General features: G+C 41.2%; 1 protein-coding gene and 1 pseudogene across 1 annotated transcript; one reads left to right on the top strand and one right to left on the bottom strand.

Moving 5' to 3' along the window:
* Positions 1-23,125: 23,125 nt before the first annotated feature.
* Positions 23,126-130,461, bottom strand: Klhl14 (kelch like family member 14). The gene is made up of 8 exons (XM_057788852.1): positions 129,506-130,461; positions 99,243-99,364; positions 47,182-47,271; positions 38,980-39,058; positions 29,559-29,749; positions 29,321-29,479; positions 25,818-25,975; positions 23,126-23,480 (listed from the first exon to the last, which is right to left on the bottom strand). Exons 1-8 carry the CDS (start codon positions 130,459-130,461, stop codon positions 23,340-23,342), a joined length of 1,896 nt encoding a protein of 631 aa, XP_057644835.1. The 3' UTR covers positions 23,126-23,339.
* On the top strand, positions 119,588-120,387 carry LOC130886751 (60S ribosomal protein L7a-like; annotated as a pseudogene).
* Positions 130,462-144,179: the final 13,718 nt, after the last annotated feature.

The following is a 144,179-nucleotide window of genomic DNA, read 5'->3' as shown; positions in this document are numbered from 1 at the left end:
TCTTAAGCGTGTGATGTCTTCAGTGAAAGGGGCACACCCTCAAATCTTGAGGGGCAGCAGTTAAGGACTACATTGATAATCCATAATTGTTTTATGAATCACTTGCAATACCCTGACCAATCCTTTTTGTGTCTGTATTGGGGTTTTTGTTATTCTATGATTCTTGGGAACATTGTCAGCCTAAGCAACTTAACTTCCTTTAAGATACTGTATATGTATATGCAAGCATATTTGTACATATGTATATACATATTCTTACATATTGTGTATAATTTAGATAAATACAAAATAATATGATTCATTAAAGCTTTATAAAATAGTGTTGGAGTTACTTGTTTTTTATTTCTTCTGTATTGAATGAACTCTCTCTTTCTCCAGTTGGAGCCCCTTCTGTTGTGAAATATTAGCTGACGATGTATTAAATTTGTTTATGCTATGGAACATTTGTTTAATGATACAAATATGTGTTGCATTCTTTTATGCTGCATTTGTTTAACTCTGTGAAGCTGTGTTACTTTGCCTGTCTAAAACACCTGATGGTTTAATAACCATCAGTAGCTATGCAAGAGAAAGGATAGGTGGGGCTGGCAGGTAGAGAGAATAAAATACGAGAAATGTGGGAAGAGAAGAGAAGGGGCAAGAGAAGGAGAGGGGGATGCCAGGAGCCAACCACCCAGCTGTACGGCCAGACGGAGTAAGAAATTAAAAAAAAAAAGTATATAGAATAAAGATAAATGCCCAGAGGCAAAAGATAGACAGGATAATTTAAGAAAAGTTGGTTAGAAATAAGCCAAGCTAAGGCAAGGCTTAAGATTAAACTTCTGTGATTTATTTGGGAGCTGAGTGATGTTCAGCTCCCCCCAAAGAGTACAAAGAGTAAAAACATAACAAAACAAATCAACAACAAAAAATCCTATTACACTCCTCTCCATTTTTCTGTTTCCTATTTCATAATACCTGTAACCTTCTGTTCTCACAAACCAACCACACTTATGGTCCCTTTGTACTTTCCCACTTTCTGTGTTTGCTCCACTCTGCACACTCACATCTGAAGGTTTTGGAACCTCAGATGAGAGAGAACATGTGGCGTTTGTCTTTCGGGGACTAGGTTACCTCACACAGTGTGATCTTTTTCAGGTCCATCCATTTACCTGAAATTTTTGTGATTTCATTTTTCTTTACACTGAATAATACGTCACCAGGTATATGAAACCCGTTTTCACCGTCTACTCATCTGTTGAGTGACGTTTAGGTTGTTTCCATTTCTTTGTCATTATGAATAAATATTGCTGAACAAGTATCTGAGGAGTGGAATGAGTCCTTTGGGCATCTGACAAGGAGTGGTATAACTGGCTCATCTGCTAAATTTATTTTTAGCTCTTTTTTTTTAAAAAAATCTTTTTATTTATTTATTTATTTTTCTTGTTGAAACAATTTCCGACTCCTCCCCACCTCCCATTTCCCTCCTCCTCCTCCCACTCCTCTCCCTATCTTTCCACTCCTCTCCCCCTCGCTCCAGTCCTCTCCTCTTCCCTCTCAAGTCTGAAGAGCAGTCCTGATTCCCTGCCCTGTGGGAAGTCCAAGGCCCTCCCCCCTCCATCCAGGTCCAGGAAGGTGAGCATCCCAACAGGCTAGGTACCCACAAAGCCAGTTCATGAAGTAGGATTGAAACCTAGTGCCATTGTCCTTGGCTTCTCATCAGCCTTCATTGTCCGCCATGTTCAGAGAGTCCGGTTTTATCCCATGCTTATTCAGTCCCAGTCCAGCTGGCCTTTGTGGGCTCCCAATAGATCAGCCCCACTGTCACAGTGGGTGGGTGCACCCCTCGCGGTCCTGACTTCCTTGCTCATGTTCTCCTTCCTTCTACTCCTCATTTGGACCTTGGGAGCTCAGTCCGCTGCTCCAATGTGGGTCTCTGTCACTATCTCCATTCATTGCCAGATGAAGGTTCTAAGGTGATATGCAAGATATTCATCAGTATGGCTATAGGATAGGGTCATTTCAGGTTCCCTCTCCTCAGTTGCCCAAGGTACTAGCTGGGGACATCTTCCTGGACAGCTGCGAGCCCCTCTAGAGTCAAGTCTCTTGCCAACCCTAAGATGGCTCCCTTAATTAAGATATATACTTCCCTGCTCCCATATCCATCCTTCCTTTATCCCAACCATCCCTTTTCCCCAAGCTCCCCCCCGTCCTCCCATTCTCACTTTTCTCACCCCATTTCCCCTTACCTCCATCCCCCCAGCCCCACGTTCCCAGTTTTTGCCCGGCAATCTTGTCTACTTACAATATCCAGGAGGATAACTTTATGTTTTTCTTTGGGTTCACCTTCTTATTTAGCTTCTCTAGGATCACAAATTATAGGCTCAATGTCCTTTATTTATGGCTAGAAACCAAATATGAGTGAGTACATCCCATGTTCATCCTTTGGGGTCTGGGTTACCTCACTGAGGATAGTGTTTTCTATTTCCATCCATTTGCATGCAAAATTCAAGATGTCATTGTTTTTTACCGCTGAGTAGTACTCTAATATGTATATATTCCACACTTTCTTCATCCATTCTTCCATTGAAGGGCATCTAGGTTGTTTCCAGGTTCTGGCTATTACAAATAATGCTGCTATGAACATAGTTGAACAAATGCTTTTGTCATATGATAGGGCATCTCTTGGGTATATTCTCAAGAGTGGTATTACTGGGTCTTGGGGTAGGTTGATCCCAAATTTCCTGAGAAATTGCCACACTGATTTCCAAAGTGATTACACAAGTTTGCATTCCCACCAGCAATGGATGAATGTACCCCTTACTCCACAACCCCTCCAGCAAAGGCTGTCATTGGTGTTTTTGATTTTAGCCATTCTGACAGGTGTAAGATGGTATCTCAAAGTTGTTTTAATTTGCTTTTCCCTTATCGGTAAAGAGGTTGAGCATGACCTTAAGTGTCTTTAGGCCATTTGAATTTCTTCTGTTGAGAATTCTCTGTTCATTTTTTAATTGGGTTAATTAGCATTTTAAAGTCTAGTTTCTTGAGTTCTTTATATATTTTGAAGATCAGACCTTTGTCTGTTGCAGGATTGGTGAAGATCTTCTCCCAGTCAGTAGGTTGCCTTTTTGTCTTAGTGACAGTGTCCTTTGCTTTACAGAAGCTTCTCAGTTTCAGGAGGTCCCATTTATTCAATGTTGTCCTTAATGTCTGTGCTGCTGGGGTTATACATAGGAAGCGATCTCCTGTGCCCATAAGTTGTAGAGTACTTCCCACTTTCTCTTCTATCAGGTTCAGTGTGTTCAGATTGATATTGAGGTCTTTGATCCATTTGGACTTGAGTTTTGTGCATGGTGATAGATATGGATCTATTTTCATTCTTCTACAGATTGACATCCATCTATCCCAGCACCATTTGTTGAAGATGCTTTCTTTCTTTCATTGAATACTTTTAGCTCCTTTATCGAAAATCAGGTGTTCATAGGATTGAGGGTTAAAATCCAGGTCTTCTATTCGATTCCATTGGTCGACTTCTCTGTTTTTATGCCAATACCAAGCTGTTTTTAACACTGTAGCTCTGTAATAGAGTTTGAAGTCAGGGATGGTAATACCTCCAGAAGTTCCCTTTATTGTATAAGATTGTTTTGGCTATCCTGGGATTTTTGTTTTTCCATATAAAGTTGATTATTGTCCTCTTGAGATCTGTGAAGAATTTTGATGGGATCTTGATGGGGATTGCATTGAATCTATAAATTGCTCTTGGTAGAATTGCCATTTTTACTATGTTGATCCTCCCAATCCAAGAGCAAGGGAGATCCTTCCATTTTCTGGTATCCTCCTCAATTTCTTTCTTCAAAGACTTAAAGTTCTTGTCAAATGGATCCTTCACTTCCTTGGTCAGAGTTATCGCAAGATATTTTATGCTATTTGTGGCTATCGTGAAAGATGATGTTTCTCTGATTTCCCTCTCTGCTTCCTTATCCTTTGTGTATAGGAGGGCAACTGATTTTTTGGAGTTGATCTTCTATCCTGCCATGCTACTAAAGGTGTTTATCAGCTGTAGGAGTTCTTTGGTGGAGTTTTTTGGGTCGCTTATGTACACTATCATATCATCTGCAAATAATGAAAGTTTAACTTCTTCCTTTCCAATTTGAATCCCTTTGATCCCCTTATGTTGTCTTATTGCTATTGCTAGAACTTCAAGCACTATATTTAAGAGGTATGGAGAGAGTGGACAACCTTGGCGTGTTCCTGATTTTAGTGGGATGGCTTTGAGTTTCTCTCCGTTTAATTTGATGTTAGCTGTTGGCTTGCTGTAAATAGCTTTTATTATGTTTAGGTATGACCCTTGTATCCCCAATCTCTCCAAGACCTTTATCATAAAGGGATGTTGAATTTTGTCAAATGCTTTTTCAGCATCTAATGAAACGATCATGTGTTTTTTTCTTTCAGTTTATTTATATGATGGATTACATTGATAGATTTGCGTATGTTGAACCAGCCCTGCATTCCTGGGATGAAGCCTACTTGATCATAGTGGATAATTTATCTAATGTTTTTTTGGATTCAGTTTGCCAGTATTTTATTGAGAATTTTTGCATCGATGTTCATGAGTGAGATAGGCCCGTAATTCTCTTTCTTGGTTGGGTCTTTGTGTGGTTTTGGTATCAGGGTAATTGTAGCTTCATAAAAGGAATTTGGTAATGATTTTTCTGTTTCTATATTGTGAAATACATTAAGGAGTATAGGTATTAGGTCTTCTTGGAAGTTCTGGTAGAATTCTGCATTGAAACAGTCTGGATCTGGGCTTTTTTTAGTAGGGAGGTTTTGATAACAACTTCTAATTCTTCGTATTTTTGGCTTTTTGAGGCTTCTCTTAACTGTGTTACTTTTGTGTCTGTTTACTGTTTTCCATGTTCATTTCTGACTCGGTTGATTTGGGTCATTCCTTTCTTTTGTTTGGTTAGTTGATCTAAGCATCTGTCAACCTTGTTTATCTTCTTAAAGAAACAACTCTTAGAATCAGTGATTCTTTGCAGTATTTGCTTTGTTTCTGTTTCATTAATTTCTACTTTGATTTTTATTATTTCTTGCCACCTACTGGGTTTAGGTTTTGTTTGTTCTTATTTTTCCAAATTCTTGATATGCATCATTAAATAATTTATTTGTATTCTTTCCGAACTTTTAATGTATCACTTAAGTTTATAAACTTCTTTCTCAGAACTGCTTTTAATGTGTCCTAGAGGTCTTTTGTGTTGTGTGTTCATTTTCCTTTAGTTCCAGGAATATTTTCATTTGTTTCTTGATTTCTTCTTTGTCCGTTCATTATTCAATAATGAGTTGTTAGATCTACATGAGTTTATACACTTATTTAAACTTTGTTTACTGTAGATTTTAAATTTTATAGCACAATAGGTGAATAGAATAAATGGGGTTACTTAAGTGTTCCTGTGGTTATAAGGTTTGTTTTGTTACCCAGCATGGGGTTTATTTTAGAGAAGCTTCCAGGAGCTACTGAATAGAATGTATCTTCTTTCCTGCTTCAGTGGAATTTTCTATGGCTACCGCTAGACAAAAGATGTCATTTAATCCTGAGGTTTTTCTCTGTTAATTGCCTTGTTCAGATGACTTATCTATTGAAGAAAGTTGCATGTTGAAATCACCTACAGTGATTAGATTTGTGTTAATCTGTGTCTTTAATTTCTTCAGTATATGCTTTTTATAAAATTGTATGCTCTAGAATTGGTGCATATATGTTTATTATTGTGATGTAAATGATTAATTTATTTCTTGCTTAGACTATTCTTCGTCTCTTCTGATTAGTTTTCATTTGAAGTCAATATTGTCAGATATCAATATGGCAAGACCTGTTTGCTTCTTGATCCTATTTACTTATAATATTTTCCATTATTTTATTTTGATGTGGTGTCTATCTTCAAAGCTGAGTTTCTTGTAGACAACTAATAGTTGGATTTTGCTTCTTAATTCATTCAGCTAGCAGGTGTATTTTTATTAGAGAGTTGAGACCATTAATATTAAAATTATTCTTAAAAGGTGTGTGTAACTTTCAGTCATTTTGATACTTTTATCTGTGCTCTGTATTTCATCAAACTATAACTTTATTTGTATTTTTTCTAGAGCCTCTTGTATATACCTATTCCTCCCTTCAGTCTGAAGTATTGCTTTTAGTATTCTATTTAGTCTTTTATGTTGTTGTTGCTTGTTAGATATAGTGTTGGGGGCCAGCCTCAACAAAAATACCATTTGCCAGAGTAGGGATGTGGGGATTAGAAAAATAAGTAAAGAGTGTGAAGACATGAATAAAATAATAAACCAGAAAACATAAGGTAGTACTGGGTGGGCATTCTAGTGAATACTGAAGTTGCCCGTGTTTAATTTTTCATACACTTTTATACCCAATACAAAAGGGGAAAGAAGGCAACAAAAGACTTCTTTAACATAATACAAAGGGCAACTCGAAGTGTTAATTGTTTCAACACTTTGAGATATCAAATAATTAGCATTCTGCTGTTTAGACGGTGAAGCCACCCTAGACTAAGTATTCTGAAAGCAGTCACTCCCCAGGCAACCTCCTAATACAGAAGAAGGAGCAGAAGTATGCTTGCTCCTGACCATCTGTTAGGGGGCAGTGGATCTACCTGTATGAGCTATCTTAATGTCAAAAGAACCAAGTAACCATATCCTGATTCAATAATCCCCTATTATTGTCATCAAATTTGAGTAACTTCCAAATTCTCTGACCATCAGACAAGGTGGAAATAAGCTTACATTTTTTGTGCCTCTACAATATAGATTTTTAAGGCAGTGTGTATTATGGAAAATTTTTCTTTCTCCTTCAACCGTGGTAGATAGTTTTTCTGGGCATAGTAATCTAGGTTAGCAGTTATGGTCTTTTAGAACTCAAATTGTATCGTCCCAGGCTCTTTTGAATTTCAGAGTTTCCACTAAGAAATCAGATGCCATTCTGGTGGGTTTTCCTTTGTATGTGACTTGCCTGTTTTCTCTTGAAGCTTTTGATATATTTTCTTTGTTCTATATAGTGCTGTAACTATAACATGTTGGATGTTTCTTTTTAGTTCTTGTCTAATTGGAGTTCTGTATACTTCTTGTATCTGTATGGCTATGCATTTTTTTTTTTTTTTTTTTTTTTAGTTTGGGAAAGTTGTCTTCTGTGATCTTGTTAAAAGTTTGTTCTATGCTATTGACCTACCATTTTTTTTGTTCTGTGCTTCTAATTGGAAGATTTGGTTGTTTGATGGTGTCCTGCATTTCCTGTGCTTTATTTTTTTTTATATCTTTGCTTATTTCATCTAGCTGCTTTACTTTATCATAGCATCCTAATATTCAAACTTCTCTTTATGTCATTCTACTTGTAAGGCTTTCCCTGAGTTTTCTAAGTGGGATGCTGAGGTTTTCAATTCCATCTTTATTTCGCCTTGTATTCTCATCAATGTTTCTATTTATTGTATTTAGTTTTTGGGTCCTGAATTGTCTTCCTCATTTCATTTAGTCATGCATCACTCAAGTTTTATTGGTATCTTCATGGAGTTCTGTGAAGTGTTTGTTTGTGTCCTCTTTATTTCTTGAAATTTTCAATAAAGTTTAAGCTTACTCTTTAAATCATTTGTCTTAGCCTTCATCTAGGTAGTTCTCATTGGTGAATAATTCAGTAGTGTTAGTGTACTTCATGGGAGGTATGCTGTTTTGGCCTTTCATGTTGTTTTCATTTTTGTGATTTGACCTGGGCATGTGGGCTTCTTTCTTTGATTGTGTATCTGATGTGATGATCTGGACTTTCTTAGAGTGGGTGAGGAGAGGAAATGGGTGGGATGAGCTAGGCCAGGCAAAGCTGGTAATTGAGCTATCTAATTCAACAGAGGAAGATGGTTCCCTGATCAAGGGTCTGGAACGAGGACCAGGAAATGTGTCTGACTAACAGAGGATTTGCAGGATTTAGGACTGGAACTAGGATTGTGTCTTTCTCCTTTTGAGAGATTAGATACACAGACTTGACCACCAAACTTTCATGGAAATTGAAAATTGCATTTTTGGGCCAGAGCAGTTAAGTTCTTCTGAAGCACCCAGGATCAATTCCCAGCACCCACATTCTGGCTCACAACTATCTGTAACTCTAGTCCAAGAGAATCCAATACCCTCTTTGTCTTCTAATTGTAACACAATTAATAAAAATCCAGAGACAGATATTGGGGTTCAACCTGAACGTCAGAAAAGCAGAACAGTTAGCTACTGGCTCTTACCCTACCTCAGTGTGATATAGCGATGCTGCCTCCAGAAATCTCATAATGAGATTGTGTGAGGGCGGTCTCCTCCCATTTTATATTTCTCTCTAGGACTGTGATTAAAGGTATGTAACTACTACCTCCTGGTTTCTGTGGCAAACTAGTGTGGCTACTGGGATTAAAGGTGTATGCTACTACTGTCTGGTCTGTAAGGTTGATCAGTATGGCTATTTCATTCTCTGAACTTTAGGCAAGCTTTATTTATTAAAATATAAGTGAAATTTCACTGTATCTAATGAGTATCTAGGATGTGGGTGATGCACAAATATACATGCAGGCAGAACACACATATCCATAAAGTAAATAAATAGAGAGAGAGAGAAAAAAAAGAAAAACTGCAGTTTATCTCAAACAAACTTTAAGAGTAAATTCTTTTGGTCTTTTTGTTTTAACTTTTTTTCCTTTTTTTTTTCATCAAGAGTTTCATATGTGAGTATACTGTGTTTACACAATTTCTGTTACTCCTATCTCCAACTTCTCTTGTGTCCCCACTAGCACTTCCTCTGGAATCCATTACCTCTTCTTCACCTCTTCTAGAATTATTGTGATCACACACACACACACATTTTTCTTTTTTACAACAACAACAACAAAAAAGAATTCCATGTCAGGTTCTCCAGGGGATGTTATATACCCTTAAAAAGAAGCTCTTGCTTTCTATTCCCTGGATATCCCACCATTCTTTATTTGGTGGATAGGGGTCTAAGTCCCAACAACCATACAATAGGATGGCCTCCAGGTCCATGAATTTTGTAGTGTGGTGTTGAACTGTCCACTCCTACAAATTTCCTTTGATGATCTCATCTAATTACTTGAAGGTTAACAAGGTATGGTACCTGTAATACCAGCACTAGGGGGTGTGAGATAGGAAGAGCTCATGCATTTGAAGCCCACTTAGGCTACATAGGGAGTTCCAGGTGAGCCTGGACTGTAGAGTGAGACTTCATCTTAAAAACAAATAAAATAAAACAAAATAAGTGCTTGAAGATTGTAGCTGTTGTGGTGATTTGAAAGAGAACGACCTCATAAACACACGTATTTGAATGCTCAGGACTTAGTTGGTGGAACTATTTGAAAAGGATTAGGACTTACATCTTGTTGGAGGTGTGTCACTGGGGGTGGGCTTTGAGTTTCCATGACATTTCCAATGAACTCTTTCTTCCTGTCTGTGGACAGGATGTAAGCTCTCAGCTACTACTCCTGTGCCATGTTTGTCTGTCTGCCATCATGTTTCTTGCCATGTTCTGAAACAGTAAGAAAGGCCCCAATGAAATGCTTTCTTTTATAAGTTGTCTTGGTCATGGTGCTTCATCACAGCAATAGAACGGCAATGAAGACAGCCACTAAGTCTGTTTTTTTTACTTCTTAGCCCTTTAGAATTTGTGATTCCCACAGACAATCTGGTGCAACAGCCAGGAAAACAAGCGCTCAGGTGTCTTGCATAAGAAAGCAGTCACTTTCTCTGTACCCATAATCACTTTTGCGCTAAAGCCATACTTCCCATGAACTGTTCCTAGCCAAAAACTGACTATGTTATGGCCAATAAACCAAACTAGTCTAATTAGGTAGAGAACCTTTCTGAGTAGTGACTTAAGCTCAGGGAATCCCCACTGGCCTTACTCTGATCTTGAAGTTTTTCTGTAGGTTCAGTTTTTTCATACCCAGTCCTCTTTCTCCGTCCTTCAGAGCATCAGACCAGCATGGTATTCTCAAGGTCACCCTGCTTCCATTGTCACTCTCCCTTTCTACTTGACAGACAGCCCCTGCCCAGCACATTTCTTATATGTCTACACTCATCTCGGTGTTTGATACTCAGAGAATCTAAACTAACCACCCTGGTGCTATGTATTACTGTCTGCAGCTTCAGAGATTTTGAACAAATTTTAATTTGGGACAACAGGAAACACTCCGCCTAACATTCTGTTATACAGACTCTACAGTACATTCACATTTTGCGTCATTTGATACAATGCTAGATACTTAAAACCCAAACAAACAACAGCATCTTCATCACCTCACCACCATTATTGCTGTTTGCATGTGGGTGCAGGCATGAATCAACACAACATTTGAAAACAATTGTTTTTTGGTTTTGATTCCTGGGAGAATTCCCCAGCTTTGCTGTTTGCCCTCCTTGAATAAATAGCAGCAGCATAACACTATGGAAGGATTTAGTTGAGACTGTGAGGCCAGCTTTACAATTCACAGATTTCTTTCTTTCTTTACTAACAATGGTCTTGAAAGCATTCCTTCATCTTCCCACATGTGAAAAACACAAAACTACTTGATTAGACCCAGAGCAAAGCCCTGTCATTCCCATTTTGTAACTGATGACACTAAGGCAGAGGAAAAAGACTTTATCCGGCCCAAGTCAACCCAGCTAGGACATAACAGAGTCAAAACTGGATAGAAATATTAGTGACTATGTAGTCTTTGTTCTTTTCTTCTGTTTAGAACCATATCCGGTAATCTTTACAGCATTTCCAATAATTAATTTTATGGATCTATACACTTGGAATTAAAAAATAACACTTTGTCTAAACCCATATTTAACTGTGCCTAGATATTTTCTATTAGTGATTGGAATCACCTTATTGGACAATCTTAGTTTATTTTTCATTGGCTGCTTTACTGAGCCTCATCAAATGCATTTGCTTTGCAGAGCTACAGTGGATTAATCCTGAATAAGTAATTTGGAAATGTTTTTATTCATTTCTATGGAAACCATCTATTTGGATTTTCAAATATCAAGATCATGGAGATTTGTTGCAGTCCAATAGCAATCTTAGTTACAGCGGTGTCGGCTTACATATTAAGGGCACAGTTCTGCTTGGGTGGCCCTTCAGAAATCTGTAATTGGTGTGGAACACTGACACTCAGAGAATGAGCGAGGCCGCTGCAGATTAACAAAGTCTTGGTGAGACAGGCGCCTTGGAGCTTATTAGTTCTCTCTGCTTCCGTATTAACCTCTCATCTCCCACTTAGTCCATTTGATCCGCTCTGCTGGCACCGAAAGGGTCAACCTTGAATATGAAGGTCTAGCGGACAGTTCAAGTAATACGTTTCTTAACCTTTTCCCTGCAACAAGCCTATTTTTTTTGAAATTTTTTAAAAAAGAAACCACACTTCTTTTTCTACAGTCAAGGCCCCACCTTTTCAATCTCAGAGTGCATGTGTGTGTCACCACAATCAGTTCATTCTCACTCTGACTTTCGGAGTTCTTTGAACTGCTGCTGCTCTTCTCAAGGATGCTGAGAGAGCTGCATGTGTGGGGAGGGTAGACACTGGGTGTTATGCAAGGTATAATTCCTGAGTGCTTTGACCATGTGTGCTTTTTTTAAAAGTACTATGAAAAATGGCCTAAAGGGCTAAGAACATGATAGAAATTCTGGTATGTATAGATACATATATATGTATACATACAGACTCCTGCATCTGTTTTTCTTTCCTTTTTGCTTTCTGATCAATACTTTATTTTAAAAATATTTATTTAATTTTACTTATCTGTATGTGTGTGCCTCTGTGTGGGCATTCGTATGTCAGTGCTGGTGCTGATGAAGGTCATAAGAAGGTGTTGGACTCTTTGGAGCTAGAATAACTCACTGGCAGATGTAAACCACATGACATGGGTCCTATGCAAGAGCAGTGTGTGCCTTTAACTCCTGAGCAATTTGTCAAGCCTCATAATCAGATAAATTTTATCTAAAATAGTTTTTTAAAGCATTGGTTAACTACAAGGGATGTATAATAAGTAGAACAGCATCTAGCAATGCTGAAATATCATGTTATATTCCTATGTGGGTCAAATATATTTTAAAAGTCAATCCAGAGGCTATCAATGGAGGACAGATTCACACTGATCTTGACGAACTCTGTCTTGACTTCATGTAATGACTGATGGTATGATTACATCAGCTGTCATTGACTTGTTACTATCTGTCACCTGTGAGCATCCAATAATTTTTACTTGGGAAATTTAATCCATTTGTCTTTAATGAAATTAACATTGTGTCTGTGTGTACACCTTCATCTTGCCACTTGTTTCCTATTTAAGGTATTTCTTGTTTCTTTTTTCTTAAGTAATTATTAACTGGACTTTTCTATTTTCATTATTAATTTATTAATTCTTCATGTTATTATTTTATTAAGGATTAACCTACAAATTACAATGTATATCTTTGATGTTATAAATGATTAATTTAGTCTCTCTAATATTTCTTGGTACATGGCACACCATTAGTTTATTTCTAGAAATGTATCCACCATTTATTACTCTTTCTAGCCTTTTGGATGACTCATACATTTTAGATGTTGATGTGTTTTAAGTGTTACAAAAACTCACAATTATCTGCCCCAGACTCATTTTTGGTTGCACATGCAGTATTTCTTCCTTTGTTCTTCATTCCCTAGTGTTATGTTCCTCACGGGATCATTTCAGTTTGTCTGAAATTCTCCCTTTGCTATTTTTTTGAGTGTAGACCACTGGCTAACAAATCCCCTTAGCTTGTTTCTCTGTCCTTTTTGTTTTAGCTATAGGGATAGATTCCCACCAGGATGGCCTCCCTTTTCTTCCACACTTTCACAGTATGATCCTGGTGTGTCTGGCTTTCGTTATTTCTTTTAAGAACTAAGCTGAAAGCTACATTGCCTCTCCTTTGACAATACTGTGATGTTTTTTCCCTTTTTCTATTTTTAAGCCTCATTTCTTCTATTGGGGGAATTTAACTACTCTTAACACATTGCCATTTAGGACAGGACACTGTGGCATTGTCTTTATCCTGCTTCAAACTTCTCAAACCTGCCTTGATCTTGGTTAGCTTGGTAAATTCTCACCATTCTAAGAGTGCCTCTGTATTATCTGACCTCAGCCTTTTCACTTGGGCCAAGAGTGGGATACTCCTTCCCTGCTGCCTCTCTTCTCTTTCACAACTCTCCTTCACTTTAATGCATATTTGTTCTCTCTGTATCTCAGTTTCCATCTTCTGTATCACTCTCTCTTCCAGTTTGTTCTCTCAAGCTTCTCTGCCGGATCTGATTTGTTGTTTGTGTTGTTGATGGTTGTTAATCTTGGTTGTCAACTTGACATGGTATAGAGTCACGTAGGAGGCATATCCTTGCACATACCTGTGAGCTGTTTCTAGATCAGATTCCTCCAGGTGGAATACTCACCCTGGATGTGGATGGTGCCATTCAATGAGCTGAGATCTAGACTGGGGAACAATGTGAGGACAAACTAAGCACCAGCACTGATTGTTCTCTGTCCCCGACTATGGATGCCATGGGACCAGATACCTAAAACTCCTTCACGACTCCCCTACTCTCAAACTGTAAGCTTGTTTTTTGTGAGGTATTTCACTGCAGCAACCAGAAAAGTGACTAGTTTGCAGTCTCATACTGACCATTTACGATGTTACATTTGTGGTTGTAAAATACTAATGCTATTAAGAACTAGATGCTAATGCTACAGCACAATTCTACTTTCTTTTATTTTATTTTGTTCACTTTCTCTGCATTTTAATAATGTATCTATCACATTTATCGATTTCTTTACTTCAAAGTCCACATCAGGAGTGAGTCTCTTTCCATTTCCTATCTTATGTCTTTGTTTGCTTGGTTGGTTTGGTGGTACTTAGGCTTGAATGCAAAACGTCATAATTGACAAACAGGTGTTCGACCACTAAACAGACCATGTATATTGTTACTTGTGCCTATTCACATTCTTCACAGTATACATCAAAGATATTTGTGCACAGTGGGCAGAAGGAATAAAAAGACTGTCAACCTAATATTGGGGATACCAAGAGTTTAAGTTCAGACTCACCTTCACTGTTTGCAAAGAGAACATCTCGAACAACATTTTCTGAGGTGGGACCAGAACCGCACGGTGCTATTCCATTTGTGTACTGGAGGGAGACTTCACAGAAGGGCTTACATTCTCATTCTCATAAAATAGTAGAAAAGCAGTAAATATGACAGAGGCAATTAGATTGCAGCTACTTAGATACCTTTGTATCAAAAACTACAATAGAAATTGTGGCAATCACAACCGAGAAAATCCATGTACAGCCTATGTTTTCAAGATGGTACGAATAACATTTTAGAGTCAAGAATGTTTCTACTATAACAAGGGATTCTAATCCCTCAGCTACTCCCCTATATTTTGTGATACCGTGCACAAGAACCTGTGAGAAAATGTATCTTAGGCACTGTCTGTTCTATATCATGGAGCTTAGTTGAAACAAAGCATATACTTACATATATGGATATATGTATATATTACAACAAAACCATATATAGATGTGTGTTACCATCAACATAAGGAAGTATGTTTAAGAAGCTGTGTATACTACAGGTTTCAAACATTCTAATAATTTGAGAAGATGACCATCCTAGAGGTGGTCTATCCTGATGCCTGGATTCTATCTTGTCTTTGGACCTTATGCATCTCATTTGTTCCCGAGGGGACTTTGATTTTAATGTCTTCTTTTTTTCCTGTGTGTTAGATTAATATAACCATTCATCCTGAAAGAGACATGGATTAATTTAATAAAGCATCTCATTTCAGATGGCTTTAATAATCTGAGTTGCTTTTAAGGAAAAGTAAAGAATTACTTGTAAAATAAGTAAAGAAGTTCCCATGCTTGACCTAGGTCTGTTCAGAGGGAAAGCACAGCTTAGCATAGCAATTCTGGGAAGGCCTAGGAGCAGGGGAAGAGCGGGCATGTCTCACCAGAAATGTTAAATGAGGAGAAGGTCACAGATATACTGGATGAACCATATCTTTAGAGAAGTAAACTTGGTACCTGTATCTAAATGTAATGATGTCACAGTACTGGTAACTGGTAGGAGTGAACAGATGGGACTCACAAAGAGCACACCAGAGAGCTGTTTGAGAACTATCTATAACATGAGAGTAAACTTCAGAATTTGCTAGTATGAATTCATTCAGTGTGGCAGGGAACTGTTAAAAATCACCATACACACCACCTCACTTTATGGAGTCATGTAGCAAAACTTATTAAAATATAAAAGCATGTGTTCATAGCTAGTAGGGCAGTTGCTTGCATCTTTCCTTTAGAAGTTTTCATGGTGCCTTCTGGTACCATGAAAGCTAGCCCTCAGGAAGGAGGTTTTCATCTCAGATCCAGCCTGGGTTCCTTGGGTCCTCTATCAGAAGAGCATAGTGTCTTCAGCAATAGGACTTACCTACCACTTTGGGGTGGAACAGCAATAGCCTACAGTATTTGGGCAGTCTCTTGGACAACCAGGACCAACAACTCAAAATAATTCTCATGGCAGGTTAGGGCATTTACCACCACCACCACCACCACCACTGACCAGCAGGGCACGATAACACTAAGGGTGCAATAGCTTGATGGTAACCAACAGCTCTCTAATTGGACTAAAGACCCACTCAACATGATAGAACTATGCCTGGTACAGGAAACCCAGCTTACTAGCCATGGATAGTGAAGTTGTAGATTCTGGAAGAGAATCTACAGTGTAATGCTTAGTTATGTTATAAGTATTTATTCTTTTTTTTTCTTTTTTTTTATTAATTAATTAATTTAATTATTAAGGATTTCTGCCTCTTCCCCGCCACCACCTCCCATTCCCTCCCCCTCCCCCAATCAAGTCTTCCTTCCTCCTCAGCCCAAAGAGCAAGCAGGTTTCTCTGCCCTGTGGGAGGTCCAAGGACCACCCACCTCCATCCAGGTCTATTAAGGTGAGCATCCAAACTACCTGGGCTCCCACAAAGCCATTACATGCAATAGGATCAAGAACCCATTGCCATTGTTCTTCAGTTCTCAGTAGTCCTCATTGTCCATTATGTTCAGCGAGACCGGTTTTGTCCCATGCTTTTTCAGTCCCCGGCCAGCTGGCCTTGGTGAGTTCCCGATAGATCATCCCCATTGCCTCGGTGTGTGGGTGCACCCCTCGCCGTCCTGAGTTCCTTGCTCGTGCTCACTCTCCTTCTGCTCCTCCTTTGGATCGTGAGACTTCAGTCCAGTGCTCCAATGTTGGTCTCTGTCTCTGTCTTCTTTCATCGCCTGATGAAGGTTAATATTCAGGGGGATGCTTATATGTTTTTCTTTGGGTTCACCTTCTTATTTAGCTTCTCTGGAATCACGAATTATAGTCTCAATGTCCTTTATTTATGGCTAGAAACCAAATATGAGTGAGTACATCCCATGTTCCTAAAGCAAAGGACACTGTCACTAAGACAGAAAGGCAACCCACTGACTGGGAGAAGATCTTCACCAACCCCGCAACTGACAAAGGTCTGATATCCAAAATATACAAAGAACTCAAGAAATTAGACCGTAAAAGGTTAATCAATCCAATTATAAAATGGGGCACTGAGCTGAACAGAGACTTTTCAACAGAAGAAGTTCAAATGGCCAAAAGTCACTTAAGATCATGCTCAACTTCCTTAGCAATCAGGGGAATGCAAATCAAGACAACATTAAGATACCATCTTACACCGGTCAGAATGGCTAAAATCAAAAACACCAATGATAGCCTCTGCTGGAGAGGTTGTGGAGAAAGGGGCACTCTCATCCATTGCTGGTGGGAATGCAAACTTGTGCAACCACTTTGGAAAGCAGTGTGGCGGTTTCTCAGGAAAATCGGGTTCAACCTACCTCTTGACCCAGCAATACCACTATTGGGAATATACCCAAGAGATGCCCAAACATACAACAAAAGTATATGCTCAACTATGTTCATAGCAGCATTGTTTGTAATTGCCAGAACCTGGAAACAACCTAGATGTCCTTCAATGGAAGAATGGATGAAGAAAGTATGGAATATATACATATTAGAGTACTACTCAGCAGTAAAAAACAATGACTTCTTGAATTTTGCATACAAATGGACGGAAATTGAAAACACTATCCTGAGTGAAGTAAGCCAGACCCATAAGTATTTATTCCTATACACACAGACAGTAAGTGTAGTTTTCCCATCTCGTCCCTTCTCTTTGCAATAGACATGGGCTATTTTAGAAAACTACACCACATCAAAATGCAGATAACGAGAGGATACGCTGCTCAGTCCCAACTGATAGACTTACAACACAGCTGTCACACCTAAGCCTCAGGGATCTTTGCAGAAGAGGGGGCAGAAAGATTATACAAGCCAGTGGAACAGAAATTTGCCATGAGATTGTGTCTCCTTGAAATGTTAGAGAATCTACACCTACAAAGTCTGATCAACATGGCTGCCTAAGCAAGACCCGAACAAGGATGACAGCAATGGACCTGCCTACGTGGAAGGCAACACTCATGGGACTCAACAGTCCCACGAGTTTAGAAACAGTGCTCTAAACAACTTGAGAATGGTGGAGTGGGAGAAATTGTCTCCTTCAGTGCAGATCTACCCAAGTGGTTATTCAATACCAATTGTTCAGCCCTAAGATCATCTACATATAAGTAACATTATATGAACTGAGTAGGTTGTATTTATGTATGTATGAGTATATATTTAAGCACATGCATATAAGATGTATGTTACAGCAATTAATTTAAAAGAGATCATGATTTTGAGAGAGAACAAAAGAGTTGCATGGGAGGAGTCTGAGAGAGAAAAGGAAAGGGGGTAATGGTATAATTTTTATAATTTTTAAAAATAAAGTTCTTGTAAAAAGTTTATATTTAGTTGTTATGGATTGCATAAACATATAAATGCAAAAGACTAGGGAGAGCCCAGACTCCAAGCAGTAAGAGCTATTTTGGATAGTGTATTATAGTTAATTTTATTTTTTCTACTTGTTCTTGCCCACACTTTGACATTAAGGCATATTAATAATTACTAAAATTTCACTTTCATTTGACAAATATGTGTGGCTCATACACATATTATGCTTTATTAATAACCTCAAAGAACTCTAGGAAGGTCAGTCATATTAGACCTTGTAAATAGCATAGGATTGAGAAAGTCAGAGAGCCTTTGGTTAAAAGGAAGGAAAATGAAAAATATTTGCGTAAGTGTTGTGCTTGCAAGAGCTTACTGAAAAGAGTAGCAGAACTGGACCTTGAAGGACAGACTTTTTATAGATCACATTGGGCAGGAAATGATGTCCTTTGTGGAGAAAATTTACAAGAACGGGAAAAGATAGAGGAATATAGCTGTATTTGTGGAACAGTCCAAATTCACACCATGAAAAGAAACAAGAAAGTGAAGCTGAGGGACAGACAGGGAGGCTCTTGCCTGCTAGGCTAGGTGGTGCACTAGGCTGCTGCACGGAATAACTGGGGGGCACATTATACAAGGTTCTTTAGATCTGTTCCTCCTAATGGTGTGTTTCAGGAGCACATTATCACTCATATATGAATGATAAAAATGAGACTGAGAAAATTTAACCTTCCAAGGTCACAAAGCCAGTGCCTTCTCTGTGATATCAGATGTCTCACCTGGAGATCTGTGAGCCATTGTACTAATGACTTTTCTCATTGATGTGACAAGACCCTGACAAAGTCACCTTGAGGATGGAAGGTTTGCTTTGGTTTGAGGGGATACAGTCCATTGTGATGGGAAGGCATTGAGGAGCAATGAGGGAAAGCGGCTTGTTTTGTGTTCACAGTCTGTCCCCAGTGCTCACCTGATGTTTTCCTTTCCTTCATTTTCACTCAGTCTTGAACCCAACCATTGTGAAAGTGTCACTCATGTGCCAGATAAACCTCCTTTCCTTATTAGACTTTTCTGGAAACACATTCACAGACATGCCCAGAAGTATGTCTCCTAGGTGATTCTAAATCCAGTCAATCTGACAATAAACCACCACAGCCACAGATTCTGCTCATTGTGACCTTTTACAGCAACACTAAATGGATTAAATATCCATGAAGAACCCTCAGCCAGTAACTAGTACCTCTTGGTTGTGTTGCTCATGTCCTCACCCTATAGCTATGACTACACAGTTCACACTATCGAGCTGAGGATTTTCTCACACTTACCTTTAGCTTCTTCTCACTTTAGTTTCCACTCAAGTTTCAAGCTTTGCTAGCTGGTGTTGGTGTGCTGTGCTAGTCTTATTTGTGCACGCATGTCTGTGTGCTCAGTTTGCAAATACAGACGTCTCTGGGTTTTGATTTGAGGTAGTGATTTGAGGCAGGGCGTGTTCAGAAAACAAACAAACTGTACTTCAAATTTTGACTTTTGATCTTTTTTTTTTTTCCAGATTAATGATACATGGTAAAACTTTTTTAAATGATGCTGGGTACTGGTAGTGAGCCATGGCCATTTAGGTGATTTTCTATAATGCATTGTATAACTAGGGTATGCAGTAAGGTAAATGAGACACACTTTCAAGTTACAATATTTTCAACCTACAGTCTTTGCCAGGACATGACCACACCGTCACCTGAGAAGCACCTATATTTTGATATAAAGAATCAAGTTTAATTGAAAGTGTGACATTCCTAAAAATGCCATCTGAGATATCAATAGTACATACTTAATACTCACCATGTTGACAAGGGCCAGACAGCTGGGGAAAGATCCTGGAGAGAACAAATCCCGACTTTAAGGTGACAGACAGCTTACTTAGTGAGAAATGCACTCCCTGACCCTATCCCACTAACTTTTATCAGTTAGGAGAACATCCTGGAAAGGATGTAATTTTTTTCTTCAGAATATTTTCTTTTCTTACCTCAGATGTGATCAAGTATTGGATAACTACATGTCAGAGTTAAATGATGCAATCTACATGTAGACTCAAACTCGGTGGTTCCTTAAGGTTAGGAAAAAGACAAGCGTGCCCTCAACTGCCCGTGAAAGTTGGTCTCCGTGTATTTGGAAGAAGCCCTGCTTTTCTGCTTGGCTTTCACGATGCCAGTGGAAGCTGCATTCGAGAGGGATTTTTGTTTTCAGTATTCAGGGGGGGAGATGCAGGGGAAGGAAATAGAAGTCCATTGCTCTTGTTTTCAGGAACTACTATGGAAGGTCGTCAGTCTTTCGGGAATTTACTCATTTGAACAATGGTCTGGAAAACGTCAGAGTCAATTCTTCCCAGCTTGAAGGCTTCAGATGCTAGGTCCCGATTTTGCATTGTTCTTTGCCAGGAGGGTGGCTGTACTAGATAGCTGGGTTGTGTCAGCTTGAAACAAACATAGACATAGCGGGGAAGAAGCTGTCTTAATTGGGAGAATGCCTCCAAAAGAGTGGCCCATAGGTAACTCTGTTGGGCAATTTCTTGATTAACGATGATGCGTGAGGGCCCAGTCCACTATAGGCAGTACCATCCCTGATCAGGTAGTTCTGGGTTATAGAAGGAAGCAAAGTGAACAGGTCACAAGGAACAAGCCAGTAAAATAGCACTGCTCTACAGCCTCAGTTTCTGCCTCCAGGTTCCTACCTTCCCTGTGATGTGGGAGAGGAAGCCAAATGAACTCCATTCTCCCCAAGTTGCTTTTGGCCAGTGTTTTGTCATAACAACAGGAAACACACTAGGATCACTATCCTGTTGCTCCTGTTAGCGGCAGGGCTCGCTTCCCTCCGTCTCACCCACAGACCCTCTAATTTCCGTGCACAGCTTCTTTGTCAGACTTGCTTTAAAGGGAAATCAACTCAACTACTGTGCATTTCTATAACTGATTTAATTAAATATGGGCTCCCACTATTCTTTAGGAATACAGCTGTTTCTGCTGGTTACTAAGGTGTTTATAAAAAAAATCCCATATACATTTAGTTATTCAGTCTTGAATAATTTCTGCCTTAATGTAATGTACTTGTGATAGAAAACTTAGATTCACTCATAGAATTCTCAATTCACAACCAGTTTTCTAGAACCATTTTATAATGTTTTCATGTTGTCTATACCATGTTTTTACATACTATGAGAAAGTAAAATAGACTTGCAAAGAATATCCGTAGAATAAAAATATTTATGCATTTACATATTATAAACCTTCAAACAATCCAGTTGATATGTGTGCTGTATAAGGAGGTGTATGAGAGACAGATAAATTGTACATAAAGTTTTATTTAAACTTTCCCCTTCCAAGCAAGCGTCATTTACATTCTAGTGCTGTACAAAATTTACATTCTTTGTGACTTTATTCACTTTTCGCTTCTGGAAGTTTCTATCTCTCTGAAATACAGAAAGCGTTACGTAGAGTTTTCATAAATGCCTTTATTTAAATTGGCTAGTGAAAAAAATAAAGTGAAGACCAAACCTAAGGAAAGCTGAAACCCTTGTAGAAACGATGTTTGGAAGAAACAGCGATGGTTGAGAATACGGTTTCTGAAACGGCACGTGCTCTTCGGAATGCTGGTGGGTGTTTCCCACGCTCTTACTGTCTTTCCTTATGAATTCATAAGTTTTCAAGGAAAAAAATGAAAGCTGATTGCACTGGTTATGTATATATATATTCACATATATATTTTTACAACGGATCCTTTGGATCTGAACATACAAATAAATACAAAAACAACGAAGATTGCACTTTTCTGTAGAAACATTGTTGGATTCTGGCGTGCCCAGCCATGGTGAGGCGCTCATGAAAGTTACCGTGAGGGCATTTGTTCTCATCTGTGGCTTTCTTTACTTGGTATTTTGAATATCACATTTGTTGAAGGGGACCAACACTTCTTTGTGATTAAAAAAAATTTAGTCACTTGTCAGTGCCAGTTGTTGCTCAAACTCAGATGAGCTTGAAAGTCAAATTCATGTTTCTGCTAGTTTTGCTTCTCTGATTGGCCACAAAGAGACCGCGTCATGCTCTCTGGATCGTTTTGAGTCCCTAAAGACAAGCATCAATTCTCACTGAACCCAGTGCAGGCTTCTCTGCTGACGAACGGAGGAATAATGAGAACCGAGTGTCTGAAGCCAGCCAAAGGTAAGGAAATGTACTGTCAGGTACTGTGAGTTTGCAAGGTTTATTTTAATAATTATTTTAAAATATTCATTTATTTTTATTTCACATGTACAAATGTTTTGTTTATAAGTATGTAAGTGCGCCGCATGCATACCTGGTGCGATGCTGCCCTGGAACTGGAGTTATGGATGGTTGTAAGCCACCGTGTAGATGCTGGGAACCAAACCCAGGTCCTCCACCTGGGAAGTAAGTGCTCTGAACCACTGAGCAATCTCTTCAGCTGAAGGTCATGTGTTTTAAGATTCAGAAAGAAAATTGGGATCTTTCTCAAGAGAAAGTTTTTCTTGTATGCTTGAATTCCTGAAAGTGATTGGTTAGCTTTTATTAGGGATTAAATTTGGGACAGCTTGTTATGCAACAGAGTTTCTGAAGTATTCTGTGATGGAGTTTGTTGGTCTTGTCTCTTCAGACAAATTGTCCTTATGTTCACTACATAAAATGCTGTAAAAAAAAATGAGGAATCACAAGATTCTGGGAGCTGAAGAACAACTGAATGTGCTTTGTTTTCATTTTCAAGGACAATAAAAGTCATGAAATTAAGACTCTGGCAGAGAACAATTGCTAACGAGACCAACGGCTGACTTTTCCCTGATCTCCTAAGGAGCTGTAACGAATACAAACTATGATTGTGTAGAAACAAAGATGCCCATCTTCCATCTTCTGGGGTTCTCGGTTGCTGTGTTACCTATGGAGTTGGTGAAGAAGCCCAGCGTTACAAGTACAGAATCAAGTGGCAATTTCTGGAATGCAGGGTAAGCATTCTGGTGGGTCAGATTTTGAATCATTCATGTACAAAATATCCTCCAAATGTCAACGCCTATCACATGCAGTTAGGACACAATGCACAATACGGATCTTAGATCTCTGGGACCAGTCTTCTGTGGTTTCTTTCTCTTTGTAAGTTTAGCTCCACGTGAGTTTGTGTAGAGGTGGGACATACTGAAACCAGTCTGATATGGAAGAGGTTGTCCCTGCAACAAGTTGAGTTGCAAACCACAATCTGTTCTAGAACAGGTCTCTTTCTCCCGTAGTGACTTGTAATTCAGAAAGCAAAGGTGTCTTTTGGCAGTTGTACCATTGGAATGCATGGATTCTGCAGGACATTAGTGTCACCTGCCACTGCATCCTAGATGTGGCATTGTGCCAGGATTTCCTGCTGTTATTTGTTGTAGGGTACACAGGCTGGTAAGATGACTGTTGCACAGGCTGGGCCTGCCAGGGGTTCAGCCACATCGCCTTCGAGTTCAGTCCAGGTTCCCTTTTCTGGACAGTAGCAGATTGTAGACGACTTGTAGGCACCCTGGAACGGCAGAACAGGGAATACTTAGGGGAGGGACTAGAGCGGTAACGGCCAAGTCATTCTTCACAGCTTCACTGGGAAGACAAACTCTCTGCTCAGCCTAAAGCATTTCAAATAATCTCAATGGGTTTTAAATTGTTGTGTTCCAAGGAAATATTTGAAACTGAAATTTCAAAATTGTGTGTGTGTGTGTGTGTGTGGTGTGCATGCGTGTGGTCAGGAGCATGTCTGTGTGTGCAAGTGAACATGTGTTTGCAGAGGACAGAGACAAACTCTGGTGTTGCTTTGCTCAAGTATCCATTTTTCAGGACAGGATCTCTCCTGAGTTTAGAACTTGTCAAGTATGTTAGTGTCTGCTTTGACTATCTTCCTAATGCTTAAACTAAAATCACAAGTCATCACATCGAGAGTTTTTATTTTTATGAGGGTTCTGGAGATTAAGCTGTGGTCTTTATGCAGACAAAATGGGACCTTACTGACTAAGCTATCTACCTAATGACAGGTAGTGGTCAAACTCAACAAATACCTAGAACATCTTTAGTGTTCAATCATCACATCTAATAATTGGCTCCAAAATAAAAATTTTCCAGTAGGTTTGAATTAAAGAAAAAAAAGAAACACATTATTATTTAAATGGTTGAAGTAAATCAATGTTAGACTGTGGCTTCATCTTTGCTTCTGTTTTTATTTTTTACTGTAGAGAATGTGAGCAAAGATAGCAAAGCATTTTAAAGTAGGCTGAAAACATCTCCGCATGTTGACTCATTTATTTTCAAGAGGCCACACAGCAAATGGACAATGACTTTAATTTTGGTGCCTTTGTCAACTTTAAAGCTAATTTTTGAGTGAAAATTTCCTGGCCTAATTAAATCATAGGAAACACATTAAAAACCCCAACAAAACTCGTGGTATTTTCTGAATGTATATTCTTAAGGTCTGCTTGAATGCATCTCTACTCTTGTAGTCAACAATTGGCTCCAGACAACAGGCACATGTGGGAAAGTCTAGGTTTATGCATCAACTCATAGTTGCCCTCTATAATTATATTATTATATATGATTATATTAATAATCATATATAATTATATTAACAATTAATTGTATAGTTAATTTTTAAAAGTTTCTCAAAACTTTGTATCATAAGCCTGTTGGACGCAAAATAAATAAAAAAGTTATTAAAACTCCAAGTTTATCTTATAAAGCTAGCATAGATCAATAAGGCAGTACAGAAACAGTCATCCATTATGAGAGTAATGAAGCAGACTCCTAGGCCCAAGGTCTTTCCTGATTTGACATAATCTAAACACATAGTCTACTTTGCAATGCTGAGCTCTTCTTTCTTTCTTTTTTTTTTGACAAAATAGCATAAATCCAAAATAAAAATGTGAATAAATAATGAAAAGCTTGAGTCTAATCAACTCCTGACTAAGTCTAGTCTGAGGAACTGTTTTAAATGGCAACACAAGGAGCTTGTTAGTCCCGCAATGTAAGGTATTCTGGTTAACAATGAAGTGATTTGTCAACAAGTCAGGGAACACAAAGTGGGGCAGAAGAAATGTTCTAGATGAGAGGGGTCTACAGGACACCACAACCAAATATGTGTGAGACTTGCTGGATCTTAATTTGAATGTTTTGATTTGAAAAATACAACTTTTTTTTTTTTTTCGTAAACCAATAGGGAAAATTTGAGTTTGGATTGGACATGCGGTTTTTGGGTGTGATAAAATGATGGTAAAAAAATAACTTTTTACATAAAAGAATAACTTTTTTGAAAGATAAATACTGAGACCTTTAGAAATATGACATTTAGGATTTGCTTCAATTTTTTTTCATTTAAAGTTAAAAGGAAGGGTCTATTGATGGACTGTGGCATTGATGATGGGGAAAGAAAGGTCACCCATCATTTTAATTTTTGCTTATGTTTGGAAATTTTCATGATGGAAGGGGGAGTGAAAAGCAAATTCATGTCCTAACTAGAATTAACAGACATTGAAGAACTAATTTCCATGTTTTGCTCCTTCTGGTCAGAAGCTTTTCAGATTGTCTTATTGAATGTCTACAGGATATTTGAAAAATAATTTCATTTTGACTTGGAAAGCAGAATTACAAACACGTGGGTATAAGAGTGAGCTGGAGATGGAAGACCTACTGTGGGCGAATGGATGAACTAGCGAGTCATTTCTGCTGCATGCTACCAGTTCTGTCTTCCTGCTTACAGAGCTTGCCGCCTGTGCACAAACCTGATATTCCTAAAGGGTATGGGCAAGGTGATAGCACGGCTGGGGGGACCAGCAGAAGCGAGCACACACAGGAGGAGGACAGACACACGGACACGTACCATGCTCCAGCTGTAGCCCCCGACCAGATAAATACTGTCATCAAGCACCGCACAGCCGGGGCCACTGCGACCCTCCAGGATGGGGGTCTGGAGAATGTTCCACTGGTCACCTTTAGGGTCATAGCACTCCACAAGCATGACGTCAAGGTGGGAGAAACCTGGGTGACAGGAAAAGGCAAGCATGGAGGAAAACAGTGACTCCCACAGTCCTTTTAAAACGAGGAGGCCTGGAGCTAATAAGTCAACTATTGTGTCTTTGAAGACACAAATGTATAATTGTATTAATGAAATTTGGAGACATGTCAGAAACTTCTAAAAATGAAAACAAACAAAAAACCCCAAAGACTCCAACAGACTTTGGGTGTTTGGGATTAACTCAATCAAGAATGCTCAAGTGGGTATCACAAGGTTGATTGCATGGAGGTAGACCCTATTAAAATGATTTATTATACATTGTTTTGAAAGATTTAAGACAACAATGGTCAGCACAACTAGCTTTACAAGCATTCATGCCTGCTTTGTTTTGTTTTGAAGGTGGCATCTGCGTGCAGAGGAATGGGCATCAGAACTCAGACATCTATAGGCTGAACCATATTGCTTTTCTTGAATTTTTAACTCTCTCAAAATGGTTCAGTCAACTAAAATTCATTATTCTGGGTCTTTAGCCTTTCCTAGAATCTGAATACATATAAGCAACTTCAATGATGAGCAGAGACCTTTTCAAGGGTCAAGGTTTGGAGTTGGGGCTCTAAGTTCTGAGGGTCTTCTTCCTCTCTGCTTTCCTGTGTGTGTATGAGTATGTATGAATGTGTGTATGTATGTTTGTGTGTATATGATAATTTGTGTGCATGTATGTTTAGGTGTGTGTGAGAGAGCATGCATGTGTGTATATGTATGTTTGTGTGTGTGTGTGTGTGTATGTGAGTGTGTGTGAGAGAGAGGGAAAATGTGTGTGAGAGAGAGAGAAAAGAAAGAAAGAAAGAGAGGCAGAGAGAAAGAAAGAAAGAGAGGCAGAGAGAGAAAGAGAGAGTCTGTGTTGGCTAGGAGTTAACCTCAGATACCATTCTTCAGGTTCCTACCCACTTTGTCTTTTGAGACAGGATCTGCTAGGTGACCGTGAAGGTTCCACTGAGGCTTTTTAATCCCTGAACTAAAGGCAGGCTTCCTTCAGAAGAGTCCAGAATCTACAGTATTCTTGGTGACCTTGTTACAAACCCAACTGTGAAAAAAATCTGAGAGGTAGAAGGGAGAGCACGTGGCTGTAACCTCATCACTCATGAAACTGAGATGGGGGTGGGGAATCATGGTTTCAAGGCCAGCCTGGGCTACATAGAAGAAAGAGGGGGCTGTTCAAATGATATTTTGTTTACTTAAATGCATGCTATGGCTATTTTCTAGCTGATAGACATACATTAGCTAATGATAGGCATACATTAACTAATATCCAGATTCTTCAGTCATAGTTAGGAAGACAAGTTTCAAGGAGCAATTTTCCTTCCCGAGAAAGCAGACAGGCCGTTTAAGGCCGCTAGCTGCTTCTACACAGTGACGCAGATTGGTGTGCGACAGTAGAGCTGTGTGCCCACTGCCAATTCTCCCCCTGGTTAAAATGAGCATACGGGAAGGATTCTAGATTCTGCGGTTCTAAGGCAATGCCGGGGGCACGAGTGCCTTCTCTGTCCCTCCTTCCGTACATACTATAGATGCTGAGTACAAGTCTCACAAAATGACCGGGTCAGTACTCCTCCTTTACAGATATGTTGTAGTGTATGTCTTCAGCGGGATGACACAGCATTTCATTTATTTCAAAGCAGGACTCAAACCATAACCTTCCTTTGTCTTTATGACTCCTGAAACTATATATGTATATAATTGTTATTTATATTTAAATAATATAAACACACACACACACACACATATATATATGAACAAGGCAGGGTCTCATGTAGACCAGACTGGCCTCAAATTTGATATATAATTAAGGATGTTCCTAAACTTCTGATTCCTCTGTCTCTGCCTACTCAGTGCTGAGATTACAGGTGTTAATCGAACCCCATGCCTATTTTCTGGGATGCTAACCTTGAGCCCAGGGCCTTTTGAATGCTAGGCAAACACAACCAACTAAACTACAGCCTCGGCGCCCTGCTTCTGATGCATGTCTGTCCATGCTTCTGTATGCACAGTCACATGTTTCTGATGCATGTCTGTCCATGCTCATGTGTGCACAGTCACACTTTCTCTTACTTAGACTGTTAGTGTGCAATCTTCCTGTGCAAATATAATCTAGAATATAAGAGTCATTAAGACATAGATAAAGTCTTATGAGAATGAAATGAAACTATGCTTTATTTTGAGAGCCACAAAATTAGCCGAGAACACTGAGGTGAGGAAATAAAAGGACATTGAAATTGAAAGGAGCAAAAAGAAAAGAACCCTGTGCAGATGGAGACAGAGTCCTCTGCTTTTGTGGGGGTGAGGGGCATGGAGAGGAGCAGGAGGCACACACTAGAGCATCATCTTTTTGGCTGAATGTGAATTTGAAATATAGATATAAAAGTTAGCCTGTGTGATTTGTATTAATTTATGTGTAAATACGGATTAGAAAAACTTTCCATGTCTAACCTACTTTTGGATTCATATACTACAGTCAGATAAGTGAGCACACTGATTTTCCTATTAATACCACAGGTATGCCTGCTTCTGTGACACTCAGGAGCTGGCGGAGATTTTAGAGTTCAATTTAGAGCAGTGTCTTAATTTTTGAGATGAGAAAACTGAGGCCCAAAGTAGGTGAGGCAAAGCTCAGGACCATGAATCTGTTTCCCACCAAAGGCAGTGTCCTACACACCCTCAAGATTCTAAAGTCACATCAATTGGAAAAGGTCTCAGTTATAAACGTATCCAGAGAAGAAAAGCAGCTAAGAACAGATTTTAAAATGCCTTAAATTATAAAAAAAAGCAATTCAATTTGAGAATCATAGATCATTTGATATTCAATACTTAAAAGAAATAATTCTAAATTTAGATACCACATTTTTGCTCTAAGAAAAAAAATCCATACATTAGCTCTCTGAACCTGTGAGAACAGTTCTTTATGATTGCAGCAAAAAACAATTTTCTGGAGGACAATTCATTACTACAACTTTGGAGATGAGGAATAATTTATTTCACTGGTTTCCCTCTTACGACAAATTGTGCTTTTTCAGATATTAATGGTCTCATTTCTTCCCCTTAGACATCATTATTCATTTCTTTAATGCGTATGGTAACTTAAACATAATCCTATCTGCAGAATTAAAACACAATAAATGCTCGCTCCAGGGTACTGTTAATTTGCACACAGTAGATTGTAATTGACCAACATGGTTTTTACATAGTTAGCTATGATGATCTAACAAGAAATCCTGAAGCAAAGAGTGTGTGATGCAAATGTTACTGGAATAGGAACAGAACCAAACAAAACCCTAACAAACGAGCAAACAAACAAACAAACAAGAAAACACCTTTCAAATGATTCCCTCCAATTGCGTATAAGCGATCATTCATCACAGCCAAAGTGTGGATGGCGCGTTTTGTGTTCATGTCTTGTTTGCGGGCCCAGACATCCATGACGGGGTCATAACAATACAACCATGGCACGTACTCTCCATTATGCACACCCCCTGTGGAAGACAGACACATTGGAGTCAAGGAAGTGCCTTGCACGATGGTTTTGTAAAGAAAACTAGAGAAATGGCTTGCCTGAAATATATATTCTCCCATTGTGCACTGCTCCTGCATGGGCTGCCAGAGGCTGAGGCAAAGAAGACACATAGCGCCACTCGTTGGTGTCCAGGTTGTAACACTCCACACTGGACAGGTAGCCGGTCTCATTCCTCCCGCCAATCACGTATAAATGCTTGTCCAAGCGGCATGCGTAGAAACTGGCTCTTCTACAATGAAGGAACAGCTCTCAGTAAATCTATGGAACATCACTTTTGCGATGGGTAAGGGATACTCAGTCAGCCCATGAAAGGGGGGAGTGTCTCCAGAGAGGGCTGCAAACCTTTGACCATTACTGATCTGCTTTCTAAATCCAAGAACCTACACAGCAATCCTAGTCATTTCCCAGCCGGTTAGCACCTTTGGTGTTGAAATACTAAGAAAGGAGACAGCAACTAGTGCTTTGTGTCTGCTCTCCTCTCCTTACTTTTGATACACTACTAAAATGTTCATTAATGCTGGGGATATTTGCTGCTTTCTAAGGATATCATAGTTCAGTAAGACACAGTGAAAAATGAGGTAGATAATGTAACAATAATAAATTATCTTGACATTCACTTTCTTTATGGTCCTTCAAGGGTCATTGTTCCCAATTTATTAGAAAACTGCATCATCAAAATTTCTCTTCAATTATCATTTTTCCCCTCCTAGTACAACTGCAAATAGAATAACTTTTGTGAACTTTGTATAGTGTTTCTATATATTTGATTTTTAAGATATATACATACACAATATACATATATATATATATATATATATATATATATATATATATATATATATATATATATATTTGACTCTTCTAACAGCGATTACAGGAGTTTCATCCAGGGAGCTTTTGATATTGATTCTAATAAGCCTTCCAAATGATTCTAGTTCTCTGTTCAAGAAAGGCTGCTGACAGTGTTTGCCTGCTATACTTTCAAAGGCAAAGTGTATGAAATTCATTGGAAGGATAGGTCACCAGTTGTGAGGTAGGCCGTGAATTAGGAAGGTGGTATTGAGAAACTAGATTTATACTTTCAGGAGAAAATATGAAAAGAAGTGAAATAAAAACTGTGTTAATGGAAGAAGATGGAAGACATAACTAGTTGGAGGTGAGAAGTAAGAAAGATGAAAGACTCAGAGGTCTAAGACATTCAGAGTTATGATGGACAGACCTATGATGACCAGGATGGCACACATGTGGTACAGTATGGAATCAGTATCATTGCTGAGTGTCAAGGCCCTGAAGGACACGACTTAGACTGGATTAATTAGTAGACTCTATAAAAAATTGATGCTAAGATTTTTGTGCAGTGTCAAATATAATATGGACAGTGCTAAACATTTTTGTCAGGTCCTCTGTATAATTTGGGAATTTTCAAGGTTGTGTGTATTAAGTACTGAAACACCTGGGGGAAAGTGCATGACATCTTGATGTACACTGTGACTTACAAAACTCTACTGTCCGGTGTGATTTACTAGGTGTCCTCAGACTGTTTTCCAGTAACACAGGGACAGTAAGAGAACCTTCACAGGGTATGTGCAGATATGTTCATTCGCTTGTATCAGCACCCAGTATTTGTTCTCAGAAACTGTCAGGTGATCTTTATCTGGACAAAAAGTTTTTAAAAGTTGGCTATCATGAACTCTTCCTAATATTATCTGAGGCTCTAATATTAGTGTTTAGGACCAGAAATGTTTTGGACATCAGGAATCTTCATATTTAGAAATATACAGAGAAGATGGGGAAGGGACCCAGATAAACACAAAATATATTTCCGTTTTATATGAACTTTATACACTTACTTTTTATTCAATATTTAAACAAGTACTTACATGCACAAAGTATACTTTTTTAATAGTACCCACTGAATTGAATTAGTGCAGGAGTATGGGGCCATCCATTGGATTATGGGACACATGCCTAAAAAAGTGACTCTTCTCCCAGCTGACAGCTACCAATAGCTCTTCAGCTAGGGTTGGGGCTTTGAAATCCCTCTCCATCCATACTAGAATTTCACCTGGCTTGATCTTGTGCAGACCTTGAGAAGATAAGTATAGCTACTGTGAGTTTGCATGTGCAACAGCCACCCAATGTTGAAAGGTAGGCATTTCACAGTACTCTTCCCTATCCAGTTCTTAGGCTTCTCCATCCCCCGCCTTTAACAATATTTCCTGAGCCCTGATGGGAGGGAGGTTGCTATCGATGTCATTTATATGGCTGGGCACTCACAGTTATTGATTCTTAGCACTTCTACCGGTTATGAATGTCCATACTGGTGATTTTATACAATGCTTTCAATGTGCTTTTTTTCTCTTCGTCTCTCTCTCCGTCTGTCTCTTTCTGCAGTGAACGTGTCATCTGAAGTCACATGTAAATCACATTGGATGAATTTCAGATTACAGATGTTCAGCTTGTGATACTGAAGCAATGGCCAAAGTGTCACGTTTGCTCAGATGATTCATCACTATTTAAGTGTAACGCCGTTTGGAGATGATACTGTGTTATCATCTTGACAGCCATTATTGACCATTTTAGGCTGATATTTTGACCATGTTCTCCTTTCTACATCTCATCCACAGTTTTGAAAGATGTATATGCTGTGGAAGGTTGGAAGGTCATGAAAAACAGTAACAATGGAAGGAATTAGAAGGAGAAAAGTGGAACAAAAAATAAAGGTAGCCAAAGTGAAGGCTATTTTTTGGATTCTGAAACCTTAATAGTATGTGTTTGTGTGTGTGTGTGTCTGTGTGTGAATCTCATCCAAGTTAAAATTAGGATTTTAAAAGTTGCAAAATACAGTTCACAGAGTTGGTCCACTGACTTCTTCCACTTGAATAAACATATTCCAATTGCTTTCTAATGAATATGATCTGTCAAAATCATTTAATGCTCTTTTCTTTGCAATTTAAAATGTTTTGTTGAAAAGAGTGACACAGGTCTTCAGAAGGCACACATTTAATCATGGACACAGAGAGGTCAGTGTGCTTCTTTCAGATGGTTCTGAGATGGGTTTGGAGCTTTCTGAAGGATCATTTACTGATTGCAGTTGGTTGTTTCCCTCTCTTTACTCTTTGCTACCCAGCTCCCAAATAAATACACATGGAGACTTATTGTTTCTTATAAATGCCTGGTCTTAACTTGGCTTATTTCCAGCCAGCTTTTCTTAACTTAAATTATCCCATCTACCTTTTGTTTCTGGGCTTTCCCCATTTCTTATCTTCACTCTTATTCTGTGTCTGACTGTGTGGCTGTGTAGCTGGCCCCTTCTTTTCTTGCTCCTTCTCTCCTTTGTTCAAGGCTCCCCAAAAGCAACATGCTCTTCTGATCCGCCCCCACTTGAGAAGCCTAGCTACACAAGGCTCCTCCCTACTACTTCCTGTCAACTCGTTGCTGACTCAGACTCCTGACCCCAGGTTAATTTTATTTAATCAAACAAATGTAGCATATCTTAAGTTACTATTCCCCAACCACTAATTGCAGTAAAGAGTCGGTGTAGAGTTGGACTAGAGTGTAAGGTGAGACCATGGGTTCTTCTTGGTACTGATGCAGAAGATGACAGGAGTCACAAAGAATGTTGAGAGTGTGAAGAACAAGGACACTTCTTATGGCAGTCAGAACTCCACTTCTCTAGTTTTCATTTCAGTTTTCTTCTTTTTCTCTGATCTGAGTCCTTGTCCTCTGACACCAAGTCAACCTGTCAGAACTGGTTTCTGTTTCAGGTAGTGAGACCCCCTCTGATGATCCACCTGTACTCCCAACACCAGACACATACTGGATTTAGGGTCTAAATTGGAAAAAAACAGCAGGTTTCACCTCTTGACTCAAAATGCTGTTTTTAGGTAGAAATCCCTTCTGACATGACGGTGAGTCACCCCAGATCCCCTCTCATGGCCAACTTGTGTGTCCCTGAAATGCATCACAGAACAAGGGCTTGGTGGTCTGTCCACACTGAATACCTGCCACAGGCTCAGAGTTTACCAGACTAGACTTTCCTCTCCTCTCCATGGAAAGACACACTTGGCTTGTGATCCTTTTGGGGGGGGGGCTGCAGGGGAGTAAATTAAGACATTAAACATTCCTTATGGAATCACATTGTTGTTAGTTAAAACTGCTCATGTCTTCCTCCTCTCACTTCTCCTGCTCTCACTGCCAGGAGCAATATTTAGCAAATTTTTTGAGTTAAGATTACAAAAGCTAACCACTAACTTTTACAAATACACTTTAAACCCTGCTTATTGGAAGATCTTTAAAAGTCATTTTAACTTTCAGGGTAATTTATCAATACCCCATCTCTATCTATTTATGTATTATCTATCTCTATCTATCTATCTATCTATCTATCTATCTATCTATCTATCTATCTATCTATCTTTCCATCCATCCATCTGTCCAGCTATATCATTTATATATCTGTCATCAATCATTTTTCTATCACTTATTTATCATCCACCTATTTGTATATATACATATCGATCATCTAGATGCATTAAATTATATTTATCCTAAAGTGTACGACTAACTTGCTGTAACCTTAACCTAGTTTGAATTGCTGACTTACATCATCAAGTTAAAAACATCAGATTTTTTTTTCAAGCTGAATATTATCTCCCACAGTTTCTCTGATAGTACTTAAGTTGGGGAATATTTGGGGTATGTTAGCTTCTAGCTTCTCAGCCAGTGAAACAGAGGACTGTTATTGCTCCCAAAACTTTTGTCCTCATATTTTAGGCTGACTAGGGGGTAAAAATGCTTCTTTATTATAAAATATGAAGTGGCTATTTTACTTTAAAAATAGAAGTTATCAAAGCATTTTTCTTGTTCTAAAGTTTTCAATTCTTTCCTCTCTTGCTGCAGAATCAAATCCTAAATCTTAAAACCAAAATAGTTCATCAGCTATGATGATATTTTGTTTGTGCTTTAACAAATAAAGGTTGCCTGAAGACCAGATTGAGGAGCTAGCCACACTAATTAGCCATAGATGTCAGGCAGTGATGGTACACAGGCTGTGATGGTACACACCTTTAATCCCATGACTCAGAAGACAGAGATAGATGGATCTCTGTGAGTTCAAAGCCACCCTGGGTTACACAAAATTAAATCAGTCTAAAAGAGAAACAGAGTCAAGTGGTGGTAGTGCACACTTTTAACCCCAGCACCAGAGAGGTGGAGATGGGAAGTGATATGGCTGGATAGAGAGAGGAATACAAGACGAGAGGAGACAGTAGTTCAGCATTCAGTCTGCAGTTTTGTAGAGACCCCATTCAGTCTGAGGATTCCTAGAGACAGAACCACTCCAATTTAGACTAGGATTTCATAGAAGGCAGAATATAGCTAGGCAGGAAAGACAAAGTGAATACATGGAGAAAGAAGGCAGAGTCAAGAGAGACACCAGCAGATGCTGGAGAAGCAAGATGTGAGGTAACAAGCCATGAGACTTGTGATAAAATATAAACTAATAGAAATGGGTTGTAAGAGCTAGTTAATAATAAGCATGAGCTAATAGGCCAAATAGTACATAATTAATATTGAGCCTCTGAGTGGTTATTTTAAAAGCAGCTGTGGGACCAGCAGATCAAGAAACATCCAGTTACAATCAGCATCCATTGTTATTGCTATATTTCTTATTAAATGAAATTTCTTATTAAATATATTGCTATATTTCTTATTACATGTATCCATTGACAATTTCATGCATGTGTATGATGCATTCGGGTTACTCTTACCCTTCCCCTCTCCCCTCTCCCATCCCCAATCCCCTATTCCCTACAAATCCCTTTCCTAGCTTCACATCCTTTTGTGTTGTTTTGTGACTCACTGGGTCTAACCAGGGCTCTCCATGTGAGGATGAGTTAGTAGCTGCTCACGGGAGCCTGGCGGGCTCACTTGTGGGTACACCACTGGACCTGTCATCAGCCAAACATGAAGATGAAGGGGCTTAGAGGGCTTTATTCTTCCTTGCTGAACTATTGGCTATTAGAGGATTGGGGGCGGGGAAGCAGCAGTCATTTGATGGGGGACTTCAGCCAATCACCTTCTGTTTAGGGTGTGTCCCCCTGGGGCCACAGAAAACAGATAAAATACCCAGGTGTGCTTGTTTCTTCCTCTCTTTGGTTCCCTGCGCTCCTGGTGTTCACGGGATCTTTGGTTGTGTAAGTTTTCCCTTTTTCCTCAATTATTTTTTTAATTAATTAATTAATTTAATTATTAAAGATTTCTGCCTCTTCCCCACCACCACCTCCCAATCCCTCCCCCTCCCCCAATCAAGTCTTCCTTCCTCCTCAGCCCAAAGAGCAAGCAGGTTTCTCTGCCCTGTGGGAGGTCCAGGGACCACCCACCTCCATCCAGGTCTATTAAGGTGAGCATCCAAACTACCTGGGCTCCCACAAAGAAATTACGTGCAATAGGATCAAGAACCCATTGCCATTGTTCTTCAGTTCTCAGTAGTCCTCATTGTCCATTATGTTCAGCGAGACCGGTTTTGAAAATTAAATCTTTTGTATTGAGCTGGTCTGGTTATTTATCAATCGACCATGCCCCTTCAGTCATTGACTTCCACTGTGTACATTTAAAATTGTATTTCCATTCAATCTTTTGCTTGCAAATTCATAGCTGGAAAGCATGGAATTTATGAGCTCACCCATGGTTGAGTAAGCCTAGAGGTTATATGTCCAACTCCCTGCTGAACAGAAAGGGCACTCAGCAGCTTTAGTAGACCTCGCTGGAAGATCTGATTAGGTAAAAGAACCTAGGAATCTGTTCCCAGATCTGTAAGGGTGATTAACCCCTGAGATGACTTACAACACATTTCTCTTATTCTCAATCAATCTGGTAACTTCTCCGCATAAGAATGTCTCAGCAGTTTGGCAGAGAAATAATAGGAACAGGTAGACGAGGAACTGCTGGCTTGATTCATGATCTATGTCTTGTAAAATTAACTTAAATGTTTCAATAAGTATCTCTGGTCTTGAGTTTCTCATCTATCTTGAGTTTCTTCCTCCTATGTTTAACCATCACTTAGAGCACCAGTGCCCACTGGTGTTCTGAATGGAAGCCTGGCACTGAAAGAAGGCGCGCTCATTTGGGTGAAGGCTCGCTGCCTGCAGTAGAAACGGTGCTAGAAGGCCGCTGGGTGAGGTCTGCTTTTTCCCACTCAGCTCGGAGGGAGTTATTTACTGTATTGGGTTGATTGTTCTACATCTTAAAATATAAAAAAAAGGAAGAAAGAAAAAAAAGAAAGAAAACTTCTTTTACTGAGGACCTGACATGATATACCATAATGACTTCGTGAGAAACGCTAAACAGTCCATCCTATCAACGGTGGCTGCCAGGCAGCGACAGACCATGGCAGGTCTTTTAGTCAGGTCAATGAGCTGCTAAAAATTATCTAAGTAGGACCTTGCCATGATAGGCCACCCTGCCTCAGAGGAAGTCATAATAGACTATCAAGTAAACAATACACATTCTAAAAAAAATTACTAATTAGGTTTTGTAGCAATACTTTCCATCCTTAGGGGCTCTATAGTGAGATAATTGACCGCGACGTGAGCTATGCTTCCCAAGCTGAAGGCATGAAGGTTAATTATCATGGTGTATAGCCCCCAGTAAAGGGGATATGGTGATGAGAGAATGACATCTCAAACATGTGTTGACAATTTTTTGTAAATAAAACTTTCTAGAAATTTTTTTTTTTTAAGGGCAAAGTAAGACAGTTTCAGTAAGAGTCACCAGAAACTAACCCCCAAAAGAAAGGGATGGAGTGTTCTGGAGAAAGACAGCAGGAGGCTTGTGGCTCAGGAAATTTGTTAGGATGTGAACTGACGTGGTAATGTTTCTTGAGGCACAGTGGAGAGAGAAAGTGAGAGATTTTCTTAAATGAGCCCATGGTGTTTGACATACTGTCTAGATATTTTAAATTTATAATGTGAAGTCTCCTCAAAGAGTCTCATTTTTATCTTATTATTTTAGAGGATTATTTAGTCATTTGAGACAGGGTTTCACAGGGCAGTCCAGGCTGGCCTCCAAGTCATGATCCTCCTGCATCCGGTTTCTGAGTGCTGGGATTGTAAACACGCACTTCTGTGCCCATCTAAGATAGTTTTAATTCATGTATGTGGGGTGGGAAGATATTGATCTTTTTACTACATTTAAAATAGATTTACACTGTCTTGCTGTAGAAATCTCATTTTAGAATATATGCTATTTCATGAAGATTTCTTTTAATATGACATTTATGCTGAGGATCTAATTTGATCTCACTGCAATCTGCTTGAATGATAAAACAGATGTGGAGGGAGTTCATTTTCTGAACAGGGAAGAAAAACACAGCCAACGGCTTCTTCTCTAATTCTTGATGATGAGGAGGAAGTAAGTCGTAGTTTATTGACATCATCTTATTGGACAGTTTACTTAAAGGGATGTCAAAAGAGTCAAGTGCTTAAAATCTTACATACACATACGTTATCATACGTGTACAAAGACATGGCATTATGACTGAATACAGCTAGAAGAAAGAGAATATCTATGCACTACCCATGCTACCCTTTGGTAGCTAAAGGACTAGGGCAAACGGACTATGTATGAAAAAAATGGGATGGCAATTTTTTGTTTTGTTTTGGGGGACAGGGTCTCATGTAATTCAGATAGGCCTGAGCTTCCTGATCTTTTCACCTTCATCTTCCATGGCTGGCTAGGACTATTTTTTTATAGCTAATAAATGACCTGTTCCTGAAGAGGCACATATAAATGACCTGAATTCTTGCAATATTAAACTTAAATATACATTTAAATGTTAAACCTCAAGTTTTAAAGTTATATATTAGAGCTAATAGTGACTACTTCAATATTTAATATAAAATCTTTTGTGTTGACATGCAGACCACTGTGGGGGTGGCATTTTGTGTTTTGAGGACTCACATATATTACTATTGATAATAACCATATAACTGGTGGTTAGGCAGTCTTTTTCAAAATGTGATCACTATGGTCAAAGAAGTTAGGTTGCGTAATTTTTCTCCTTATGTTAAGACAGAAAAATGACTTATTCTTTTTCTTTCTTTCTTTCTTTTTTTTTTTTTTGCATTGATAAAGTTAGCAATGCAACTTGGGTACCAAGTTGGGTACTTTGCCTTGTGTCTTTCATGGACTTGGTCCAGTGTTTTTGTTTTTGTTTTTTATTATGTATACAATATTCTGTCTGTGTGTATGTCTGTCGGCCAGAAGAGGGCACCAGACCTCATTACAGATGGTTATGAGCCACCATGTGGTTGCCGGGAATTGAACTCAGGACCTTTGGAAGAGCAGGCAATGCTCTTAACCACTGAGCCATCTCTCCAGCCCCATTGGTCCAGTGTTTTTATCCATGTTTCTGTGCAGCATTCCCACAAGTCTCCAACAAGAGAAATGAGCACTTACCTCTCTTGCATGGGTGGAAGTTGGATCCAACTATTAAATCGGGGATCATAGCGGCTGACAAAATTTGTGCTATGTTTTCCTGTAAAAATACATTTGAAACATTTAAAACCTAGACCTCTTCCTTGATTTGTACACTTACCCATGTTTAAAACCTCTGTTGTCAGATTTAACAAGCGTGAATTCAGTCAAGGGACTCTGTAGCTCAGCGTGAGAGTCAGGGAGGAACTTCCTCAAATGCGTTTCCTTTTACCCATTGTCTTATTGTTGTGGAAAGACTCAACACAATCAACCATACCAAAATTAAGTATGCTTGATAAAGTACTCTTTTAAATCAGCATATTAGTATAATTTTTCCTATATCTTGATATTTTTGTGTTTTATTTTATTTTATTATTTTTTTTTTTTTTGGTTTTTTGAGACAGGGTTTCTCTGTGGTTTTGGAGCCTGTCCTGGAACTAGCTCTGTAGACCAGGCTGGTCTCGAACTCACAGAGATCCGCCTGCCTCTGCCTCCCAAGTGCTGGGATTAAAGGCGTGCGCCACCACCGCCCGGCCTATTTTTGTGTTTTAAAAACAAGAAGTTATTGCCTAAAATTTCTTTATTTAGAGAATTCTTTGTATGATATTTCTGGTTAGTTTTTTTAAAAAATAAATTTTCTTCCTAAAATTGTTAATAACCTATTTTCTAGAAAAGTAATGAAAACAGCAAACAAGAGAAAATAAAGAAACATGCATGCCTAATTCTCCATTATTAGCAGTTATTAAGAACACTACTGTAGTAGAGACTTTTGTCCCCTCATGGAAATAACATCCATCATGACAATCAGTCTTGTGTCACGCTTATCACAGGAGCTCTGTGTGTGCATTTGGGAGATGCACCATTGCTGTGACGTAAACACAAGTGCATTTGCTGGAACTGGAGCAAGCGAGAGTCTTCTGAGCTGCTTAGCCAGCTTATCCCCTCTGTTGAGCTTAAAAAGCACATTAGCGCTTCAAAGGTATTAAAATGGATCTTATTTTGCATACATATTGACATCAAAGCAAGAAATGGAAGTGAAAGAGTATATTATGCTTTTCGTGTAGTGCTAGAGGTGGTAACCCCCTCAGACCTGAGGCCTCGACCCTAAACGTTGCCTTTGCACATGGCTTGTAACTAGGCACTGGGTACCAGATGCCACCCCAGAAATAAGCAGAGCATACACATGTATGTGCACACATGGTTGAGATATGCTCAAGTTTGAAATCTGTTTTGCAGGCTTGGCCATATACCATCTCCTTTTGTGCAGGAGAGAGTGTGTCACTAAGGATGGCTGTCTGAGTTTAGCCTGAGGGACTAGTTGGTTAAGTCACACAATTTGTTGGACTGACAAAGGCCTAGCAGGGATTAACTACAAACTAAGGCCAGACGTTATGAAGTCATCTTTGTACTTAATCCAGAGAAACCTATAGGACATCAAAACAAAGCAACTGCTAATCTAGCAGCTGGATAATGTTACCACTGCAAATCTTGGGAGCCATTAGCTCAGAGTTACTATTTAAATGTACAGGACTAGAGGAAACCATTTAAGAAAAGAGGATGGTATTGGAAGGTAAGGAGTCTTCAGAGTGACTTCTGGGGTAGGAAAAACAATAAAACAACAAAAGAAAGCATGGTATTTTGAAAGCCAAATAGAGTTTGTGAAAGAAGAAAGGAAGTAGCTGAGACAGTGAGTGTGCATGGCCTTGACAAGTGTTGTTTCTGTGAACTGGTGCTGGGGAAAGCCAGTGGGAACAACTCAGGAGAGACTCATATATAGGGACACAGAGGTAAGAGGTGCATAATGATTCCTGGGACTTCTGAAGACAATGGAAGACTAAACTAGAAGACATGGCATCAAGGAAGTGTTTTGGCTGCCAGGTGGTGGTGGTGCATGCCTTTAATCTTAAAACTCAGGAGGCAAAGGCAGGGGGATCACTAAGTTTAAGGTCAGCCTAGTCTACAGAGAGAGAGAGAGTTCCAGGACAGCCAGTGCTACACAGAGACACCCATATCTTGAAACAAAACAAAAGGGGGGTGTTTTGGAGGTCATTTTTAATGTTTTAAGCTCAAAAATCCTGTAAAGTTCTTGAGCTGGCAAGCAGGACCAAGGAATAGACCTTAGATTTGTATAGAAAGAGCATCAAGGAGAAAACGTGTTATGTAGCATCACAGTGAGAATCTGACTTATCCTCAGGTGTTGATGTGTTGAAGGCTTGGTTCCTGCTTGGTCCCTAGTGGGCAGTGTTGCTGGGAGAAGATTGAATCTCAAGGGTGCTAATGTAATCAATGGATTAATCTAGTAACAAGTTCATCACTGAATGGGCTAGTAGTGTGTGGAAGGGAGAAGCCAGGTCCTTTCTAGAAAGGGTCACTGGCTGGGAAAGTGGTCTTTTCAAAAGATGCCCTGGTTTTGAGCAGACAAGAAACTGATAAAACCACTCAAGGGATTTTAGGGGTTACGTGGATGTGGTCAGGAGTTCATTCCCATGCGGAAGTGTTGGCAGTTTAGGACAACTGATAACTGAACTTTAGCTGGTGACCCACAGAAAGATAAAGATGGTAAGGATGACCCAGACATTGCAAATAGGAAGGCTCCAACTCAAGTAAAAACTATCCAGAGATGAATTTTGAGTGATATTTTTGGGGGAGGGTAAATTTGTCATAATTTTTTTGTAGGTAAATGCATTATTTTTGGTACTCCAGTTTCAAGGTTAATTCCAAACTGCATTTAAAGACTAGAAATGCTCATAGCAGTTAGAACCCACCTACCATGGGTAAGACTGTTTCTGTATGAAGTTTAGTTCAGAATTTCTGGTTGGAACAAAGGGTCTGCCATGTCTGTTAATGGGTCAGAGACATGGCTTTGTGTCCTGGGCAGCAGTGGCACAATCCAGAAATCTTTATTTCTGGGAGAATGGAAGTTAACTTGACTCCCAGGGAAGGCTCAGGACAGTCTGGTTTGAAAAGGTATGAGTTTAGAGAGCATCTCCAGAGGCGGGGATGGTGGCATGGAAGAGGCACAGGTGGAGGACTGAGAAGATAAGCAGGGTGGAGTTCTGAGGTTGGCAGATGAGATAATGAGCCTTATAAAAGTCAAAGAGTGGGCTTGCTATTTACTTTCCTGGGGCTTACAGTTGAGACTCTTCTCGGGGCTTGAGGGGTGACTACATATGAGGAATTTTATTTTAACTCCCCTTCCCTCTTCTTCACCCTCTATCCATCTTCTCCCTCTCCTCTTCATCATTTCCTATAATTATTCGTCCCTGTCTCCTCTCCTCTCTTCTTCTCTCCTGTCTTCTCTGTCTCTCCCTACCATTTCCTTCTTCCATTTTTAGCCCTTTTCCTTTTTCTTCCCACCCCTTTCTTCCCTTTCTTTCCTCCCTCATTCCCATTTTCTTTCCTTTCCCTCCCCTCCCCTTTTTTCCTTCATCTTCTATTCCAGAAGGGTCTCAGGAGCAGTCTAGACTGGCCTCAAACCCTGCATCCTTCTTCCCCTTCTTTCTTAGTGCTGGGATTACAAGCTTGCCATACCACACTGAGGTCTTCATTTTCTTTCTGACTCTTCCTTCACTTCTCGTCTTGTGAAGACGCCCCATCACCAGACACCAGTGATGATTATTAATAAGCGAGGAAATGGGGAAAGTTCAGTCAGTGGTACGGAGGAATAGAATTGGGGAGGAAAATCCCCTCTGAGTTGTTTGGGGAGTTAAATTGATAAATGTAAACCAAGTATCTGTCTGTCTATCTATCTATCTATCTATCTATCTATCTATCTATCTATCTATCTATCTATCTATATTCTGATAGCACATGTGCATATTAAATACATTTCTGTTGCTAGGATGTGAAGCAAGCTGACAGGAAGTAACATTTACAAAGTAGCTTAGTAGAAGACTTTGTGTGTATACTGCTAGTTGGCCCAGCAATTTATGTTTTCTGACCTCCATTTTTGGTCTTGAAATCAAGACCACAAATACATGGAATTGTGTATTTCTGCTCAATGAAGAACATTTTTATGTTATATGAGCATGATCTGGAATTCAAAATTTTGTATTTCTTCAAGATACACCTCTCATGATCCATTTTCATAGGAATGAACATTGAACCTGAGTTCTCATCTTTAGACAGATACATATGTATAATAACATTTGAGCCATATATTTAATTGTTCTCTCATATAGTTATTACATGCAAATATTTTGTATTAACACCAGTTATTTATTCTCTGCATTGGTTTTAGCTGCACAGGGCATGGTGATATGAAAATCGCACATTTCTGAGAGTTTCAAGTCCTTTCAGTGTCTTCAGATGTGAAATGACTGTGGCTCTTTGTGAGCAAGCTGGAGACTCTTCCCACTGATGCAGCGCTTCATGAGACTAAGGGCGAATCAGTTTTTTTTTTTTTTTTTTTTTAAACCACGGTTGACCTTTGTGGATGAGAAATATTTACTCAGACAAAGCTATCACTGAATCAGTTCCTTTCCTGTCATGAGCGGTGTTTCCCTACAAGGATACTCTCCAGACTCCCTTTGTACATAGAAAAACTCAGGCTACCATAGATTCTGACTCACAGGTGCTTCTGAGGATTCACTGAAATTTCAGCATTTTTTTTTTCTGAATGAAATACTGAGTGCTTATCAACTATCGCGGCTAATACTAGCAAAGTCTACTGTGGTTGGGCAGATGGGAAGAATGTGTAGGTACGTGCAAAGTATTTATGGAACTGTGGTAGACAGAGTAAATAGCCCAAATCCCCTAGAAATAGACACAGCCACGTCTTAGTTGTAATGTTGGCTGATCATGGCCACAAATACAGTTCTCACTGAATAGGCTGCCTTGCCTGCTGCTCTTACCTTCTACCTGCGGAAGGCACCAGCCAATGACTTGTTAGAGTGCTTTTTAGTTGTAATACATTCCTAATTGACAAGGGGAACCAAAGGCTAGCTTACTTGCTTCTGGTATATCCAGTTCCCTTCTGTTTAAAGAAGCCAAATTTCCATTTGGAAGTTTCCAAGATTTTAAAAAGGAATTTTATGGATAGCTAGAGATGCCAGGTGTGTAAGTGGGGTAACACTGAACATATATAAGCTCTTCTAAAACTTCCTTCTGAGCTTCCTAGCAGCTAAGTTGGAGAAGGGACATTGATTGGCATGATCAATGATGCTGATCACGTGCCCCCCGTGCCCTGGCACTCTGGGCTGACATGCGGTGTCCCCTATGTGCCATGTGAGTCTCCTATGATGTGCTCTGAGGTTCCAGTGAGCGACTCCAGCTCAAAGTGTGATTGCGGATTAATAAGTCTTTCTGCCAGAGTGCGTTCGTGCAGGATTTTAATCCTGGCTGTCGTTTGTTTCAGGTGTAGGTAGAGTGCAATCAGCATATTCCAATGCTGTAGTATGGGTCTCTCAGTTAATTCAAAGACAAAATCTTGATCTTCTTGACTATTGATAAGAATATCTCTAAATTCTCCCCAACTTCCAGCCTAGTTCTCTTGGAGATATTTTTGATTTTAAGTTGAAAAGCAAGCAGATAAGAAGTTATGTTTCTGGCCTATGCTTTTGGAGCAGATGTAGCGTGTGTGTGTGCGCGCGCGCGTGCATGCACACACACATGCGTAGGTGTGTAAATGTGTGCAGAAACCAGAGGTCAAGCTTAGGTATTGTTTCCCCAAGTGCCCTTCCCCTTTTTCTGACAGGTTTATTTATTAGCCTGGCCTTGAACAGGCTAGGCTTGTTGGTTGGTGAGCTCCAGAGACCCACCCCTCTCCAACCCAACCCCGGCACTAGAATTAAAAGTATATACCACCAGGCCCAGCCTTTCACATGTGTCCTCAGGGTCAAACTCGAGTCCTCAGGCTTGTACAGCAAACACTTGACCAACCAAGCCATCTTGCCGAGCATCTCCCAGGAACTAGTTTCATCAGTTTTGGAGGAGGGTAACACTTGGACTAGCTGTGCTAGCACTGGGACAAAGTATTTTCACTGCATCAACAAAGCCCTGGGTTTAACCCCCATCACTGAAAATAAAATTAAACAAAAAGGCAGGTGTCATAGCTCATGCCTGTAATCCCAGCACTGGGAAACTGAGACGGCACTCATGAGTTTGAGGATAGCCTGGGCTGCATAGTGAGGCTGTCTTTTTTTTTTTTTTTAAGGGAAGACTCATACGTGTAGACTCATAAGTTTTCTTCTCGTTTTGCTTTGGAAAGCCAAGCTGTGGTCGGGGGAAGACTGATTATTTTAACAGAGACCTGTAGAAGAGTGGCCAGAAAGTACATTGTGGTCAGAAATAAGACTTCTTAAACTTTCCTTTTCATGTTTTAAAATTTTTAAAAAACATTTAATTGATTGATTGATTGATTGTGTGTGTGTGTGTATGCGTATGTTAGGGGTGTTGTGTGCATGCCATGGTACACTTACAGAAGTCAGGACAACCTGTGGGAGTCAGTTCTCTCCTTCTACCTGTTGGTCCTAGGGATTGAACTCAGATTATCAGGCTTGGCCAAAAGCTTTCCTGGCTAAGTCGTCTTGTGGGTCTTGGGTTGTAGCTTTAATCTGAGCCTCTCAAGAACAGATTCTTTGGTGATATAGATCCAGTGGCTTGTGATGTGATTACTTGTGCACTTTATATACTTCTAATACAACAAAGATATAGAGTCTGAAATCATCTCCTTTGTGTAAGGGATCTTGTATGTGTGTATGGGTGGGGGGGGGTTGCATGTGTGTGCACTTGTATGTGGATATCAAATGACAACCTCAACTGTTATTCCTCTGGTACTGTACACCTTAACCTTACCAGGTAGGCTAGACAGACTAGCCAGGGACACCTAGGAATCCCCCTGTCTCTTTATCCCTGCGCTGGGGATTGAATTGAATCAGGTTCTCGTGCTGACATGACCAACCCTTATTGACTGAGTGGTCCCCCTCTTTTTTAATAGTGGACAGTCTGGCTTGTTTTCTTTTATGATTTTCTAGAGGGAGCATATGTTGTGATTTTTACACAGTTTGCCTTGGTGCAGATGCTGAAAGAGAGCATTCACAGTAAAATAGACACAGTATCCTTAATTTCACTGTGATGTTCTGGGGTTTTAAAGTAAAAATGTGTACCTGCAAGCTGGTTTATGGTGTCTTAGTTATAATTATCACTGTAACACAGAAGGCTACAACTGTGGCTCTTCCCTCATTTGCAAGCTTTCTAAAACAAATCACAATCATTTTGCATATTCTGCAAGACACAGTGTTTTCATATTCGATTTGGGATGTGTACCAAAAGGTTTCCTTTCATTTAGGAAGGAATCACAGTTATAGGAAAGATGGCAGGTAACCTATGGAAGACACACTTATAAAAACTGCCAAGAAGACAGTAGGTGCACTAAGTTTTTGGTCCTACTTACTGCAAAAGAACTTGAAGCAGGGTTCCATGCTGTATGAGGGAGAGAATGCTTATCGCAACCTTATTCTCATATAGACAGAGTAGGAGGAGAGTAATGGGTGAAGATCTGAACAGCTGCAACTAACTCAACCTTCCCCTGGGAGTCCTTGCTTCTGCTGGTGGCATTTCCCCGGGGATGGATAAGGACAAGGGCTGGGTATCACTGTGAAGCTAAGTCCCCCGAGAACTGGCATTTGAATGCTCTGTTACATGTGTCCTCAACTAGCTCCTCGAGTATCCTCCCACCCTCTCTGTCAGCCAACCCCATGACCTTTCATTTGCCTGTGTTGCACAGAAACATATTTTCAACGCTAAGTATAAAATAAATGGACAGTCATCCCTTTACAGTGTGTACTTGTTCAACGCTGCTGTCGTCTCTTTGAGCGGTTGACCCAAAGCTCATCTGCATGGAAAAGGTTTGTTTCACAAGATGACGGTAATCACAGATGGGAAGTGTAGGAGGTAGCCTGTATGGGAGGTCCTAAGTTCATTGGAGCCATGCCTTTGTGTTGTGAGACCCTGCTTATTCTCGCTCTTTCTCTGCCGCCATTGATGGTATAACGATTCTTTGCTCACTCTGTGATAGAGGCCCATCATCCACTGCTCCCATCAGAACTGAAGCACACAGTACCTCCCAAACTGTGACCTCAACAAACCTTTTCTCTTTAAAGTTAGTTGCCTCAGATATTTTGTTGTAGTAACCGAAAGCCCAGTTGAACAAAGCAGCTACAATCAAAACCGTTCAATAGTTACCATTTGGATTCCACTGGTCCTCTCCACCCAACACGAACAGGAAGTTTTCTACCTCTACAACGCAGTGGTGGGCACTGTTGTAAGGCATAACTGGAATCAAGAGAAAAAGGACACGTAAAACTTTCTAGTACCTCAACTTACCAGCTATGCACTTCACCAACGTGTATAAAACATGAGACTCCGTCAACAGGCAAGAGCATGGCTACCCACAGCTCCTATGAGTCACACACCCTGGCTCAGGGGTGTGTTCCCAGCAGTTTCAAGCCCAACCTCTTTTGATTAATTTTGCATCGTGTTATTCCACAAATTAGTCAAGAACAGCCTGCACGCTGCTTTCCATCCTGGAGCTCTCCTCATCTGCCCGATGGTGGGGGGGGGGTAGGTTTCTGTGGCAATGACTGACATTCCCAAATGGTCAGGGGCTGGCAGCTACTTCCTGAGAGAAGTAACTCTGAATAATGTAGAACCATTTGCTGGCAATCTTTCCACAAACAGACCAGGGTGCTGCGTGGCTTTCTACTCCACAGCATTGAGCAGGCTGAATTTCCATACAGTTTTAAGTTTTTAAATTAAGGTCCTGCTGATTTAATGCCTCCTCCAAATGTATATGCTTAATTTCCAGTACAATGTCATTAGCACACACTCACACGTTTTCCATCTATCTGCACCAGAGCTCTTGTGGAACAAAGAGGAAAACTGTCAGGAGTATCATGTCTATCCATTCTCCTCCACTCTTTGTCTGCACCCGGCTGCAGAGGCCGTGAAGCGGGGTCTCATTCCCAAACCCACCAAAGCCAGGTTTCTCTGTCGTTTGCATCTCCTTGGAAAGTCACAAGGTACAGAGCAGGCTGCTGCTGTCACTTTCGGTGTTGGGCAGCGCTGGTCTCTGCTGGGATAATGTCGCAGGGTGATTGTAGACGTTTGCGGCATGAGCTATCATATGACACACGGTGGTTTGGGCCCAGTGACACCGGTAGGAAAAATGATGTCCTTGTTCAGCCCATCATATGGGCACCTTAAATCTAGGTGAGGACAAATGGGGAGGTGAAGTGCCTGTTCAGGCAGGGAACTTATTGCTTGACACGGATCAACAGAGCACTTAAGAAACCAGTGCAGTGGGAAATCAATATGAATCCCGGCCAATTCTTACTCTGAGCTCCTTTGCCAATGTGCGGGGAGGGGGGGGGAGACAGAGAGAAAGAGAGAGGGGGGAAGGGGAGGGGGAGAAGAAGAGAGAGGGAGGGAGAGAGAGGGAGAGAGAGGGATTGAGGGAAGAAGAGGAGGGAGGGAGAGAGAGATTATTGTATACCTGTGGGAAAATAAGAACCTATCTTATACCTGACTTGTTTTGAGGGTTATGCACACATCTTGCATGTCATTTTGCTTTAATTATCTCCTAGCTCTCTCAGAGATGACTTATACTGGCTAATGTACATAAATAAAAACACAGTAAGAACCAGGCATGACTTTCAGTTGAGAACTTGGGGAAAAGTTCTATAAGTGCATCCTTGAAGCTTCTCACTAAACTACAAAGAGGATGTAGGAATTCTGATTTATTAGTTAATTAATATTTACTGTGAATATTCATTTCCTCTAAAGTCATAGCCATGAGACAAAAAGTATTCATCTAGGGGTTAAAGGAAAGGTTCTAAAGTGGCTTGTGGAATCTAGGAATTACATTGGGGATTTTGGCATCTTACGGATGTCCTTCGACCTCCCAGTCCTCACTTTAATCTTTGGAGAATGCTCTCTATTGATAGATCTTGTTGAGTCATGACTCGAATTCTTTGGTGTAGGTCTATTAGGTTCACTGAACAACTAAGTTTGCTTATGTTTTGAAGCTATGTCTTAAAAGTCAAATAAATGAAATCGCCACAGTTTGAATGAAGATACCTTTTGCACCATACCAGAAAGGGGCCTGGATTACCCCATCATGTGTTGTGACTGGCTACTCCAGCTTGACATAGTGTCCCCTGACCTGTGTGAACTCACACAGCACCACCTGCCCTTGCATGCAGCTAGTTCCAGGTGACATTGTGCAGAAATAGAAGCCAGCAGCTGGGTTAACCTACTCCGTGGTCAGCCATCATGGCTCATATACTTTACTTTAAAATTTTAATTGTCCCAGCGTCCAAATCTTTTTACAAAAATGAAAAATTGGTATTTTCTTCTCTTTAACCGTGGGCCAGCCTTATAGTAAAACAAAACCTCTGAAAATGCAGCAGTACTTTTGTCTGCCCCTACCGTGCGTTTGTTTCCATTCGGGCAAAAGTTAAGTGAAGGAAATAATACATGATTTCTTCTTAAGCCTCTTTCTCATTTGGCTACCTCTATTGTTACGATTTGTGCAAACAAATGAAGCTATTGCTTTATGCTAACTACCAAGCTCCCCAAAATCATGGCAAAAGAGTTCTTTAAAGTCCTGATGGAATGGGCTTGTAATGCTCTTCTTTTTTCTCCACGTTTTTATTTTTGTTTGATAATCTTGCATAATATATTTCTTGGTTGGGCATTTCAGTATTCACATTCTTGAATTATTACCCTTTCTGAATTCTTGCTGTGAAATGGAAGGCTATAAATAGACAAAAATGACTCTTTGAGATTATCATTGAACGTTAAATGCTCCCAAGTTTATTACAAATATAATATTTGATCAATGTTTCAATTTCGAAAGAACTCTAACTCCTTTGACTTCTCATTAAACCCAAAGAAAAGCACAAGTAAATAGGACAAGGAATAAGAGCCAGAGATCCAGTGTACCCGGTACACACCCGTTCTCTTTTATGTCACCCCAAGGCCACCCCTTCTCCTTCCCAGACTACACTAGTGGTGGACACCTGTGTGTGTGCACAAGCAGGTGGCGGAGGAGGTGGGTCCTCCATGTTCGCGCACAGCCCGCCCTGAGTTTTTAGCGTGTCAGTCAGTGAGTTAGAGGGAAAGGGGCAGAGGAGCTAATCAGGATGAAATGAGATTAAAGGCTGTCTAATTTTACAGCAACTGTGATCCATCAGCCACTGTGAAAGTGACAGTGGAAATGAATGATGGAGACAGACAGGTGGGGCTGCACATTCCACTGATTTATCCTCAAATGCACTGGGCCTTATTTTATTGAGTGAACACGACCGCATTTATCAAGCCTGTCATCTAAAGCCACTTCCCTCCATTTAAAAAGGTCACTTTACTCTCAGGGAGCAGAAGAGAGGCACTTTGGAATCGGATTTAAAATCGAAGAACACATGTTTATAAGGCCCTTCGCGAGGAGTCTTAGCTTTATCTCACACAAACGAGTCGTGCTAGAAGGAAAAATGGGGTAGAAAGCCAGAAAATCATAGAACAAAATCCTCTGGTCACCCGAGGGAACACTTCTATGGGTCTCTAAGTCTATTTAGAACCATTTTTTGCTTTCCCCATGCCTAGCACCTGAAGTTTTATTCTGAAATTTGAGGAACTGAATAAAACATTTGCTGATATTTAATATTTTAAATTAAACAAGTAGAAAGCAGTGGGATGATACTATGAACTTGTAAACTTGAAGAGAGCTAGTCACAGTATTGACCCTGCAGAATGACTGATCACACATAAAACAGATGTCAGCAGTTGCTACAAGCTGGGTCTCTGCTACAATGAACTCTCTACCTGCTAATTGTTTTCCCACGATTTTAAAGCCATATAAATCTCAGCCTCACAGTCTTCCACCCCCTCCCTGAACCACTTCAATAAAATGCTTCAGGATGCTGCGCACAAAATTGTAGTTGGTTGGGAAGTGAGCATTGGATCTTCCTTGTGTAAAGTGTTGCTTTTTGTGATAATAGCCACCATTTACCACTGACCATGTGCCACATGTTAAATTGAATACATAATTATGTTTCTGTGCTTACTGGCATTATATCTCTGAAAATATGTGTGTTTAGCTCTTGCTATTCATTTGTTCCCACTTAGGTAAAAAGAAAAATCAAATGTGTTGACCAATTAATGATACTACAATGTATGATAAAAGTGTACAGTAAAACAGATAATGTCTCTACTTATATTTATTTGCATGCTTCATTTTATGTTTAGCTGTGTGTGGATCAGACATTGCTCAGCCCCCTTGTTTTGAAGAGAAATACTGAGGCCTTGGGAGGTTACGTCACTTGTTGAAGGTCACACTCAGCTAATGAATACCACAACTCTACTTCAAACATGGGAATGTCTGGACCCAGACCCACGCTCTTCTGCATTTCACTCTACTGACTTTCAATAGGTGTGTTCAGCCAACCAGAAAATAATTACTGAGTCCCTGAGTGTTCAATGATAGTGTCCCTGAAATTCATATATAATTTTAATACTGCATCATACTTTAAATGTGGTTATTACTTAGATATTTAAAATGCAAGCTCTCCTTTAAATTTTTTTCATACGTACAAATATTAAAGAGACTGGTTTTCCTAAAGTAAGATTTTTTTATTGTCATGTACTAACTGTACAAAGTAAAGGGTTTCATTTTGATGCTTAATCAATGCATATAGTGTATTTTGATCACGTTTGTGTCCTGTATTTTCTTTTTTACCTTCCCTCTTTTCCATATGTATGTCATTTTTAGTTTTTATTTATTTATTTTTTTTTTGAGACAGGGTTTCTCTGTAGCTTTGGGGTCTGCCCTGGAATTAGGTCTTGTAGACCAGCCTGGCCTTGAACTCACAGAAATCCATCTGCATCTGCCTCCGGACAGCTGGGATTAAAGATGTGCGCCACCACTGCCTGGCTCCATATGTGTATCTTAAATGATTCGCTTCTTACTTTAATGTCGATTCTTCTCTACCATCCTTGTCTTCCACATATGAGAGAAAACACAAGGCAGTTGATTTTGAGTCTAGCCTCTTTCCCTTAGCATAGTCATCCCATGTTCTATGCTTTTTTCCAACAGGTGACAGGATCTGTTCTGTTTGAATGAATGAGACTCCACTATGTATACACACTACATTTTCTTTATCCGTTGTCTGCTGTTAGGCAACCGGGAGATTCTATGACTTGGTCATCAGTGCCTCAACAAATATGACTGGTACACGAGTCTCTATTCCATGCTGCCTTTGATGATTTGAGGGTGAATATCTGTAAGGAGTTGGATCTTCTGGACATCTTGTGAATGAAGACTCTCTACTGACTTCATAGTGGCTGGACTCAGCCACATTCTTATAGTGGGATATGGTTAATCCTCCCACATCCCCGTACCTTACTCCTAGCTCCCTCATTAACATTTGTTGCTCCTTGTTTACTTGATGACAGCCACTCTGACTGGAGCAAGCCACAATTCTAATTTCATTCTGACCTGCATTTCCCTGATGGCTAAAGGTTGAACATTTAAAAAATGTGTTTATCAGCTACTGTATTTCTTCATTCAAAAAGTGGCTATTCAATTCATTTGCCTACTAAGTTGAAGTAGAATTGTTTCATGGATTCAGGGGAAAAAACATACTTGCCCATGACGATAGGTAGAGTCTACAGACAATAGGTTATGAGTGTTTTTAAACAAGTTGTGTCTGTTTCTACCTTGGATGTAGATTCTTGAGTACCAGGGGCATAAAGACCCTCTCTAGCATAGCAAGAGCCCAGAGTTCTTGCTTCTGTCTATGAATGCCTTATTCTCCTAGAGATGCATATTAATCTGTCTCCTCCCAGGTTCTAGATCCAGGAAATACAGGCACCTTCTAGTAGAGAGCACAGACATTATTCAGAACTCACAACACTCATGAACATCTAGTGAGAGGTTGCTTGGAGCCACACCGAGAATATGCGATTGCCCAAAAATGGGAATTGAAGGTTTGTTTGTTTAGATGTAACAGTTATGGAGGCCTTGATTTCCTTTTGGCTTCAGATAAATAAACTTACAAACTTGTCCAAAATGGCATATTTTAAGGTTTTGGAAAATCAGTTATGTACTAATACATATATAAATTTTGTTTACTATATGTATGTGTATATATATCTACATATGGTAAATAAAAGTATGTATTAGCATGTGTATTTTAAATAGCTAAATTAAATATATTAAATTATATTTAATATGTTAAATATGCATCTATATATTTAAAAAATAACTATGTGTTTCTAAACCTTAGCCAGTTGGTTTTCCGTCATGGAGGGCATTACTGGAACTGTGTCCTTGGCTTTTCCTTTCAGAAAGATTGCACATATTAGGCTTATTTATTTACATATTTTAGGGGTACTTATTATTGAACCTAGGACAGGGTACATGCTGGGGAAGCATTCTACCACCAAACCACATCCAAGCCATTTTCTAGTTGTTTTTACAGCCTGCTTTTAGGTAGGGTTTCACTAAGTTTCTCACACTGGCCTTCAACTTGTTTCTTTCCTGCCACTCTGTCTCCAGTCACTGAATCACAGGTCTGTGTCTGGGGGCATTTTCGCTAAAACAAACAAGCGATAACCTAAGATTCATTCTTCAGCATTTTGCCCTTTTGTACTCAAGGGTACTGTCCATTCAGATGTCATCTGCTGTGTGTCTACTACACACCAGGCAGAGCTGCGCCTGCCAGGACCCCTAGGAACAGAAGCTGTTCACTCAGAGAGCACACACCACACACAATAAAACTTGCTTTTTGTCTCAAAAGTTAAGTGCAATGGAGGTAAGGAAATGAAGGCTAGGGTGAGGGGATTATGAAGGTGATGAGTTCTGACAGAGGTGGGAAGATGCCTTTTTTTTTTTCCTCAATGGCCAAGTGGATGATCTCCGAGCAGAGAAGAAATTGCAATGAGTGAGGACACCATGCAGGGAGTAGTAGCAAGAACAGCCAGTGCAGAGGCCTCAGGGCACTGGCTAGGGATGTCTTCAGAGCAATGGGACACCAGCGCAGTGGGATGTGAGGCCAGGTATGCGAAGTGGATGCAGAGCAGCCCGTAGGATGCTGGGGACACTGCCAGAAGACAACCCTATGCCTGCCTTCCATGCGTCACACAGATGCGAGTTCTATCACCGATTTTGTTCATCACTGATAACTGTTTATTAATGTCTTCTGCAAACATTTACTAAATATTTTTTTTTTTCGAGACAGGGTTTCTCTGTGGCTTTGGAGCCTGTCCTGGAACTAGCTCTGTAGACCAGGCTGGTCTCGAACTCACAGAGATCCGCCTGCCTCTGCCTCCCGAGTGCTGGGATTAAAGGCGTGTGCCATCATCGCCCGGATTACTAAATATTCTTTACATGCAGATACTTTTCTACCGATAATGTGGCAAAGAGTGAAGGTCAAAATGCCCCTGCTCTGAGAATGCATCATCCCTATCTTATAAGGAGAAAGAACACAAACTAATGGAAACAATCAAGACGGGCAGGGCAGATGAAAGCCTTTCTAGGGAGTGATATTTCAAGTTTAATTTAAAGAGAGGGAAGAGGCTATCTGCCCAAATGCAAGGAGAAGGGACTTGCAGAAGTTCAGACACAGGAGGAGATGAATGGGTGAGAGAAACAGAGAGAACTATGGGTATGGAGCAGCTAGGGGAAGGGATGATGTCAGCAGTCAGCTGGAGACTGGCATGGGGGTCCTAATGAGTTATCTTGCTCTAAGTACGATAGAAAGATATTTGAGGAATGTCAGAGGAAGGGTGACACATCATTTAGGTTCTAAAGTATCACTTAGGTTATTCCTGATTCGAAAGAACAGAAGAGGAAAATCTTCCATGGCCAAGTTGAATGGTGATAGAGACATGACCGTGGATGTGGAGAAGGGATCTTTGTTGATAATTGCTGAAAACTGGTGAAGGGATAAGAACAACTGGAAACCATAACTTTCCAGGGGCAAAAGGTCAAAACCCAGCGCAGAAATTTTAATCACACTCACTGCAATCTTCTAATCACACTCACTGTAATCTTCTAATCACACTCGCTGTAATCTTTTGATCACACTCACTGAAATCTTTTGATCACACTCACTACAATCTTTTAATCACTCTCACTACAATCTTCTAACCACACCCACTACAATCTTTTAATCACACTCACGACAATCTTTCACTAGCATTTTTATTTCACTTCAAACTACAAGGACCTTGAAAGGAAGAACTATAGTGTTTTCTAATTTAAAAATAAGGTCATTCATCCTGGCTGAGTTTGAGCATCAGCACAATGCTGTTGTGCATGTTTCAGAAAGAGAATAAGGTTAAAGAAGTCATGAAAAGTGCAGGAGACCCTACCTCGGAAGGAGTGAATCTGTGGGCGTCATGCTTCTGTCTGTCCTCCTGTTACCATACCATGTTGGCTTGGGAACTGCTTTCATATTTCTTGGCTTTCTTATATAATTTCACAGAATTCTCTAGTACACTGAACAAAACAACATAGCTACTCCATAATACATAATAGCTGTGATATATATTACATACACATGTAGGTGTATTTGTTTTAGCAGCAAATATATATGTTGTGTATCTATACATATACTTGCTGCTATTATTGCATTGTGTATTGTGTGTGTGGTATTGTGTTGAGGCCTTACACACACTCACATACACACACACATACATATAGACACATATGTGTCTATATGTAGGGATAAATTCTCCAAATGAAACTTTTAAGCAAAGAATGCGTGCCTTTTACACGTGACAAACCTGTCACTATCCACTCCACTTTACATGACCAGTTGAATGATAGTGAGCATTTGTTATCTAGTTAAAATTCAAATTGGAATTCATTATAAAGGCAGAGAAACAGAATATTGTCACACATTTAAAAACCATTTGTATTCTATACATTCCTCTATTGGCTTTAGATTCCCTGATACATTTTGTTTTCTATATAAATACATTATTTTTGTTTTTAAGGTGTCATTTTCCCTAGGGAGTTATCTAAACAGGGAAAAAATAAATGATATTTTGGAAGCACAGTATTGGTAAAATATGTATTGTAAAATATTTACTCATTGAAGCAAATTCAAATAGTAATTACATGGTGCTGAAAACGAATGCAACTTGAAAGGAAGACGCCTCACTTTCACGATACTGAGTGAGTAATCTTTGTCGTCAGATCCTGAAGGGCTTAAAAAAACTCATTTCTTCAATTTTATGGTAAACACAATTGAAAAACAAATGTTTTAAAGTTTGCTTGTTAGTTTCATCATATTATTCAACCTTCCTGAAAAGGTGTAGCAACTTGGTCAGTGTTTCAGGAAGTAAAATGTATGCATAGCAAAGCAGGTCATCGGTATTTTATACATATTGTTGAGTGATTAATATGTAATTATTCACATATTTTAAAATGTTTTATGTGGTGTGGGGGGGTGGGTCAAAGGTGGATGTTGGGTGTGGTACTCAAACATTGTCCTTTTGTTCTTTAGAGCAAAGGCTCTCTCCTAGAACCTGGCACTCATGTTTGGCTAGACTGACTGGCCTGGCAAGTCCCTTCATCCTCTAGTCTCTGTCTTCCAACACCAGGATTACAGGTGTATATCAACACCACCACACCTGGATTACAGGTATGTACCAACACCACCACACCTGGATTACAGGTATGTACCAACACCACCACACCTGGATTACAGGTGTGTACCAATACCACCACACCTGGGTTATAGGTGTGTACCAACACCACCATATCTGGGTTACAGGTGTATACCAATACCACCACTGATGTGGGAAGGTCATATGTGTATCAATATGATGTGGGAAGGTCATATTCTATCTGTTTCTTTCATTGGTTAATTAATAAAGAAATTGCTTGGCCTGATAGGTCAGAACATAGGTGGGTGGAGTAGACAGAATAGAATGCTGGGAAGAAGGGAAGTGAGGTCAGACGCCATGGTACCAGCCACCAGGTCAGACATGCTGAATCTTTCCTGGTAAGACACCACCTCATGGTGCTACACAGATTATTAGAAATGGATTAAGCAAGATATGAGAGTTAGCCAAGAAAAGGCTAGAAACTAATGGGCCAAGCAGTGTTTAAATGAATACAATATGTGTGTTGTTATTTCGGGACAAAAGCTAGCCAGGTGGCCGGGAGCCAGGTGGCAGGAACACAGCCTGCTGCTCCTTCTACACACCACATCTGGATTATAGGTGTATACCAACACCACCACATCTGGCTCTTTCTCTGGGTGTGGGTATCTTAACTCAGGTACTCTTGTTTGCACAGAAAGCTCTTTATATACTGAATCATGGCCCCAGTCAAGCCTTCTACTTTTTATTATGTTGTGTTCAGGTTGTGCTACATCTGGAAACTATGACTAAGTGGAAGAATTTTATACGTTTATAGGTACTTTAATTTCTATGGACAGTCTGGAAAGCCAGCCTTTTAGAAGATCTACATGATCTGAATCTGGTAAATACTCTAGAGGGTCTTCAATTAGCTCAACATTTGCCAACACCTTCTCTCTAAAGCCCAATTTGTTTTTCATATAGTGACCTGGGATATCACTTCTTAGAGTTTTATTTAAGTGGCTTCAAGATGCATAAATTAAAAAGGCACATGTTAGGTTTAGGGGCACATGAGAACCAAGAGAGCTTTGCTCTCTTTCACAGTTTAAGGCTATGTCTAAGGGCATCTTCCTGACCCTGGGGATTGTTTTATGGTTCCCATCCTAAATGCATGCCTTTACTGTAGCAATTCCTGCATGGTGGTAGAGTATATGAAATGTAGCTGTCTTTTGCTTGTCAAAGGATCTGCTGACTCCTTGGAGCCAGCCTGTGTCATCTTAGTAACTTCATGATTAGCACAGAACCATGAGACATGGTACTGGATAAACCTCTAGAATCCCTCTAGCTGCTACACTTGACAAAATATTCAGAATATTAATGAGTCAATAAATACCAGTGGCAAGAATGAGTGAATGTTTGTGATAAAAACTGTGTGACTTACTTTTTTGAAAATTATACAAAGTCCTTGCTGAAGAGATGGCTCAGCAGTTAAGAATGCTTGCTAATCTTCCAAAAGACCTGAGTTCTGTCCCCAGAACCTTACAGTGACATGCGCCCACTTGTAACTACAGGTCCAAGGGATCTAAGGCTCTGGATCAGTCTCCACTGACACCTGTACTCAAGTGTACACACACACATACTGACACATGCACATAATTAAAAACAAGTAAAGATGTGATGCATCTTAGAGGTCTTGAAGGAAGAAAAGAGTAGACAAAGAAAAAAGACATGTCTTAGACCAGAGCCTATGATTTCTAAGGTGAGCATCACCAGGAGGAACACAACGTCCTTTTTGAGCAAAGGCACTTCCTAAGTTCCGCAAGGGTTGGTCATAGATTTCTTCTAATTTCTACTAATGTTGGGGAAGTCCTAAAAGCCATAATACTATAGCAATTTCAAACAGGAAAACAGGGCTTCTCACTTTATTTTGTCACTGTTGAGGACTGAACTTAGGATCTCATGCATTTGGGGCAAGAGCTCTGTCAGTGAGCTACATTCCCAGAAATTTCCAGTAGGATTTTGTTGGTGATTTAAGCAAATGTGGCTTCTGGAGTCTTATTTATGTTTTAGTTAGAACACTTACATTAATATGCTCCCAAATTTTAGTTGCATCATTACAATATCAGCTATTTTACTTTGATATAGCTTTCTGTGCTAATTGTGACTTAAATATATTTGCTTAATAATTTATTTTGCTTTACTTCTTGCATATGGCTGTTTTGCCTGCATGTATGTCTGCACCATGTGCATATCTGTGGAGATCGAGGGGGCATCAGATCCCCTGGAACTGGAGTTACAGGTGGTTGTTAGCTACCACATGAGTGCTGGGATCGGACCTGGGTTCTCTGGAAGAGCAGGAGGTACCCTTAACCTTTGACCCAACTCTTCAGCCCGATGGTTTTGTTTTTACATTTAGAGGTAAAAACAAATCCCCGAGAAGGAAAGCAGACACGCTTTTCAATGATAAGTCTTACTTTTGTTTTGTTCTGCATTCCTCGTTGCATTTTTCAGAGACACGTTGAAGAAACACTTAGTGCTTGAATGCCTGTGTTTACCCCAGAATACTGGCTTGTTGGCCACATCTTCCCAGAGGAGTCAGAAATGGCAGCTTTATTTTCTCTACTTAAGTAAAATTAGTAAAGTGTTACTATGAATTAAGTAGCAACATACTATTTAAATTTTTGGAGCTAAAGTACTTAACAAAAAACAAGAGAATAGGTATTTTCACTATGGATAGCATAACAACAGGATAGCAAAAATGACTGTTTAAATTCTCTTACTGAGGTAAGAGGTAGGGAAGGGGACAGTCTGTACAACAGGGGCTTGTGGTGACATCTTCTGATGATCACAGTGTTGGGAAGTGGGCACCAGTGGTTCATTTGGAAACCCATGACGTATCAGCTGGTCCTTCATTCATTCATCTTCCTCAAAAATATTATTAACTATTGATTATTGTGTTGAACTCTAAATTGATATTAATGGACACTGTTCATGTACTTCAAAGCTGAGAGAGAGAGAGAGAGAGAGAATGCAAGCTAAGAAAGAGAAGGGCAATAAGAGAAAGTGACTTTAAGCCAAGTCATAGAGATTATTCCAGATAGTGACAGAAGAAAATGTCATTATTAGGACAGTTGACACTGCTCCAATAACTGTTAATTTATTGTGCTCCTACCATCTACCAGGCTCGGGCTAAGCTGTGATTTTGATTTTAATTGGGTCACTTCTAAAAAAATTTATGATTAAAGTGAAATTCATTAAAACATTATCATATTGCAGTTATAGTCTTCTACTGTGATAGTAATAATGCAATTATAATATTAACTTTTATGGAGGAGTGGAAAAATGTGTTTGGAGAAAGGAGCAAATTAAAGGGATGGCCTTTGCCTGTGCTGTCTTTGAAGACAGCAGTTCTTCTACCGTACTCAGAGTTTATTAAGGAACAGCCCCGTAGTCATGGCCTCTGCACCCCGTCTTGACATGCAGAGTCACTGTGTTCCTGCAGACACACTTGGTGCCATCACAGAAACGGGAAGGGACAGTTTTATTCCTTCTGGTTTACCCATCACATGCATTTCATTCTGATTCAGTGTGCTATTGGTGACTTTGCAATTTTTTATTCTCAAGAAATTTTACTGCGAGGCTCCAGAAGGATTGATTCCACAGTCCTGTTGGTAATGTCATGGTTATACTGAGTCAATGCCTTGTTCCACACCAGGGACATGAGCTCCAGGTGCTGGTCATGGCTGTGGTAGGTGACATAGAGCTGCCTTTGTGACTGTGTCTGTGTACAGGTCAGAGGCCAGGAGTACGGAGGCAGTACGGTGAATCCCTGTTCTCAGTTTTGGCATTCTATCTTTTTACTGGCAAAACTAGATATCTATTGCATATTAAACGAAACTTGATTATGAATATCGTCATGAAGGTCAGCACATACTTTGCAATTCTACAGTCTTAGAACATAGGCGGAAACCCTAATTCATAAGGTATGTACCAAACTCTGTCTTGCTAGAAGTGTCCACCAAACTGGCTTTGATTGGCACTGTATTATGAGTGTGTATATTCACACGCATATAAATTAAGGTTATATATATTATGCTATTAAAGACAACTGATTTGTCTTTCTTTAAGAGTGTAGCTGTGTGAAGTGGGAACACTGATTTTTTTTTTCCCACAAGAAGAAAAGAGAATGCTTTCCCCATCTTCCATCCAATGTTGAAGCAGGTACCTATTGGGCCAGATGTTCTCATGCTTCCTGGGACCTGAGAGGCAGGCATGAGGGGGAGATGTGGAGGTAAGAGAGTGGTGGGAACCAACCGTGGTGGAGTGTAAAAGGACTGGGGCTGAAGTGGCCTTGACATCTGTGTTCAAAAGAGTGACCGTACCTGGGACCTTCCCGTGGGCTAAGATCGCCATAGGACCTGGCAGGTGTCTTAGAGGTTCCTGACACTGTGAGATTTGTCAGAATAATATCACCACAGCTTTTTATTTCCCTGGGAAACTTACTTCTCTACATGAAACACTGCTATAGACATATACAGGAGTATTTGGATAGAGCAGCACAATGGCGCAGGGGCTTCATGTCAGAGACGTCTAGAGGAAAGGGAAGCCATTGGTGCGTGGCTTAGGTAGCGATATGCCATCTTCACTCTGTCCCCAGCCATTACTTACTTCAGCTGCCCTCACTGGGTCCATTGCTTTTGTTTTAAAGACAAAACAAAACCAAATGAAAAACTTCTTCTTTCCTTCTGTACTTTTTATCAGTTGCTAGAGTGTCCCATGTCCTGGGACCCAAAATGGGACCTACATACACAACAGTAGACACAGTGAAGGTCTTCCTTTCCCTTCCGTTCCTTTCCCTTCCGTTCCCTTCCCTTCCTTTCCCTTCCGTTCCCTTCCCTTCCCTTTCCTCCCCTCCCCACCTCTCCCCTCCCTTCTCTTCCTTTTCCTCTTTTCTTTACTTTTCTGTCCTATGCCCTGGCTATGTCTTGATAAAAGAAGATGCTCCTGATAGGAGGGACAGTGAGACCCGCAGAGAGAAAGTCTTGGTGGAAGATTGAAATGTCAGTTTGTAAAGACCAGTACAGCCCCATTCTTTTCTTTTCTGCTTCCTTCCTGACTTCAGCTGCAGCCCTCTCTGGCTCTCCTTGCCGTCATGTTGCTTTGGTCTTATTCTTCATGAAGTACTCAGAAAGGTCCTTCTGTTTTCCTTTTTCATTCATATACCTGTACATTGTACTGGGCTACACACAGGTGCTTCCATACTAGAATATAATTCCTTTTGATTTCCCTTGTATTGTCTTCCTTTCCTCCTCCTCTGAGCCCCTCTGTTAGTCCTCATCTTTAGGATTAAAAAATTCTATGTGTATATAAACTTCATTTTCTTGTGTAGACTAATGGACCCCTTAGCTGGGTTCCTTAATTTACCTCAGGCGGATAGTGCTACAGAAGACACTGATGTGCACACTTCTCTGTGATGTGTTGGCAAGGGCTCCTGTGGGTAAGTATGCAGGAGCGGACATCTGTGTAACAGTAGATTTAGTCTTAAAATTTTAAGGAAGCTTTTTTTTAAAAACTATAGTTCTGGACTCATTTATACTTCTACCAGTAATTTGTCAGAGTGCCCTTCTTCCTGCATCCTCAGTGTGTGAGGGTCCCCCTCTTCCTGCATCCTCAGTGTGTGAGGGTCCCTCTCTTCCTGCATCCTCAGTGTGTGAGGGTCCCCCTCTCCCTGCATCCTCAGTGTGTGAGGGTCCCCCTCTCCCTGCATCCTCAGTGTGTGAGGGTCCCCCTCTCCCTGCATCCTCAGTGTGTGAGGGTCCCCCTCTCCCTGCATCCTCAGTGTGTGAGGGTCCCACTCTCCCTGCATCCTCAGTGTGTGAGGGTCCCTCTCTTCCTGCATCCTCAGTATGTAAGGGTTCTCCTTTATTTTTATCCCCACAGGTATTTGTTGTTACTTGGTTTATTAATGACTAGAACTCTAACTGGCAAGAGATGGAATCTCAGTGTAGTTTCATTTTGCATTTTTAAGATTGCTAGTGAAGTTGGAAAATTTTAGATATGTTTACTGGCTATTTGTACTTTGTCTTTTGAGAACGTTCTGCTCACTTCATTAACATATTTATTGTCTGGATTATTTCATTTCTCATTATTTGATTTCTTGGGTTTTCTGTACACTTAACCTGAGCCAGTTGGTGACAAGCAATTCTATTCCTTGCTCCTTGTGACTCTGGCGTACACGTTAAAGTTTTAGAAGTTGTGAGTGGACATATGGCTTATCTTTCCTACCCGCTGTGTACCACCCTTGGCTGCTCAAGTTCAGTTTTTCGGGGTTCTATATTTCTTGCCAACACCCAGATGCCTTCCTATTTCAGAGACTTGGTAACTGCTTTCCTTACGTATCCCAAAAGTTTACTCTATCCCTTAATCCAGCTTTCTGCTAGAAAGGGACTGACATCTAGAGGCCCCCATCATTGTTGCTTTGTGTTCTCCTAATGATACTTAATGATACCCATAATTATACAGGTGCTTTCTCTATAATCACTTTCCATATTAGCCTACACATTAATTATTTTTCTATTGTTGTAATAAAACACTATGACGAAACAACGTATGGAAGGAGAAGTTCATGTGAGCCTATGGCTTCTGAGGGTTAGACCCCTGAGCAAAGGCGTGGTGGCAGGAATAGGAAGCTGAAGGCTCACATTTTGAACTTTAAGCACCAAGCAGGTACAAACTGTGACTGCTGTTTGGCTTTAAAACCTCAAAGTCCACCTCGGTGACAGACATACTTCCTCCAGGAAGACCATGTGTTCTAAACCCACCAGAACTGTGGCACCAGCTGGGAACTGAGTGTTCAAACACTGATATCTATGGTCATCTCCTTCAAACCGCCATGGCTTGGTAGCAGTGTGGGTAGAACGGGGCTCTCTTGCTTACTGCTCAATCTCTGGTGCCTTGGAAAATGCTTGGCTCTTTGTGGGCTCTCAGTGAACACGTGGTCAGCTAGGGACATGACAGTTTCAGTATACTGAGTAGGGTCTTCTTAAGTAGAACCAGTGAGTTACAGTTTCAAATAAAGCAAATGAAATAGTCATTGCTAAATACACAACTTTAGCATTTGTGGCTCAATATTAAATACGTGTGAATTTCTTGCTTTTAATAATGGAGAGGTGTGTGTGTGTTTGTTTGTTTTTTTTATGTTGATCATTAAACTCAAGACCTTAAAGATGCTAAGCACACACTGAGGTAGGCTTCCCTCCAAGATCACATTTTATATACTTTAACTGTGAGTTTAGGAGTCTTTATTCTCTTCATCAGTAAAATGTTGATTATAATATCCACCTCATGAGGCTATTGTGAGAATTCAATTAAATTGGGCAACTTATATAAAGCACAAGGCTCATTACAGACAAAGCATAAAAAGCGGCCCCTCTTTTGTCCTCTGTCTCTAGTTCCTCCACCAAAGACTTTTACCTTGTTTAGTTTTATAAGGGAAAAAAAAAACTCCAAACAAGCAAGAATATCGTACTTATGATAGTAAATATATACAAAGATACACAGTTATTCAACAGTGGATTTGATATTTAACCACGGGGTTGGAGCAGAACTGAACAAAATACACTATTTACATATTGAAGCAAGCAGAGTTTCCAGGAGGTCACATTCAGGCACAAGGCACAGGCCGCAAGGCACAGGCCGCAAGGCACAGGCCGCAAGGCACAGGCCGCGGCCGAACTGGCGGCCGGCAGCCAAGCGGGGGAAGGAGGGGTCCTAAAACCAAACGTTGGGTGCCAGATGAAGGCGCAAGTCATAAACAATCCCACACCAGTTTGGAATTGTGATTAATAGGGTGGTATTTATTTAAAGGGGAATAAACTTACAGATCACCGTCCCAGACAACAGCCCTCTGCGCACGCAATTAGGAAGAAGTCTAGTCGCCGGAACCGGAGCAGGAAGTAAAGAGAGAGAGGAGGGAAGTGGCCGCTTTTTTTTAAAGGGAAAGATACCACGCCCCAATGGGCTGGTATCTTGGCGGCTATTGGCTGGAGGAGCGGAAGGACCTCCCGCAACATGTGGGGAGGTTGAAGGGGCACAGATTCTCAAATCCTCCAGAGTTATATTGACAATGTCAATATACAGTGGTTTAAATTCGCCTCTTAATGTGCATCACAATAGAAGGAAAGGGATTTCCTCTAAATAAAGCATATCAGGCATTGACTGGGTGTCGTATACGAAACAGAAGAGGGTTCACGTGTGGTACCTGACTATTGAAGTCCCACATCTGGTAGAGGGACACTGTAAGTGACATTAATACTATCAAAGCCAATGTACAGAGAAAGATGAGGGACAGGACTTAGTTACTGTGGTGGCTTGGTTGAGACATCCCCATATTCTCCAGTCCCCAGTTGGTGGTAAAGTTTGTGGAAGCTTTGCAAGAATCACGTGGTTGGAGGAAGTATGTCACCGGGGGCAGGATTTGAGGCTCCAAAATCCCATGCCATTCCCAGCCGAGCTTTCTCTGCTTCCTGTCTGATGTTTAAGATATGAGCTCTCAGCTTGCTGCTCCAGTCACTATGCCTGCCTGCTGCCACGCTTCCCTGCCATGATGGTGATGATCCTTACCTCCCTGGAGCTGTAAGTCCACAGAAACCTCTTTCTAAAAGTTGCTTTGGCCATGGTGTTCTATTACAGCATTGAATAAGTAGTTATCATGAAAAACAATGGCTAAGGTGGATTAGTGTTGGGTCCTTGAAGGGAGAATAGCATGTGACAGACAGGGATTTGAGTAATTCTGGTAGCTGTCAGTGCGCATGAAGGCTTTGTGCCCAGGAAGTGCTAGCTAGCTTTTCAGGGCTGGAGGACCAATGATGGTTTGAAGAGCAGTGGAATGCAAGACAGAAAGTAGCAATAGGCAAGTGGAGGAGGTGCCTGAACACACACGCTCAACTGCTCTCAGCAGGCTGGTCTGGAAAGCACGGAGGGGTGGAGGTGGAGTAAGCACAGCCATGTAAACTGGGCTGGGCACTTTCCTTAGATCTTGCTAACATTCTTGTATCACTTGGATGTGCTTCTGCTAAAATAAGAGTCATCATTTTATAATGCAGAAATCCAGCAAAAGAGAGAAAGGTCTTTATGAGGAAAAGGATAAAGAGTATGAAAAAAAAACTTTAGGTTTAGGCCTGGAGAAAAACAGAGCCACATGCAAACTCTAAGAGGTGAAGAAATGAGAGACTGAGATAGATAATAGATAGATAGATAGATAGATAGATAGATAGATAGATGATAGACAGACCGATAGATGATATAAATAAATAGATGATAGATAGATGATAAATAAATAAATAGGTGATAGATAGATAAATAGTTGATAGATAGATAAATGGATGGATAGAGATAGGCGATAGGTAGGTAGATAGATAGATAGATAGATAGATAGATAACATTAACACACAAGAATGGGTATGTGTAGTATTTCAAGAGAAGTAACAAGCAAAAATTTTCAGGCAATAAAAAAGTCTTGCTGATAATGAAAGAACCAGATATTACAGTAAATAATGTCATCCAGACATCATTTGCAACTCCATCCAGAGTCGTCCGCTAACAAATAAGGAGTTACACCGTATCTCCTCTGCTATATGCATTGCCACCCGACAATGTATGAATTGCTGCTTAGCACTTACTTTACTCCAACAGCTAATGAGCTGTCCCTTTCCCCTGTGAAGTATCTAAGCATCAAGACGGCAGTGAAGCTCGGATCTTCCAGGCCTGGCTCTTCGTGCTGTTGCTCGCAGCTGAATTACCCCTCGTGCCCTTTTTTTGCCTCATAACTCAGCTTAGATTCCTTAGCTTTTCTTTAGAGTAATTTTCTGTGCACACACTTCACCCTTGTGTCTCTTGCCAGGCTCTACACTGCTGCGTGACAAAAGGAAATCACGTGCCTGTTCCCGCACAGCTCCAAGTGTCTGGAGAAGGTTGCACTACTGTGATTGTTAGTCTTGATGGTAAAATTGATTGGGTTCAGAGGTTCCTAGGGTACTATTAAAGCCTGGTGTTCAGTATATCGGCGAGACTGTTTCCAGAGCGGACTGACTGAGAAGGGAAAGCCCACCTTAAATGTGGACTGTACCATCCCATAGGCTGGAGGCGTAGGACTGGACCATCCCACAGGCGGGACGGAAGGGAGAGAGGAGTAAGAGAAGCTCGGGCACTCTGCTCTTGCTTCCTGGGTGCTCGAAGGTCTTTGCTCCATCATGCCCTGCCGTGCCAGGCTGAAACTTCTGAAACTGTGAGCCTAAATGAACCTTTTTATCACAAGCTCTTTTCGTCAAGGCTTCAGTCACAGAGATGAAAAACGAACACGTGTGAATGACTAACAGCTATGGTTCAGGTGATCCACTAGCAGTTTTCATTAATAAAGTTTCCACTAGCAGTTTTCATTAATAAAGTTTTCTTCGCTATAGTCACACCCCGTAGCTTTTGTAGCCTATGAGTGTTTTTGCGCTACCGTGGCAACACGGAATAATTTCCATGCAGACCTACTATCTCACACCGTCTTTTTGTTCTTTACAAAACAAGTTTGTTCTCTTTCATCTGGTTACTCTTTCATATCTGTTCGCTTTCTGCAACTCTGTAACATCTGCTGCCTGGCTTGCTTTCCTCGGAAAACCTTGCTCTCTGTTTCAGTAAAGGAGATAGACAACATTTAGAAACACAGTGGCCCAGGTTCCCAGCCTTAAACTTGCAACTTTCCCAGGGTGGTTATGCACTGCCTTGTCCTTTGTTACTGATGATGGGCTGTCCATGTTTACCCCCAAAGTCAAGCCTTCCACTGTGTACCCAGCCCATGTCTTCTCAGACACTCAAGGGTGTTTTTCCCACCAGTTTTTTTTTTTTATCGTGTCTCGCATCATTAACTTCTCCCTCTTTATCAGCTCTCTCCTCGCAGCACAGAAGCATGCTGCTGCATCTCACCCCAAAGAAGGACATTCCTCAATCAATACTCTCCTCTCCCTACCAATTCCTTTCCCCTTCTCTTTGTTGTGTAAATCACAAAAGTTGTCTATATCCAGAGCATCTAATCTCTCCCCTTTCCAGCCCTTTCTAATGAGATGTTTAGCGCCATCATTCTTCTGAAACACTTGCTGTTACATTAACCTCCAGGTTTCTAAATTTTCTGTGACCAGGTATTGTGATCTGAATGAAGCACCAGACACAGTTGGCTCTTCCTTTGGACTTTCTCTGCATTTTCTTTCTACCCAATAGGTGTTCTCTGTGCTTATGTCTTTAAATTTTCTGTGTGTATGTGTGTTTTAGGGAACGGGTTTCTCTGTGTAGCCCTGGCTCTTCTGGAACTCACCAGGCTGATCTTGTACTCAAAGATTTGCCTACCTCTGCCTCTTGCATGCTTGGATTAAAGGCGTGCACCACCACCGCCTGGGTTGTCTTTAAATTCTTTAAGTTGCAATTGTTTGTTTATTGTGTGTATGTGTGTGTAATATGTGGGTAAACATGCCCTGATATGTGTACGAAGGTCAGAAGACCAGCTGTAGGAGTTGGCCATCTCCTTCCACCATGTGGATCACAGGGATTGAGCTCAGGTCATCAGGCATGGCAGCAAGTGCCTTTACCCCCGGAGACATCTTGCTGACTCTCCACCCCCACTTTACACATTACTGAGTACTTTTTGTATTCTCAGTTACTGAACTCTGGCTTGCTTTTAAGACTGCTTTTCTCCATTCATACCCTGGGGTCTTCAGTGATCTTCCAGCCACATGGCATTAAAAAAATGTCAATAGAGATAATGTTGGCCACCAGTTAATTAGGGCACTCCAACACATCATCCTCAGACATGCCCTGGGTTTCTCATTGAGATGCTCTTCTGATATAATAAGCCACTTTAGTCTTTTTGTGCTTACTCAAAAAATACCTAAAATGGGTCATGCTATCTATGCTTTTGTTTTCTGTCACCATGGATACATGGTGAACCTTTATTTTAATAAATATAGAACTTCATTAGCTTTGAACAGAGTGAGGCTACCTGTTTTGGCTAAACTTATACTTATTTGGCAGTTTCTTGGTAGCCAAACACGTTAGGGTCAAAATCTTGCAGTTACCAATAAAATGAGAGGATTACCTTGTGGTATGTGAGTAATTATTTCTCTAGTAATATCTCAAAGTGGGGTTAAAGAAATCAAGACCACCAAGACCATTGCATGCTTTGAAACACACTGCTGTTATATATAACATACATGCTTAAACATAGATCAATACATTTTTGCACATTCCAGGAAAATAGACTAATTAATATTCGTTGGTGAAAATTATACAGCAAATCAATTATAGATGGTTTAGAACTGGTGTCTTACTAATTGCATTCTAAACAGCTAGCAGGAGTCCAGATTATGTGTAGACATTATATATTCAATCTATACAGTATGTGTCCCGAGTTTGTGGAGCTAAGGAAACCGGCCGTGTTTGTTCTATATCCCTTAGGATCTTACAGATAGGCAGCCACTGCTTTGGTGGTGAGGATTCATAGAAGGAACCCACTCAGCACGTGATTGTCTCTTTCCTCCAAGTTCCTCACTGTATGACGCAGCAAAGTGCTGTAGTGGTAGCATTAATTTTGTTGCTAGTAGACTTGTAAAAGGTTCTCATTAGAGCAGGGTAATTATAGATCCATGGTGGGAACGAAGAGGGATTTTTAACTTCACTTCCTATATTTCATCTTTCTGGTGTACTGGAAATCATGCAATCTTCTTAGCTTTTCTCAGGTACCAGGAGACTTACTGAAGTAATCGCCAGCCCTGCACACACCCATTGCTGCTTCCTGTTCACACTTTCTTACTGCAGTTCCTATCTGAACCACTAGATGGTGGACGTTGTTCTTCACTTGCCCCCCAGGAAGCAGCATCAAGAACTGTGTTCAGACTCCAAGACCACAACCAACAAAAAGGGTGAAATTCCCCCAGTAAGGCAGAACTTAGGGGGTATATTAGAAATTCTCGTGTTTGCTCATTTTCATAGGCACTACGCTGAGTTGAAGAATGCTGTTAAAGATTATTTTTCTTATCTTCCTAAATAGTTTCAGATATTTTAATAGGAACAAAATCCATCTCTGATTCTTTAGATATTCACAGAAACCTGTTTTTTAATACCATCATTCTGAAAGAGACATAAGATATTTTTTCAAAAGCTTATATGGATTGATCCTTAGCGTGGGTGCCCCATTTTAAACTGTTAGGGGCAGATTTAAAAAAAAATAGACTGCATTTCTCAATATGTAGCTCTGAAAAGATCTTAAGACTAAGTCCTATGATATCTACACTGAAAAGATGAAATAAGCTAGAATTTAATGCTGACATCAAGTCTATAAGCAACTTTCGTCCATGTTTCAATATAAATCTGCTTTTCTGCATTGGTATGTAATAGTCTGAACACATTCTTTTGCTGCCTTTAAATCAGTTGTTTGTTTATTTGCTTTCTTAGGCAATAATTCCATCAAGTATTAAATATCATTAAATCTAATTTCTAAAATGACAGCGTGATCATCACGACACAGGGCAGCAACAGGATGGTTCTGGAAGAGTCCCCGTGAGGGCCCAGTGTCGCAGAGACCAGGGGCCTTGAACCAGACCAATGATTCTTTGCAATGAATGCCTGCATTCAATGATGTGTGGATAAAGGGGTTTACTGCGTGACTCACTGTGTCACACTGCAGCTTCCGTGAGGATATTTTTCCTTTCTTCCTTTCTCCTCTTTTCATGTTAATTTTTTTATTTGGGGAGGGGGGATGTGTTGAGAGCAGAAGGTGAATGCAAGGAGATGGGAGATGGGTGAGATTGGAACGTGTCATGTGAAAGACACAAAGAATAAACAGAAAAGGATGTTAAAAAATAAAAACTAAGATGCAAAAAAGAAAAATCAACATTTTAGGAAATTGACAGAACAAAGAACTATTTCTTGCCTTGAAGCATCTCCTGTTATTTTATACATGCACAGATATTTACCTATAGATGCTATGTTTTTAGTAACCTCAGAATATCATTTACTTTTTACTGACTTCACTTTTTTATATGGTACATTACAGGGTTTAGGCATTTAAATTGGCCATATTTTCTTTTTTATCTAAAATCATCCTCTCATAATTTTTGACAGTTCACATATACTCAATCATGATATCTTTTAAGATTTCCTTTTGTTATTTATGCATATATACAAGTTTGTGTGTGGGAGTGCATGCATGTGTGTGCACATGTGTGCTGGAACTGACGGAAGGTTCTGGAGCTAGAGTTACAGGTGTTTGTGAGCCATCACACTTGGGGGCTTGGAACTGTACTCCAGTAATCTGAAACAGCAACAAATGCTCTTAACCACCACGCAATCTCTACAACCTTAATGTTTTTTAAATTAAATAATTGAAGTGCACGTTTTACTCTTTATTGTCATCTCAGCCTAGATCCTTTATGGGTTATATATCTCCTATCTGAAGCCACAGTAAATTTTCTGAGCCTTTAATGGTCAGAGATGACTATCGCAAACCTGTGTGCTTATTATTCATGTCAAAAAATATTACAAGAGATGCTCTAGGTACATCTTCAATGAACGCTGATGAGATGAGATGTGCTGCCTGCAGATGGACCTTCAATTTCAAAGATCTGAAAAGTCAGCAAAATTACTAAAAAGGCCGCAATGGTACTTCTGAAAGCAGACACTAATTTTATGTTTTCATCCTCTAAATTGCATTCATCTGACATTTAGACATCGTTTTAAGGGGAACACTTTCATTAACCGGGAAACAGGATTTCTTATGGGATAATGATGAATGATGAGTGTGTTTTAAAAATACAGTCAACTCATGATGATTCGATGACCGACCAGCGGCCTGCTTCATATGTTCATCATTTATTATTCATCCTCATTTATGCTGCCTCCTTCTACCCTATTCCTTGGGAATTTAATTTTTCAGAGAGTGGACAGAGGCGGAGGGCAGTGGTTGATGTGAATAACTTGGTCAGGTATCAGCTATGACAAAATGTTGGTTTCCTTTTTGTGTGCAGAAAAAGATGATGATTCAGGTTAAAAATGTTATAAATTCTGGTTATTTTGTTTTAATCTTCGTTTACTTAATTTCATTATCTACTTTCAAAAATGTAGTATTCACTCATTCTTTCGTTCTGGTATTCAGAGAATGCATGGATCCACTCTGTATACCAAACCATGGCCATGCACCATCCTGTTTTCTTAGAGGTGAGTCATTAGCTCTCCTCCTACCCAGTTCTTTCTTCCAGACCCCAGTGGTGTTGTCTGCTCATATGCTGACTTCAGAATTTATGTGTCTTGTCCTTTTTACTTTGTTGAATAAACATATTTTCAAGACCTATTAAGATAACTTCCTCCCCACAACTACTTAGTCACTATTTCTCTCTTCCTTTACATGAACAAAATATTTATTGACTGACTCTCAAAGTTCCAGATACAAGGCTGATTTTAATATATATGTGTCTGTATACATATTCACAAGTCCAATACCAAGCCCATTCTTTGCCACATCTTGATTTGCTCTTTGGCCCAATGGTATGAGCTCCATCTGGGCAACCAAAGCTTCTTATATTTTACCCTACCAGTTAGTGAGTGATACTTACTTCCAATCATGAAATTTGCTTCAGATTCTCTAGTCTTAGTTTCTGTAGCTATCACTGTAAATCAGGCCCTTATTAACACCTGCCTGGATTATGCAATAAATAGTTATCCTGGCTCCAATTGCTCCTCTTCCAATCCATCCCAAATTAGCTTCTTAAACACAAGCTTAATTATGTTATTTTCCTGCTCAAAGATATTTAGCAGCTCCCTACTGACTGCAGTATAAGATCCAAATGGTTTTCATATAATCCATTATACTTGATCTCAGTTCACCTTTTAACAGTTCCCAACTCTGCCATTTCCTAGATTGGAAATTCAGTGTCACAACCTGACTCTTTTCCGGTTGTCCTCTCTTTGCCGGGTACAGTAGGAATGCACCGCCCTTGTGGGACCCTTTCTCCCTCAGAATTCAATGCTGACAGAACGCATGGTTTCGAATATGCAGATGATCTTCCCAGCAAGCTAGTCACATGGATAAATAGCAGGAAAGCCCAGAGACTAAATATCAGTGGGCAGCAGAAATCAACCAGACCAAACCAAACTATCACCATTATTACCACCACCACGGCCACCAGATGGGGACAGAGAAAATTAACTTGGAACACCGGTTTCTATCAAAATTTAATATTACATATTTTAATCTAAGGGATTCTTTTATACAGACAGCCAATTTTTAAGTCATATACTTTCATTAATTATAAAAAGAGTTTGAAACATGTTTCATTCATAGCCTATGTGATAATCTACATCCAATTTTTACAGTCTAATAGTGATCTGATTAAAATAGTAGCTTTTCTATCAATTTAGATTCCAAAACATTTTATAAAAATAGTACCCACTAATTTCAAAATGCATCATATATGGCATTATAATTTGATGGAAGCATGCACTTTCAACAGCTGTTCAGTGCCTGCTCTGTGAAATGATGCTAAGACCCTCATGAATGTCCACAGGGACATTTCAAAGCTATCCACAAGTTTCAAACTTTAACAACAAGTACATCCATAGCTCACGAATCCCCCAATGAGCCAAAGATCAGAAAGAACTTCTGATGTTTATCTCACTGCTAACAATATTTTGAGCCTCTCTATACTGCATTTTATATAGCTGAGACAATTGGGTGTAATACTCTTGCACTTTCGGCACGGTATAAATAAGATGCAGAGGTGAGATGACTTGGATGTCAGTTTATTGATTGCGAGGGTGACTTAATTGCTTAGGGACTGTTTGTTCAAATTTTCAATAATCACTGCATGAACCTGACAAAGAATGGCTAAAGAAAAAAAAAGGCACAGTATCTTTGTTTTTACAGGAAGGGAGGCAGACATTCGAGTGACTGTGCAGCAAACAATGATCTTTCCAAGGGAAGCCCAGGAAGGGTGTGTGGCAAAGCTGAAGAGGTGGAGATGATGTTAGAGGTGGGTCAGGGTGCCTGGTACCTAGACAGAGTGAAGTGGGACTCATGAGCTAACACCCTGTCCTTACTTTTATATTGGTCTTCTAGAAAATAAGTTGTTTGTGAAAACTGTAGAGATCTTAATCAGAAACTAAACAAATAGAATGTTCTACGCTGAGAAAAAGGTATGAGCAGTGCTCCAGGGTATCGGGAGGGCTCTGTTGCAGTGATCTGCAGGAAGCAGTTTGGGGAAACTGAAGGGAAATGTGTGAAAGAGTAGAAACAGCAGAAAATCCAAGGAGTTGTTTGCGCCGCCCAGATAAGGAGCTGGACTTCACCTTGAGTGAGTTGAGAATTCACGGAGAGAGTCTGCTGATGGACTTGACAGTGTAAATGGAGCTGAGAAAGTGGGTCTGAATGGATATGGAAGATGACATTAAGCATTTGTTGATTCCCTGCAGAAAGAGTTGGAAAGAGGGGGCTTCAGGACACAAACTTTCTTGATGGGGAAAAGAAGATGGCCTTTCTTTGATAGACAACAAAAAAGACGGAGTGGATCTGAAGTCTTGGTACCAATATCCAGGCCAAATGGAAATGTTCAGGAGAAATGTAGCACTGTCTCAAGAGGCAGGAACTTGAGGGCAAAATCATCACTAGCTATGATGTTACCTAGGCACTGGCAGAGAACACAGAGGGAAGAGAAGACTGGGGACAGCATTTTGTTAAACACAGGAACTCTAAGTCGGAAAAGATACCAGAATAATACTCAAGAAAGCAGTTTTCCCAGGTCTGCCTTCCAATAAATGACTGTCACCAGGATGAAGGATGCACAACCAGTCCTAAAACAGTGCATAATAGATTCTCTCTGGACCAGAAGTTATGGCCACCTGCCACAGTGCTCCTCCTGGCTTCCAGGCCCACCATGTTTTCTTACATATGTTCCAAATGGCTGTTATACTTCTCTTCATATTCTTCATTTCATTCTCTGGAAGCATGAGGAATTTGAGACTGGACATGTGGGCACTGACAAGATGGTGGATTGGAAAATGCCAGCATAAGCAAAGGGGGTCCAGGAGACTGAGGCTTTCCGCCTTGTGAGGGAGGCTGCACTGGCTCTCAAAGGTTGACTGCTTTTGAACCTCCCAGACAGCAGTGTCATTGTCCCCAAGTCTCTGTGCACTTAAATTACATAGGCAGGCAGAGGACAACAAAGTAACAATATCCACTACTGAAATCCTGCCCAGAGGAATCCTGCCCAGAGGAATCCTGGGTGTTTATGGTTGAATGAAGAGCTGCATTGCCTGTGGACAGTGTGAGATCAGCTGGCATCCTGTAGAAGGGTTTCCCTGATGCCCTAGTGCCTGGCATCAGAAGAAAGCGTAGCTGGCAACGGTAAAGATGTCTGATGGGAGCTATCTATTTAATGGGGAAAAGAATGACTTTCAGAAGCATGTGTAGTGTTGCGTGAGAGAGGCTGGGCCAAGACAAACATTTTGTTTGAGACCAGCCTGGGCTACATAGCAATTTCCAAGGCATCCTGAGCTATATAACGAGACAAAGTGTCAGATGATGACTTTGATATTGGATTTTATTGAAGATAATATGCATGACAAAGCAATTCATGTGAGTGCTGACAAACCTGAACATCTGGGCATTTGTGTTCTGTTCTCACACCTTGATTCTCGTAACCTTGTTCTCGTAACCTTGATTCACTTCGAAAGTCAAACAAAGCCAAAGTTCATTCAGAGTGGTGGTAAGGAGAGAAGAAGCCCACCCCGTGAGAAGGAGTCGGGGGATTGAGACTGGAGTCCTGTTTGGGGTACCATATGGTACCAGGGAAACTGGAGTCCATCTCTTGGAGTTCTTAGTCTCATAATAAAAGAATCTAAGAATGGGCTCCAACAGAAGTTGGAGGACAATGTTATTAGGGCTTAAAAGAACTGTAAACATCAGCAGCTGCCCAGGGGAGGAGAACAAAACAGACAAAAAAGGGAGTAGCTATGAGCATGAGTTAAAGCAGCAGGGGGATCAGCCACATGGAGGATGACTGAATATTTAGATGGGATGGGGGATGTGATGGAGAGGGAAGATTTATGGGATGTGCTGGTTCCCCTAGAATTATACGTTTGAATACTTAGTCACCAGGGACTGAAAATGTGTAAGAAGAATTAGAAGGATTGGGAGGTGTGGCCTTGCTGGGGTAACTGTGGTCTTATTGGAGAGAGGTCTGTCATTGAGGGTCAGCTTCAAGGTTTCAAAAACGCAGTCTCTCTCTCTCTCTCTCTCTCTCTCTCTCTCTCTCTCTCTCTCTCCCTTCTGATGAGGATGTAAAGCTCTTAGCTACTGCTCCAGTTTCAGGCATTTGCTTCTGACCAATGAACTAAGCCTAAGCCTCTAAAACTGTAAGAAAGACCCAATTAAATACTTTCTTTTATAAGTATCAAGCTTCTATCGTGTGGCTGAGTATGTGGCAGTAGTAGAGCTCCTAGAGCAAGTCTTCTCTGCAGAGATCTATGCCAAAGACAACTCGGGCATCATTAGAGACAGTTTTCAGATAAGGTCAGTCCAGGAACATCCTCCCCATGAGGCTAGGTAGAGAGCAGGAAGCTTTGCTGGAGGGAGGGTGCTCCCTGTCACTGAGATATTGAGATAAGCTCCTAGACCATGGGAAGGAAGCTGCAACCTCTGATCAGGCAGCAATGTCTTCTAACATAAGACAGAGAGAAAGAGAAAGGAAACCCGAAGTACCACAAAAGCACTGTCCAGAATGAGAGAGAGAGAGAGAGAGAGAGAGAGAGAGAGAGAGAGAGAGAGAGAGAGAGAGAGGCTGTACGCTTGTGAGTCAGACCCTGCAAACCTCAAGGTGACTTGTAGGGACTATCCTAAAGAACACGGAATTCTGGGATGGAAAAGAACATTATCTCATTACGGGGATAATTATTATACCTTCTTCTTCAGCCTTGGCTTCATGCAAGCCTGCTTTCATGGTGGCAGTCCCTCCTTCCTGAAGGGTGGTCCCTTAGGCAGGTGATTGATCAGCTCTACTGGACTAATGCTTATGGGTTGAGCCAATTGGAATGCTAGGTTTCCATCCAGGTCAGAGATTTCACCCTCTTTCCCAGAACTAAGTAGCTTCCCTTTAGTAGGCCTTTGCTAATGCTGTTGACACGTTTATTTTGAATGGCTGATTAATCGTGCTTTTTTTCAAGCTCTTCTTTTTCACATGACTGCGTTTCCTCAGTTACCAATTGGAAAATCTCTATGTGGAAAAAAAGGTTCTCAATTCTCTAGGTAAACAAGTTTGGGGCAACGTGGCTCCAAACCTCCCCACCTTCACATAACAACCAGAAAACTGCTTGCTTACCTGTGGACATCCACAAATACGCATGTGACCAAAAACGCAAGTCCTGTGCCTCTCTCTGGGAATGGCCTGATGCCCTTGTCTTTCCCTCAGTATTTGAGAGTTATCACTAACTCCCTGCTCCAGCCTGTGCCATCCCCCAGCTAGGCTGCTTCTCTTTGGTCAGAAACAGCCTAGAGTTAAATTAATACAAGGAATAGTGAGGAGAGAAGCTGGACCAATGGAGTCATACACTGTGCACTGAGAAGTAAAGAGATGAGGGAGGCCAGCATCCATGTGCCACGGCTGTAGACCCAGCGGCATCGGGCTCACTGTAGACACCATGGCGTAGTCTGAAGGGGTGAGTGATGTGTGTGCACACTGTAGCATAGAAGTGAGCCACAGAGCTTTCAGTGTGAGCAAAGCACATGCTGAACTCTGGGTGCCATTTTAGAAAACCAAACAAACAAAAAACATGGCAAAAGGGGAAAGGACTGTCCAGCACTGGTGGTCGTTCTTGCTACAGAGGATGAGCACAGGACAGACTGGTCACCCATCTTTTTGTGGACACAGTCACTTGTGCGGTCTTTCCTATGGCTCGTTCATCCACCTCCTTCAATTCCAGTTTGTAATTGGGACAACTGACCCCAAATACCAAAGACTAAAGCTGCTAAGATTTTTCAGGAGCTTAAGTGAGCCAAACTGGATGACACAGCATGCAAGAACTGAAAAATACACCTGCATTTTTATACTCTCAGTTGCCGATTTGGGCCTCTGACACAGGGTAGTCGTTACAAATGGTATAGGGCTGTCTTCTGATTGCCACGTTAGAGCCACACTCTCCTCAGGGTCCTGACTCTGCACTTCTAGGCTCCAGCGGAACTGTGCACATTTGGGTCTTGTGGCTGCTAGCTTACGGCTAGGTGCATTCTTAAGCTGATGGAGAGATGGGAGAACGGCAGTGGCAGAGTCTTCGATCTCCTGGGGCCCTTCTGTAGGCGGCCCTCATTTGTGTGAGTGGGCCCTTGTCCCAGGTCTCAGTCTGGAAGCTCTTCTCTTCATCAGCCTTTTAGAATGGTGGTGGTAGCAGGGCCCTGAGGTACCAGCCCTGGATGTGGTGTGTGTGTGGGGGGGGGGGGCAGTGTGCCCTCCTCTTGCTACAACTCTCTATGTAGTTCTCTTTCTACTGCAGGATATTGTCTGTTTCCTGTTGGAACCTGAATCATAAACCACTAGGGTGCCTGAATTTTAATATAGCACTTTTCATGTTCACCTCTGTATTTGCAAGCTGAAAATTATTTTGCATTCACAATGCCTACGGTGATTATTTTGTTTTACAGTGTTTTGGAGACAGCGTCTGGCTGGACCGGAACTCACTACCTAAGTAAACCAGTCTGCTCTTGATCTTGCAGGGATCTCCCCTGTCCCCACCTCCCCAGTGCTAGCTAGGATTACCAGTTTGCACCACATGCCTGGCTTGGATATGGTGAGTTTAAAGTTCGGCTATAGATATAGTTTTCAAAATAATCTGGTTGGGGAGAATTCATGTTAGAAAGAGATCAAATGGTGTCAGTTACAGGTCAAAGGATTCCTAATAAGGTTTTACTGAACTGGGCTTAATAGAAAGAACACTGAACCAAATTAGGTCAGAAGCCAAGGACTTGAGCCACAGATTCATCAATTATTCTGTGACCTTGACAAGTCACTTAACCGCCCTGAACTTTCGTTTCCACAAATGTCAAATAAGGGTAATAAATGGTGATCTGTTTATCTCATGGGCTGTCTTAGGGGGTACCCATAGACTAATAGCCCTGAAAGTGTTTTGCAACTGAGACGACATGGCAACATTGCCTAGAGTTCTTATGAAGATTAACTTCACCCAATAAATAAACATGGATAATACCTGTCTACCCTCACTATTAAAATCACAAGAGGATCTGGTGAGAAGGTTCAGCGAACAAAGGCTCTAGTGGCTGAATCTGATGCTACAAGTTCAACCTGATCCCTAGGACTACATGGTAGAGGGAGAGAACGAACTGACTCCCTTAGGTTGTCCTCTGACCTCCACACGGTACTAGAGCATGTGAGGAAATGAACATGTATACATGTGTTCACATACATACAAGCATTACAAAAATAAACAACAAATAGCATTTTCAAAGTCTTTAAAAATCGTAAATTCAATGTAGAAGTGTGTAGGACTAAGGCAGACTCTGGACCCAGCTTCCTGGACTTCCCAGCTAGCTCACCATGAAACAGTGGTGCCTGTGTGACTTGACCCTTGTTTTCCCATCAGAAAGATGGAAGAGTCGTGACATTGAGGCCACAGTTGCTCTGAGTACTTGGTGAGACAACACACAGAGGCAGCAAGGACAAGGTCCTGCATTGAACAGTTTTCTGCCTGCATTACCAAGAGTCCCTGGAAGGAGAGTGCACCCCGGAAGGGTGTTGTGCAGAATTGAACATGGGTTTTATGCCGCCCCAGGACATAAATCCCACATATTCTAGGTCTGGACAGTTTATTGGGGTGTCTCTATGTGTATGTTTTTCTCACATACATCTGCCTTATGAGCAGTGATAGGAAGATGTTTGCTATGTGTTTAACACAACACTGGATACATAACTGTTCAATTAAATGTTCATTACCCATTTTGGTATTGCTAAAACAAAAATTCTTCTTCCTTGATGTTTCATCCCTTCTTTTGCACACATAACTTCAAATAGGCTTGGGTTATGTAGTAGATATTTACGAGTTCAAATGCATAATGTGTGTTAGCATAAAGTACCTCCATCCATTGAGATGCTACAATACGGTTTGAAGGTTGAAGCTTCATCGCAATCTGTATTTCCCTACTAGAGGACTCCAAGGCATTATGAACTCGTGCTTGCTTGCTTCTAGTACTTCTCATAGCCCTGGCTCAGCATGAGGTCTGACCCTCTCATTCAACAACCAGTGTGTACCAGGCAGGCATGGGGATGTGAAGTCACCCAGCGAAAGACATAGTATCTACCCTCATGTTGCTGGCAAAGAAAGCCTTTTGTTTGTATTCAGAACAGTGTTTGCCTTTGAAGTTAAAGATGAAGGTCAAAAAGATTCCTTGAGAGTCACTGGCTTCTGTGGTTTATGGGTTGAACTCTGGAACATTATGGCCGTGCTTCTGACCTGTGGTGTTGGACAAGTAATTTGATTGCTCTTTGCCCTGGAGTCTTCCCTCCTGGCAGTGGGGGTCATAGAGTCGACATAAGAGTACGGTGTGAGCACTAGATGAACTAATACATGCAAAGAACTTGGGCAGCATAATAAATAATAATTATTAATATATTATAATAATCATTGTTTCATTATCAAATGGTATAATTTGTGAATAAATTGCTAGATCCTTAGTCTAAAGAAGAGTGGCAAGCTCCAACCTGCTCCTTAATCCTGCCCTTACTCTGTTTTGTTGATAAAGTTTAACTGAAACACAGCCGTGCTTATTCATTGATTGTTCATGACTGTTTTTGTGCTACAAGGATGAAGCTGAGTAGTTGCAACAGGGACCTTATGGCTGCAAAGCCCCAAATATTTATAGATGGCTCTTTACAGAAAATCTTTGCTGACAACTGAATAAACAATGACTACTAACACATTTTTTCTCAGAAGGAAAAGTTGGCAGTGGAATTATTTATCCTGGGAAATATGTTTATATGCATGTATTTGCTATTTGCATTCTTTCAAGTGACATAGAGCATTCTGCAAACAAGGAAAACAGATGCCCTCACAGAGCTCTGGAATTTCTCTGTCCCCATCAGTTCTGCTTAACGAATTAGCATGCATGAGGACGATGCTAGGGAGCCACTGTCACCAGAAGAGCCGTCCTGTTATTTTCCAGGGGCATTAATGGATTTGTGCCATTCTGTCCTGCCTCTTGGTAGACTACAGCTCTTGACAGCCACATCTATGTATAAGGAACTGGCTGGGGTACACACAGCCCATGACTTTGCAGGGCTTTTTCCTCTGTAGGAAGCTAGCTGAGCTGAAAAAAACTGGACTCTCATGCCTGGCTTTATGTAGTACATTAGAGAATCAGGCAACAGCAATCCTTTTTGCCAATGACTAAATTATAGGCAGTACTAGGAACAAAAGCCTCTTCTTTAAAAATATGCACTGTTTCTGTTTTTTGTTTTTACATTTTTATTTCATTGATCTCCATAAATTGATTTTCATGCATGTATACAATGCACTTTGAGCATATTCCCTCAGTAACTCTTTATCCTCTCCCATCCCAAACCCTGCCCCACAAGTGATAGAAGACACACAATATTTCCCTTTCTAAGATTGACTTAATTTACTTAATATGATTATCTCATCACAACCCACTTTAACTCCATTTTTAAAATTAGAGTATAGGAAATCTAAATATTTCTAAATGTCAACAAAGATTAATAAGTGTAGAAAAAAGGTTTGCTAGTTCTCCCCTCCTGACTTTACATTGTACCTGTGTCTATGGATACTTTTACTCTTAGGGCTGAACTAGCTAAAGGAAAGCCTGGGGGATGAAGCTGCGATGCTGGCTTCACAACTGAGCTGGACATTAGAGATTCAAGTCAATTATGAGAGCCAGCTTGGACTGTTGCCTGGATTATATTTAGAAACCCATTTGCATGTATTTGTGACAGTCACAATATGGCATATCAAACCCCTGTAAATTTCATGATCTAATTGAAAGCAAACAACCATTACACTTCTTCTTAATTCGCCTGCTCCTATCTTTTGATTATTGCTCAGGTGAGGAGAATGACTAGGATTTTTGACAAGAATAAAGAATAAAAGGATGTCTTATTGTTAAAAAATCTCCAAAGACTCTAAAATGGAAAAAATTTATCCCATGAAATATTTATGCACACATAAAAGAAGACTCTGATACTTGCTAACGTTAATGGTCATAGTAATGAAAAAAAAAAAAAGAAACTTCAGACAAATTTGTGAATGAACAGAAAGCCAAGACCTAAAGTCTGCTAATATCTCATAGTCAAAGAGTACCAATACATCATAGTACCTAGTGAGGTAGATTGTCTTTTTCATTCTTTTGTAACACAGAATATCACTATATAACCCTGGCTGTCCTCGAACTCATATGTAGACAAGGCTGTCCTAGAACTCATATGTAGAGAATGCTGGCCTGGAACTCCTATGTAGACAAGGCTGGCCTGGAACTTATTTGCTTGTTGCTGCTTCCCAAGTGCCAAGATTAAATGTGTGCACCACCAGACTAGACTGAGGAATAGACTGAGGAATAGACCTTGCAGTTAGGATTTTTTTTTTAAAGGGAGGAAATACACAAAGAAAGGGATGGTAGAAGCATCCAGTGTTCTGGGAAAAGGAACATATTATTCTAAAATAACTTTCACCAGAAAATAACCCTTTTCTTCCTTCCTCTTTCTTTTAAAGATATTTTATGATTTAACTTATTCTAAGGAGGCAATGGAATTATAATATGTACAAATGAACTGATGTAGCGCACAACATTAGCAGAATAATTCAGAACATTATCCAATAGATATCATCCAATAGATGACCAAGTCAGAAGATAAGAAAAAGGGTGTTTGCTAGAATTCATTGCTGTAATTTTTCTTCAGTCTTCAATTACAAACAAAAGTTAGCATGGAAAGTTCAGCAAGGGAGCATGTCTATGATGCAGCGTACTCTATTTGTGCGGGGCATATTTTTTTTTCCTGCAGGAAATGATCAAGGAGCCTGTCGACTGTCATTCTAGCTCTAATTCCTTTTGCAGCATGTGCTCTGCTATTACCAGAGTAATGAGGAGCAGCAAGGGTGCAGGCTCTGGGGCTTTATTTGGTATACATTCTGGCTTTGCCATTTACCATCTGTGTGACCTTGAGCAAATCACTCTGCGTCTCTGTGCCTCCACATAGACATTCGAAGTATAAATAAAACTAATGCCTATTGCAGCAGAGGGTTATTGTGAGAGTCAAATGGATAAATATGAATGAAGTGACTAGCGACTTTTGTCTTTTCCTTGTGTGTGTCATTATCTTGGTGCAGGAAGTTGATTGTGTCTCCAAGAAAAGAAAGGTCAAATCTTACACCTAGAAGCAGTAAATGTGACCTGATTTGGAAATGGCATTTCTAAAGATAAAGATCCAAGAAGACGAGGTCATACTGGGCTAGGGTAGGTCCTAAACTCAAAGGCAGCTATGTTTCTAAGAAAAATGACGTGAGCTATAGAAGAGGAACACAGGAATGCCATGGAAGAAGCAGACACTGGATGGTGAGGCTCTAAGCTACAGAGCACCATGCGTTACGAGGCACTTTACCAGGGGTAAGGGAGGAATTGATTCTGCCTTAGGTCTTTGGATCCCAGCACGGCTCTGATATACTCTAAAGCTTCTGGCTTCCAAACAGTGGGGAAATATTTTTGTTGTCTTAGGTACTTAGTGCATTATCACATCAGCAGCCCTTGGAAACATTTCACAGCCTACTTCCCATACTAAGATCCAAAGGCTCTAAGGAGTGTGTTTTTCAATCTGTAGATCATGACTTTCGGGACCGAAAAGACCCTTCCACAGGGGTCACACATCAGATATCCTGCATTTCATTTCAGATATTTACTTTATGAGTCATAACAATGACAAAATTAGAGTTATGAAGTAGCAATGAAAATAATTTTATGGTTGGGGGTCACTGCAGCATAAGGAGCTGTATTAAAGAGTTACAGCATTCGGATGCTCTAAGGCAAAACCAGTTTCTTCCTTGTCACTTTGCTTCTTAATCCATCTTTGTGAACCCCCGTAAACGTGGCTGTAGGCTTTGTGGTGCTGTCTGAAGAGACCCAGTACAGTAACAACAATAGCTCCTGGATGTGAATGTATCAGGGAACTCAGATGAAAACACAAGGGTTCGTGAAATTATCCCGAGAAGCCGAAAGACGAAATCCTAGCCCAGGACCACGGGCCACACGGGGTTATTGTGTTTTTCAGTTTAGATTATATATAAACATGGAGCTCACTGGGATGGTTAGTTTTAAAATGTCACCATCCCACAAAACAATCACCTACGAAGGGAGCATTGACTAAGAACTATCTAGATCAGGTTGGTCTGTTATGCCTGGGAAGCAGCCTTGATTGCTGATTGGTTGACCCAGCCCAGCAATGGGCAGGACCTTCTTATGGTCTTGGCCCTGAACCATAGTTGAGTAAGGAAAGCTGGGTGAGAGCAAGCAAGGGTGCATTTGTTTTCTCTTGCTCTTGGCTGTGGATGTGATATTTCTGTATTGACCTCCCCAAAACAAAGACCTGTTATCTGTAATTAAAAGCCAGACAGTAATTAAAAGCCAGACAAACCCTTTCCTCCCTCAACGGCATTCTGTCAGGACATTCTTTTCATAGCAAAAATAAAACAACAGACACTTTCCCCCTTTAGGCGGTGACTAGATCAGATTGAGGTGGTGGACAGCGCCACCACCCAGCTTTCACTACCAGGGCTGTGCTATTGATTCAGAAGCCACTTGCTCTAAAAGAGTGATGTCGTATGGAAAAATGGAAAGAGGAAATCAGCTTTCCAGTCATATTAGCCTCACGGAAGCGTCCATAAGCCAGCTGTGGGTAGTAGTTCCCCCGTGGGACTGCATAGGTGGGGGAGATCTCCAGGACTGTTTCAAGTGCACCTGATAGTGCTGGATGATGTTCTTGTTGGAACAGGATTTACTTGGTATAAAACAAGCATACAGGATGTGTAGAAGGAAGGAGTTGCCACACCCATACTACAGACATATCTCCATCATTTATTAGGGAGAGAGGAAAATATGACTACGGTGGAACCAATCCCTCAATGGCTACTCACAAACAGGGTCCCACTTATTAAACTGTTTCCTTCTGCAAATCATCTATGTCCTTGCTTTGTGTAATTGGACAAATAATATCTATTTTATATAATCATTTTTGATGGAAAATCCATATGAGCAGAAACTAGCCCATATATGTCTAAGTTCTGGAGATGCCATATACCGATGTCCTTTGGCCTGGTGACATACATTCCTGGCACAGAATGGGTTAACAGTGTGGTCTCTTTACTCTATGAAGGAAGGATTGTTGCAGAGCCACAAATGCGATCAAGAAATCCATGCACTCCGATCTCTCTCCCTCCTCAGATCTCATCATACAGATGAATAAATTGCTATAAAAATACCCAAAATAAAACTAAAAACAATGACTGAATCATTTTTTTTTAATCTCATGCACTGTGTGTTCAGGTAGCAAGAAATTTAATTCCAGTCAGACCAGTCTCCTGTGATTTTTTTTCCCTTTCATCTAAGATATTTTTAATGCTCAGAGGCATCATAATGGAAAAGCATGTATTTGTGCCTGGTTTATACCCATCATCCTTACCATTACAACAAGACAAAAGCATTAAAGGAAAATTAATCATGTCAGAAGATTTTAGCAAAAACAAGTGAGCCCATGCATAAAGCATCGCTTTGTCTAGTGTGAAGTCACGCTCTGATTAAAAACATATAATGAAAGTAAAAGTGATACATCATTGCCTTAGCAGTAGGCTTTCGGAAAGAGCTTTTGCGGCTCTCCACACAGAAACGCGGCAACACTTTCATCTTTGGAGCTCACGACGGTTTTCATTCTAGTCAAATAACTAGAATCCAATCTTAATTTTCTTCTTTAATAAATTAAGACTTTAATGACCAGGCAGAGATTAAGAATTAGAATACCTGGTGAGGAACAGTATGCTGCCTTGCTTGCTAGGCAAAGATGTAAGGATATGTCTATCTGTCACTCCTTTTATGAAAACAACCTTTATTCTAATCAATCTTCACACATATATTTTATAGGCAAAGAGTGTGTATTATTGTAGATACAAATTATATAGACACAGATAATTCTTATGGTTCTTGCAGTATCACAGAAGTTCATATCATTCAACACACTAATGAGGATGGAGGTGTCAGGTGACATAGTGGCCATACATATCCAGGAATAGGAGCCAGTCTGCCTATGATATGCAAAACCTCAAATTCTAACCAGTTGGGTTTTTGTAACAGATACGTTTAATAAATGACATCATCACAGGGTCATCTAATGGATTTGAGAAGCAGCAACATCCCTTTCTGCACTTTGCTTTCATTATTTCTCACTGTGTAGCCCAGATTGTCCTTGGACTCATGCAATCCTCCTGCCTCAGCCTGCCCACTTTCATTACCTCTCACTTGTAGCTCTGGCTGTCCTTGGACCCATGCAATTCTTCTGCCTCCACCTGCCAAAATGCATTATGTTTTTCACTTCTACCTTTTTTTAATAGAGATACTGCATGAAATATTCATTTATCATCATAACCAGCTTTTTATTGTTCTGAGTGGTTGTTGTTAAAGTTATTTCCATTCTTATTTTGTTTGGGGGTGGAATATGTACAGGGTCTCAGTTTGTGGCCCATGCTGGATCCAAACTCTTAATCTTCCTGCTTCTGCTTATTAAATGCAGGCGTTACTGATGCATACTACCATGCCTGACTCTTATTTTGTTTGAACGAGACCTTTCTGCTTCTTTGATAATTGTGCATAACTGTGTAATTTGTATCTACAGCTGTATATATTTGTGTGACTATATTATAGATGCATAGTTAGACATAATAAATAGTAAAACTAGGGGACACTGTATAAACTCAAACACATTTAAATTATTAGAAGGGAGCAAGTATTTGAAAAGCTAGTCCTCAACATACAATAATATAATAAAATGTGAAATGTACTTCTAAGCTTTTTCTTTACTAGAGAAGCATATGATTTGGGGGCCAAAGGCACAGTCCTGACAACAGTCATTCTTAGTCAGAAGATGCAGAAAGAGCATGGGACAGCTACTGCTTTGACTAAGAACTTTTCACTGGCTGAGAAAGAATATCTGGCAGATGGCAAGAAGAGCGAGCCCAGCATTCATAGAACACGAGATGCCGTGTCATAACGATCTGAGTTTGAAGATGGGTTGCTTCCTCCGAGGTTCACATTGCAAGTTAACACCCACTGCGGGATACCAAAAGTGTAGAAACTGAGTCCTACTGTGGATCATCAAGGGGGGAATGTTTGGAAGTCATTAGGGTTGGGATAAGCTGTCTGAGATGGAGCCCCATGTGACTCTGCAGAGGATGGAGGGGACAGAGCACATTTGGGATGCTTTGCGTTTCTATAGGACTCTGCCAGCAAGAAGTCCACTACTAAGATCAGTCCTCTGTCCTTGGACACAAACTGTGTGCTACACTCCACCTCTTTAGAACGTACCCAGTCTCAAGTATTGAGTTTTTAGCAATAAAACATAGAGTAAGATAGGGTATTAAATATTATGGGACTGCAGATATAGCCCAGGAGAGATGTGCTTGCATCGGTATGCAAAGCACCATGTGTGTTTGATCTCTAGCACTGCAGAACAAGCGAACAGCCACAAAAATGAATGAATGAATGAATGAATGAATGAATGAACCAAATTAGATCTAAGCTGTATAGTGAGGAGGTGTGAGGAAGAATACTGATTGTCAGTTTGACAGGATCTGGAGTCACCTAGGAGAAGAACCTCTGGACACATCTGTGAGAGACTATCTTGACTCGAGTGTGGATTCCCTGGAAAGTAGAGTGACTGAAACAGAAACAAGACCACAAACAAACATTTCGAGCTGTCTGACACCTTGGGAGGACAGTCCTTCTCTGTGCTTTTTGGAGTTAGGTGTGGCCTTGGAATTTGATAGTAACAATCTGATATTTGGGGGGAAGAACCTTTAAGAATCAGTGTGAAATTTTCTTCTTTCCTGAATGCTAATTGTGATGTGTGGTTTCTAGCAATCTGAGCATAAGAATAAGGTGTAGAACAAGCCCCCTCCCCACTTAACCTGTCATAAATGTGAGATAAGTAAAGAAATAAATCTTTATGTCACGTTTGTGGTTATGAATGCTTAATTGACAGGTGCAGGCGTGGATACCAAGAGGGCCCACTTCCCTGCTATGGTTGTTGGTGTGGGGTGGTGAAGGATCACTTGGTGAAGCCTCCTCTTTTTTGGAAGGCTAATCAGTATTTTTTAAAAACAAACTTCTAGCTTTAAAATAGAGGTGAAAAACACAATGTTGGTCACATCTATTGGTTGCTGTCCCCTGAACTTACAAAGCTTGGTGAAAAAAAAAGATCTCAGGAAATAATTTGTTCATTTCTAAACAGGACTGAAAGGAAACAGAACCCAAAAACTCTGTCTCTGTCTGTCTGTCTCTCTCTCGATATATATATACATATATATGTGTGTGTGTGTGTGAGTGTGTGTGTGGGTAGTCATGAACACAGCTTTGAATGTCCCCCATCTGGTAAAAGATGAAATCGAGAAAAATTTTAAGCAAACAGTTGAAATCTAAAGGTTGATTCATGAGAAATGCAAAATTAAAAGTATATTTTCTACAGTAATTTCATTGAATTTGGTTGTCAGGGGAGAAGTTTCAATTAAGGGGTCTGACAAGATGGCTCAGGAGGTACAGGATCTTGCAGCAATCTGATTTTGATCACTGGACCCTATGGTGGAAGGTGCAAACCAAGCCCCAGAGTTGTTCTCTGACCTCCACGCATTCGCGTGACATACCCTACACTTAGACCGCCTCCAACACATGCAAACATACACATACAATATTTTTTAAAAAACATTATAAGAAATTTTCAATGAAGAGTGAGATACCCAGTAAATTGTACTCAAGAAACAGAGTGAAAAAGAAACAAATATACAGAGAGCATTAGAGGGCATCGGTAGAGGGTATGTGTGCACACACGTGTGTGTGTCATTGTGAGAAAAGGAGATAAATGGGGCAAAAAAGGAAGAAAAAGAATAATCTTAAAATATATCAAAAAAGGAATGTGGACATTGTTGTAAGTCATGGAATGGATGAAGACATACGGCAGCCCTGACATTTTCCTAAATTCTCCCTGAGCCACCAACATGGTCCAAAGAAGTTGCTAAGAGTTACATATTTAAAACCACAATTATTCCTATCTCTGTGTTTGGTTGGTTTTTGTTTGTTTAATTTGGTTCTTTAAGACATGATCTCGCCGGGCGGTGGTTGCGCATGCCTTTAATCTCAGCACTTGGGAGGCAGAGGCAGGCGGATCTCTGTGAGTTCGAGGCCAGCCTGGTCTACAAGAGCTAGTTCCAGGACAGGCTCCAAAGCCACAGAGAAAAAGACATGATCTCTCTTCTTAGTCCTGACTGCTCTGGAGCTCACTGTAGGTTAGACTGGCCTTGAACTCACAGAGACCCACCTGCCTCTGACTTCCAATTGCTACGATAAAGGTTTGAGCCACTGTGCCAAGCTCCCTGACTGTTTATTGGTGTTAAATGTACCTAGGAATTTATTTTGCTCCCAGGAAAACACATCTCCCAGCCTCCCTTGAGGTATGACCAAGGAAGGGAACGGGAACAATGATCTTCATGGAGTAAAGCCTAGGACTGCAGGGAACACAGGGTTTGAAGCCGAGCTGAGGCGGCCCAGTGGACGAACGCAGCCATCCCTTGACGGGTGTCCTTCAAAGCTCTCCTTGTCTTTTCCTTTTATGTCCAGATCAAGAAGAATTGCAAATAAGCAGGAGGGTGAGTTGATCAAGCATCACCCAGAGCGCTCCACATGAGGAGACTGGAGGACTGTGGTGACGCCCTCTGGGAGGAAGGATTTAGGTCAGGCTGCTCTGAGCATAGCATGAGGGGCCTGGGTAACTGTAGTGAGACTCACAGTAAAGACAATGGCTAGTTTATCCAACTCTCTGGTTCTTTTCCCCAAACCTTCTGAGGATCTTGAAGGGGTGTAGTCAAGTGGTGGAGCAGAGTTGACAAAACCCACCTCTGTTCCAGCAAAGTTCTCAGTACCACATTCTTCTCTGGAACCCATGTGTCTGGACACCTAACTGACCTTGTGGGGCAGAGGCTCGGAGCCAGCCTGTGCTGGATGTGTAGATCAAGTGAGGAATTAATATTTGTCATTTCCAGTCTCTGAAATGCTAGTCTTTCTCACCAGAGTGCAGTTAAGTCCACATGAGTGATACAACATTTCAAGGAACCAGTTATGGTGTGTCTTTCTTCCCAAACCTTTGTGAACACAAGAGTCAGACTTTTATTTTCCACTTTGTTATTAAAGAATATAAATTGGGGGAAGTAGAAAAAGACAAGATCTGAGTAAATTGGGAGCATGGGGACCTTGGGAGATGGTTGAAAGGGAGGGGAGAGGCAGGGAGGGGAGCAGAGAAAAATGTAGAGCTCAGTAAAAATCAATTAAAAACCCCAAAACAAACAACAACAACAACAAAGGAACACAAATTGGTCTGGAGAGATAATTCACTGGTTAAGAGCACTGGCTGCTCATCCAAAAGTCTTGGGTTTGATTCCCAAAATACATATGACGTCTCACATATGTATCTCCAATCCCAGGTGATCCAATGCCCTCTTCTGACATATATTAGCATCAGGCACACACATAGCACACAGACATACATGCAGATGAAACACTTATATATATATATATATATATATATATATAATTTTTAAATTTAAAGAATATAAATTAAACTAAACTAATAATAACTGATTGAGAGCCGGGCGGTGGTGGCGCACGCCTTTAATCCCAGCACTCGGGAGGCAGAGGCAGGCGGATCTCTGTGAGTTCGAGACCAGCCTGGTCTACAAGAGCTAGTTCCAGGACAGGCTCCACAACCACAGAGAAACCCTGTCTCGAAAGAAAAAAAAATAATTGATTGAGAAAAGCTACACTCTACACATTGAACCTGGAGATGTATTTGGATAGTTTGATTCTAGTAAGAATTCTGTGAGGTGAGTATAATTGGCTTCATTTTGCAAGTGAGAAAAACAATCAGAGAGTAAGAAACCCATGTTGCAGGCAATAACTGCCAGAGATGCGTTTCCCTTTAGATCTACCTGCTTCTCAAGATGTTAATCTGTGCGTGTATATGTGTGCACATCTATGAGTGTTCACATGTGTGTGCATAACTTCCAAGATACAGATAAATTGTACTGAATTAGAACTTGCCGAAAATCATGTATGTAAACCCTGTGACTCATACATCAGAATGTGCAATTTACTTCATAAGCCTAGATTATATTCCAGACTCCTAGGTGTCAATTGATTTGGTTGATTTAGCCTTTATGAGTTCTATTTTACAAATGTGGTACTAAGCCAGGAACGTTGGATCCATGTAGATTTTCATGGCTACAGTGGTTCAGCAGAGATTAAATCTCATGTGCTTGAACTTGGGTGACTAATAGCACTTTGTGGTCAGATGGGCTGATTGATGTACCATGGTTTCATGGAGACCCAGAGAGCATTGTTCTTATTTCTGCTCTACAGTGAATATGTGACTCTATACATGACACCTCCCCTCTACATGTGACTTAAAGACTCAAAATGTGAACCTGTCATAGAAGTTCCCGCGTGGCTGGAATCTGCTAAGCTCATTAACTGGGTCTTTCCTAGGCCCTCAGCTTCCTCTCTCAGCTTATCCACACATCTTCTTTTCAAATGTTATTCATGTGCATGTGTGCATGGGTACAGATGTGTGTTTGTGCTGGTACACACAAGTGTGTACTGGTAGGTGTTGACATGTATGTGCAGGCATGTGGTGGCCAGAGATTAACCTCAGGTGTCTTTTCTCCTATCTACCTTTTGGAGGCAGGATATCCCACTTGGACTCTGGCCTTATCACTTTTAGGTTTAGCTGGTTGGTCAGTGCGTCCCAGGGATCCTTCTGTCTTGCTGATGAGATTACAATGTGAACCATTTATACATCTATTTTACTCATGTGCTCGGGTGGAAGTCCGGTCTTCCGGGCTGCACAGTGAGTGTGGTTCTGACTGAGACATCTCCCTAGCTTCAGAATCTTTGTCTTGAAGGTTCTCTGTGCTTACCATGAACTATTTGAACAATCTATTTTCCCATCCATCTTTACCTGAACCTCTGCCTGCCTTTAACTATCAGTTCAAATGCTTCTTCCATCGTGATATTCCTCATAACTTCCATATTGTACCACGTCGCTCCATCCTGCAGTTGCCTATTCTAGTCTCCTCTAGGTCTCTGTCATGCTTTGTTAGGACACAACACCTTGGTTAATGCTAGTTGTGCCCACCAAAGTTTAAATTTGGTAAGGACTTAGCAATCTTGTCTTGGCCCAGTGTAGCAGAGAAAACACAATTATTTTGGGTAAGGGAATAAAATTGGTTGGGTGAGGGCTTGAGTGTACCAGTGCTTACATTTAAGAGGTTCCCAGACTTGGTTTATAGTTTACCTACAAATGATACAGGCTACATTTAAGGAGCCCTCATGACTCATGCCTCTAATCCACACCCAAAAGCCAATGCCACAGCCTGTGTGTGAAGAAGGCGTTGAAATTATTTGTACACATGCTACTCTCTGGAGAAAAAGCAATTACTATATTTAAAGGAGGTATAAGCCAAAAATAAACAAGGGGGTCAAATCAAGCCTAGTGGCTTTTCAAAGCACCCAGCTTACTTGAAACACAGGGTTGGGAGTGACCACACACACATTTTTAAAAAAATCTATGAGAAATCCACTAATGCATCGACGCGTGAATCTCCACCAGCAAATGATTCAAGATATATAGCAGTGCACAGCCATGTATTTCAAATTAGAATGAGCTCATTGGAGGTAAAATTAGAAGGTAACGTATCTACAAAGTCAAGGCACAATTTCTCCTCCTTCTCTTTTTGCCCAAAGCCATGGGAACAATTGCTTCATGATCTCAAATTCCAAGCTGTGTGACAACTGCCATGCCATAATATAAATTCCTTAGATGATTATGTTTCCACTAACACCTCAATCAAAAATTTAGAAAAGTAGCCATACTCAAATTATTACTTTGTTTCATTTTCTCACTGTGGAGCTGGGGACCCAAGGGCATGCTAGACAAACACCCTTCCTGAGACCAAAATGTTTTCCCATTCACCTCTTGCCTAGTTAACTTTCAAACATCTTCTCAAAATTAAGGGTCGCCTTAAATAGCTTCCATTATGGCTCTGTCTAGGTGAGGGGTTTCCCACCTTATATTCCCACAGCAACCTGGTGTTTTCTGATCCGTTCTGTGGCTCACTGTGTATTGTAGTGACCCCTTAGGTTTTTGAGAATGCACACATGTTTTGCCGGGTCATCCAACAAAGTGGATATTCAGTAACTCCTTGCTATGTGGGGGGTGAGGGCTGTTAGAAGGTCTACATTCTTGCTGGACATTTCTCAAAAGATTCTGGAAGCACCTCCCTGATTGATTTCTTAGTTTCTACTAAAATGCAGTATTCACTATCCATGGACTAGCTTCCTACTTAGGGTTTTGATTGTTTTAAATAATTTGTGGTTTTGGTTTTCTGGTAAGAAAGATATCATGAATAAAAGGAAACACAAATACAAAAACACAACACAATAAAACAACTGAACTTACTTATTTCCTTGAAAATCAGTAATCATAAGAAACAATTATTAGCTGAACAATGGTGGTGCACACCTTTAATTCCAGCAGTTGGGAGGCAGAAGCAAATGGATCTCTGTGAGTTCAAGGCCAGCCTAGTCTATAGAGGGTTCCAGAACAGTCAGGGCTATACAAAAAAAGTCATGTCTCGAAAACTCAAAAAAAAAACAAAACAAAACAAAACAAAATTCTTAGGGTTGTTGAAATGGCTGAGCAGATAAAGGTGCTTGGTGACAAGCCTGACAACCTGAGCTGGATTCTTGGGATGCACATGACACACAGAGCTGGTTCCCACAAGGTGTACTCTGACCACACATGCTCTTTGAATTGTACACAGATGTACACACACACACACACACACATGATAAAGAAAATCTAAAATTTTTAAAAGAAATTATTATTAGCTTTATGACCAACTTTATTCCCAATATACTCAAAAGACAGAAGTTGACTAGACTCAAGAAACGGAATCAAGGGAAGAAACCACACCGAATGTGTTGGTACACAGGGTTGGTGTTCCCCCTAAAAAGCAACATGTACACAAGTCTCCATCATCCTCATTGTAGAATATTAAAATATGATCAAACTTACATTTATCTATGGGAACCAAAGTTTAGTGTCTTTTTGTTTTTGTTTTTAGTTTTTTGAGACAGGATTTCACTGTACAACAGCTTGGCTGTCCTGGAACTCACTCTATAGCCCAGGCTGGCCTTCAGCTTAAAAAGATCCTCCTGTTTCTGCCTCCTGAGTTCTGGGTTTAAAGGCATGTGCCACCACGGCTGGACTCAGTGTCTTATATATAGTTATTTACTTTGTTTTCTTGTGTGTGTGTGTGTGTGTGTGTGTGTGTGTGTGTGTGATGAAAATGGAGGTCATTTCACAGAGGAGATAGAGGGAGGGGGGAGAAGGAGAAGGAGGAAAGGTGGGTAATGGAGTAACTATGACATGGAAGATGTGGCTGTTTGGAGGAGGTAAGCATCCAACAAGAGGAGAAGAGAAGGGGGAAGGAGGGGAAGAGCAGTGGGGGAGGGGGATGAATAAGAACAAAATATAATGGGATATATGTATGAACGTGCCACAATAAAAGCCATTACTTTGAATGTTGAGGTAAAAATTAACTTAAAATTTAAAAACTATGAAAAGAAGGAAGCTAAGTCCACTCCATCATTTTTATCCTTGTGTCACCAGAAGGAAACTCAACTGTTTCCTGCCAGCATAAATCTTTACCCTGATATCATTTTCCTGTAATTTCTCAAAGGAAGCAATTAAAAAAAATAATAAAGAAGAGCTCTTGTCAGAAATGTTAGTAAGAGAGGGTTTGCTCCTGGGAAGTCCCTCGAGCCATCAGCTCCAAACCAGCCTGCTGGGAATATGAACAGATCCCCAGCCTTTCAGCATGGTCCCCCGAAAAATGCTCAGGGTCTTCCGCATGGGAACTTTGCGTCAGCCTGGGTATGGAGCAAGAACTCTGCTACAAAAGGGACGCTGTGGTCAGGGGAGTTTGTTGGTTTGATCTTTGTGGCAAAGACCGAGGGTTTGCAGGGCAGGAGGCCTGCTTTCCTACACTGGATGTTTTAGTATTCAACCCCTTATGCTGCTTTCTAAGAAACTAAGAGGGAAATGGGAAGTTGCACACAGGAATAAAAGACAAAGAAAGAACTCCTCAAAATAGAAATGAATAAAAGTGCATTTCTACTTCTCCTTTGTTCTTTTATTTTTTAAATTTTACTAATTGATTTTATTTTTAAAGATTTACTTACTTTGCATGTATGTTTTGCCTGCATGTATGTCTGCTCACCACATGTGTGTCTGGTGCCCATGGAGACCAAAAGAAGGCATCAGATCCTCTGTAACTGGAGTGATGTGTGAGGCCGCCATGGGACACTGGGAATGGAACCTGGGTCCTCTGGAAGAGCAGACAGTGCTTTACCTGCGGTACCTCTCTGATACCGCCCTTTTGTTCTTAAAGAGCAAAAGAACCAACGATTCCTAGTTTTATTGCTACTCCCAACATGCCACAGTTCCAAGGGCTGCACGGTCAGTTTCAGATGTTATTTCTAGTGCACTGGGAACAGAGGCGGGAGAGCTCCGTCAGTGTTCTTAGACCTCAGCTCTACAATGTTATAATAAATGATTGTTCCAAATCAGAATAAAAGAGCAGTTGGTCTCTGCCAGCCTGTGAGCAAGGCAGTCTTTTGGGGAAAGCAACTGTTCCCGTTGCTTTTGGGGGGGGGGGGGGGGGCTCAAGGCCGTAATCTCCTATTTGTTCGTTGATTTTGTAATACCAGGGTCAGAATTTAGCGGCTTCTGCCTTCTAGGCAAATGCTCTATCACAACTCTTAAAGTTTTCTCTCAGTGTTCCACCAGCGCTCCTTCTCTCCTGCGACTCGCCTGTGTGTTTTAGTTTGCTATTTTTTAGGTCACAGTCCCTACACGTATGTAAATGGTGTAGCTCCCACAAGGCAGCGTGCGTGCGTGCGTGCATGCATGCGTGCGTGTGTTACTAGCTGGGTAGCAGTACAGTAACATAACACTTGCTCCAGCTAAGTGGGAAAAATACTCCAAGGCTGCAAAACTCCAGCTAATCCCAGGTGTCAGGAGCATGCTGGCTGATAGGTTGTTAGTTTGCATGGGAACAGTCTTTCCATTCACAGGCAGACCCTGAGCTGGGACCCTGTTACCACCCTCAACTGCCAGCAGGCCCTCTCTGAGAACTAGATTAGCCCTTCTAGGTCAAAAGAATGGCAGTGGCAAGTTCTACAGTGCCTCGTACCTCATTGGAATTGGGGAGAATCTGAATATTTTTGTTTACTAGAGAAACACTTTTTTCCCCATTTATAATTTCATATCCAAGATAACATGGAACCCTGTACTGGCAATGACTTATTTTCTCTGATTTGTGGGAACTTCAAATTTAGTTTAAAAATGCAAACTAACAAAAATTATCCATTATTAAAGTACCATCATTTCTTTAACAAATGTAAAAGCCATGCTGTCACTTGGGGCCACAGGGTCCCAGACTGGCAGGGAATAGAGTATATTTTTAATGTTCAAATCCTAGGAACATGAAGGTAAGGAAAGTAGATTTTTATTTCAGAGCTGAGTATGCCTCTGGATAGAAGGAAGGCTCAAATTTCTTACACATGTTCTCACTGTGGGAATTTGTTTATGTCAAAAATGTGTGTCTCTTTATCTCACTCAGGTGAGTTGAGGAGAGGGAGCCATTCAATATTACTTCTTAGTCTGCAGATTATTCTTTCTCACAATGAAAGTTATGGACAACAGGCTTCCTACTCTGGAGGAGTGCAGTGAATTTTTATTTTTCTACTCTGCATGGAGAAGTGGCAGAGATTGACACACTTCCAGTAAACAGACAAAACTCTTGTGCTACCGTTGGCAGTAGCATTTAACAATAGCTAGTGATAGCACTTGCAATGTATTGACCACATGCTGCATGCTAGATGATGCATGTGTGCAAGGCTACTCAAGTGACTGACAAATGAGAAACTGACCCAGAATGTTTGTAGGACATGGTCAAAGTTAGATATCTGTGTTCAAATCCAGATGTGAAAGTTCATGCTTTTCAGCCATGAAGGTAGAGTCCCGTGGGCAATATGAAATTTTTTTGTTTTTTGTTTTTGTTTTGTTTTGTTTTTTCACGACAGGGTTTCTCTGTAGCTTTGGTGCCTGTCCTGGAACTAGCTCTTGTAGACCAGGCTGGCCTCGAACTCCCAGAGATCCGCCTGCCTCTGCCTCCCGAGTGCTGGGATTAAAGGCGTGCGCCACCACCGCCCGGCAATATGAAAGTTTTAAATCAGGAGACGACTGTATGTTACAGCCTATGGCTACTGTCAGGCATAATTAGTAGATCGCCTTTCATGTTCAAAACTGTCCCAGTTTGGGTAAGAAACCTGACAATCTCTGAGCATAGCTTAAAATAAAGACAAGGGACTGAAGAAGTTGTTCAGAGGATAAAGGCTCTTGCTGACAAGCCTGATGATCCCCAGAACCCATATGATCAAAAAAGAAAACTAAATCCTTCAAGTTATCTGCTGACTTCCACATGCACATTGTGGTGTATGCACGCATACGCCCCCACGCCCCCCCCCCCACATGAACACATGCATGCATGCACTAAACAAGTAAATATATGTAAAAGTTCAAGCATAAGGCTTTCTGGAGATGCTGTTTGAAATCCTTTTCCCCGGCATGGAGGGTTTCAATAAATCCCCATTTGGGTGCAGTGTGAAGTAGTTGGGAAAGCAGATGGGTTTGTCAATGACTAGCATTTATTAGTGAACTTAAAGATCTTGGTGTCTCAGATCTTATGCTGTGTTTAGGGTTGTCTCTCTGCAAATCTTTTGTCCTTTCCCCATCTACCCTTTGAGTTGGCATGCCACCTGTCCAGGAGTTCTCTGTTGACTAGAAAAGGTGCTGTCAAAGTACTGCTCCTCTGAATTAAGTTTGGCTTTAGTTTCCCATGCATCTTTAGAATACACCTGACGCATTCACTAAGATGTCTAACCCATGGTAAATGGTATTTTCACCGAAAGAGCATCTAAGCATTTTCAAGACCCTATTAACTTATTTTTTTCCTCTTCCTGCTTAATCTTGCTGTTTCTTGTCAGCTACTTCCTTACCACACCCATAGTATAGTGGTGCCCAGGGAGCCTTCTCGAAGCAGTGCCTGCACCATGCTGCTGCAGGTTTGGGGGAGCGGGAGGCCAGCTCCTAAGTATATTGTTTCAAGCTCCACCTCATATACCTTCACTCCCATTCTGCTCTTAAGGAAAACTCTTTTCCTGCTTCTCTTATTTGAAGGGGCTTTCAGGAAGAGCCAAGAAAATGATTTTACAAGAACAATCTGCTAAAATACACAAACGCTTGAAAGACATACACAACAGGGAAGCTAACTTTCACTTTTGTTGGTTTTAAATGTATGGCTTTGATTCATGGATCAAAATTGTTCATTTATTATTTTATCTATACAGCTCTGGGCAATTTTGACAGTTAAAATTTAGTTTTATTGACCAGTGCAGCCACTGTGCCCACAAGGGGACTGGTGTGAGCCGCCTGCTGCTCTCAAGAAACGATGACTTTAGACTCCATGACTGCATCAGATCAGGCATCGTAACCGATACAACAATATGTTCCAAATCTCAGTGCCCAAGGCAAGAGTTCTGCTGTAAAACACAATCACCCTTTAAGGAGAGGAGAGCCTTGCCTGGATGTTCACAAGCATGGTTTAATACAGCTGGGGGAAGCCATGAATATATCTGCCTATCAAGCTTTGGCACAGCCTAAGGAGGCCATTTCTGGAAATACCTGGTCCTCCAGACTAAAGCTGGGCAAGGATGCTTAAAAAGTAAACGGATGTTGGTTACAGAGATAATGAACTAAAATACCTACCATTTTGACATGACAAAACGTACTGGTCTTTAGACAAAACAACCTTTCAGTTTTGTATCAATGACAACAAAAGCTCTAGCTGAAGCATTTCTAGGGGAAGATTTCTGCTCTCTGCCCCACCCCCACCCATCCCAACACACAGAGAAATACAAACCAGGCCAACTTTAATTTAGGCCTGTTCAACCAAATTGGCCACCTAGACAATGTTAATTTAGTCTTTTACTCTAAATCTCCCATGATATACAAACAAACCACCAAAGGGTAGAAGATCAATACAGTGTCTGATTTGATTAACTGCGTTTTTTAATTCATCAAGACAACTCCAGCCTGAGATAAACAGGCAAGGAAATAAATAAGGGCACTCACTTGTGAGTATTTTCCACGTCTTCTTTTCATCATCGTAATACTGGACCAGATTGCTGGGGAGCCGGTCCGGTCCGGGAGGCAACCCTCCAACCAACAGCAGCATTTTCTTGTTAGAGCGAATTCTTCACCCAAAACAAAAGAGGAGATGAATAAGCACTTTATTGTAGAGTCTTTTAGGTGGCAACAGAATCATAACCATCAAAAGAATGTTCCTTGCTTGCGCGTTTTCTGTTTCATTTTTCCTTCTTCTCCCATTCATATCTCAACAATTCTTTTTGAATCAAGCAGAAAAATGATCGGAAGAGCTTCACATCCCTATACTCATGGAATAATAAGCTTCCTTTATGCAATTTGTTAGAGGTTCATTCTAGAACGACCTTTCCCTTATATTAGCCCTTTAAATCATCGCTCTTTACAGCTGAGTACACATGAAATGCTCTAGAGTTGTACTCGGGCTAAGCATTAAAGTTGCATGTCAAAAAATGTATTAGTCAAAATCATTATTATAAGCCATTCTCCACTCAAAGAACCTTGAAAAAATTAAGGTTATGCAGAGAGTTTGGGAGTCTACCCTTTAATCACCCAGGGAACTTCAGAGACCAGTTTTGTACAATTAACACGGGGCTAACTGGGGTCTGTGGACCCGTCTGAGCATGCCTTTTTGTTTTGTTTGTTTGTTTAAAATTAGCCTAGACTTCTGCCTCCACCCCATCCCCCCACTTCAGCTCGCCCTCCCCTCTGCTCCCCCCCTGTGCTCCACTGGTAATACAGCAGCACCAATTGGTAAAATGAGACTGTGATGTCGTCGTGAGCCTCCCCAGAGTGGAGCCCTGCCAATGCTTGCCACTGATCCAGCGGCATGAACCTGCTCAGCTGTGCAAAGTAAGTCTAATTCCCTCCCTCTGTTTTTCTACCTTCTCCCCCAGGGGGCAACCACTGAAAGGAGTGACTACCCACCCATCAAGAGCTGGCAATTCGCTGCTATTAACCGTGACTGTGATTCCCAGTCTGCCTGGCAGTTCCTGAGAACAGGCCTGCAACGTCTCATATGCAGTAAAAGCTCTGAGATGCACCCTGGCCGGCCCACATGACCTGATGGATGTACAATCCTCGGCAACAGTAATGGATTGAGCACACTTGCCACTGAAGCAGGGAGAGAATGGCCAGACCCCCACAAGGGGCCTGCTGATTTAACACTCACTTTACATATAATTGAACTTTTCATTTACCTGAAAGACTCAAGGTGGTTGGCTGTGAAAGAAATGGAACAGCCATGATTGAAGAAGAAAGTCAACAGATTCGAAGGAGTTCCTCTTAAATCTAAACGCAACCAATGACTTGACTCAGAATCCGTGAGGCCTGGTGAAATAGGCCCCGGGCAGAAGCTCTCTGTGTCGGTTAGAAACCTAATACTCAGAGAGTTAACTTAATACGGTTAATGACATTTCCATATGAAGGAAGGGAACAAGAGAATTCCTTTAATGAAACTCTGGTGCCTTTGGATGAATTGAGTGCACTGAGTGTGTTTGCCTCGGCAGGGATGGTACCTCTTGGAGGAACTACACCGCTAGCCATCGACAGAGGGAGCTGTACCGACAGATAGATGAGCCACACATTTGGCAGCTTGAAACACTCCTTTTTTTCCATCCTGAGGATATAGTTAAACAAAATTAAAAACACATGAAGTCAATTTCTTCAAAGTGAATACACATTCAGACTGCACCCTGATGTCTTCTAGACCGCTCGCTGGCACACACAAATAGACGGCAATGACGAAGATGACCTACATTAGGAATTTCAGTCATCAGTGACTTGTGAGAAAAATGAATATCTGCATCAAACATCCTTCTATTTTATTTGGCTGTAACACACATGTAATTCCTGTGCCATTTAGTTTTGTAAATGCATGGTCACAAAATTGATAGATGGCTCTTTTTATCTTCTTTAAACTGCTACTTGAGGCTCAAATGACCAAGCATTCTATTTGTGTGAGAGAAGTCATGACGAAAGCAGTTTGGTGCATGTAAATTCATGAAGGCAATCTGGTCAGTAGAAGTCACATTGTGTGGCTGTCTTAGTATCAACTGCATACATGCTGTCAGAGTCCAGATAGGACCAGTTTACATGTAGCTGACAGGGAAGAAAGAGCTCTGGGAATCAGGGTTTGCTAAAAAAAAATTAGTAAAGCTAAATATATTTATTATATATAATTTATATATTATATTTATACTATATATAAATATATGAAAAAGCATTTTTTCAAGACAGGGTTTCTTTGTGTGCCAGCTTGATTATCCTGAAACTCACTTTGTAGAACAGGCTAGCCTCAAACTCACAGAGGTCTGCCTCTGCTTCCCAAGTGCTGGGGTTAAAGGCGTGTGCCACCATACCCAGCTTGAATATCTTATATTTATGTTTTAAAATATTGTTTTAAAATAAGATCAACAAATGCGCAAATGAGTTACATGTTTGGCTCATGTTTATTTGTTAAAGTCATCTTATTCCCTGGTTAGGTCAGTTTCTCTGGACCAATCTCGCTAGTGTTTTTTCACAGTGGCGTTGCTTTTGGTTCATAATTAAGGATGAGAAGAGAACCTGGAGTCTTTGAGGCATCTACTCAAAGCATCCAAGGTGCTTTGGTTCTCTAAGAACCAGATTTTCTCTCACCACCGGGGGTCTTGAACAGCTGACGAATGGTCAAAGCCTCCAACCTTGTCAGCAATGAAACAACTGAAGGGCTGGCAGCCAGTAACATTGAAAGACTACCTAACACGAGACAAATCTCCACACCCAATTACATAGGAAAAAAGACACCCCATTTTCTCCAGTGGTTACATTTTCCACCAGAGGGCAGGACTTGCGTTTGTCATGTAGAGCTTACTTCCATGACACAGACACCTTCCAAACCTTTCGTACTGTTGTGTTTATATTCATTTATATTCATATTATATGTTCATTCACTTCATTTCTAAACCTTGTAACTCAGTTGTCCTACCCAGTATTAATAATTTCATGATTTGTTCTTTTTCTGAACAATTCTAGCAGTTCAAATTTATCAGGCAAAAATCTAAAAGTGTTGTCTTACTGCAAGAATTGGGACATCGTAATAGGGCAAGTTGGTCTACGTTTTAGCTCTTTAATGTAGTTTTCATTAACACTTTCAGTTTATAGATTTTATTATTTAAAAATATTTTTTATTACTCCCTTTGACATCACCAGGATCAAAATACAGTATTTAAAAGATACGAAATGAGAGAAATATAAACAGAAAGCTTGGGCAGATCCTACCAACAGTATTTGTATGCCTTTGATTCTTGTAGCCAAAAATATACGGGGAAGAAGGAGGTGGAATTTGAAGGTCTCCTTCATTCTGGCTCAGTGACCACACAACATCTACCATGTGTCACGTCTGCGTGTGCGTGTGCACTCTCCTGCATACCTACTTTGGTTCAGGGGATGAATGATTGAAAGATGACCTAGAACCTCCTGTTGTAAACAGATTTTTCATCATACTGGTGTTCTGAGTATGGTAAAGTCTCATTTATTTATATCTCAGTGATTTGGAACTTTCATAATTGGGAAACAGGCCAGATAAAGTGATCTGGTTTAAGATACATGGGGAAAAGTTCCTAAGAATACAAGAAGAATTTTAATCTGCTAAAAAAAAAAATTCAGCAGGTTTATAGGCATTTGGACAATTTTTTTCATAGATGCTTTATAGTTTTCACGTTTGTAAAACAAGGCATTCTGCTGAGTCATACAAATGATTAAATCATGAAATTGGAAGAAAACATAGAGGATTTAAGTTTAGTGATACCATAGTTTAACAGGTTCTGAGGATTACCCAATGGGCTTAAACATCTTGGCTTCATAGCAGAGATTCTCAGGCTGTAATTCTTAGAGCTCTGACTCCATGGAATGAATCCTTTTTTTAAAATCCGGTAATACGGGTAGTAATTGCTCAGCAGTTAACAGCACTTGCTACTCTTGCAAAAGATTCAGGTTCAGGTCCAAGTGCTCACATCTTGTTTTACAATGGTCTATAACTCCAGAGGACCCAATCGCTTCTTCTGGCCTCACAGGGCACCAGGCATGTATGGAGCATGTGCACATATGTGTGTGTGCCCGTGCATGCATATGCGCACGTGCGCGCGCGCACACACACACACACACACACACAGGCAAATACTCATACACATAAAGATAAATAAAAAAAAATAGTGTTCCTCAGTTGTGGTGGTTTAAATGCAAATGGCCTTCATAGGCCCATATATTTTAATGCTTGGTCTCTAATTGGTAGAAAGAACTATTTGGGAAGGAAGAGAAGGTGTGGCCTTGTTGAAGGAGGTGTGACCTTGTTGAAGGAGGTGTGACACTGGGGATGGACATTGAAGATTTCAAAAACCCAAAGCATTTTATTTGGCTCTCTCTCTGCTTGGTGCTTGTTGAAGCTCTCAGTGACTGCTCCAGCACCATGCCTGCCTGCTTCCTGTCATGTCCCCCATTGTGATTCTTATGGACTCATATTCTGAAACTGTAAGCATGTTCTCAACGCACCTTTTCTTTTCATAGGTTTCCTTGGTCACGGTGTCTCTTCAGAGCAATAGAAAAGTAACTAAGACATCATGTTTTGTAAAGACCTTAACACCCACACATCCAGACTCAAGGCTACTGAATTGGTTTGGCTCTCAACATAATGCGGAAATGTACATTTTAAAAAAATTATTCATTTCTATTTTATATGTGTGTGTGTGTGTGTGTGATATTTTGCCTAAATGTTTGCACGTACATCACATGGGCTCCTGGTGCCTGCAGAGTTTAGAAGAGAGTGTCAGATTCATTGGGATCTAGTTACTAGCAGTTGTGATCTGCCCTATGTGTGTGCCAACAGCCAATCCCTGGTCCCCTGCAAGAATAGTAAGCTCTCTGAACTGCTAGGGCCATCTCTCCAACCCTTATTTATTTATTTTTTTAAAGTTAATGGGAAGCATAGCCCAGATTAGATTAAACAAACCACTCAGGGTCACCAGTCTTTTTCTTTCTTTCTTTCTTTCTTTCTTTCTTTCTTTCTTTCTTTCTTTCTTTCTTTCTTCCTTCCTTCCTTCCTTCCTTCCTTCCTTCCTTCCTTCCTTCCTTCCTTCCTTCTTTCTTTCTTTCTTTCTTTCTTTCTTTCTTTCTTTCTTTCTTTCTTTCTTTCTTTCTTATGTATGCAATGTTCTGTCTGTGTGTATGTATGCAGGCCAGAAGAGGGCACCAGACCTCACTACAGATGGTTGTGAGCCACCATGTGGTTGCTGGGAATTCAACTCAGGACCTTTGGAAGAGCAGGCAGTGCTCTTAACCACTGAGCCATCTCTCCAGCCCCTATTTTTTTTAAGAAGTGATTTTTTTTACCTATTTAGAAATTTATAACAAAATAGTCCTTACTTTTCAATCCACTGTCTTGTTGAAAGTAGTGGGAGTGTTAATAGTGTTAATTTCACACATTCACACTGAATAACCCTCATCGATGTTCTAGAGTACACCTTCTTTTTAAAAAATTGGCAACAGTAAAAAATTTCTGAGTCTACAATGACCAAAAATTAATTCAAAATCAAATTTGTAAAGAATCCCTGGTGTTTTGGGCAGTGTTTGCCCATGTTACAATGAGTGACTTCTGTAGCCCTTGTTCTGAACACAGGATGTGTGCACTTTGTACTGTGTACCCTATCATTCTACACAGCACCTGCCTGCACACCTCAGCTCAGAGATGGCTACTGAGTATTAAGAACTATAGCATTTTCTCTATATGCAAATTTTTATGTTTTTATGGGAATGTTATGACTTAATTATGGGAAACATAGACTTTCTAATTGGTATACCTTTGGATTGGATTGTGTTGGAGTGTTTGATGTTGAAAACTGCTGTTTGAGTTGCTAGCTTGAGTTTCATAAATAAATCCATTAAATAAATTTAGGCTTAGATAGAATTTTCAAAAGTTCATGAAATGACCCCAAACTTACTTCTACCATTTGTACTAAATATTTATTTATTTAGGCTTTTAAAAACAGGGCCTCTCTACATAGCCATACCTGTCCTGAAACTCTGCAGACCAGGCTTTCAGCTCAGATTCACAGATATCTGCCTGTTTCTGCCCCTGGAGTGCTAGGATTAGCAATGTGCGCCAGGACACCCAGCTGTAAGGAGCATTCACGCAAAGCAGTGTTTTGTGTCTTTGTCATCATCAATATAAACAATCCCTGTGTGGCTTTTGTGTGTTTGACATCTCCACCGAATCAGACTACTAGAAGTGAAAGAGCCTTGCACTCCTCTGGAGGTCACTGTCAAGCCCCCATTGTCAGTCTTCACCTTCTAGCTAATTTTAGTCAGGGTCTCAGGTCTCTTTGCTGTTCATTGCTGGTCTTCAAGCTTTTGGGGATTCTGCACTTTCTGCTTCCAGTTTTGCCACAGAAACACTGGAATTACATGGACACACTACTGTACCTGGGCTTTATATGGGTTCTGGGGATTTGAACTCAGTACATTGCTTTTGCTTAGTAAGCTATTTGTTTACCGACTAAGTTACTGCCTCAGCTCTGTTTATATTATTTTAATTATTAGAAAATACTACTACTAATAAACTACTATTAAATTATTCTACTATGTCTTTTGAAATGTAATATATTATTGAGAAGTTTGCTCTGTAATTCCTTACATATAATATTGAGAGGTATGTAGTTTTTTTTTTTTTTTTTTTTTTTTGACAAAGAGTTGATAGAAAAAGCAAGACATTTTGGAGGGGCAGTCTAAATGAGATGAGATAGTTGCTATCCCATCTTTAAAGGGTCGAATTAAGTTTGAGTGAAGGATCAGTCTAAGCTACACGAGGGTTCTCTTTCTGCCATGTGTGAGGTTTCTAGCTCTAAAGTGACTCCTGGTCTTGGATGCCTCCTGTCTGTTTACAACAATATTGCAAGGGTCAGAGACGCCATCCAGATGGGATGAGACAGTAAATGGTCACTACTTGTAACTAAAGCCCGTCCCTTAGCGAATGACACCTTAAAAAAGGAACGTCTTTGCCTTGTGTAGAGAGGAAACAAATTCAGTAATGAGAGGTTGAGAAAGATGGACAGAACTTGTGACGTTTTCCCATGATATTCAAATTTCAGTGGTCCTGACCACACCCACTGGAGGCTGAGGGTTTTCTTAAAGCAGTTTCTGTCTGTAAATATGGCAGCAATGTATGGGAGGACCTGGTGGGGGCAGGAAAACACTGGCTCCAAAACCCACAGGGATGAGAATAGGTATCTGAATTAGTTCAGGCCTGTGTAACAAAATCACCTCCGGATGAAAGACCTTTATGTTTCAGCCTGGAGACTGAGAAGATGAAAACATTAGCTGATGTGGCCAACCTTTTGTTTGTTTCTCAGGAAGTGGGAGGACTTGAGGAATGGGAGGAGAAAGCAATCTTTTCCCTGTCTCCTTTGAAGAGTCCACCAATTACATCACACACACCCTAATGACTCAACTCACAGACCCCATACCCAAAGGGCAGTCATGATGGGAGATAAAGTTTCACGTAGGAATTTTAAAGGTATAGGAACACAAATATTTAATCCACCAATAAGGTTTGTAGCAATCTTATGAGATCTGGGAAGCCTCTTAGTTGACATGTAGTTCCCATAGTGGTCAACTGATAAATGATGGCTATTATTATTATGCATAATTTTTAACCTTACAGAGCTCTAATGTGAAAACAACATCTGAATCCTGGGGTTTTTATTGCTGAGCCTTTCATATACTATATATTACACTATTTAGAAATAACCAGAATGGTTAATAATCCATATGCAAGATTAACAAAAATATAAAACCAATGAGCTTCTAACAGTGATGTTCACCTAGATAGTATTCATATTTCCAATTTGCCCACTTCCTTAGTAGGCAGGCCTCTCTGCAATGGTAGTCCATGAACTCAGGATAGCTAGGTCACCAATTTTTAACTTGCCTGTAGCTCTTCTACCCACTTACCAGATTCTTTGGGGTTTGCATCTGTCGTTTCTTTTGATTTTTTAAATGACATTCATTTATTTACTTTGCATGTGTATGCGTGGGGATGCCTTGCGATGGTATGCATTTGTAGGAATACGTTCTCCCCTTCCACCACTGGGGATCCAACTCAAGTCATCATTCTCGAGCTTGACAGCGGGAGCTGTCAGCTCCCGAGTCATCTCACCAGTTCTGTACCCCTTCTTTCCAGTGAACTGGCACCAACTTCTTTCTATTGGAGTAGTTCTCTCCAGCAAGTCAGTGCAGGGTCCTTGTTTTTTTTGCCCTTCTGAACCCACGGGATCCATAGTTTGTCAATGAATCTTGGCACAGCTTGACATGAATGATCAATTACTTCAGCCCTCTTCTTTTAAAGTTGTGTGTGTGTGTGGTATGTGTGTATGTATGTTTGTGGTCTTGTGTGTGCAGGTGTGTGCACGGCACAGCTGGTGTGTGAAGGTGTGCAAAGCTTGGAAGGCCATCTGTGCATCAGTCCTCTCCTTCCCCCTCCTTCAGAACAGGGTCTCATTGTTGGTGTTTGCTGGCTCTGTTCAGCTAGCTGCCTGGCATCTCTGCCTCACATCTTACCATAGGGATGCTGGGATTACCAACAATGCCACTCTGTCTGGCTTTTAACAGGTGATTTCTGATTAGAACCAGGTCCTCAACTGGTCAGCAAGTGTTTTACCTACCAACAACTGTTCCCGTCCTCAATCCCCTTTAGAACTATCATAGATGACCATTGTCCACCATCTCTGAGGTGCGTATTTCCCTGTTGGGTTGCAATACCTATGTTTTCTCTCTTTTCCTATCCTGTAGGTGAATGCCTTGCTTGAAATCCATTTTCATTGCAAGAGACGTTGTGAGTCAAGATGTGAAAAAATAAAAAATCAGAAGTGAAAAGGTAACTTCAGATGGAAATCCCTTAGCCTATAAGGGAAGGCAGGCAAAGGAAGACCCTGAGTCCTTGGACAGGAGGAAGCTTCAAAAATTGGCTAGCTTTCCAGAAACATGAACCTGGAATGGGGCTCAGCACTCCCCAAAGAGCAGCTGCTACAGTTTTCTTAAAAATTTCCAGAGAAGTAAACTCCCCTGAGAATTGGTTCCAGCTGATTCGCCGTTGTATTTAGGTTTCTTTATCATAGCTGCTCTTGGTAATTACACAGCAGCTTTCATGGGAAGAGCCTTTAAATAGAGCTGGTAATGTCTCTCTAAGGTAGGCGAACACAGTGCCATTATCCCCATTTAACAGACCGAAGAATAGAGGAAGGGGTGTGGGCACCTTTTCCATGTCCCATCTCACACCGGCATGTCCCCAGGGTTTTCTCCCAGTGCTCTCCTGTGACTCCGGGGTGAGAGCTGCATCTTGGCTTCGCACCCTCTGCTTTAGAGTCACCCTTACCGGAGAAGCCTTCGTACTGTGCATGATCTGGACTTCTTAGGATGTAAGGAAGTGTTGGAGCCGTGACAATGCGGGCTGAGAACATTGCCGGCTACACTCAAAAGCAGAGGGAGGATACAGCACCCAGAAGGTGTTGCAGAGATGCCGTTATGTGCGTGAAGCTACACTCTGACGGATACAAGAATGACTGGGGCAAACAGAAGTCCTCTGTACATTTAAGTCAGAAGCACATTAGGTTGATTATATCTTTGGCTTTTCACCTGTTTTAGTATCGACTGAACGGAAGGCAAGGGAGGAGGATATCTAAAGGGCAAGTGACAGGAAGGGAATCAGGGTGAAGAAAGAACAGTTTGTGTGTGAAATGTAGGTTCAGAGGCCCGAGTGCCAAACATTTGATCCTTTGCTAGGAGCTATTGGAGAGTTTTGGAATCTCCTGGAGGTGGGGCTTAGTGGGAGGTTTTAGGTCATTGTGGTTGTGTGTTGGCTGGGAACATAAGACACTGGCTTCTTCCTGTTTTACTAGGCAAGCAATTGCTTTGGACATGTGCTTCTGGTTACGATGGGCAGCGTCCCAGAGGAAAAGTCTGGATGGCTGAAGCCTACTGAGTTTTCTTGTTTTTAAGTTGCCTGTCTCAGCAGAAACCAGCAGTCACATTGACTGATTCCTGATTCCACCTCAGTCCCTTATTAAGCACTTCCATAAAGTGTCCCCAATTTTATTGCAACTAGCGAAGGAGCAAACAGTTGCTGTTGTCATGACCACATCTTACAAGTTTTTGCTTGCTTGCTTGCTTGTTTGTTTTTAAACATTTGCCTTTCTTTCCAGTGTTCTTTACCTTTGAGTTTTGCTGAGATTTTGTTGTTGTTGGTGGTGGTAGTTTTGTTTTTTGACATTCAAAATATAGCCCAGGCTAGCCTCAAAGTTGTTATTTAGACAAAAATAGCCTTGCATGCCTGATCCTCCTTCCTCTGCATCTGGGTACTGGATGACAGGCATGCACCACTGTCCCTATCATTTCTTTCCTTTACTCTGGTTCAGTTTTGTCTCACAGAATGAGAGTTACTCAGGACAGTGCGGGGCCAAGTAAATTTCAGTTATCAGCATCACACGGGATGCACATACTATATACATGATGTATTTAAGTCATATATATATACTATAGCATTTATTTAAAGTGGTTCATCTAAACAATACTTTAAAACCATCCTCCTAGCCTACCATAATCCTTTCCAGTGAAGGTGAAAACTTTTAGAAAACATCTAAGGTAGGGGCATCTCATTCCTGCTGTGATGAGCGAAGGTAGGACCCAATGCCATTTTGTCACTGTTGCTGTCTGTTTCTATAGGAAATATTTTCCTGGGTGATCCACATATATAACCAGTAGTAAGAAGTATTCTTTTGAGCAGTTGTGTTTATAAGATCACATGCTTTGATGTCAAAGAACATCAGTACACATCTACTATGTTAAAAGTTTTCTCAAATACCACCCAGAATTATCTCACTTCTCACCAGCAGCAGGGTAAGAACTAGAAGCCAGGACATTAAAACCAGAGTTCTGAAACCTAGCCAATGTTCCAACTCTGCACTTTCAACAGGTAAAATCACGAGAGCACCACTACCTCTAGGGTTTTGTTGTTTGTTTTTTGAGACAGGGTTTCATGTAGCCCAGGCTGGACTCATAGTTGCTATAGAGCTGAGGATGCATTTGACCTGACCCTGCTACTGCCACAGCCCTACTGCTGGGTTTATGGGCTTGCATTATCATGCCCAGTTTTATGCAGCAGTGGGGAGTGGGGACTGAACCCAGTGCTATATGACTGCAAGGCACACGCCGTAGATCTCTCAATATAGCTTAAACTGGTCTCAAATTCTGATCTTGCCTCAGCCCCAAGAGCTGGGATTATAGGTGTACCTGACATAGATCAGCTTCTTACTTGTTATAGCTGTGCACAGTGCATATGTGGCTGACCCCCCTTCTTTCACTTTTCCCTTTGGCTCCCTTTAGCTCACAGGCATTGCCACCACTGTCCCTGACACATACCCATCCCAGAAGGGCTGTGTCCTTTAACATGCATGCCAAACTTGCATGCTGGCTGATGACAGCGGAGGCAGATGGGACGGGACAGACTCAAGGCCTCCATCTGAGCCTGTGAAGTGCAGTGCCTCGTCTGACTTAATCCCAGTCCTCAAGGTCAGGGCAGGTCCACCTGGAGAGAGCCTCACATCCCACGCTGGGTCCAACTTGGAGCAAACTGCTTTCTTACGCATTTGGACCCTCCTCCCTCTTTTCCCAGAAATCCTTGCTTTATTTTTGTATTTTGTCTTTTACTGACTGGTTGAGTTTTAATTGTGGTGTGTGTGTGTGTGTGTGCTCCTGACTGTGGGGGCTGGAAGACAATCTTAGATGTCACTCGAAGGAGCATGGTTCACCTCCTGTGAGACAGGATTTCTCATTGGCTTGGAGCTCCCCAACTAAGCTAATTGCTAATCATCAAGCCTCAGGGATCCTCCTTTCTCTCCCTCCCTGGTGCTGTGATTACAAGCACGCCACCAAGTAGAGCATTCTTAGGTGGGTTCTGGATCTGGGGCTCAAACTCAGGTCCCCAGGTTTGTAAGGCAAGCTTCTACTGACTGAACCATCCTCTCAGCCTTTTGTGAACCAGAAGCAGCTCCTTCGTTTGGTTAACTATGTCCTCTGAATTCCAGTACCCCATGCTTAGTGCGAAGAATCAGCTGCAACAGAAAAAACCATTCCACTAATCCTCCCCTCATCCCTGGTAGGAAGCTGCATTGCAAGACTTGCTCTCAGCTTAGCCCTTGCTCTCAGTTCAGCCCTCTTATTTACAAGGCAAGATCTCACTACTCATTGGCAAACAACTTACTACTAATATTCAATTCTTATGCAAAAAGAGAAAGGTCTTGTCTGAGAAAAGAGTTTCTACACAGACTCATGGAGGAGACCTCAAGGTCTTTAGAGTTTACAGACAAAAGGAGATGAACTTGGGTCTCACCCCAGCGATGCACTCCTAATGCCTGGATTTAAAACTCAAAGATAGTTTAGTGATTAGACTATGTGTCCTCCCAAGAACAAATCTTGTTACTGAGACTTCTCTCATGCTCTTTTGTTCCTGTCTGTCTGTCTTTCAAAAGAAACATGAGGGACTTTCTAACCTTAAGAAAGTTTGGTAGCCGGTGCACACAAAAAGGTGCAGAAAGATGCAGGATTATGGAATAATAAAGAGAAGGCAAGGTCAGGATTGAGTATATCCCACTAACATGATGTCTCTGGGATTCTGAGTAAAATCAATGTTATAACAAAATATGGTCGGACCTCACTGTGTGATCTGAAACCCAATTTCCTTCATGACTGTAACTCCAGAGAGACCTTTCTCGTGGGAAACCCTGAAGCTGGCTCAGAGGCACTGGAGCCAGCAGCCTTCTACCATGCAGCTCTTTCCAGTTGGAGAATCACTGGTGGAGTAGCCATGCAGGGAGACAGCAAGGAAAGTTAGTTAGTAACTGGCTATGTTGACTCCAGGCTTTCCATGGAATTCACAAGGCAGAGATGTCTGTGAGTTGGACTGGCATTGTCTAAAGAGGCCCAGGGTGTGTTTGCAGGGTGGGGAGGTGATTCTGTGAAACCATCCTAGGGCTAAAGCAAAGGAAGAGGATGTTCTTATTTGAGGAAGATCTGTCACCAGGGAGTGAGCAGAGCGGGTGGGTGTGCTGCAGACACAATGAGGTGTGGCTCCTGGGATCCAGCTCAGGGACACCCTGCTGCTCTGAGTGAAATAGCAATCTCTTATCTTCCCCTCTTCCTTTCTTTCCCAATAGGGAGCCAGTTCTTTGCTGTTTCACTAACCCCGGAAGGGTGGTGGTGCCAAAGAGAACCCTAGCTGGAAGACTGCTATCTAGGAGACCTCCCATGAGCCCCTCTGGAAGGACATTCCCAAGGGCCTCTGAGTCCCAACCATCAGATCCCTGACTCTTAGAAACAAATTATACTGACAAAGTTTACTATAGATGCTAAAACTGAATTGTGGACACTCTGCTGTGAGGCTTGAATTATCCCCAAATGCTTGAGGGCAGCAGGGACTGAAATTTCATCAGTAGGCAGTAAATTCCCTGAGGACTAAGAATTTCAAAACTTCCCCTAGGACTAATTCCCCTTTTTCTCGTGTTAATAAGTCAGAATTTTAAGATACAAATTCCATACAGATTTGTCCCACACACATCTTTCAGTAAATAACTGTCGTTCCTTTTTTCTACAGAGAGATGGAAAAGAGCCACAAATTATTTCAGCCCTGTGGTTTTTTCAGTGTGATTCAGTCTACTGGCAGCAAAAAATCACCGGAGGTTTTTATTAAAGGTCCCCATTCCAGGTGACGATTTGTTTAGAGTCTGGGGTGGGATTGGAGAAGACGTGTTTTATTACGGAAAGTTTTGGGTTGCTGCTTAAGGGAATGACTGGTTTTTACTGGGTTTTCTGGGGTGAATAAAGGGAGCTGCATTTCCCCCGTTCTAGTGTTGCATTATGGGAGGTGGTAGGAGACTTTGGGGGAATTGCTGCTGAGCTAGCTTACATTCTCTCCTGTTTTTTTTAATTATGTGTCTTAGTTTTGGCATTCGTGATGAACTGAATTGTGTCTCCTTCAAATTCAGACATCCTAATCCTAAACCCAAATGTGACTTACTTGTCTGTCTTTAAGGAAGCAAACATGTTTAATGCCTTCTTAAGGGGAAACCCTGATCTAACAAAACTACTTTTTTGATAAGAAAAATGAGAAGAGACTTTATGAAACACAGAGGAATCACATAAGGAACAGAGGAGGTTTCCGATTAGGAAGGGAGGCTCACCCCAAACTAGCCTTGGTGGTACTTGGCTCTGAGCATGCAGCTTCCAGTCGCCCAGTCCGTGGTGCTAATTTATGGCAGACCAAACTGGCTAATACAACCCTCCCTGGAAGAACTGTCCATCCACACAAAGGGCTAACAAGGACCGGTGAATGAGTCTCATCCTCAGTTTTGGAAACAGACTTGTGAGAAGGTCCCTCCAGATGAAACACGTATGGCTGGTTTCACATACGACAATTCCACATGACACCCCTGTGTCCTGACCCCCACACTGCAGATAGCACCGAGAACATGCAAAGGTCCTGAAGCTGTGTGTGCCGTGAGTTTCCATGGTGATGCTGTGAGGAAGGAGAGGAAAGCTGGGGAAACAGAAGCTTTTGTGGTAGAATCTTAGTACCTTTAAAAGTATACACATGAATTTCTTTGAGCTTTCAGAAATTTTAAATGATTCTTAAACCCTAATTGTGGCTGAAATTTCCTTGAAAAAAAAACAAAGCATTCTTTCTATAATAATCTAGAAGATGGGGCTGGAGAGATGGCTCAGCGGTTAAGAGCATTGCCTGTTCTTCCAAAGGTCCTGAGTTCAATTCCCAGCAACTACATGGTGGCTCACAACCATCTGTAATGGAGTCTGGTGCCCTCTTCTGGCCTACAGGCATACACACAGACAGAACATTGTATACATAATAAATAAATAAGTATTAAAAAATAGTCTAGAAGATTCTTTATAGGACACTATTGTTTTCTGGTCCTTGGACTTTAGTTTGGTTGCACTGATGGAAGGTGCCAGGGCTCTTTCTTTTTTATGTTATTATTATTATTATTCTCTCATACACATCCTAACTGCGGTTTCCCTTCTCTCCATTCCTCCCAGGCCCACCCCTTTTCCCAGATCCACTTCTCCTCCGTTTCTCTTTAGAAAAGAGCAGGCCTACCAAGGATATTAACTAAACACAACATAACAAGTTACAGTAAGACGAGACACAAACTCTCATAACAAGACTAGGCTAGGCATCTCAGCAGGAGGAAAAGGTTCCCAAGAGAGACAAGCGTCAGAGACATTCCCACTCCCACTGTTAGGAGTCCCACAGAAGCACCAAGCTAAACAGCCAAAACATATTTGCAGGCACTTAGCACAGGGTCATGCAGGCTCTGAGATTGCCACTTCAATCTCCGTGAGTCCCTATGATCAGGGTTCTTTGCTACACAGGGAATTCTGCCTTCCTAGGCATCCAGTTTCATGAATCTTCCTCCTACTACCTCTGCTTGCCACTCCCTAGTTCTAGAGAAATCCCAGCCTTGAATTTCTTCCAATGCATTAAAAATGGTTTTTAAATATTTTAGTTTTATAGCATTTGCTTTCTTTCTCCCGTCTTCTGTTTTCACTCCTTGAAGGCCTGAGTGCTGGGTTAGGGCTTTTGGTGATTCCAGACATTCTATCTGGAATTGGGCAACGTCTCTACAACCTCTGTCCAGGCTGGACCGATGTTCCCTACAGACTGAATAAACAACGAACCCCACCCCTCAAACCAACCACAGAACCATTACAATAGGAAAACCTGACATTTACAGATTAGTTGCTTCCTTAGCATATGTAGGTAATATAAAATACTGTTATCATTTACTTTTAATGAATACTTTATTCCCTTGAATGTTCAGATAAAGAATTCTTTATTTAAATTGTAATTTCCCAACATATCATATTTAAATTGTAATTTCCCAACATCTCAAACTCAGAACTATGAAAGTAGCCTACAGTACCTTTATTTTAAAAAAAAAATCTATCTATCTATCTATCTATCTATCTATCTATCTATCTATCTATCTAGTATCTATCATCTATCTATCTATCTATCTATCTATCTATCTATCTATCTATCTATCTATCTATCATCTATCATCTATCTATCTCTCTATTTTGAGTCAGGGTTTCATATACCTCAGGCTGGCCTTGACATTTTATTTTTGTAGGTAGCAAAGGATGACCTTGAACTTCTGATCTTCCTGCCTTTACTTCTCAAATTCTGGGATTACAGATATGGGGGACCATGCCTGATGTATGTGGCTCTGGGTGCCAACCCCGTGCATGGTAAGCAAGTACTCTACAAACTGATCAACACCCCATTCTTCTAATGTTAGAGTGTACATTTTAACAGAAAACAAAATTGTTTGTTCATAACAATTCATCATCAAAACAGAAATTGCTCTGTCTAGAAATATTAGCATTAAACCTCCTAAGTCTCATAAAATGCCTTGCCCTGATATTCTACAGACTCCAGTCACAGTGGTACAACAGTTCCTCAGGTAGCAAGAGCAGTTAAAAGTCATTTCATTTAAAAACCTACAGATTCTTTTGTCCTGAGGGAGGGACCAAGGAACCTGCAGAGACTGTACCAAAGAGGAAGCCGCCAAGCTATTCGTACGGTGAACTTAGATTTTCCAGCTCAGCATGTGCCTTGGTAGACTGAAGAGGGGGACTGTTAGCAGGGGGGGCCTGCCACCACTAAAAGCTTAGTGTTTTGCCTTTCCTTGTTGGTACCCACAAGGAATGCTTCTGCATCTCTGTGAAACTCAGAAAGTCTGGATTTAGTTTTCTTTTGACATTATTTCTTCTTAACCTGGAGTGAGTCTCATAAATCTCAGTGGTCAAAGAAATGCACTTCATTTCTCTAGAATAATGATTCCATAAATATTGTTGGAATAAATACTTCTGTGTCTTTAAGGGCATTTAAGTAAATGATTTGTGTGATAAATAATTTAGTTTTCAATTAAGGCTTTGCTAAGTTAGCTAAGACTAGCACTTGAGAAATACGATGGCCGAATCACCAAAGCCAGAATAATCACACAACAAACAATACAACATCGGTCATGAACGGTTTTTGTGGTCATACTGAACAGCAATATTTTTGATAGAGTCACCTGTGCCAAAGAGGAGCCCATAGGACAACGTCCACAGCACTTCTACATGAATTTTCTTTGCAACTTTTGTCAGCAACAAGCCCAAATTCCTGCAGAAAGCTGCCTCAGCTGTGACTTCGGGTCTCTAAGTGAGGACCCTGGGAGCTCAGTATTGAAAAGACAACTACCACAGCCAGACAATGACCAAAGACCCCGGACAGACATTTCTCAGAAGGACTATGTGAGCAGCATGCAAATGAAAGGCATTCAGTGTGTTGGCCTGTAAGGAAATACCAACCACGGTGACTCAGCATTTCACACTTGCCGGGGCATCCATAGCAGAAGATGCAAGTGTGGCTGAGGTTGTGGGCAAACTGCAACTCCACAGGCTGCTGAACACATGGGAAATGGCACACAGCCCCTCCAAGGGCTCACCTTGTTTTAGCAGCTGAGGTACTCTATGACGCAGAAGCAAATCTACTCATAGCTGAATAGACAGGTCCACGGCATGGAGCACAATGGTCAAGAGCACTTGCTGCTCTTTCGGAGTACTCAGGTTCCCCCACCTGGCAGCTCCATGTCTCTGTTAACTCCATTTCCAGGGAACTCTGTGCCTCTTGTGATAATCACATGCTCCTGTGTGCATATGATGCACATGCATACACTCAGACGCATGTGCATACACATAAAGTAAAACAAATATTAAAAACAAAGCAAAAAATCCAACAACGTAGCTCCATAAAAACGTGTAGATGGGAGCGAATAGCAGTGTAATTCGTAATTGCACAGACCAAATGTCTATCAACTAGCCTAAAACAAAGCCTGGCATATGCTTGCAACAGATTACTGTTCAGGTATATAAAGGACTAATGTATTACAATTGTACATTATAACATACAAAGTAACATACATTGCATGTCACAATGCAGATATATGTATACGCTATGCCACATTAAATAAGCCTATCAAAGACTACGTATTTTCCCCTTTTTTCTTAAGTGAAATGTCAAAACTGACAAATCTATGAAAACCAAAGTTAGATTGGTGGTGAGGCACCGTAAAGATTCACGGCTAGGTTTTCCAGGGGACAGTCACACAGTATTTGGAAGCTCACGTTGCTGTGGGTGGGGAGACAGTGCTCGTGAGCAATGAGGACCAATGGCAAACAGGTATGGGATTCTTCAAGGAGTGAGAGGAATGATTAAAATGTGCTGAAGCTAGTTGCAGTGATGACTTCTAACACAAATGATCAACTTTGGATGGGCAAATTGTACATACTCTGTGTAAGTTACAACTTAATAAACCCGTTATCTGTGAAGCTGCCATGGTTTGTCCGGTTTTTCTGATTGCCGACATAGATCAAGAGGACAGAATTGACTGTGGGATGAACCAGGGCACTTCTGGCAACTTAAAGGTGGATAAAATGAAGATAATATAAATCCAGAGACAGCGGGAGATACAGGCAATGTTCTGCAGAGGCATCTTGCTGGCAGCACAGTGATGGGACTGAGGCTACGGTTTCTGTGCTAGATAGGTTATGTGTCCTACCTAAAAGGGAAAAGAAACACAACTAAATAAATAGTGTGCGCATATAGAGCTTCTTCCTTAAGATAAAGCCCACTGAAGATTCAAGACTTCTTGGCCAGGCTTCATAGGCCAAGATACCTATGTTGTGCATTCAGGGCCCAAACATTCAGCCTTGAAGCAAAGTGGTCAGTATTATGTGTGTTTTGTAGGTAGAAAAAGCTGAAAATAGGTTAAATAAATTACCCAAGGTAGAGACAGCATATACAAGATTGAGGTGGGATTTGAACCCACGTCTGTCCGATGTTTAGGTCTCGTGGAGTGTGCAACAAACTGTTTAGGATAATTACACTATAAACCTGACCTTTCCTGTGTCTCTCCTGTGCCATCCCTCTGTTTCTCCATTTTGTCATTTTGGAACAGATGCCCGAGAAAGCCTTAAAAGAGAGAGATTACAGAAATTGCCACTGACAGGGATGGTACAGTTGCTATAGTAACCAATCTACCAAATTGGTCTGTGCTAGTAGGCACAGACTTCTGCCTCTGCAATACTCCGGTGCTGACTAGGATGCTTCACGACCGCAGCCAACCCCTGGGAAAGCATGGGAAAGAGAATGAGCGGAGGGCCGACCCGTGCATGCAGCATGAGTTTTCCTTCCAAAGTTTCCATTCCCGACTCCATATTTTATCTCCTCTCTTGCAGTCCTTTCATTTTGCACAGGATGTTTGTGGTACTTGGTTTTAAGAGATGCTGAACATCAGGGCTAAATTACAGTCTGTCGCTTTGTTCTAAGTGGGAGTTTATAAATAAGGCTATTTTCTTTTGGGCAACAAGTTCACCCTCCCAATTTGAGAATTCCCCGACTCCATGCCAGACTAAGAATGGACCAGCACTTCATTTCCAACACAAACATCCATTTGATTTTCTTAAAATGTCACAGAAGTTACTGTATGGAAACCAGAAGCCACCAAACAACAGTAGCTATGGGCTCAGACAGACACATGCATGCATCCACCCGTCCGCATTTTTCCACGGTTCTGTTTTCAGGGCCTCCTTTTTGGATGTGGATGCTTTCTGTTTTCCTCCCCCTCTCCGTCTCACTGGCCTTGCTTGTTTTCAGAGGCACCTGAAGGGACATAAGGCAGGGAAGTGAAACCGACTGTAATTCTTCAGTTCACTTCTCTGCAGCCTCCAGTGAGCCAGGCTCCAGACGGTGGCCCAGCTGAGCTCTGAGAAGCTGAGAGTGCCTGCATAGGTGCAATTTGCCAGCCCTGCTCAGAGGCACTCTGGGAGGAGACTAGAAGAAGAGAACTCTTTCCTATGAAACTCTGGTGTCTTAGAAGTCACATTCCTCTCGAATGGATTGAAGCCCGTTGTTGAAGTCACCGGGAATTCTAACCCTGTTACCTGCTCATGTCCTTGGTTTCACCTTTGGGTCTCTTCTACTTCTTTATCCTGGTCTGAAAATTTTGTGTTGTAGGTAAAATTACAAATGCCTCCTAGAGTTGTTTTGATAGGCTAATGTGTATTCGGAAAAATTTGGGTTCTTGAACTCTCGCGATCTCCGAAGCTCCTTACATATTACCCACAATCCCCTTTTTCTTTCTCTCTCCTCCAGCCCGGCAAGATGCCCAAGGGAAAAGAAGGCCAAGGGGAAGAAGGTGGCCCCGGCCCCCGCCGTCGTGAAGAAGCAGGAGGCGAAGAAGGTGGTGAATCCTTTGTTTGAGAAGAGGCCTAAGAACTTCGGCATTGGGCAGGACATCCAGCCCAAGAGAGATCTCACACGCTTCGTCAAATGGCCCGGCTACATTAGGCTGCAGCGGCAGAGGGTCATCTTCTATAAGCGCCTCAAAGTTCCTCCTGCCATTAACCAGTTCACCCAGGCCCTGGACCGGCAAACAGCTACCCAGTTGCTTAAACTTGCCCACAAGTACAGGCCAGAGACCAAGCAGGAAAAGAAGCAGAGGCTGCTGGCCCGTGCTGAGAAGAAAGCTGCCGGCAAAGGGGATGTCCCAACTAAGAGACCACCTGTCCTTCGAGCGGGCGTCAATACAGTCACCACTTTGGTAGAGAACAAGAAGGCTCAGCTAGTGGTGATTGCCCACGAGGTAGACCCCATTGAGCTGGTGGTCTTCCTGCCTGCCCTGTGTCGCAAGATGGGGGTCCCCTACTGCATCATCAAGGGAAAGGCCAGGCTGGGATCGGCTGGTCCACAGGAAGACGTGCACCACTGTTGCCTTCACACAGGTTAACTCGGAAGACAAGGGTGCTCTGGCCAAGCTGGTGGAAGCTATTAGGACCAATTACAACGACAGATATGATGAGATCCGCCGCCACTGGGGAGGCAACGTCCTGGGTCCTAAATCTGTGGCTCGAATTGCCAAGCTGGAAAAGGCAAAGGCCAAAGAACTCGCCACTAAACTGGGTTAAATGTACTGCTGAGGTTTCTGTACACAAATATAATTGTAAAACTTTAAAAAAAAATTGGGTTCTTGTGGTTTTAAAATTCGTTATAAATACTTTGGTTTGTTTGTTTTTTGAGACAGGAATTCTCTGTATAACAGCTCTGGCTGTCCTGGAACTTGCTCTGCAGATTATTTTAAGTAACATTTTGTGTGTACGTCTTTATTTTCCTTCCTTTACTCCTTCTTTCTTTTCTTTCTTTATGTGTTGCTGCTCTACATTTTTTATTAACTAGTTGCACTAAACCAGGCTCTGGGAAATCAAACTATATTACAAGCCCATTTTATGGATGCAGAACTCCGCTAAAGTGGAGCAAAGACAGTAATTTGCTCTGTGGATTCCAAAACAACAACATTTGCAAAATTGTTTGCCTAGTTTCACAGTTCAACTGAAAAGCACACTGACTTTCCACTGTATGAGCCTCTGTGGTAGCTGCTCCTACATAGGGGCCGCATCTTTCTCTGTGATGAGAAATCTCTTCTGCAGCCTCTAGATATATGTAATCTATTTTGGCTCCTGGAAAGTGCCCATCTCTTCTACTGGGGGCTTTGCCCATGCTTGCCTTGCTTTACCTTACCCACACTCCCAGCTTCCCCTATACCTGTTACCAGGTCACCCTGGAGAGCTCATCATTCAAGGCTCGTCTTCAACCTTCTCTATAGAGAAAGTCTTTTTTTATTAGCCAGACACGGTAATGACCCTCTATTCCACGATGTCCTTACAAAAAGGCACTTGCTATGTGCTTATCTAGCACCAGTCTGATTAACTCGTGTCCCCTGTCCCCCTTTCTCTTTTTTCTTTTTCCTGTAAGCTACAAGAGCTGAGGAAGGTATCCATCTTGTTCAGCTCTGTGCATTGGAGCTCGGTGTGGAGTTGGGTCCTGCCTACATCCGCTACAAATGAACTGATATTCCACAGCACAGCTTTTTCTTAGTGATAGTTTTCAGTGCCTCACCCAAAATTCTTTTTGTGGGTGTGACTCACTCATGCATGCAGATTTAGAGAAGCCACCCAAGGTAGCAAATGTCACCTTGCTTTTCAACTCAAAGGATGCTGGGAACGGAGCCAGTTTTGCATAAAATACACTTTTCATCCTCTATGTTTGACAAAGCTGTCTGTCACCTTTGATCTCTGACACTTCTAAAATGACTACACAAGTCATCTGAAGCACAGATGAAGCAAAAGAATAAAGCTTTGCTTTTTTAAATGACATAACACCTAATAGACAGCTATAATTATTGAACTGAATCAAATCACAGAGGATAAGATAGCATGACTTTCCTTTGTAAACATTATCTTTTCGTTATTTTAAGAAATAGCAGTTCTTTGCTTTGCAATGGATTCTGTTGATAACTTTAAGGTATGTAAGGCTGAGCGTATCAGGACTCAAAAGTTTCTTGAGTTGTATTTACCTGTATAAAATCAAATCCTTAATCTCTAGAGTCTCCTTGCCCACCCTCCTATATTATTGATTCTCATTTCTTTCTTCTTTGCATAGTTTGTCTCTTAATGACTTCTGTTTCTCTGTATTTTTCTTACTACTTCTTATTCTTTCACCCTTTCCCATGACTTCTATCTTCCCTCTATTGTCAACTTTCTGTATTTATTTGCTTTCCTTCTAATACTGCAAACCATTTTAACCCATTCCCATCATTTGTGAACAGATAAAATCCTCTGATATTTTCAGTAAAAAGAAAACTATATTCTGTATGTTATATATAGTAAAACCAACAGTTCTTCCTACTTATTTTATATCACCATACCACTGATTTCTTTTTCTTTCTTTCTTTTTTTCTTTTTTCTTTTTTTAAGAAAAAGGTATCATCACTGGTAATTTAAGTATCATGAAATGTCTTGAAAGTTAATACAAAGGGCACAGGAAATGAATGTTTCTGAAGATTCTAGAATGATGGAAGGCTTAAGCAGTTATGACAGACAGTTAATGAAATGATTTTCTAGAAACAAAATATAATCAGAAAGCACTTCCAAGATGTTAATCTTGTTTTCAATTGTTAAAGTGTGTGGGCATTTTTATAGTTCTGGCTTGTTGTGCCTGTTGAATATAACTCCTTTAGGAATCATTCACATGAATAAAATTCTGTTGCTGGCCCCTCCACAAACAAAACAAGGCTGACACACAAGTGCTTTCATCCAAAGCATCCTGAGAAGGTGATTTGTTATTCAAGCTTGAACTGTGCAGTTTTGTTGTATTTTCTTTCTTTCTTTGTTTGTTTTTGAGACAGAAGACAGTGTTTCTCTGTATAGCTCTGGCTGTCCTGGAACTTGTTCTGTAGGCTGTAGACCAGTCTGGCCTTGAACTCACAGAGATCTACGCCTGACTCTGCCTCCCAACTGCTGGGGTTGAAGGAATGGACCACCACAGTCAGACTTTTGTTGTATTATTATTATTATTTTTCATACTTTACTGAAAGTTTTCCTGAGTGTTTGAAATGCAATGGCTCATCTAATTTCTAGGTCCATACTCGGGACTTACAGTTAAAATGTGGTAGACCAGTAGGCTGGGATTCCGGCTTCCTAGTGAATTTTCTTTCTTTTCCCTTGACTGGACAGCTGCAAGGGTTATAAGGTTGTAAACTTTAATCACTGTTGTGGTGAGGTGAAGCCAATGTGTAGAAGGTATAGATCAGCATTTGATTTTAGTCATGTGGGCAATACACACTCACAGCGACATGGTATTGTCCCCACACTGAATATTTACAGATCAATACTGTTCAGATGATTGGCAAATCATGCATCTATTTCCCGGTCTCTGAAAAGGCTGAAAGAGTTTTTTACATGTGAACAATAGAAATATTATGTGAAGAGCCTAGTAGTTGTTCAATTAGTGGTAGCTACCACTAACAATAGATGAGCTGGTGGTGGGGTGGACGAGAGACAGACAGAGAGAAATGTAGAGAGGGAGGGAGGGAAGGAAAGCTCGACATTTGCAGGTTCTGGATTCTATATGCTAGAAAAAGAAGAACATCTAATTCACTCTTTTTCTTCTTTTTTTTTTTTTTTTGATTGCTTATGCTATGGCTGTCTAGGATTGCTACTAGGTTCTTAAGTTTTACTGTGGAAACATGGAATTCTAACCTGGAATGATAGAATGATAGAATTCGTCATGAAACCTTTCTAAATGGAAGGTAGAGTTAGACTGATGGGGAATCTTCTCATCAGAAGAAGGTGATTTATTTCTTTGATTTGTTTTGTTTTGTGTTGTTGAGATAGGGTCTTAGTATATAGTCCTGGTTATCTTGGTACTCTCTACTCCACCAGATTGGCCTAAAATAGGTAGCAAACCTCCTACTTCAGTCCTCTGAATGTTAGGATCACAGGAGTGTGTTACCCTGTCTGTTAGTTTTTGTCTATTTTGTTCAATGATACAATGAAAGTGTCTATAACAGAGGTTGGTAAACCATAGCCCAATGAGTAAAGTGGCCTACCTCCTAGTTTTGTGAAGCTCCAAACCTGAGGATAGTTCGCATGCTTCTAAGTGGTCAAAAATAATGGCATGAGAATGAATGAATGCTCATTAACTCCAAAGACAGTTTGATTGCAGCATACCTGTCCTTAGTCACTGATTCACCATCTGTGCGACTCTTGTACCATGAGAGCAGGGTTATTGGAACAGTGGGCTGGTAACCACAAAGCCAAAAAATCTACTCTTTTGCTTTTTATAAAAAAAGGGTTGCTGACAACAAGAAGGATACTTCTCTTTGAGTTTGTGTTTGTGTGTGTGTGTGCATATGTACTGTCTATGCATGTGTGCATATTTGTGTATTTGTGCCCATATGTGTTTGTGTGTGTATTGTGTGCACATACATGTGCAGGCCTGGAGCCAATGTCAGGTGTTCCTTAGTCATTTTTTTTTTTTTTTTTTTTTTTTTTTTTTTTTGCTTTTTTAAAACAATATCTCTCACTGAACTTCCAGCTCATCAATTCAGATAGCCTGACTGGGCAGCAAAAGCCACTTCACACACACACACTCTGTCTGTTTGTCTGTCTGTCTCTCTCTCTCTTTCTCTGACTTTCTGGGTTTAGGATTATAAACACTCACTGTCCCATTCAGCTTTTATGTGGGTGTTGGGAATCAAACTCAGATACTCACGTGTGTGCTGCAAGCTACATCCTTAATCCTTCCTAATTATTTTTAAAGTCAGGTGCATTGCTATTTGACCTTTCCCCGAAAGGAAAAATGTCTAGATGTGAGTTCAATTTCAGTCACAAATAGCAGCCTGGGGTAGAGATGGTTATAGTAAGAAGTGTACAGTGTATAGAAGAAGACAGACCCAGCTGCCATGCTGTGTGGTTGTTTAACCTCGTTGTGCAAGCTTGGCCACCAAGCTTAATGTCTCTGAACATCAACTATTTCATCTTTAAAATAAGGCTAATGATAAGAATATAAAAGTTAATGTTTGTAAAGTATTTTAAACAGCACATGGTATAAGTAGCTACAGTCATTTATTTATTTATTTGTGTGTTTGTTTGTTTTGAGGTGAGGTCTTGCTGTGTAGCTTAAGCTGACCTTAAACTCACCATCTTCCTGCCGCTGCCTCCCAAGTGTTTGTGAATACAGTGATGAGTTGCCACACTTAATTACAGCAACACAATTTTGACTGTGTTTTTCTGTTAAGAAATTTTAGATACTTAATAAATTAGCCAAGTAAATGAGTAAACCTCAATATGCTTGTACACAGGAGGAAATCCAAGCATGAAATAAAATTTGAAAATGTCCATTTTTGTCAGCAAGTCATCTATGTGTAGAAAATACATCAGTATGTTTTTAATTGCCTTTGGATTGTAGGAGAGAACTGTTGGCCTCCCATACCTATGATATAATTTTGCAATCAATGGCCCTGTTTCAGATAATAAACAAATTGTATTGTAAATGGTTGAGTAACTTCTGATACAAAATCTAACAACCTAACGACTTCTAATCTGGGGGTATCAAATTGGCACAAAGGGAAACAACAGTTTAGAGAATGCAGATCGGTTGCTTTGCAGAGTCTGTCACACCATTCTCAGGAAGAGAGCCAATAAAGCCACTGTCCTACAGTCAGCTTGTAGGCATCAGGGCCGGGAACTACCCTTGCATACTAGCCATTGCCTTTCAGCCTTGTAAGGCATTTCGGGAATCAGATACTTAGGACCCTTAATGTCTAAATAGATTCTAACATTAACTAATGCATAATCTTTAAATAGACCATGCTAGGTGGAAAGTAAAAGCTTCATACGGTTGCTTTCTGTCTTTATGCAATGTAATTGCTTGAAGATACATTTCAGTATGGGGCTTTATAAAGGACAATATGTTAGCTGCATTATTATCTTCAAGCCTGTTTTCCACTATAGGTGCTTCCTATGTAGTGTCCACAGTAACTATAGCCTGGCCAACACACAAATGAAGTGTGACACATCTCCTTTCTTATGTCATAATCTCAGTTCATTCAGCTGTCAGTAAGCATAACCTTCATTTAATTTAGATGTGGAAGATGCAATGAAAATACAGACAAAAGTTAACTACTCCAGTCCAGTCTGAAATTATTACTAAATTGTGCATTAAAATTAAAAAAACTACAAAGAAAAAAAAGAAACTTTTGGTTCTTCAAGTTAATTTAGACTGAGGTCTTCAGGACATGTAATTCAGTTTATTTTCCACTACAGACCTTCAGCTAGCTACTCTTCTGTGCTAACTTCTCTCCATGAGATGTTTGCACTGTACAAGACTTTAGTAGTGACTTCCCCAGCAACTTTCCCAGAGCTTACTTCATACTTTTCTTGAAATGAAGAAAAATATTCTCATCTCTTACTAAACCTAAAGACAACAGCCAAGAAATCAGATTTCAAAATGCTTTATGGGTATTCAAGTCCTGCCATCTTCAAAATTTAAAAGAATAAACACTGATAAAAATGATGAAGATGTCTATCTTGGGGCATAATTTGATATTTTGATATATGTATATAACGGACCAAGATTAAGTTAGGCTGTGTAATGTATTTATTATTTGACTACCTCTCATTTTTTATGAGAATGTTAAGGTCTCTAACCTAATTTAGCAATACGTTTTTATTAACTGTGCCATACAATAAACCACTTGGGCTTATACCTCTTGTCTAAAATTTCATATCTTTTGTCAAGTCTTGTCATTTTAAATTACCAATTACTTGAAGATGGGGCCACAAGCTTCTTATTTCATTTACTGTACTAATGCTTACTTTATTAAAACAGAATATGAACATGAGTTCAAATGACATACTCAGAAAAATTGAGCAACTAGAGAAAAATACAAAGTGGATTCCATTTTTTCTATATAGTCTTCCTTGACTGCTCATTTTTCCAGATAATACAAATTCAGAATTACCTAATCATGTTTAAAGTCATATTTTATTTTATTATATCAAAGTATTTACACAGATACAATGTATATTTTAAACACTTGAATTTTTTGCACCTACTCTATTTACTTGTATTTTACATTCATTATGATCAATTGGTCAATATCAATTCCCCCCTTTTTTTTCTCTCTAAATTTGAGGCATGTCTTCATATTTGGAATCTAAAAATTCAGATAGAGGAAAAGTAATAAACAAAATGCCCTTCTGTTCAGCTGTCTTCAGCAAAAGTGGTGTGATCTCAGAAACAGCATGGTGACATATCTAACCTCCTGTTGACCTCTGCGCGAGACTGAGAAACAGTTTTCTATCATATTGGCTGCAACGCAAGGCTCATGGAATTCTAAAGGGTTTTAGCTTATGGACATTTTTGTTTACACTCAAGTTAAAATTTTTCATTCTTCTGTGAATTAAAATTATAATAATGTGTTTGTTCCCTAAAATGGAAAATGCTACAGTTACTGATAGTGGGATGGAGTTGAAATTATGTTACTGAGGTTGCCAGCAGGTTTGGTGAACTATTTTCTTTTCTATCTCTTCCCCTTTTAAGGGAAGATACAGTTTTCCTCCTACTGCAGAAGTATCAGGTCCCTGCAGCATCCGTGACACTTGTAAGCATTCAGTGGTCAGACACCATTACATAGCCTTCAAATGATGTGGCCCAGTGAAGCTGGGAGGTCTCGTCGCGGAGCCAGGCAGCTTGGTATCTTAGCTATCCACCAGGACAGAGCCAGCAGGTCCCAGCTGGTGTGCTGATTCCAGGCTAAGGTAGGACTTTGCCTAAGATTTTGCCTTTTAAAAGTGAACTCCCCTGACATTGAATCCTAGGGCATACTAACATACAACAGTGTGCTGTGCACACCAGAAATTATTTACCAGATCTAACACACAAAGCTTATCTGCCCAAATTGCTCTTAGGACAAGTTCAATCTTAAATTTATTATCCTCGTTGGCTTTCTGATTTATCCTAAATTATACATGTTTTTTTTAACGTAAAAGGCAGTCTCAAGAGATTAACTATGTCGTCTGAATTCTTGACTGTGTAGACTATGCGCTAATGAATATAGTTATAGGTCATTCAGAAACAATAAAATCTCACACAGTGGACTGTTTCTCCCCAGTGCCCTTTGGCATGCTTGCCCCTCACAGTGAGCGTGTCATTTTGATCTTTAGATATATGAAACACACCCAAGACAACCCACTTTCTATTTTGTTCTGACTTGGACTCATGTGCTCATTGTTGAAGTATGAGAGGTTTGCATTACTGCTTCTGGTACAGACATCTTTTGACATCACGACACACAGACTCATCTCCCACCGCTATTCAAAAAGTCAACGTACAGGATTTGTTACAAGTTCAAGAGTTCTTGTTCCTCCAGTTGGCCCAAACTTAACAGTAGTGCTGCCCAGACAAATGCAGTTAATATGCTGTATTCCTTTACATTTCTGTCGCTTCAGACTAGTAGAAACATGATAAAAAAAATCCAAACATCCACTCTCCTAAGGTTTCCTGGAGTGCTCCCCATGACCCAGGCATCTATCTGAATGGGACTATGCCTTGGCAGATTTTCAAGTCATGCCCTTTTGTCATGTACGACTTGGAAGTTTATGCTAGTCTCTGTGGCATGGCATCTGAGACCCAGATGCTCAATCATGAAAAGCGGGGGATACTATGCCTCATGTCCAAGAACAGAAAGGAACCCTTTGCTAGGGCTCATTTGGAAGGGTTTTAGACGTGGAGCCGATCAAACACGGTTGTCGGTTTCCCCAGTCTTCTCATCTGCGGCACTGTACCAAGGCATCGGTTCTCTCTCCCTTTGGACATGAAATGCTGTGTGCAGCATGGCAGGCAGCATCAACAGTTGCCTAACTTTTCTGTGACTCGCTCCTGTTAGGCACATGGATAAACTGGAGGAGCAGACTCTGCTCCCAGTCCTTCTCAACCACCAACCGTCCTTTCCCTCTTCTCGGGGAGGGTGTTAGCAGCAAGGCTCAGTGTGCAGCACCCTGAACTGGGTAGCTTTGCTCTCTTTTACAAAGTGAGAAGGAAGGGCTTTGTGGAGGATAGAAAAGTTTGCTTGACCATGGGATGCCGGTCGTTGGAACTAACAACAGGGATAGACAGTGCCTTTTGGGAGTTCCAGTCTAGGAAGAGAGCAGAGCTCAGTCACAGAAGAGAACCAAAACAAACAGTAACAGCTTAAGTGCATGACGGGAAGGCTATGAGATTTTCTTTTGCTGGCACTGTCTGGAAGTCACTCCTGGTCCAAAGCAAAAAAGAGAAAGTTTGGTTGACACCACAGGCTCCTCCTTGGTGAATAAGACCACCTTGAGGTGCCAAACAAGATCTGACTGACAAATGTGTCCAGAGTTGCTCTTTCAAAGTGCCCAGGCCTTTGGGCCCCACCTACTTGTTCCATTTCAACCCTTAGTCTGCAATCGTGTTTCCTGCCCTGAAGAGTTGGGAACCTGGGCGTTCAAGCGCTCAGGGATGCTGTTAGGCCAGGTCCCTGTTGCCCCTCCTGACACTCTTAAATCAACTTTCCCCACGCCAATTGAATTGTTTGAGATGGTTTTTCCGTGTGCGTTAGCCTCCCGCCCAGCCCACCCAGTTCTCCCCTCCTTCCTGCCCCCTCCCCTCCCTCCGGCCTCTCCAGCTCCCCACATCCCACCCCGCCTTCCTCTTTGTTGTCTCCTACCTGCTGGCCAGGCTCTGCCTGCAGTGCTGCCTGAAGGGCATCAGGTGGTAGTTCATGGCGTCCAGCAGCAGCTTCTGGCAGACCGGGTCGGTGCGCATGAAATCCACGGACTGGACCCGCTCCACCAGCTCCGGGGCGGGGATGAGCGCGAAGCGGAGGCGCTTCATGAGGTCGGGCGCGTACTGCATGCGGGTCTCACGGTCGTGCTCCAGCCACAGCACGGACATCTGGAAAAGTGCCAGCTCCGACTCCACGGGGGGCGGCAGCGAGTCCAGCAGGGCACGCATCTCCTCGAAGTTAAGCAACAGCACATCCTCCACCAGGTACTTGTTGGCCAGCTTCTTGGTTTCCTCCAGGCCGTGCAGTGCGGCAATCTTGCACACCTGCTTGTAGTTCTGCACTGAGATCTGGTCGTTGAGGAACTGAACGCAGAGCTTGGTGACCTGAGGGATGTGCAGGATCTTGCTGACCGACAGCACCTCCTCCACGGTGTCCAAGGAGAGGGTCACGTTGGCCGTGTAGAGGTATTCAAGCACTAGGCGCAGCCCGATGGACGAGCAGCCCTGCAGCACTAGGTTGTTAATGGCTCGGGGACTGGTCAGCAGCTTGTCGTCGGGGGAGGAGGAAGGAGTCCCGGGTTCCTCCTGTGGCGGCGGCTGCTGCTGCTGTGGAGGCTGCTGCTGTGACTGCTGCTGTTGCTGCTGCTGGTCCTTGGGGGCCCCCAAGCCGTCCTGGCCGCCGACCCCTCCCCCAAGAGGGGGGTGGCTGGAGAAGAGTGATCGGAAGTACTGCGAACAGGAGGCCAGCACGGCCTTGTGGCAGTGGAACTGCTGGCCCTGGGCCGTCAGGGTCACGTCGCAAAATAGCTGCTTCCTCCACAGCAGGTTCAGGCCGTGCAGCAGGTTGTCACTGTGGCTGGGGTCGAAGGTGGAGGTCCTGTCACCGGATCTGGACATGGCGAGCTGACTCCGGGCACCTGGCTTTAAACCCTCCTCCAACCTGGCAGACAGGGGTGGGGGTTAGGAGGGGGAGCAGGGTGGAGTAGGGGTGTGGGGTGTGGCCGGGATGGGGAAGGGTGTGAAGGGGAGAGAGGAACAACAATCAAGGCTCCGCTTGGCTTTCCCTGTGCGTGCGCTCAGGACCCAACCCTTAGAGGAAGGTGTGAAGGCGCGGGATCCTGAGCGCCTCCAGAAGGGTCCTCCTCTGGGGTCGGGACGCCGGTTCTGGTTCCTGCTACCTCTTACACACTTCGCCCCTCACTTTCCTAAAAGCACCCAGGCTCCTCTTTTGGCAGCGACAACGGTGACAGCAGCGGCGGCAAAAGTGAAGGCTGAGGCCGTGACACCTCGTGGTATCTTGTCCATGCCCGGCTGGATGAAGGGAAAGGCCGAGAGTGGGAAGCCAGGGGTGCCCCGAGAGCTCAGAGGCGACCGACGGCGGCGGTTCCAGGTCAACTGGTGCTGGAAGCTTTGCTTTTCTTAGTTGGCCCAGTTTGGGGGTGGGGTGAGAAAAGGGGGGCAAGACAGGCGTGCGGGTGGGCGATTCTTAGCTCTCTGAAAGCTGGGGACACCTTCGATTATCCGCGCTGCCCCGAAAAAGTCCTAGACTCAGAGTCTGAGGGAGGAGATAAAGCCCTTTCTTCTCCCGGGGAAGTGCAGCGGAGCGCGATGGGGACCCGCTCAGTGGACTCGGCAGAGGCGGGAGCTGTCCTTATCAATTCTAGCTCATTTCCCTCATCCCGGCCCTGCCCGCTTCCCCGCTTCGCAAACTGTTGGTTTCCCTCGCCGCCACCCCGTTTTGCTAATTTTCAAGAGAAGCCTTTAAACCTGGCCAGAGAATCCTTCCACTCACACCACCCAGCCACCCCTGACCCCCTTCTCCCTGCACCTTTGCTATTTCAGAGCACGGAAGTTCAGACATCTAGTTCCCCTTCCAGTGCGGGGCGGCAACGAGGATGACTGGGGGCAAGTTGGGGTGCCAGGCTGAATTTAGAGCAGGAAACTAGAGGGCAGGAGGGGTTGTGTGGACCGGTCTCCCTCTCGAGCACCGGGAGCAGTCGCTTTAACTAGAGGAACTATGAGAAGTTCAAGTTAGAAGGCAGGTGTTGGGGGAGGGGTAACAGCGGTGGAGTGGGGGTGGGGTGGGGTGGGGGCGCGGTCCGGTGCGGGGGGCCTCTGCTCCGCACCCAAAAGGATTTTGGGTAAGCATAGCATCCCTGCGACCCCCGGGGTTCAGCTCCAGAGGTCCCCCATTCGGGCACCCCCACTCCCCCAGCCCTGGAAGTACTTCTCTAAAAAGTCTGAGCCGCCCGCTTCTAGGTGGTAAGAGGCCGGGGAGGGGGAGGCCAGGTGAAATCCACACGCCGAGCCCTTAATCTGTAATTGCACCTTTCAGGGCTGAACAGGAAAGGACCCTCTGCCCGCGTCCCGCCGCGCGCCCGCCAGGACCACCGCCGCCGCCGCCCGGCTCCGAGGGACCCGCCGGACCTGCCCCTTCCGCTGCGGCTCACTCTGCCTTGCCCGGCGCCGCTTCTGGATCGCCGGCTACTCATTCCTACCAGACTCGGCTGGCGCCTCTCCACTCACTTTCCCATCCTGTTCCAGGTGGACCCTAACCTCCCTCCCCCGGCAGCAGCCCCCGCCCCCAGAGCTCAGGCTTGTGGGGAATCATTTGAGTCTTCCCTGGAAGTGGCCCCGGTCATACCTCTCTCTAGCTCTCCCCGCTTCGTTGTCTCGCCACCCCCCCATCTTTTCCTAGCCCTTTGCCTTCTTGTTCTCCCCCTTTCCTTCCATCCCCATCTGCTTATTTCTTGCAATGGGAGTTTTATTCTTTATAAGCGTTTGCCACAACCCCCCCCCATAAGTCTCCCCCAACCCCACAACAACCCGAAAGACAAGGAAAATACAGGCAAGGTAGACCCAAGGCCAGAAACTTACCTGCTGTCAGCCAGCTGCAAAGTCAGGGCTCACTTAAGCTCCCCCCAAAATCAATTGTCCTTCCTTTTTAAAGGTCTGCTCTCTCCTTGGGAGGGGAACACACCTTCTGGCTCCCAACTCCAGGCAGTCACTCTGTACAATTTATTTTGTCGTACATCATTTGATCACCATGAATTAGCAACAGCAAGAAAATATAGGAGAGGGAGAAAAGAGAGAAAGAGAGAGGGAGAGAGAGAGGAGAGAGGGAGAGAGAGAGAGGGAGCAGAGCTTTCTGCAAGAGAAGAAGAAGAAAAAATGTACGTGTGACAAATTATGCTACCAAGAAACAACACATCATTATCCTTGGGCCTGGGGCTCAGTGAGTCGTAACGAGAGTAATAGGAAATCCACGGTTGGGGAGAGAAATGGTCGTGCTTGGCCAGTAGAGAGAGACCATACAGGGGGATGGATGCTGGAGAGACTCGCAAAATTATGGCTCAAGGCTATTGTAAAAATTGTCGAGCGTAAATGACTGCGATTTCAAACATCTTTGGAAGAAAGAAGGGGAAAAAGCGAGCCCCCCTCCCTCCCTCTCCCTCTCTCTCCCTCTCTCTTCTCTTCTCTCTATAAAGAACCGTCAAGTTTTAGTGCGCATTGCTAATTAGTCAATTTCTCTCTGCCTTCACAGGCTGGCGACTTCGCTGCTGAGCTGAAACTGCTAATTTCTGTGACCAGCTTTTTTCTTAGCTGTGATCTGGATGAATGAGTAGCTGTCTCACAGAGATGACAAAAATAAACTCTAATCCCCCCCAAAATTTCCACTACATCTTTCTCATGCATAGATTTATGATCTTCAAGCGCTCTGTGCAGTATGCAAACTTTTTGTGCCTGCGTATATGCTGTTGTTTGCAGCTTCCACAACATCGGGATGCTGGCTTTCCCCACCCGCCCCCAGCCCCCACACACTCTCAAATGCAGAAGCTGTCTGATCTCCAAGTATGCTAGGATGCCACTTTAGCCTGTCTTGGTATCTAGGGTGTGGGACTGACTTGGAAGATTCCAGTCCTTGCCTAGGAGGGCTGAGGACACACACTAGGGGTGGGGGGAAGTTCAGCTGGGAGAACAGAGGACAGGATTTTGATTTTTCTCTCTGTTCTATTCAAGCTTTATGATCTTATTGGAAAACATATTTTTTCTCTTATTATTTTTGTCCAGTTAAACAGCCTCCTTTGAAGTTCACACATAAGAGTAAAGAAACCATGTTTTTATTAATGCGTTATCACATTGTCAGATTTGTATTTCAATTAAGAGTCTTTGGTTTGCAGGAGCTAGTTTTAACTGTTAGGGGACCCAGCTGCAATTTCACAGTTGTAACCTTTCAACTTCAGGGCTCACTTGATAAATAAGGACCATCCCATAGGGCTCACATTGTTGACCCTGTTTAGCATTCAGAGTGAACCTCAGCCTGCTTCTAGAACCTTAGCTGCATCAGAAAGACATGGGCATTTTGGTAGAGGACGTGTTCTCCAGACTTATCTCATATGTATAGTACCTCATTTAAGTTGTCAATGGGAGTTGGAGGTGTCCAAGAAACACTCACCCACCCCCTCACAACACTGAAGGGGGCAACAGAAAAAGAAAGGTACACCCTTGAATAAAATGAATATCAAAGAAAACTGGATCTGAATTGAATTGAGTTTTGTTTGTCAATAAATACAGATTATGATTCACTCTGATGTGTTCTGGTAGTAAATTTGTTAAAATCTTTTACCCAAGCATTGTTTTTTTTTTTTTACACACCCCCTTTGATCTGTGAGAGACGGAAAGACACCTGCCTAAGAGGGGGGTGGGGAGCTGAATCTTTTGAGACTTAGAAATAGGGGGTTTCCCAGCTAGAATGATAACATTAGCATGCATATGGAATATTTATTCAAATAAATGAAGGGGAATGAACCAAAGCCCTTTCAAAGGCCTTTGCTGTCCAGGTTCTGGATTATCAGAGAGTTAGACTTACTTATTCCGATCCAGCAGAGGTCCTACATTCTCCTCTCACACTTAACAAGACTGAGTCACAGTAAGGCAAAAGACAGGTTCTTTTTATCGTTGTTGTCACCATTATTCTTTAGGACCAAGGACAGAAAGAAAACAGATTCAAATTATCCGGTCCTACTATTTCCAAAATTCTTTTCATTTTTGAACTTTCCTTGTTCAAGTCTTGCTGAGGAAGACACATGATTCTAGCACAGTGCTTTTGGGGGGGTTCTACGTCACAAAGAGTAAAAGGTACTTAGTATGTGGGTGCTAGCCAAACTCCCATGCACGCAGAGCGCATGCTCCCCTTATGTTTCCTTTGGTCTTTTATGGACTTCCGTCGGTACTTGGAACTCAACCCAACAATGAATAATGACAGATAAATTACAGCTTTCTTCCAATTGCATCACAAAGGAATTAAAGTATATATTTTTTTTAGGGATCAAATTCCATTTTGAAATTCTTAAGTCTTTTTTTCTTTTTGCTACATATATATATATATATGTCACTAATTATGAGTGTTAGAGTCTTTCTGCATCTCAACAGCATAAAAAACACAGTTTAAGAATCGGTCTTTATCTATCTTTTGTGTCTGTTTGTGGTTGTGCTTATCTAATATCTAGCTGGAGGAGGGAGAAAGCAGAGGTGAGGATTTCTCAATATGAAGCTGGTGTTGAGATGAAGTGTTTGGCACATATTCTCCTGCATCTTAAAGTTACCAAATTTGATGATATTTAAACTTTCAGAGGGAAAATAATAATCACAGCTCTTCTATAAGCAACCAAGAATGCCCAAACCAAAAAGCTCCCCCCTGTACTCTGTGCACAAATGAACCTGTATATCATATAAACCTCGTGTCTCCAATACCCTGCATAGGCTTGGACTGCAATGGTTGCTGGACCCACAAATACGATGACACTATTTACAATAAATCCTGTTATGAAAGATTCATTTTACAGCAATCAGATGGTAGCTACTAAGCGATTGTAAGTATTTGAATTTTATCCTACTTCACTGTTCAACATACAGAAATTGCATCTGTGTGTTTGATCTATCCTGCTGAGCACTATCAGCGGCTTGCAACTCTGCCACGATTGTTTCTAAAATGGCAGGAAGGACGTGACTCTTCAAGAGCGCTCGGCAGGGTAGATTTTGCAAAGCGGAAGAGGAGCAAGGATTGTCTTTGAAAAAACAACCATAATAACAACATACACACAATCACATAGCCATCTAATCTAAGCAGTTTTCCTACTTTGGCAGAATTATCAAAATTATTCATCAGAGATTCTGCATTAAATAATGTACAGTGGAAAGATCCTAAAATAACCGCCACTGACTTCTTAAGAGAGCTGTCCTCAGTTCTGAGCACTCTGGGTGGCCTTTGAGGTGACAGAGAGCCAGGCTTAGGGGAGGTCCAGTTGCCCATAGCCATCGTGTTGGACTGGATGGACAAGGAATATTCAAGCCGTGTTTGGGTGCCTAGCATGAGGTGCTGGCTGCTATGCTGAAACTCTTGCCTTGCCTCCTGACTTTTCCAATTCCGATTCCTGAGGGATCATCAAAATGTATAAACATCAGCGCCTGGCCGCCTCTGTGTTTCTTCTTGTAATAAATACTGCTTCATGAGATCTGACCCTTGAGATTGCTGCCATGTGGAATGCCATACAAATATGGGGAAATGATGTTCCATTTTATGGGTGGAATGAAATTCAGTAAAGGAAGGGCCACACAGCTTCCTCAAAATGAGAGAAAGGAAAACCCAAACCCAATTCATAACTGTCCACGTTTTTAAAATTGTAAATCTTGGTTAGACATGGTCTGAGATATCCCAAGGTCATCAGCACCATGTGGTTTATTGGAGAGCAAAGAGCTCAGAGATATAGTAAAATCAATTGTGCTGTTGGCTAGCATTTCCCCTAAAGCCAAATACTACTGTTCCAAGGACTTGGACTTGGCGCTAGACATTGTAGTTCCAGGTAGGTATGCAGTTCTAGCTCCTCTGGGGACATTGCTCACTGCTAGTTGCTCTCTGGATGCTACCAACTCATGTGTAAAGCACTTATGGCTAGTTTTTGTTCTTAGAAGAGGGTTTGAGCATGCAGAACTCTCAACCAGCTCTCTTTTCTGAAGGCAGCTTCAAGCAGTAATAACCAATGTTGCTTACTGAGTTGGTGATCTATGTGGTGAACGCTGTTATAAATCCTTTGGATGTTTTGCTTTCTTAATCCTCTTGCTAATCCTGAGTTTGGTAGATTGCAAAAGCATCCCTGCCTCCACGAGGACTGGATCTCTTTCCCATTCCTTTGTTAATTGTTTAGACCAATCGAATGTGCCAGAAGTGACTTTGTGCTGACCCTAGGCCACCTTAAGGAACACTGTATGCTTTTAACTTTCCCTCGTTCAACACTTTCGCTCTAACAGCGAAACATGTGAAAAAGTCCAAGCTAGCTTGGTTGGAAGGTGAGACCTGACATGAGCCAAATATTCTCCAGCTCACCCAGTAACTGAACACAGATACAAAAATAAGCCAGAGCCAAGCAACAAATGGAGGATGGCCTGGAATGTTTGTCCATATAATCAACCCTCAGCTAAATGGAGCCATGTTGTTTCAAGTCATTGCTATTTGGGGTGATTTGATTTGTTCCTAGTGAGATCAGCTGATAAGGACAGGTGCCATTATTATTTTAATGATGATAATCTAAGATGGAGAAAGAAGATAAAAATTTCAGTATCTTCCATGTTCAAAGGTAGACTTGCGATTATAGGCAGTCCATCCTGATTTGATGGGTTAGCCAGTCTATTACATTAAACAGTGCCTCCCGTGAACATTCAGTATTTATTTTCTTTTTGTCTTTCCTCCATCAAGTATGCATCAAGGATTTATTACATACCAAATGTTGAATACAGAATGGTGAATAAAACTGATTCTTGTTCTCAAGGGGCTAACATTCTAATAGAGAAAACAGGGAAAAGAAAGTGAATAACTAAAATTAATAATTAACATACATATAAGAAACTAGGGTAACAAAGAAAAGAAAGCCCCTAACTTCTTCTTAGTACTATCTGTGTATTTTTGCTGTTTATTATTTACTTATTTTTTAGTTACTCATTTAAAGAAACTATTTTACCATCACAACCAAACTACAATCTTCAAAAAAAAGGGGGGCATCATGATTGGCAAAAGCTTCCATCATTCATAGCTCTGTATTAAATGCAAAATGGTTGCCTAATAAACATGTTACTGCATTTTTAAAAGCAAGCTTTCAAATTTATCAGAGAGAAATAGGGTGAGTATAACATTTTACAGTTAAAGATATTGGTTAGTACTTCTAACCAGAGAGGCATCAGTCAAACTTTTGACTGTATTGATCTGTTGTCTTACAGTTTAAAAGAGTCTGTTATCTCATGAAACTTGCTTACAACATATGCAGAGGCACTCGATGGGCCCTCAAGAATGCTCCAGTCACCTAGCAAACACTGAGATTTTAGGGAACTCCTAAGACAAAACTCAGTGCTGCATTCTGAGGTTTTTGCATTATATAACTTAGCATTTAAACACCCTCAGGAAGATAATTATTACAGTGCCTACCTCAAAGAATTTTATGATGTTGGATTTTTGCAAAGATGTGTTATATAGAACAAATACTTGCTTAGAGACTGCTGTATGGGTGATTGCTCAATAAATAAACAACAACAAACCAAACCAAACCAAACAACAACAACAACAACAACAAAAATCCAAAGCAACTATGACAAAGACTCAGCACAGGTAGGGAATTCTGTCTTAGTTTTCCTTTTATTTCTTCTCTGCCTTGTGTTCAACAGTTACTAGGTAGAAGATAGGATACATCTGCTTTTCACTTGGTAGCAATAATTTATGATTCTATTCCAAGGGTGACTGATCCCTTTAACAAAAGTACCACTGTTCTTTGACTTTGCTCTTTAATGTTATATGTTTTATGTGTTTATTGTATATTTAAAACCGTCACTCCTTTACCTTTGACAACATTGATGGCTCACAGTTGTCTTATATAATTAAACCTTTTTAAAAATAAGGCTATTTACTATTAGTGGTGGGATGCCAAGCCTATTCCTGACTCTGAAAAGTAGCCTGTTGTCAGTCCATCTTCATGCCAGTGACCAAGGCTTCTGACTCTCATATCACTTGTGACTTTACACACTACATTCTTCTTTTCCAGGTTTTGTCTCAGTTTCCCTGTAGGCGGGGCTACATAGAGCATTTCCTTCGTCTAACTACTTGTCTTGGGCTAAACTGAAGATGAGTAGCAAAACAAAACAAAAAAACAAAGAAACAAAAAATAGTCCCCAAAGGTCAGTTGGGAACTTTCCTGGTAAAATGAACTGAAACTTTAGGTTGAGAGAGAGTGAAAAGTACATTCATTCTCTCCTGAAATCAGCGTGGAGGCTGGGGGTCAGAGGAATTCATCCAGTCGCCACCTCAGAATTAGGTCATGTCCAGATAACAGATCAAGCATGTGGGAGAATTCTGAGTGTAAAAACAGATGTCATGTGTTCCCCAAATTTGTTTTACATATATCAAAAGTTTTTGTAGAATATTTTACTGAGGGCATGCTAAATTCTGAATGTTCATTAAATAGCATGGAACGTTCCTCTCATAACCAGGACAACATACTTTTATCATAAAGAATTATCACCCAAAGTTGCAAATTATTCTAATCAACTTCCCCACCCTCAAATTTTTCTTTTTATTTGTGACAATATTTTCCCTCCTTTGCTCATTCTTAAAAAAATGAAGATGTGTATCTCTGTCAGAACATCCATTAAAAATTTTTGTAGTTCACAGAAAAGAGTCACCTAAGTTTTTAGTGAAATAGTTATGAGGCTAAAAATCAAATATTTCTGTATTATAGGATTGACCATTTTCATTGAGAGGCTAGATCCAAGGATGCCTGTTTCTATCTTAGATTCTTGCCTGTGCTTATGGCTTCTTTCATGTTAGTTTAAAACTCTTCCATTTTCTATTTTCATAAAATCTGTCTTCTTTTGTCTTTGTACTATATCTTCCTTAGCTTTCTATTCCACCCCATTCGACTGTTGGTTTCATAATGGTATACTTTATTTAAGCAATTTAAGTTCTTTATTTAGCAGTGTCATGCTGTAGAAGTACTATCTGAAAACTGTAATATATACATTTTAGGTATTAGTGGATTGAGCTAATAAGAATTAAGTTGAGTATCACATTTGATTTGTTAAAAGGCAATCCATTAACCTAAACATTGCTTTTAAAATAATCAAAATCCCATAGTAACATTCTGCCCAGGATAAATGTGAATTTGAATATTTTCATTTTGTCATGATGTTGTATAGAGCTCAATTACATAAATACTGTGGTTGTGCTAAGGACTGATTTAGGTTAATTTCTGTGGTTTTCTAGCAGTCAAATGAAGCCAGGTGCCTATTTGCCCTTCTTTGTTTTCTTTTCTCATGTGTTGTTCCTCTCCTTCTTCCTCCCGTTGTCTCTCATAGGAATGGTCTATTCTGACTTCCTCCTGTTGGGCCTTGCCCACTCACACGTCATCAAGATAAGACAGTGAGACAGGAAGCTGTTTGTCCTGACAAGATTGTGTATGGTTATTGCAGAAGCCCTTGAAGAATCTGGAGGTGTTAAAGATGCTTCCATGGCCCTGAAAAATCTGAAATCTTGCAGTTCATGTGGGAAGAAAAGTATTTTCAAGTACATCATGTTACTGATGAGATGTTGAGAGATATGTTCCAAACTATTAATAATAAAAATATTAATAATAAAATAAGTGCTCTGAAGTATTACTAAAAATAGATGAATTGTGTTAGAAGAAAAATAAATTTGTTTGTTTTATTTTATCCTGGGAAATAGCATGACAAAGTTTTGAGTAATCAGCAAAGATACAATCAAATTGAAACAAAAGATTATTGTTGACCTGCATGAGGTAGTTAATCTTATGCTCTTTTCTTCTTTGAGAAGCCTACCAAATCTCTATCAATACCCATGGAAATAGATGAATTGTTTCGATACATAAAGAAATAGGACTGAATGTCAGTTTTCTTTTGAACTCTATAGTACAGGAACATTCTCTTATGAGGTATGAATTTGATTCTCTTGGAGCTGTACCATCAGAGCTTTCTGCTTCCTTGGGGTCTTGCCTATGTTCTATTCATTTCTTTTCCTGCCTGGCCTGGAAAATGCTGTGCCTTGCAAGGGTCGGCTTTCCAGTTGGAGCCACTTAGGAAGTGAACTTGCCATTGCTGGGATAGGCAATTGGATTCTCTTTTCCAGTTGTGCTGACACATAAAGATTCTCTAATACACTCATCCACTGAAGATATTCAGTGTGCTGTTATAGAACGCAGGTGATGATAGAGTGAGTCTTCAAAGGAGCGCTTTGAGTTTTTTACAGTGGAAGAGCATGTGGTGTTATGAGGCATAATCACTGGTACCCATCATTCAGTATGGCTCAGAGATTCACAGAGACACAGAAACTCTTCCACTATGAAAATTCCTAACCTGGCATCCAAAACCTACAGATTCAGGATGGCAACCAGTCACCTTCATTCCATGACTCCATATTGCTCTATTGTAATGGCCCCGGGACATCAATCCTCAGAGTGTGTGAGTAGATCTTGGTCTTTACATGGATCTTCTGGTAAAAAGGAATGTATTACAATATATTGATATATGCAAGTATTGCAAATATACATATTTATGTGACCACTTCATGTGTATTATCATATATGTAGTAAATGGAATTAATGTGCATATACACAAAATTTATAAAACTTAAGATGTACTTTACCCATTTTTGGTTGAGTGACATTAGTTAAAATATAATTTTAGCACCATGTAGCAGTTTTACTGAGGTAAACAATATTACATATCTCCTGTGCAGATTCTCCTATTTAAGCACACACACCCACACATTCCTCTACGGCTTTGTAACTTTCCAAAGTGTAGCACTGGGTAGAAGATGTCAATACTAACCCAAAGCATCTACAGGGTGTTGTAACACCTCCTAAATATTTCAAAGAGAGTGGCACCTATCCATAGAAACAGAATTCTTGTCTTGTGAGTGACAGAATACACTATTACATTGTAGGCAAAAAGGGTTTGACCCCTATTCCAGTGCCAGGCAAATAGTCCCAAACAAATCTTGGCAGTAGAGTTGATTAAAGTGGTTTAATAATCTTACACTTCAATAATTGCAGAGAGCACAAAGCTCTTATCACAATAGCCCAGTCAAAAACTAAGTTTTTTTTTTTTTTTTTTTTTTTTTCTGAGATGGGTGCTTCCACCTCTGGTATTGTCTACTTCCATCAACTCTTTCTCTGGTCTCCTCTACAGGTTGTGGGGCCGCTCGCTCCTCCACGCTCTCCTGAGAAAAGATGTAGTCCTGCTCTAAAGGGTCAAGGGTAGTTTAAATAATTCCTGGAGTTAGAGCTTGCTGTAAGCCTCATGCACTTTGTTGAAGAAATAAATTTACTACATGGAATCATAGTCCTCTGAAAAATCTCCTAATCTTCCCAACCTATAGATATGTACCAAGCAGACGAGGACTTATTGATGTTGATCTATTAAGGCATTTTCCTAAAATACCTACAGTCTTTTCATATGAAACAGAAATATGTCATTAAAGCTATGGTTTGCCAGACAATTGCTTTGTCAAATCTCAAGAAATTGCATAATAAATTGTGTACATGCATCAAACATGAACGGCAGAGGACTATAACAAGCCATGTATTTCCAGTCCACTTATTTTCTTCATTCAAACAGTAGCTTTTGTTTTTCAGGAAATTTCTGTATCTTTTTGAAAGCTTTTTGTAAAAAATAAGGCCATGCATTTATCTGTCTAAGTACAAATAATTGAAACCCTTAATATGTGCAGTAATAAGGAAATGCATGAATAAGCTCATTATTAATGTCTATTGATTATTTACATATCCGAGTAGACGAGTAGATCTGCTAGGATTCTTATGTAAATCTATATATGTGTTTTGGTTTTACCTGCTTATTGGAGAATTTACAATCTGCATTATGGACATTTTTATTGCTTTTCACACTTCTTTGGTATGTGCATAAGCCAGGTCAGCTGGTGTTTACTCGATTTGATTACTATGTTACATTTCTGGGCTTATTTTCCCTTTGGAAAATTAAATGTACAAGAAAGCCTAGTAAATCTTTACTTAAAAATTCCAAACTTTAGATTGATTTCAGCAGTGAGTTTGTATTGATCTCAAAAGCTTTGCGTTCCTAACTAAAACCTAATCTTTATTTCACCCTTTAGTGACTGCAGCCGTAAATATGCTCACTCCTACCGGAAGAGAGGGGATTAATGGTTAGTGGAGATTGGGACTTCCAACTGGGCCTGGGAACCCTAACCTTTGGAGGACAACATGAAGGCTTTTACCACTTGTCAGCTATAATCCCTGGGTGCATTTTTGACATTTACCTGAGTGTTAAAGAGGAGGCAGAGCAGGGGCTGGAATAAAAGCACTGGAGATTGCACTCGACTGTTAATCACTCACTGTTAGATTGACTGAGGTGCCTGACCGGCCTTTTCCAGCCACTGGAGTCATAGGAGGCCGGGATTCAACCTGAAGCTCAGCTTAGCCTCCTCCTGGGGAATCTTGCAGTTGCCTGCCTTCAAAGAAGGACTTAACTACATTCCTAAAATTCATGTATCATTGATCCAACTAGTTTTTGTATCAATGAAACAAGGATTTGAGAGAATGAGCCAGTGCCCGTCTGCCAGATATAATAATGGAGAATAAAAGAATTAAAGAGAAAGGGAACAAGTTTTTGTGGTGTTGTTGTTGTTCTTTGTTTTTAAATAGAGGATGGCCAACTGTATGCCAGGCAGTGGCAGAAAACTGATTGGCAAATGGTGACAGAGCTGTAGAGCTTCTCAAAGCGTGGTCCTTGGTAACCACTCAGTCACAAGCACCACCTGGAGTGCGACACTGGAGTCTCAGGATGCCAGGGCTCTGTCTTTACCCTTTCTGGGTAGTTCTTGTGGTCCATAGGTGTGAGACTCTCAGGCAGGGTGGTGCTGTTGTGTGATGAGGGGAGCCCCCTTCAACCACTTTCTTTGGTGGAAAGTAAAAATTTTCTTTTCTTTGTATTTGTTGGCATCTAATAGTGTCTTCCTTTAACTAATAGAATTTTAATTTTTACTTGGGTTCCTTGCTGAAAGTTATTATTTCCCAAGCTTCCTGACAGCCGGATCCAAGAAGGGCTTCTAGGGGAGACTTAAGAAGCCTCGTTTAGACAGGAGTAGGAACATAGCCTTTGCCCCAGCATGCAACGTGCTGCTAGAATGTGTTTTCCATCAGCTGGTGCCCAGCATCACTGTCAAGATCACAAAGATGGGCTTATGGTGGTCAGTCGTGATGGTCCATGATGGTCTGTCATGATGGTGGGTGATGGTCAGTCGTGATGGTCGGTGATGGTCAGTTGTGATGGTCCACGGTGGTCAGTCATGATGGTCCACGGTGGTCAGTCATGATGGTCCATGGTGGTCAGTCGTGATGGTCAGTCATGAAGCTGCTAGGGATCTAGGCTCCCGATGAGTTCAGAAACCACTGCACTGGTTCTAGACTGCCCAATTGGACCTCTTTTACCCAACAAATCAAACCTAGGAAAATATTATTTCTTATCCAGGCTGGTTCTCGTTTGCTGTAATCCATAACTGAAAAGGGTCTCTGACTGATCCAGAG

The sequence above is a fragment of the Chionomys nivalis genome, chromosome 14 (genome assembly GCF_950005125.1).
Source record: "Chionomys nivalis chromosome 14, mChiNiv1.1, whole genome shotgun sequence".
Lineage (NCBI taxonomy): Eukaryota > Metazoa > Chordata > Mammalia > Rodentia > Cricetidae > Chionomys > Chionomys nivalis.
This window is presented reverse-complemented; position numbering and strand designations above follow the sequence as displayed.

Bases quoted from the DNA above. Each gene is read 5' to 3' on its own strand.
- Klhl14 (XM_057788852.1), bottom strand. From the start codon at position 130,461: ATGTCCAGATCCGGTGACAGGACCTCCACCTTCGACCCCAGCCACAGT. The intron at 29,480-29,558 runs GCAAGCCATTTC...TGTCTTCCACAG, and splicing joins TGGGAGAATATATATTTCAG to GGGGTGTGCATAATGGAGAG. The intron at 23,481-25,817 runs GTACGTGTCCGT...CTGCCGTTCCAG, and splicing joins GGGGCTACAGCTGGAGCATG to GGTGCCTACAAGTCGTCTAC.